General features: G+C 42.1%; 5 protein-coding genes across 8 annotated transcripts; 2 read left to right on the top strand and 3 right to left on the bottom strand.

The window, feature by feature from the left end:
* The first annotated feature begins 33,333 nt into the window (after positions 1–33,333).
* LOC124275154 (ophiophagus venom factor-like) lies at positions 33,334–69,643 on the top strand. Of its 2 annotated transcripts, XM_046710648.1 has the most exons (39): positions 33,334–33,457; positions 38,970–39,136; positions 40,775–40,975; positions 42,767–42,837; positions 43,464–43,592; positions 44,890–44,932; positions 45,032–45,125; positions 45,686–45,785; positions 45,927–46,166; positions 46,972–47,169; positions 47,487–47,606; positions 48,489–48,581; positions 48,999–49,199; positions 49,962–50,120; positions 50,441–50,515; positions 51,505–51,610; positions 52,346–52,528; positions 52,815–52,947; positions 53,176–53,404; positions 54,006–54,215; positions 54,816–54,918; positions 55,206–55,307; positions 55,892–56,080; positions 56,630–56,705; positions 57,438–57,594; positions 58,762–58,836; positions 59,368–59,548; positions 59,821–60,035; positions 61,325–61,486; positions 62,514–62,686; positions 63,510–63,776; positions 63,905–63,992; positions 64,293–64,361; positions 65,443–65,548; positions 66,382–66,477; positions 66,977–67,060; positions 67,699–67,785; positions 68,430–68,574; positions 68,967–69,643. In XM_046710648.1, exons 1-39 carry the CDS (start codon positions 33,369–33,371, stop codon positions 69,223–69,225), a joined length of 5,475 nt encoding a protein of 1,824 aa, XP_046566604.1. In that variant the 5' UTR covers positions 33,334–33,368; the 3' UTR covers positions 69,226–69,643. The 2 variants fall into 2 exon arrangements, with proteins under 2 accessions (XP_046566604.1, XP_046566605.1); XM_046710649.1 differs by lacking the exons at positions 33,334–33,457; positions 38,970–39,136; positions 40,775–40,975; ... (1 more) ...; positions 43,464–43,592; positions 44,890–44,932 and having other exon boundaries at positions 45,041–45,125; positions 45,686–45,774.
* A 1,230-nt stretch (positions 69,644–70,873) lies between these two features.
* Positions 70,874–77,301, bottom strand: LOC124275153 (cation-dependent mannose-6-phosphate receptor-like). The gene is made up of 3 exons (XM_046710647.1): positions 76,825–77,301; positions 75,091–75,300; positions 70,874–72,977 (listed from the first exon to the last, which is right to left on the bottom strand). The coding sequence occupies exons 1-3, from the start codon at positions 77,177–77,179 to the stop codon at positions 72,814–72,816; spliced, it is 729 nt and encodes a 242-aa protein (XP_046566603.1). The 5' UTR covers positions 77,180–77,301; the 3' UTR covers positions 70,874–72,813.
* Positions 77,302–90,077: 12,776 nt separating this feature from the next.
* On the bottom strand, positions 90,078–108,738 carry LOC124275151. Of its 2 annotated transcripts, none has more exons than XM_046710645.1 (2): positions 108,499–108,738; positions 90,078–91,943 (listed from the first exon to the last, which is right to left on the bottom strand). In XM_046710645.1, exon 2 carries the CDS (start codon positions 91,830–91,832, stop codon positions 90,678–90,680), a length of 1,155 nt encoding a protein of 384 aa, XP_046566601.1. In that variant the 5' UTR covers positions 91,833–91,943; positions 108,499–108,738; the 3' UTR covers positions 90,078–90,677. The 2 variants fall into 2 exon arrangements, with proteins under 2 accessions (XP_046566601.1, XP_046566602.1); XM_046710646.1 differs by lacking the exon at positions 108,499–108,738 and adding an exon at positions 103,511–103,795.
* A 4,740-nt stretch (positions 108,739–113,478) lies between these two features.
* On the bottom strand, positions 113,479–121,823 carry LOC124275177. Its single transcript, XM_046710675.1, has 8 exons — positions 121,598–121,823; positions 121,337–121,413; positions 120,533–120,607; positions 119,087–119,204; positions 117,489–117,586; positions 115,972–116,040; positions 115,258–115,372; positions 113,479–113,618 (listed from the first exon to the last, which is right to left on the bottom strand). The coding sequence occupies exons 1-8, from the start codon at positions 121,821–121,823 to the stop codon at positions 113,599–113,601; spliced, it is 798 nt and encodes a 265-aa protein (XP_046566631.1). The 3' UTR covers positions 113,479–113,598.
* Positions 121,824–135,333: 13,510 nt separating this feature from the next.
* Positions 135,334–141,052, top strand: LOC124275150. Of its 2 annotated transcripts, XM_046710643.1 has the most exons (4): positions 135,334–135,562; positions 137,290–137,340; positions 138,016–138,088; positions 139,413–141,052. In XM_046710643.1, the coding sequence occupies exons 1-4, from the start codon at positions 135,466–135,468 to the stop codon at positions 139,978–139,980; spliced, it is 789 nt and encodes a 262-aa protein (XP_046566599.1). In that variant the 5' UTR covers positions 135,334–135,465; the 3' UTR covers positions 139,981–141,052. The 2 variants fall into 2 exon arrangements, with proteins under 2 accessions (XP_046566599.1, XP_046566600.1); XM_046710644.1 differs by lacking the exon at positions 137,290–137,340.
* Positions 141,053–144,179: the final 3,127 nt, after the last annotated feature.

The following is a 144,179-nucleotide window of genomic DNA, read 5'->3' as shown; positions in this document are numbered from 1 at the left end:
CCTGGGACGTTTTTAAACAAGTGTCTCGCCTGTTCTGGGTCATTATGCTGTGTCTGAGTGGAATATCCATTATGCCATTTTATCTTCATGGGCCTAAATGCAAAAGTAATGTCGAGGTTTGATAGACTAAAGACTGAGGGCGTTCCATTCCAACAACAAGCAAGAGCTTAGACAATGTGACGAGGCGAGTGAGCGAGACTTTGAGAGAGAGTGAGACTTTGAGAGAGAGTGAGACTTTGAGAGTAAGGGAGACTTTGAGAGAGAGTGAGACTTTGAGAGAGAGTGAGGCTTTAAGAGTGAGTGAGACTTGGAGAGAGAGTGAGACTTTGAGAGAGAGTGAGGCTTTAAGAGTGAGTGAGACTTGGAGAGAGTGAGACTTGGAGAGAGAGTGAGACTTGGAGAGAGAGTGAGACTTTGAGAGAGAGAGTGAGACTTGGAGAGAGAGTGAGACTTGGAGAGAGAGAGTGAGACTTGGAGAGAGAGTGAGACTTGGAGATAGTGTGAGACTTGGAGAGAGTGAGACTTGGAGAGAGAGTGAGACTTGAGAGAGAGTGAGACTTGGAGAGAGAGTGAGACTTGGAGAGAGAGTGAGACTTGGAGAGAGAGAGTGAGACTTGGAGAGAGAGTGAGACTTGGAGAGAGAGTGAGACTTGGAGAGAGAGAGTGAGACTTGGAGAGAGAGTGAGACTTGGAGATAGTGTGAGACTTGGAGTGATACTTTGATAGAGAGTGAGACTTGGAGAGAGAGTGAGACTTGGAGAGAGAGTGAGACTTGGAGAGAGAGTGAGGCTTTAAGAGTGAGTGAGAAATGCCCAGTAATATAGAACAAGTACACGTAAATACCATATCACCGGAAGACATATTTTGCATAATACTGAGCAAGTTAATATAGGAATTTTCTGTACCAAGACCTTTCAGAAACGATATGATAGATAGTCAAAGTAAACAAGACTCTCGCAAGTTTAGCCTTTGAGACATGAGAACACAACATCCACGCGTCAAAGCAAGCTCCCTGTTGGTCAATAAACGCGGTCGCATTACTCGGGTTTAATGAGTCCATGTAATTTAATCGCTCTTTTTGCATTTCTGACTTTCAGGGTAAATATACATCATTACCTTGTCACTTTTATTCTGTCTATTGATTTCATGTGAACGAGCAGCGTCAGTGTTAGTGATCTCTGTCTTCAGCCAACAGCTCTGTCCATGCCGGTGACGATGGAATATTTCAGTGGGGCTTACGTAAGTAACATGCCACAGTTCATACATAAATTGTGTTCTTTGTCTTACTATACTTCATCGTGATGAAAGATTAAATGTGTTACTTTTATTTTCACTGTCATGAATGTGTCATAGATACAATACCTATTACTATATTCCTGGGTCCATCTTTACTAAATGCAATTATATCTTTTCTAAATACCATTTTATCACTTGCTTGATAACGGTGTTAGTACCTACACCGAAACGTCGCACTCATTGCAATAAAGAAGTTGACTACCACTTGCTTGATAACGGTGTTAGTACCTACACCGAAACGTCGCACTCACTGCAATAAAGAAGTTGACTACCACTAGCTTGATAACGGTGTTAGTACCTACACCGAAACGTCGCACTCATTGCAATAAAGAAGTTGACTATCCATAGAACTTAGTTTTCCTTCATCTTCACAACTTCTAAAATGCCTCTCAAAGAATGTTGTTTTTCTAAATACCTTTGCACGAAACACCATGTACCAGTGAATACGTTTACACTTACATATTCATTAAGACACATTCATAGTAGATGAGTCAAGGCAGTGTGGCTTCATGGCCTCAGGTTTCCAGAGAACAGTCATTCATACGAAATGTAGTGACTCAGATATATAGACATTTTCATCATTATTAGGCTAATCGAGGGTATTTCTGAGGTGTTCAAAGATACCAAAGTATGTTGTAGGTGTCTTCTGACTTTGAGTGAGTGAGTGAGTTTAGTTTTACGCCGCTTTTAGCAATATTCCAGCTATATCACGGCGGGGGACACCAGAAATGGGCTTCACATATTGTACCCATGTGGGGAATCGAACCCGGGTCTTCGGCGTGACGAACGAACACTTTAACCACTACGCTACCCTACCGCCCCTTTTTGACTTTGAACATTGAAGGGACAACACGCAGAGATGGTCAGCTTTTCCAGAAAAGATACCAACATGAAATACCTTTTGCATATTAAAAAGAACAGCAGTTGTTCTGCTTAAAAATGTTCTCTTGTATATAGCTATTGTAGATTATCATGTTTTGTAGGGGTTTCATTATAAGTACCTGTCACACATTGATCCCTTTTTATGCCTTAACCTTAACTACTCCACAGTGTGCTCAATACAAAATACTTCAACAATGCTGTATTGACGACGTGAATCACCTGAGTGATATATATTATGTCGATTTATTTCACCAAATTTCATTTTAGAACACAAAAATCATAACAGGTTAAACCTTAATTATTCGTCCTCCTTGTAAGAGTTGAATGACATTGTTTGTAGGTGATGTTGCTGGTGTTGTCGGTGTTGCCTGATGTCGCACCACGTGAGTATTCCCTAGCATCAGTAGCAATGTGAAAATACCTGGCGGACACCAGGTGTTCTCAATATTTACACTGTTCCGTTTATACAATTGTCATGAAGTTTGCCTTTTTCACGCCATGGAATTTGTTCCGTCAAATATTAGGTCAGGCGTTCACGTTTAGAGTGAGTGAGTGGGTTGAGAATTACGCCGCTTTTACCAATATTCCAGCAATATCACGGTGGGGAACACCAGAAATGGGCTTCACACATTGTATCCAGGTGGGGAATCGAGCGTGACGAGCGAACGTTGAACCTATAGACTACCTCGCCGCCCCTTGACCTATAAGATATTTTTGCTGACGCATGTACTGTTTTCACTTAGCCGCAGTGGGAATACCATATTTAGTCCTGTCTTGACGATTGGTTTGTTAGGGCCACATCCGTGTCGGTGGCGTCAATGAAAAGTTGCTGGCGATATGGTTTCAGCTGAGACGGCGATGCCATATGACTTGTTCTTAAAGTCAGATATGTTGTGATTTTAATTCCGTCACCACATGTGCTTTTATAATGTATTTTTCAGGATCTAATGTGTGCCTGAATGATGGTAAGAAGTTCCTGGTAGTCATGCCCAAGGTACAGCCTGCATCTGACTCAAAGACCCACCACTTAGTCATTCAGGGGCGTCCCGGGGCTATCGTCACGGTGATTTTGCCGTGGAATGATACGTTCGAGGAGAAGATACCGGAAGATGCGCAGATGACCTACCACATCAATCACAGCAGACTCAATGCCAACTTCACAGACAACGCAGTTCAAAAAGTAGCTTTGTATATATCGTGTCCATTTCTATTTAACGTGTTTGTATACAGTGGTGACGGATATTCTGCAATACAAATGCCCAGTGGAATATTGCGACAGGATCTGAGATATCACTTTGTAATTGCCTCCTACAAGGTTGAGGATGGTTGTAAAGCATTCATTGCTGTTGCAGCAATCGCAGACAATACATTGGTTAACGGTACTGTTAGGATTAAGGATGGAGGAAAGGCTTACTATGGCTCACTGAAACTGGAGAACGGAGAGTCATTCACGAACCTACAACTTGGAACACTTGAAGTTATGTTTATTTGGAGCGAGAACGACTTGACTGGAACCGCCATCGTTTCTTCCACGTATGTGTCAGTCTTCTCTGGATTTGACTGCACGTGTCGTACAGCTGGTGGAGAGTGCCATGGAATAATGACCCAGATACCACCACTTCGTTATTTACGACACCAGTATCTACCAGTACAGGCGTTTGGCTTCGCTGATGACACAATCTTTAGAATCATCGCTATTGAGCCAAATACCACGATTCACAAACCATCAAACAGGACTTTTCGCACTACACTGAGTTTGGTTGGAGATTTTGCTGACATGCACAGTGCTACACAGTCGCCGGGCGTTATTCGAGGGGACAAGCCGATATTAGTGATGTCTTATGTGGAAAAAACAGGAGCAGCATCTGGATGTTTGTCTGTGATGACTTTGGTTCGTCCTGGAATAAAGTTCGATAAGACCATTAATGTCTATGCTATCCCATCTGTTGACACGTCAATCCTTATAATTCACAAAGTGTCCCCATCCAACCGTTATCCTATCGTTATCAATGACACCGTAGTGGACACGCTGGAGTCCTATGTGGCCGGCCCGAAGTACGTTGCCCTGCGGACAGAGATTGGGTCAGGGCCCCATGTCATTACCTCCACCAACACGTCCGCCCGTATCATTGTGTATGTGTATGGCAAAGGTCACAGGGATTTTTACAGCTTCATAGGCGCATGCATTGGGACAGACGAAGAAGACGAAGAAGAAGAGGAAGAAGAAGAAGAAGGTAAGCTACAACCAAACACTGTTGTGTCGAACTGTGATCTGTCGAACTCACGACTGTCTGTCTTAAAGTAACATATTGGGTCTTGTGTACTTATAGTATGGAACCTCGGATATATGAGGTACCTTCGACGACGTCACAACGGTGTTTTACTGAACATCGGAATGCTGATAATCTTAGATAAATTCTTGTGCTTACATAGGGAGGCACCAAGGCATATTTTCGGGCATAATGGTGAGAAAGGATAGTTTTGTGTTTTCATTTTAATCCATATTCATTTTCTCTAGCGGTATTGTGTGAATTCACTTTTACGATGTGGTCTACCAGAAATAGATTTCCCACATTGTACCCAGGTGTGAGGTCTAACCCTGGTCCACTATAACCGCTAGAGTGAACACTTCAACATTGTTAGTGACGCGCAGGATCGGTACTGATGCCTGACAAAAAGTTCTTTCTTAGCCCATTATCGGCATAGCGTATGTTCATTGACAGAATGAAAACATAAAATATGCAGCAACCATCTTCACTTCATCTGCGTGTATCGCATTATCCATCTGCTGTAACAGCATCAGTCGGTAATGATCGTTCATGCTTAGAAAGAAGAAAAATGGGCCAATTGAAATCCTTCCCAACTACTTTGTTTTGTTGCATGTGAAATATATGTAAACATTCCTTCCAGACACTTACACGTATTTAAATTATTACAGTTTCTGCTTCACCGACCACTGAAGCTCTGGAACACAGTACCAGTGCGGTGCAGATGCCGGCAGCAAGTAGTCTACTGCAGGGGTCTGGTAATTGGGCAGCGCTAGTAGAACCTAACAACACATATCCAGGTCCTAGTGCCACGTTAGTATCATCTAGTGACCCGTTAATGCCTTCAGGACGTAGTGTCACCTCAGTTCCCTTTGATCCTGCTACCATCTTAGCGCGGTCAGTGGCTCGCGACACCTTAGAGCATTCAGAGCCCAGTGACAAATTAGCGCCTTCAAAAACTAGTGGCTCTTTCTCTTTACATACTTCAGAACCTACTTACATCCCAGCTCATTCGGATCCTAGCTTCGCCTTAGTGCCTTCAGATCCTACTGTCACCTTAGAGCCTTCAGATCCAAGTGCCACCTTAGTTCATTTAGACCCTACAGCAACCTTAGAGCCTTCAGATCCAAGTGCTACCTTAGAGCCTTCAGATCCAAGTGCCACCTTAGTTCATTTAGACCCTACAGCAACTTTAGAGCCTTCAGATCCAAGTGCTACCTTAGAGCCTTCAGATCCTACTGTCACCTTAGAGCTTTCAGATCCAAGTGCCGCCTTAGTTCATTTAGACCCTACAGCAACTTTAGAGCCTTCAGATCCAAGTGCTACCTTAGAGCCTTCAGATCCTACTGTCACCTTAGAGCCTTCAGATCCAAGTGTCACCTTAGTACATTTAGACCCTACAGCAACCTTAGAGCCTTCAGATCCTACTGTCACCTTAGAGCCTTCAGATCCAAGTGCCGCCTTAGTTCATTTAGACCCTACATCAACCTTAGAGCCTTCAGATCCTAGTGCCACCTTAGAGCCTTCAGATCCTACTGTCACCTTAGAGCCTTCAGATCCAAGTGCCACCTTGGTGCTTTCAGATACTACCGCAACCTCAGTGAATCCAGACCCTGTCACCTCAGTGCCTTCAGATTCTAGCGCTACCTTAGTGAATTCAGACCCTGTCACCTTAGTGCCTTCAGATTCTAGTGCCACCTTAACGCTTTCAGAGCCTGTCACATTATCGTCGCCCAGACGTTTATGCCCTTGTCCCGGGACATCAGCAAAACAATCTGGGAGTGTACATCAATCAGTTCTAGCAGTGGGAAGGTCAAAGCTTACACTGTATACGAAAAGTCTATCATCTCAGATTCGAAAGCGTGTCAGTTCGTATGACGGACGGACCTCCTCCATGGCGTTCGGTTACACAGGCATGGTGGTTGTAATTGCACCCCTACTGATAGTCTTCGTTTGTGATGCAAGGCTATTTCTGTTACATATAGCAGGTAAAATGTACTGACGTAGAGCAACATGATTAGGACTGAGAATCTTTCGCAATACGTCCCATGGAAGCGGTTGTGTATTGGTGCATCTATGTTTAAACTGCATGTTTCTATTTACAACATTATGTAGTTGTTTCTTGACCTTATTCCCAACAAGCAGTTGATTCTTGTCTATATTTCAAACACGCAGTTGATGCTTGTGCAATTTCCGACAAACAGTTTATTCCTGTCCATATTCTCATAAAGCAGATATCGCTTGTCCACAATCCCTTCTCACGCATGTTCAAGGTACAAAACACATGTGTTCCAGGTCTGAAACAAGGAAAACATTTCCGTCATATAGACTTCCGGCTTGTAAACGTAGAGAAGTATTCCCATACTACAGGTGGTCAACATACAACAGATGTCCCAGGTGTTCAATATTAAAAGCCTGTTCTGATTTGTGATATCACATTAGCACAAAATAACAGTCACAATCCAATCACACATACGTCCCAGATTATATAGTTTGAGTCATACTCCAATCCTTCAGATAGCACACCATTAGCTGCTGGTATATTCACATCACACATTTAAAGGGGTACTCCAATCTTTCAGATACAAACCTAGAAGTTATTAGCATCACACCTATCACTAATATAGTCTCACATCATCACAGTTACAGCTTAGTATCATCACTTTTATAGTCTCATATCATCACAGGTACAGCTCAGTATAATAACTGTTATAGTCCCACATCATGACAGTTACAGCTCTGTATAATCACTGTTATAACATAATATCATCACAGTTGCAGCTCAGTATCATCACTGTTATAATCTCATATCATCACAGTTACAGCTCAGCAACATCACTGTTATAACCTCATATCATCACAGTTACAGCCTAGTATCATTAGGGGATAACTGTACTGTGTTTGACGAATTTGGGACGTATACCGGTGGTTATATAGCCGCAAATTTAGTTATATCGGCGACGCGTAATCACACTTACACCTCGGTATCATCACTGTTATAACCTCACATCATCACAGTTACAGCTTGGTATAATCACTGTTTTACTTAGATATCATCACAGGTACATCTCTGTATAATCACTGTTATAGCCTCATATCATCACAGTTGCAGCTCTGTATCATCACTGTTATAACCGAACATCATCACAGTCACAGGTCAGTATCGTCACTGTTATATCCTCATATCATCACTGTTACAGCTCAGTGTAATCACTGTTATAGCTTCATATCATCACAGTTACAGCTCAGTATAATCACTGTTATTACCTCACATCATCACAGTTACAGCTCGGAATAATCAATGTTAAAGTCTCACATCATCACAGTTACAGCTCAGTATAAACACTGTTATTACCTCATATCATCACAGTTACAGCTCATTATAATCACTGTTATTACCTCACATCATCACAGTTACAGCTCGGAATAATCAATGTTAAAGTCTCATATCATCACAGTTACAGCTCAGTATAAACACTGTTATAGTCTCATATCATCACAGTTACAGCTCAGAATAATCACTGTTAAAGTCGATTATCATCACAGTTACAGCTCAGTATCATCACTGTTATAACCTCGTTTCATCACAGTTACAGCTCAGTATCATCACTGTTATAACCTCATATTATCACAGTTACAGCTCAGCATAATAACTGTTATAGCCTCTCACCATAGCAGTTACAGCTCAATATAATAACTGTTATAGCCTCATATCGTCACAGTTACAGCCTAGTAACATCACTGTTGAAACCTCTTATCATTGCAGTTACAGCTCAGTATAAATCACTGTTATACTCTCATATCATCACAGTTACGGCTCAGTATCATCACTGTTGTAGTCTTATATCATCACAGTTACGGCTTTGTATCATCACTGTTATAACCTCATATAATCACAGTTTCAGCTCAGTATAATCACTGTTATAGCCTCATATCATCTCAGTTACAGCTCAGTATAATCATTGTTATAACCTCATATCATCACAGTTACAGCTCAGTATAATAACTGTTATAGTATCATATCATCACAGTTACAGCTCAGTATCATCACTGTTGTAGTCTTATATCATCACAGTTACGGCTTTGTATCATCACTGTTATAGCCTCATATAATCACAGTTTCAACTCAGTATAATCACTGTTATAGCCTCATATCATCTCAGTTACAGCTCAGTATGATCATTGTTGTAGCCTGATATCATCACAGTTACAGCTCAGTAGAATCATCGTAACTGCCTCATATCATAACAGTTACAGCCTTGCATCATCACTGTTATAGCATCATATCATCACAGTTACAGCTCAGTATAATCACTGTTACGGCCTCATATCATCACAGTTACAGCTCATTATCATCTCTGTTATAACCTCACATCATCACAGTTACAGGTCAGTATAATAACTGTTATAGCATCACATCATAGCAGTTACAGCTTGGTATAATCACTGTTTTACTTAGATATCATCACAGGTACATCTCTGTATAATCACTGTTATAGCCTCATATCATCACAGTTGCAGCTCGGTATCATCACTGTTATAACCGAACATCATCACAGTCACAGCTCAGTATCGTCACTGTTATATCCTCATATCATCACAGTTACAGCCTAGTATCATCACTGTTATAACCTCATATCATCACAGTTACAGCTCAGTATAATCACTGTTGTACCCTCATATCATCACAGTTGCAGCTAGGTATCACCACTGTATTAGTCTCATATCATCACAGTTACAGCTCAGTGTCATCACTTTTACTGCCTCATATCATCACAGTTACAGCTCAGTAAATCTATGTTTCAGTCTCATATCATCACAGTTACAGCTCGGTATAATCACTGTTATAACCTCACATCATCACAGCTGCAGCTCAGTATCATCACTGTTATAGTTTCATATCATCACAGTTACAGCTCAGTATCATCACTGTTATAGCCTCATATCATCACAGTTACAGCCTTGTATCATAACTGTTATAACCTCATATCATCACAGTTACAACCTTGTATCATCACTGTTATAGCCTCATATCATCACAGTTACAGCTCAGTATCATCACTGTTACAGCCTCATATCATCACAGTTACAGCCTTGTGTCATCACTGTTGTAGCCCCATATCATCACAGTTACAGCCTTGTGTCATCACTGTTATTGCTTCATATCATCACAGTTACAGCCTTGTATCATCACTGTTATAGCCTCATATCATCACAGTTACAGCCTTGTATCATCACTGTTTTTGCTTCATATCATCACAGTTACAGCTTTGTACCATCACTGTTATTGCCTCATATCATCACAGTTACATTCTGTAACAAACAATAAGAAATGTAATGTATGGTATTTCACAATTCTACATCCCTTGAAGAGTAAATCTTCAATCAAATTTTATTCCGTCTTTTAGGCCACATGGCCCAGAGTACAATTGTATTGTTAGATATACAGTCGTTGTCACATGGCCAAAATTACATTAAGAAGATCTGAAGCTAAATATTTTTAGCAGATATATAGATGTTAAACGTAATATATTTACATCAGCTGTGTTTAATATTTGTTGCAAAGTGAAGCTAGTTTTACAATATTTTTTGATGAGACCAAAAGTATTCATTACGGAGCAGAAAATATCTATTACAGAAATAGAAAACATGGTATTCATTTTCTACAACATTCATATCACAGTGCAAACAAACAGATTCTATATCAGAATTATAATTGACTTTCCTTTTACGTTGTTGATTTACCCTGAAATCATGAAGAGATATACGAAATTTACACATCGATCTAACTAAGTTTCTAGTTTCAAGTTTATGGATATATGTTTCGCATTGGAATAAGTTCTTTATACTGAATAGTGTGACAAATATGATGATGATTCAATACTTTGCTGCCAGGATTGAATGTACATATCAATCAAACGTCTTCTGAAAGTAGATATGAAAATAGTGGCATCACCAACATCTTGCATAATCCATACATAGCTAAAACCGCTTGTAAATAACATCTCACGAACGTGAGAAACCCAGTTAAATTTACCATGTTCGTCATGTAATTTAAACATTTCATAACAACGTAAAGGATGACGTGAAACTTAATCCAATATTTTATAACTTTTATCTGCGTTTTTATGAATAAACAGTATCGTCCGGTTTCTCCAAGAGTAGCTTTGTTTGCAGCATATTTGCCCACCCCCAGAAATCTTTTGAGGAAGCTTGTTTGTAATTTTTCTATAACTTCGTGGTATTTTACCCCCCAGATTTCTGATCCATATGTGAGAATAGGAGATATTTTGGAATCAAATATTTTACAGGCAGTTTGAAAATCAATATTGCTTTACGTGCTTGCATAGCCAAAGTTTCACAGGCCTCTGTCCATATCAATCTTGAGGAAAACACAATACCAAGTACTTGTAATAAGTTACAGTTTCAAGATTTATGTTATTATATGTCCATTTTTCATGTTTGGAAAGTATACCTCCATTTCTGAAAACAATGATTTTTGATTTGTCTAAGTTTACACCAAGTCCCCATTTCGAACAATACTCAAATAAGACATCTAATTGCCTTTGTAGACCAATAGTGGAAAACGAAAACAAAACAACATCATCTGCAAATAACAACAACATTAAGTGGCCAATACTCTGGTTAACAAATAAACCTAATTGCAGGCTTTATAAATTTCTTGTACAAGTTCATTGATAAAAATATATATAGTACAGGGCTTAAAATACACCCTTGTTTAACTCCAGCTGATGTACTGAAAGAAGTTGTCTTATGATTACAAATGTTTACAGTTGCTTTCACAGAGGAATACATGTTTTTTAAGACATTATAGATTCCCGTTATTTAAATCAGGGTCAAGAAATAACCCAAACAACACAGCATATCTCTCCTGAACTGCTGTGGTAAGATTTTTACATCAATTATACAAAAAACGTTTAAGAATCTGGTTAGATATTAATGAACTAATTGCTGAATCTCAAGCTTGGTTTCGCCCAGGTTATTCCACTGTAGACAAAGTATTTACTTTACAGGCCTTATGTACACAATATCTGAGTAAGCACAAAGGTAGACTTTACTGTGCATTTATAGATTTTAAAAAGGCCTTTGACCTCGCTGACAGAAGAAAATTGTTAGATCTCCTTGTAAAAAATGGATGTCATGGTAAAATCATCACAGTTACAGCCTTGTATCATCACTGTAATCACCTAAAAGGATTTTGTTTTTGGACTCAGAATGGCATCTTTTTGTTCTTACAAGTTCTCGGGCTTTTACATTTTCTTTAACAAAGGGTTGTCAATACCTTTTAAATCTGTTCTGTTTACAGTTACGTACAAACAAGCTTTGAGCGGTTCATCCGGTGTCATTTATTGACATTAGATGTGAGTAAGCAGCCACGGGGCTTTCAACATAATTAGACCCCTTGTTCAGTTAGTGCTTTCAGTTTGTAACTGAGGTATTCCCACGGTAGACATGCACAGACGTATAAGTACACAACACACCCTGATAGCAAAGTTGGCACGGTAGACCTGACGGTCATTAGATTTAAATCAGTCACAAAAGAACATGTGTGACAAATGAACTTGGTGCATGTAAAGAATCCTGCTGATCGATTCCTGTCAGGAGGCACGGTAACCCAGTCGTCTGTACAGAGTTACGCCCCCTTGACATGCCAGAAACCTGTGATCACCCGGTTTGTATTTCTTGGTTTCTGAAAAAATACAAAGCTGCTTGGGTTGCATCAGGGCTGTAATACACTAAAATATTGACGTTCGATGCGCCGTAAATCTCATTCCCTGCCTCACCTACTCACTGCCTACCTGCCTGCCAACTCCAGTCGTCTCTTATTCACAGACAAGCGCACGCACGCGCACATGCCTGAATGGTTACATTCCGGGTCGGTGCTGTGGACCCATTGAGTTTAGTTTTACAAAGCTTTCAGCCAATTTCCAGCAAAATCACAGCGGGGGACACCAAATGGGCTTCATACATTGTGCCCATGTGGGGAATTGAACTCGGGTCTTTGGCGTGACCCCTAGGCTACCCCTCCGCCCCGTGTACCCATTCACACCTGGCTCTTTGATCTCACGACTGACTGAGTTTGGTTTTACGCCGCTTTTGCAATATTCCAGCAACATCCCGGCGGGTGATCTCACGAGACTTAAGGTCCACAAAGTACAAGGAGACTTGCGTCTCTTTTGAAATAAACCCACATTTACCTTTTAGCATTGTCATAACCTGCATTGACATTGATGTTTGTGTCGCCGTATAACATACAGATAACGTCTCTTGTCTGATGTACACAACTGATTATTACTATAATATAATTCGTTGTCATCTATCTTCATTTATAGGCAATTCTGCTGGTGGTGTGGAAATACTTTATGAATCGCAAGGCGATATGCTGTTCCTACTTTGTACTTTGTATTGCTATTTTGTATTACGTACAGCTAATTGAATCCCGTTCATCCGGACAGTGCACAGTAACGTTCAGACTCACACATATCTGTATAATCGAATCGCAGGTACTGTTTTGTGTATTTGAGCAATCGCTCACTGCTGTAATGGTCAGGTTTCCTTTACTGCGAGGTTTCACTGTTTGTGTGTTTGTGTTATTGATACGTAATGGCAAAATATATAAATAAAATATATATCTGTGTCTGTCTATCCGTCTGTCTGTTTCTCAAGTAACAAATGCCCATGTGTTTTTTTAGAGGCGACAAACGGGATCGGGTAGTCAGGCTCGCTGATTTTACTGATAAATGTTATCGTATCCCTACAGCATAAGATCGATGTTCATGTTGTCAATCACTGTATTGCTTGGTCCAAACAAGAGTATTTAGTGATCGCCACCATATTACTGAATGCTGCTTTCACCAAGAAACAAACAATTATATCACGATTAATTAATTAGCGAGAGTGTCTTGGTATCTATCGTTATGTCACGAAGATGGAAAGTGAAAGCCTCCCAAAAGACATTTAGGAGATAAACATCATGTGTTGGCCATTTTTTCCGGGTGTTATTGAGTATTTGAAGCACGGCAATTCATTTGGAACCGATGTTTATCGACATTGTAAACACAAAAGTAAACCAAAAGACCCACATTGGTTTTACTGTCTGCACTCATTTACATCAAGTACGGGTACAGCAGTGAAGTGTCATCAGCTGGCCGTTTCAGCTGGTTGCCATGGTAGCATCTGGGACTGCTCATTTGTGACGTTATTCCGACTTTACGTCACAATATGATTTGAATGACGTCACCGCTGTTGCCGACGCAACAATACCACGGTGTAGGCGATATTTGTGCGTATCAATACGCAGTGAAGAGTCTTGCAGTTTCCGGGAATCGAATACCATTTTCGATCATGTTTTTCAACCAATCAGATTAAAGAACACGGTGACTTTTGGTTTACCATTATAAGTACACGTAGATAGAAAGGACAAATGTTCACAGGGGCTCCCCAGTCTGATAGAGAGCTACGACACTGCTGTGGAGTTCAGTCCCTCGACGTACTTTATTTCAACACGTTTTGGTCCGAGCGCCTCTATGCAGTAAACATGGCGATTGTCATATTACAACAAAAAAACAAAAACATTGTTAAATAAATACAAAGCAGAGACATCGCCTCAATTGAAGTAATCTTGCAAATCTTCAACGTGCAAAGGGATTATGCTTCAATTGATTAAAGTGAGTGAGTGAATTTAATTCTACGCCGCTTTTAGCAATGTTCCAGCAATATCACGGCGGGGGCGGTGTCTCCAGAAATGGGCTTCACACATTGTACCCATGTGGACAATTTGTCAAGCCAAGTATTTTCTCTGAACCAAAAAATGACTTCTAACAAAAAGGATTTCCCAAACCGGCGGGAGAGCAAACGGTAAAAATCGCCTTTTTGCGATATGAAAAAAAAAAATTGCTTCACGCTGTCTCTGCCCTGTGTTGATTGACTCGAAAGGTTGATTGTCTTAAAACGAGTGGAACATTTCTTTACTGCCGACGTGCTGGGCTGCCAACGCGCGTTGTTGTTGGCATGATCTGAAGGCCACCACCAATGAAGCAGTGATGAACGGCGCGTCGATATGAGAGATCGCATCAGTATTTCCCTAACTTATTTGTCATAAAACAAGTGAGTTGAGTTACCGTCGCACACACTGACATACCAACGTGCAGGGCCATATGCGTGTTTCTGAAAGGCTCTTATATTGGTCTTCTTTAGAACTTCCTGCCATCGTTTACCTGTAGAAGTAGGCAGGTGGCACACAATTCCACCTGAAGAAATAATGTGTAACCTCTGCGACACGTGTGATGTTGACGATGAATTTCATTTTTCTTTGCACTTTTTTCAAACATCATCGGAAGACATGTTTCAAACCGTTATGTTAAATAACCATTGTGTTAAAATGTATCGAATTGTTTAACTGTAAACAAATCAGTTTTGAAAAAAAAACAAAAAAAAAACCTAGGTATATTCTGTCATCATCATGGAAGCTGTACAATCTTCCATGTAAACCATCCCGCCATCCTGTGTACACGCAACTGTATATTTGTACCTTATGCCTCCCGAGTATCCCGGCCTGAGCGTACTAGAAGTTCTGTTCTGTTCTGATGAGTTCTCACGTACACGTCGTGGCTATACAACTACTTCACAGTTATGACATGTCGCTGTTTTAACATGTATACCCACTCAGACGCATTGTGTTGATGTCGAGGTGTCCTGATGCTATCATGTTTATGTCGAACGTCGAGGTGTCCTGATGCTATCATGTTTAAGTCGAACGTCTCCCGAACAATCCGATGTATCCAGCACAAAGGTATGCATGTTAACTGCAAACCAGATTAACATAGGGTCAGCATAGACAGAAAATATTTCGATCACTCAAAAAGTTAATTACGTACTGGGGACAGTAATGACATCACGGCTACTGGAACATCGGGTTACAATGTGTCATTTGTCTTCTTCGATACATCAGGAGTAATTCTTTCTCCGCACGCATTTTCCTATGCATCATGTGTAGCAAGGTTCTCATTGGTTCTACTGTAACCTACAACAGCTAATTATTGCACCCACAATATATACGTAAAATGAACTTATTACACCTTCGACTTCTGATCTGATCTGCTGGCTGGATTGCTTAAAGACGCCGCTCTGACTGCTGGTGTCACGTAGAAACGTGACATCGGTTCAAACATGACCCCGGACCATTACAAACGGTGAGGTCATTCCATATGTTGAGACATATTGATTGTTACGTAACGGTTAGATTGAAGTTTTATTTGACAAGAAACAACTAACGTCACATTTATTTACACTCTTCAAAACAAAGAAACGTAAAAGCCATTTTTAGAAGAATTTATTGCGTTAGTTTAAGAGCAATTATTTCATGTAATTCCAATGGTAAAAAGGTGAAAATTCTCGCGTGTATAGACAAAGAGTTCGCCAACACAACAGCTTTTATATTGGTGTGTCTCTGTTGCCTTGGGTCCACAAGTCGGTACTTTGAACGACCACCATTGGCAGTAATTACTGCTCGGCACCTTCCTGCAATGCGATGGCCAGTTGTGGAAGTGTCTGAGGCATGTTTTGTTGTTGTCGTAGACGTCGATCGAGTTCATCCCATAGGTGTTCTATCGGGTTCAGATCTGGTGATCGGGAAGGCCATGGCAAGACATTGACGTTAGAATTGGCAAGGTAGCGGACCATGACGCGTGCTGTAGGTGAAGTAGTGTTGTCATGCGGGAACAACTCCCCCTGTCGGTCTATAATCGGAAGCATGTGACATGCAAGGACTTCGTTGATGTACCGATTTGCTGTCAAATTCCCCTGAACCAGCACTAAATCAGAGCTTTATGTGCTGAATATCGGACCCTACACCATGACCTTGTATCCGCCGAATCTGTCGACCCGTCGATGTAATTAGGGGCAAAACGTTCATTTCCCCTACGGTCTTCCATCTCGCCGTTGAAAAAGAAATCGTGATTCATCACTGTACCAGACCCGCCTCCAGTTTCTAAGATTCCAGTTCCGAACTCTACGACACCACTGCAAGCGATTGCACCGATGGAAGTTTCTCAAAACAGGGGCAACAACTGGCCTTCTTGGTCGAATCTCCGTTTGGTAGGAAATTCTTCACAAAACAGGGATGTGGCAATACGATGCCGCAAGTGAGCAACCCGGATGTAGCGGTCCTGGGCTTGGGTGGTCACTATTAGACGGCCGCTTCTCGGGCGATCTTGGACAGATTGGTCTGCAGGAAACGATCCTAAAGACGAGATATGGTGCTCCGGTGAATGTCGGGCAACTGCAGACTGCGACTCCCCAGCTTCAAGGCGGCCTGTGGCGATGTTTCGATTGGCGGCACTCAGTCGTGGCATGATGATTTCCTCTTTTCCAGGCAAAAAACTAATGACAAAATTAAACACAACGTTTCCCTTTTTATAGTGTTCGATGCCGCATGCTATTCTGCTTGCATGCACCTGCATTTTGCTTTGCATGTTTTCTTGGTTACGTTTTGGCGAATATTTCTTCAAACGCTTCTAAAACAAGGGAATAACTTAAAATTGCTGCGTTTTGGCGCTGAAGCTGTTAACAATTACACAAAGATGACGTGGAAAGAAATCGTATAGTTCTATTGTCTATGCAGCAGCTACATGAGTCCAATATTCTCAAAATCAACTATGCGTTTCTTTGTTTTGAAGAGTGTATATCGTACCGATAATCTCGAATACGGTATTGTACTCCTAATACCGGGTTTCTCTGAGACAACCGAGAGCAGCTCCGATGTTATGCCTATTTCACAGCATAATATAGTCAGCATTCAAAGAATTCTTCTACATCATTATACTTATAAAACATAGTTTGACTATACTGTTTTGAAAATGTTAAAGGTCGTATAGAACACAACAGGTTATATTTTAAAATATATAAGTTTGCTTTTTAGGCACAACTGTATATCATTTTCATCGTGGGTGGGGTCATATGGTTGCATATACATTTTTCCCCGTGTCCATTGAAGTAATTGTTTTTATACAAACTTCACAGTAACTGATAGCGTCGTAAATGTTTAGCCTAAGACATGAAAACTGGCCCCCCTAATTTGTTGTAAGACAACTGTAATTCCCAAACGTATTTCTGTTTGCTTATAAAGCACCGGAATCTCTACACGACAGTCGTAATTTTCAAAATGATTGAACTGGACTTTCCGGTTCATCGATCACTGGATTGTGTGGTTTCTTTACAGACCAGCGTCGCATGGCAGGAGTACTGTTGTGTGGCGTCAGGCAGAAATGCTTCCATTTTAGGCAAATGTGTGAATGGCGGGAACTATCAGCAGGGCAAGACAAGCTTACACTCTCCTCGAACACCTGGTGTCATCACTGACGTTTAGTACTCCGTTCATGTAATTTTCACAGCTACTTTTCCTTTTAAACTAAACTGAATCTGTTACTGAGGACAGTTAAGACGCAGGAGTGAGTGATGGTAAACATCAAATTTAACATCAGACCATTAGTGTTCCATTACACTCAGCAAACTAGGTACCCTGGAGTTTGTCCTCATTATATCGTGCTCATTTTTAAATTGATTAATAATGACATTATGTAGTATTACAATGGTTTACAATACATGACGTCATGTTTATTTAGTAATACTTTTACATGATGGACAAAACATGGCTTCACATCTCTTTGTATACATACAGACACAAACACCCCGCTTAGCTGGCAAGTTATACCATGGTACCATAATCGCCGTAGTACCATGTACACGGACACGTCATCCCTCTATCGCATCCAACCCCTTCAAAGCAGCAAACAGCTTCCTCATATCAAACATGACGATCATTACCACTGGACTGAATATGATGAAGGCTCCTATATATCCAAGCGCTCTGGACAAAAGACGATCGTCCTGAATGCTGTTCTTTGACCGAAACCTGGCACCGACGTTTCGGGTATCAATCGTCAAATGAGCTTTCAATTCCTTTATCCCAGGCGTGTTTGAATCCCTCCTGTACACACAGGATCTATTCGGACATATTCTTCTTATCTGTAACGTGGGAGTGTTTGTTCCGGCAGGCGTGACGTTTGGCGTTGTCGTGTCCTGGGCAGATGTGGGACGGCTTGGTGACCCTCCTTGTGTTTTGCCTGTGCTCTCTGTTGATCTTGTACTAGTCACGCTTAGCAATACTGGGTCAGTGACAATTGACGCAGTGTCAGCCTCCGTTGTCACGGATGATACGTCAGTCTCTGTTGTTACGGATGACTCGTCACTTTCCGTTGTCACAGATGACATTCCACTGGCCGTTGTTACGACTGAGTCGTCACTTTCCGTTGTCACAGATGACATTCCAGTGGCCGTTGTTACGACTGAGTCGTCACTTTTCGTTGTCACAGATGACATTCCACTGGCAGTTGTAACGACTGATTCGTCACCTTCCGTTGTCAAAGATGACATTCCAGTGGTCGTTGTAAGGACTGAGTCGTCACTTTCCGTTGTCACAGATAACATTGCAGTGGCCGTTGTAACGACTGAGTCGTCACCTTCCGTTGTCACATATGACATTCCACTGACCGTTGTTACGACTGATTCGTCACTTTTCGTTGTCACAGATGACATTCCACTGGCCGTTGTAACGACTGATTCGTCACTTTCCGTTGTCACAGATGACATTCCACTGGTCGTTGTAACGACTGAGTCGTCACTTTCCGTTGTCCCAGATAACATTCCAGTAGCTGTTGTAACGACTGAGTCGTCACCTTCCGTTGTCACAGATGACATTCCACTGGTCGTTGTTACGACTGAGTCGTCACTTTTCGTTGTCACATATGACATTCCACTGGCCGCTGTTACGACTGATTCGTCACCTTCCGTTGTCACAGATGACATTCCACTGGTCGTTGAAACGACTGATTCGTCACCTTCCGTTGTCACAGATGACATTCCACTGGTCGTTCCAACGACTGAGTCGTCACCTACCGTTGTCCCAGATAACATTCCAGTAGCTGTTGTAACGACTGATTCGTCACCTTCCGTTGTCACAGATGACATTCCACTGGTCGTTGTTACGACTGAGTCGTCACTTTTCGTTGTCACAGATGACATTCCACTGACCGTTGTTACGACTGAGTCGTCACTTTTCGTTGTCACAGATGACATTCCAGTGGCCGTTGTTACGACTGATTCGTCACTTTCCGTTGTCACAGATGACATTCCACTGACCGTTGTAACGACTGATTTGTCACTTTCCGTTGTCACAGATGACATTCCACTGACCGTTGTAAGGACTGAGTCGTCACTTTCCGTTGTCGCCGATGACATTCCACTGACCGTTGTTACGACTGAGTCGTCACTTTCCGTTGTCGCCGATGACATTCCACTGGTCCTTGTTACGGATACTTCAGTGTTATTCTCCGTTGCCGGTGTAAGTTTCTTTGCTGCAAAAGTAAAATACAAAGAACTGTTACATAGTGAGGAAATTGAATACGTTTGCCTTACGATTACAATCACTGACTCATTTGTGTGAGACTTTATTATAACGTGATATGAATACCATCGGGCTAAATAGGACAGTACTGAGTGAGTGAGGTCAATCACCGCTATGTGTACTATTTTATCAAAGCCAACGAACAGGAATCTCATGTTGAAACAAAAATCCTAAGTCACTTGGGCAGTTTATTGTAAATATTGTTGAAATATATGTGTCACGCACCTGTACAGTTATAGCAAACACATGGTGCATCGTAACTGTAAACCGAAGATTGACTGAACCCATAAGCGTAGAGTCTGAATGCCGTCGATGATTGAAGAAAATGGAGCCCAGGTTCGACATGAGTTTGAAATGCGAGGGTGGTACTGGTGTTCATGAGAACAATCGAGTCACTTCTGCTGATGTCCACCTTGTCCAGCTGGATGCTGCGGTCACAATCACCACACTTCTCCTGGACAATGAGAAGGGTTGTCTTGAAACCATCGAAAGCCACCAGACTGTAGTTCAACTTGGGGTTCATGTTGAAAATGGTCTGAAGAACAACGTTCTGTAAGCCAGGTGTGTACGGCTTTTTTACGTGCACAGTTTGCACCACAAGGCCCCACAGTTTATTGCTTATCTTAGTTTGCCCGGCCTCTGGACCAATGTCTCTCCGTTCACCATTGCTTGTGATTTCTTTGAATTTGGCGTTCTCAAAACGGTCATGGCGGATGGATACTGAGAAGTAGGATCTGTTTAGTTGCTCTATGTGAGGAATCTGTATGGCCTTAGATATAACCCTGGACCCGAGCTCGCCACATTCAACTCCTGCATACACTGCGACTGGCTTATCAGCTTGTATAAACGTCCCGGATAAATCCTTGCTGCTCGTGATTACAAAAGCTTCTCCTCTTTCCTTGATTCTCTCATTCTCAAATTCCTCGCCGTTTGGCAATGTCTTATTCGTTTGTTCAAAGACTGCTTCAGCGTTTTTGCCACGGACTGTTCCGTTGATCGCGACGTCATCTACATAGGCAACTACAGCTATATATGTACTACAGGTAGGCCATGGATCAGCTGTAGCGATAACAAACCCTCTATGACGCATGCCATAGGATGGTCTTCTCAACGCAGTGAAGGCACCGCCCTCTGACGACTGAACATAGACGTTGACAGGCTTTGTTGCCCGTATACTCAACACCCTAATGTTGGATCCAGTTAGCCCCTTTGTGAGCAACTGCTGGTTTGTCAACCATGTAGGATGTAGTGATGGGGCTCTCGTTGGTTTTCTTTATGTTCATTTGCCCATAGGGTTTGAGGGTAATCTCTGCAGCCCCTACGATGACAATGTTGGTGCTGCCATCTACGGGCGGTATCAGTACCATGAACTCTTTGCCCATGTGTTTACAGTTGCGAGTGCAGAGGATACCTGTAAATGATACGTGATATTCTACAAATTACGATAACAATACATATCATATCAATTTTTAAAACATTTGAAGGCATGTTTGCAGTGTTCGCCTACATCCAAAGTGCTTCATTTGAATCAGTGACGATTGCTGATATTGTGAGTTCATGAATTGGGTTTGGCAATGTTATTAATGATGATCGTATTTGATATAGTAGTTCTGCTAACCGTTACTTGTATGTTTGTATACAGTTTAAAACAACGTGTCATGGAAAAAGGCTTTTGAACTTTGTATCTGTGAGCATCAGAGTGAGTGAGTGAGTGAGTTTAGTTTTCCGCTGCACTCAACAATATTCCAGCTGTTTGGCGGCGGTCTGTAAATAATCGAGTCTGGACCAGACAATCCAGTGATCAACAGCATGAGCATCGATCTGCTCAATTGGGAACCGATGACATGTGTCATCCAAGCCAGCGAGTCTTACCACCCGATCCCGTTAATCGCCTCCTACGACAAGCATGGTTTACTGAAGGTTCACTCTAACCTTGACCTTCACGGGTGTCACGATAAAGCTACATCTTATGAAGGTTTGGGATTGTGTTTGTCGTTGCCGAAACAGTAGGTTAACGGTATCCACGTCTATCCGGCAACTGTAGTGATTAGACACCTCATCCCAGTGGCGATGTAATAAAATCGGGTTATAAAATATGTGTCGCAGTTCAAAATACATTTACTTTTTTAATCACCTAAATATTACATGTACTTGCCCATGTTCAAAGGCCTGTCATTAGCAATGATTACACTCCCATTAAGATCAAACGAAGAGTTCGTTTCCCATAAGCCAATGCGTCCAAATCACACGCACTGTAATATACGGAGTGAACCACCAACCCCGTTATGACAGAACTGGATATGAGCTTCAAGGTTCGTATATATATAACTGTTCGTTCTGCCTTTTGAGGTAACAGACTGACTAACTGACTGAGTTTGGTTTTACGCCGCTTTACGCAATATTCCAGCTACATCACGGCGGGGAACACCAGAAATGGGCTTCACACATTGTACCCATGTGGGGATTCGAACCCGGGTCTTCGGCGTGACGAGCGAACGCTTTAACCACTAGGCTACCCCTACGCCCCTTTGAGGTAACAGAAGACTCGAATGGAGACATCAAGTTGCAGTGCAATACAAATATATAAGTAGGTCTCACACTCACAAGAAAATATTTAAAAACACATACGTTAAACGTCTTTTTCAAGCAAGATTTGGTTCCATTACAAATAAGCTAATTTGTCTACACACGGTTCATGACTAGTTGATTTATTTCTACTCACTTGTCATAACGTATTGTCAAATACACTCTTCAAAAATGAAACGCATAGGTGTTTTAGCAGTTCATGTCGATATGTTTTGACACCAGTCGTCATTAAGACAATTCCTATGTTTGAATCCCGTTATTCATGTGGCGGTTGTTGTGTATTGCGCGCAAACGCATCCCAGAATGTGTTCGTAGACGTTTGTCATGCAAAATGAATACGATACATGAAAAGTGATTGCAGAAAAAGATTTCCACGTAATGCACGTGCAATGTGTTTACATAGGAGTAGAGACATCGACTATAAAAGGCCAAACCACAGTCATCATTTCATTACGAAATTTACGACGTAAACAAAGATAAAAATGCGAAGATTGAATGCTCTTGACCGAAATATCGCCCCTGGACGTTTGAAAGCAGGAGTCCCAGTCTGCCGTTGAAAGACACCTCGACGTCCACCACAGCACCATATCTCAATATGACATCGAGATACCCGCTTCAGTTCGACCAAAGATCGTCCGAGTAGTGGAAGATCAAGCGTGGCCACTCTTGTTCAGAACGTGTGTTTTACCTACGTCACTGATTTGCTATAGCAACGGACACTGCAGGACAGGTGCCTGGTTTTCGTAGAATTTCCTTCCAAACCATCAGAAACCGTCTGAGAGAAGTGGGAATTCGAGCATGTCGACCAAAAGTTGGACCTGTCCTTACACGACTACACCGACAACGACGTGTCCATTGGTGCAAGAGGGTACAGGCATGGAACCTGGGGAACTGGCGACGCGTTTGTTACAACGATAAATTGCGTTTCCTCCTGCATCGACGGGATGGGAGACAACGTGTCTATCGACGTCGACACGAACGTTTTGCGCCAAACAACGTTCGACAGGTGGACAGATTTGGTGAAAGCGTTATGGTGTGGGGACCATGTCCTACACGAGTAATTCAGCTCCAGTGGTGGTTCAAATTCAATCATATAGCAAATCGCTACATCGACCAAATCCTGCGACCTCACCTCCTCTCACCTTTTAACTGTCAGAGGGAGCGGTTTCAACACGACAACGCTAGACCCCACACAGTTCGTGTAACAGGTGCCTATCGCGCCTATGCAAATGTCAATGTCCTTCCCTGGCCTTCCAAATAACCTGAACCCGATCGAGTATGTAGGGAACGAACTTGATCGACGCGTCCCTAAACGTCACCATCGCAGAACTTGCCAACGCGTTACAGGACTTGTGTAATCCTTCCAAGGCGGTGTCGAGCAGTGACGGCTGCGAGGGATGTTGTCACCAGGTACTGACCTGTACACCCCCTTGTGTCCACACATGTTCAGTGAGTAAACGGAATTAATGACAACAATACATATGATCATCCGTGTGTCGAATTTAACTTATGTCGAATACATTTCCATATTTTTTGCCTATACGTGTCTTGTTTTGAAGAGTGTATTTGCACATTTGTTATTATCAATGTGCTATGTGGTATTCTCAATGTGCTAGTACACCTTTCCAGACATGGTACTCTCATTTATATCTTAAATAATTCACTTAGGAGAAAAAATAAAAATTGTATATCGGTATGGTAAATGGTTATATACATCTGCATATTATTGTATTGGTAAATGTCTACAAACACCTGTATATTTATTTATTGCAAATGGCTTTATACACCTGTAATTAGTATATTGGTAAATATCTACATACATCTGCATATTATTATCTTGGTATATGTCTATATGGCAAAAGTCCATGTCCACCTTCACCTGTACATCAAATCTGGACCTACCTGCCATGAGCAACAACAGACACATTTGGATACCGACTACAAGATGTACCTGCCCCATGTCGCTGGTATCGACGTCCCTCTGTTCTGACTAGTTCTGTACCTAGCTCTACTATACATTCATACATCCATCGTGCAAGTTGTCCAGGTATTCACCAGACTTTGGAAATGTAATTTCGCTTCCTGAATAGCGTCACATACATCAACATACATGAAAACAAACAAACTAAAGCTGTCGTAAGCTATCAAGTTGGATATCCTAGCACAACATAAACAACTATTATATTACATATGATTTGCTTTGTTCAGCTGACGCCTCTATTGAGAGAGGGTCTCTTTGAACACGGGTAATGTAGATTTCATATGTGATGAATGCATAGCGCAGACGCTGTCTCCAGCACGTCCAATAAAGACTGAAACGATTTGCAAACATTATTCTTTATTGCGATTGGAAATTGGACCTATCATTTACAGTAAAGCATCAACGCGAGAGATAGAACATTTCATAATACCTCAAACCTCTAAGCTCCATCAACGAATACGTGACGGTCACTAATACTCGGGTAAATTACAAAAGAGTGATAAAACTTTATTGTTGTATGTTGCTTATTGCACAAGCTAATTTACAGGGATTTCTATAAAGTTAGCATAAAATAGAATCTGGTATGAATATACCAAATGGTGTACTGTAAACACAGAGCTGTTATACGACGTACATTCAAGAGAAACACATTGTGAATGCACGTTATAGAGTACATATGCAAGGCTGCACGTCAGCTTATGACATCTGTATATCATCCGGTCTCATGCGACAAACACGTAGTTTCTGATTCTTTACCAACATGATTACGCAGTGGCATTTAGTGTATATGGGAATACTCGGAGGGAAGTTCCTCACGCCAATATTGTCTTGCATTTATATTGCTACTTTGATCCTGGCTGTGACAGACAAAATATCGTGGAACATGGTTTTAATGAATTTGATGCTTATACCATAATCATTTAAGATAATGGAAGAATATTTGATGATCGAAAAAAAGTGTTTGATTGTGTTGCATATTCCTAGATTGCTGTAATTTTTTCAGTCGCCATGGGCTATGTGTCTCAAGTTGGTTTTATACTGAGTACAGCTCAAATTGCTCATGGTAATGGTTAGACGTCAGAACAACCCATACAAATGTTATCATGTTATACTTTTTGCCAGTCGTACGCGGTATGCCACTTCGCTGTAATGGTGATGTCTTCAGTGCTTGTAGATTGCGCTTGTTACTGTGCCTGACGCTTGGCATTGCATGGATAAAACACGGGATAGAGGGTGATATCATCTGGGGCATGACATCTAGGTGGGCTAGCACTACACGACTGTTAGCCCGGAGTAGTACATGCAGAAACTCACCCACATTCTGTCTTTCCCTTAGCGTCATATATCTTTTGAGTGAGTGAGTGAGTTTAGTTTTACGCCGCACCCAGCAATATTCCAGCTATATGGCGGCGGTCTGTAAATAATCGGGTCTGGACCAGACAATCCAGTAATCAACAGCATGAGCATTGATCAAAGCAATTCGGAACCGATGACATGTGTCAACCAAGTCAGCGAGCCTGACCACCCGATCCCGTTAGTCGCCTCTTACGACGGTTTACTGAAGATCACATTCACGGGTAATATACCTTTTCGGCATTCATATTCTAGCGTCGTCTGAAACTTTACTACAGAGCTTCCAACCGCGGGCGCTTGAGCTGCCTGTTATATTCTCGGGGACACAGTGTCAGGTTGCGTGTCTATCATTGACTTAAGCAAAGATACTTTGGATACAACGGTTTCACCGAAGATCATACGAGTCATACAAGTGATGTATTGGTATGGAACGGAAACGATGGCGGCCATCTTTGATTTATGCGTGTTGATCTTTGTACAGTTGGAAGTAATGGCTGAGAGACCCAAAACACCATGGGGTACTACTTTTCAGGGTTTTTATCAATCACTAATCAAATTCCTGACATAAAATAAGATGTCACATAATTGTTGATTCTGATTGTGAATAAATAGCTCAGGCTTCAGCAATATCACGGCGGGGGACACTATAAATGGGCTTCACGCATTGTACCCATGTGGGGAATCGAACCCGGTTCTTCGGCGTGACGAGCAAATGCTTTACCCACTTGGCTACACCATCGCCCCATGTTGAATGGTAATAACGACCTATTTCACAAAATCAAAGACGTCATGAATAGGTCATTTGTTTACTGTTGCGAAGGGATATATTAGGTTTAGGTTATATCATATTTCTATGGAGACGTTTGCCGTGAATTTTACTTTGGGTAAGAATGAGAAATTCAATAATTAACGCAAAACTAGGAATTCCTCACTCGGGAACTTTGACAATCACTCCCTGGGGGAAAATAAATGGTAACTCTTAGTCGCTCGTCAGTTACTGTCATCACAATTTGTGTAGTGAGGTGTTACCGACACACCCGTGTCAGATAATGAGAAGTTCCTATGTTCGTTAATTAACGCCGCACTTAGCATCATCATAGAAACATAAAGGCGTGTTTCACATAATGGTCTTGACCAGACAATCCAGTGATTGATAGTTTTAGCCAAGTCCCTCGAGGTCGATCTCCGATATCTCATGATATCACTTTGAAAAAAGGAAACTTGCTATTGATGGGTGATTTCAACATTCATTATGAGAGTGCATGTAAACCTGAGGTCAAGAAATGTGTCAAGCTGCTAGAGTCACATGGTCTTACCCAGCTTGTTTTTGAACCTACTCACAGGAACGGTCACACACTTGATTGGATAGTTGCTCGGCATAGAGAAGATGTGGTGCAAGACATCCTTGTTGAAGATAGACAATCATCTGATCATTTCTGGATAACTGTAGAACTCAGTTTTCTCAAACCAACTGAGGGACCTGTCGAAGTTCAGTGTAGAAACCTTAAGCTTGTTTCCCGTGAAGACTTTGCTAGGGATCTTCAGTCTTCAAAGTTACTCACAGAACCTTCAGAGGATGTGAATGAACTTGCTGATCTCTATAACACAACACTGATTCAACTCATGGATTCTCATGCCCCTTGTGTCACTAGATACAGGCGACTCAGGCATGAACCACAGTGGTACAATGATCAGATACTTCTCGCAAAAACCCACAGGCGCAAGTCGGAGCGTAAGTGGAGGAAAACCAGGCTTGAAATTCATCGGCAGATGTATAACATGGCCCGTAATGAATTAAACCAGCTGATTCGTGAGACAAAGTCAAGATATTACAATGATAATGTATTCTCCAATCAGCAGAATCCCAAAGTACTCTTTACTCATCTGTTTTCCTTACTTGGAAAGACGTCAAACACTACTCTACCTAATGTGGAGGATGATTTGACTCTTGCAAACGACTTTGGCAAGTTCTTTTCTTCTAAGATTGAGAAGATTAGGCAAGAATTTTCTCCTGAGTCAATTGCTGTAACTGGTGCACGCTTTCAAGGTGAGAGTTTTGATTCCTTCGACCCGCTCACAGAGGAACAGATTATCTGCATCATCAAACAATCAAAGGGCACAACGTGTACACTTGATCCAGCCCCTACTAAATTTGTCTTGGAATATTTTGACATTTTACTTCCTGTGTTCACTCAGATTATCAACTTAAGCTTGAAATGTGGCACTGTTCCAGGTTGCTTCAAGCAGGCAATTGTGAAACCTTTGCTGAAAAAACCTGGTTTAGACTCCACCTGTTTCAGCAACTATAGGCCAGTGTCTAATCTTCCATTCCTCTCCAAGGTACTTGAAAGAGCTGTGAAGATGCAAGTTAGTCAGCACTTGAGTAAACATGACCTCTATCACAAATTCCAGTCCGCCTATAGGTCATTCCACAGCACGGAAACAGCCCTGCTCCGTGTTGTAAATGATTTGCAGTGGAGCGTTGACAGGGGGGAACTCAGCCGTTCTTGTTCTCTTGGACTTATCGGCCGCGTTTGATACAGTGGATCACCAGATACTTCTATCAAGACTTCAGTTCCAGTATGGATTAAATGATACGGCTCTTCTGTGGTTTAGGTCCTACTTATCAAACAGGACTCAATATGTTGCTGTTCGTAATGCTCAGTCGGTGGAAGCTATTATTCTTTGTGGTGTACCACAGGGATCGGTTCTCGGTCCTGTATTGTTCTCTATGTATACCAAAGAACTTGGTGATCTGCTTTGTGAGAAAGCCACTAATCATCATCTTTATGCTGACGATACTCAGTTGTTTGATGGTATTACCATGGGCTATGACAACAGTTCTGGCTTGACCAGAATTGAAGATGCCATTGACCATATTGGTTCATGGATGTTCAATAACAAACTAAAATTAAATGAACACAAGACAGAGGGTATGATTGTTGGCACAAGAAACATGTTAGTAAAATCACAACATGTTGAGTTGAAAGTTGGAAACATGGTCATTCAGCCTTCTCTACATTTCAGAAATCTTGGCGTCCTACTCCAACTTGACCTCTCCATGAAGAAACAGATTCTGGATCTGTGCAGAAAATGTTACTTCCATCTCCGTAACATTGGACAGATCAGACATCTCCTGTCACAGGATGCTGCGGCTGCCCTGGTGAGAACACTGATTCTCTCACGACTTGACTATTGCAACAGCTTGTTGGTTGCAGCTTCACAAGAGTCCATCCAAAAGCTCCAACAAATCCAGAACACAGCTGCCCGCATAGTTACTCTCCAACCAAAACGCTGCCACATCACTCCTATCCTGTTGTCTCTTCACTGGTTGCCTATTGAGGCTCGCATTGACTATAAGATCCTTACACTTGCTTATCAATCCATTCATGGTATTGCACCAGTGTATCTTCAAGAACTCCTCTCTCCTTACATGCCAACAAGAACTCTGCGTTCATCCTCGGCTAATCTGCTCTATGTACCAAAGTGGAACCTAAAATCATTTGGCTGCAAGTCTTATCAGAACATGGCATCAGTCAAATGGAATTCCCTCCCTGATGAACTTAAGCTGTCTCCAACCCTTGAAAACTTTAAGTGCCATCTCAAAACCTTTCTTTACAAAAAGTTCTATGGACTTTAATAAATGCCTTATTGATTGTTAGCGCTATGAGCATACCTGGTGTGGAGTTTGGCGCTATACAAATGGACACACACACACACACACACATTTTATTTTACCAACAGAGCACAGAGACAAAGATAAAACTGTACCAGGGCCCATATTCTCGAAACGTTCGTAGCCCTAAGAGTTCTTAACATTGATCGTAGCCGATATGTTGGGTTTACGAAGTTCGTAGGGTTACGAACGTTTCGAGAATAGCTAGCCAGATGATGCTACGCCACGCCATACACCCCACCATACTGTACTATACAAATTGCACTGTACTGCACTATAATATGGCACCGCACCTCACCACACCGCACCTCACCACCTCACCACATCGCACCTCACCACACCTCACCACCTCACCAAACTGCACCTCACCACCTCACCACAGCGCACTTCAGCACACCGCACCTCACATCACCACACCGCACCTCATCTCACCGCACCTCACCACACCGCACTTCACCACACCGCACCTCACCTCACCTCACCACATCGCACATCTCACCATATAGCCATATTGTATTTCTACATGCGATACTGGACGATCGGGACACCATTGCGTTGTCGCCCTTACAAGAACAAGCACAAATGTAAAAGAAATTGAGTATTTGCTGAAACTTATATTTGTTGGGTAAGACTTTAGCGGGATTTCTGAAGGAGAGATAATCCTTAATTCCGAATATAGACTAAAACATACTCCACAAGATGAAAATATGTAAATGAAGACATTACCTTATCTTAAAGCAATTATTTGTCCTTGACACTAACCGAACTCGCCCTGTCACAAGGAGTAACAGCTACAAAGGCAATACTCCCTTTAAACTCCATCCCCCCTGGAGTTATCAATGTGGGCTGATCTATGTTATGTATTGTTACATACTTTGTAAGAGATTCTGTTGTACCTAGGAGTCCTGCTCGTCGCCTTAACTGCAACAACACAAGGGGAAAACTACTGTTCCGCTTGTAATTGTTGTTGTTTTCTATATCACTATATGGTTGAAACATTTGTTATCAAATGTGGGGGCGGTGGGGTAGCCTTGTGGTTAAATCGTCATTTAAGACCCGCGTTCGATTCCCCACTGTGTACAATGGGTGAGGCCCATTTCTGGTGTCCCCGGCCGTGATAAAGCTGGAGTATATAGCTAAACGCGGCATAAAAGTAAACACAGTCACTCACTACCAGATGTAAATGCAGATGGTACATGCAAGGGTTTATGAAATACACCATAACGCTAGGAAATCTGAAAACACGGGGGGAATGAGGGGGGGGTTCAATGTGGTTTTGGGGGTTTTAGGTTTGGAACACACACACACCCCCCTCGCCCTCCCGATCCGCCAATGTTATGTAGTCAACATGGACACACTTTATGTTAAGCAACTTGTTATTTTGTGAGTGCGACGTTTGCATACAGATCGTATCGTCGCTACTCCAAATTAATAGAGTTGCTTACCATAAGGTTCATCACAAGAGTCCTTCCCAACTTATAAAATGCCGCTCAAAGAATATTGTATACTATTGTAATCATGTCGCACATTTTCAATGTAGACACCTTACCTCGTGCTCTGAGTTTCCAACTTATTGGCATTTCTGGCACTGTTCGAGTGCTCGACACAACTAAATGCTGACTCTTCATTCTGACACGACTTAATCTGTTCCAGCATTTCCTTGTTGTTGCGTAAGATATGAATATACACAGCTAGCCCACGATCGAGTCCAGGAAGCATGGCATCTTAGTTATAAATAACACCACACTGAAAGGGTAAAGGGTCACGGTGACCCCACAAGGGTTAACATTTCGTATCGTGTATCAGGTGTCACTGGCGTCTAATCACGGGCTGGTTAAACAGGCAGCATCAGCGGTTTCGCCTTACAGCGCCGCAGGGAACAGCTCAGTCTCCTGAACGATCTACAGTACAAGACATGGTGAACGTATCTATGAATGTAATAAACACACGCACTTGCCCCGCACTGGTGAACTTGTACTTCTTGCCTTTTCATCACATCCACACTCGAGTCCATTCTTATATATGTTCATGGTCCTGGGTAGGATAGTTGTTTTTTGCTTTTATGTCCCAAAATGAAATTACATGTTACAAATGACTGACTGTGTATTTGGAACAGTTAGCTGCCATTTAACATGGCATGTGGCCTCATCACAGTTTCTTAGTCTCACGTCAGACAGGAACGTGTCGATATGCTCCACGAAATCCTAGATTATGCCCAGTTTGTGACACTTACTGATGTGTGTGTAATGTGATGAATGACTACTTTGTATGTGCTTATAGCATCTACTAATGTAACTTTGATATCTCGGCCTTCGCGGTTTGTAAGTGTAACATATGGTTATGGTTAAAGCATGTATACTAATTCTATCTTTTATTGTGGTGTAAACGAACATATTATGTATCAGTTTGTGAACACGGGTCAATGCCCTGTAAGTTTCGCGAATAATATGTACACCCAGGTGTTCATTTGGAACCTATATCAATATCACACATTTGGTTCCATGTACATTGTCTATTTATTGAAACGTATGTTATTCAGTTGAGTGTACGACAATGCAAAGAGGTGCGCCATCATACAGTGCTGAAGATGGTGTGAACACTATTGTCAAGAGAACACTCATCAGTCGATATAACAGTCAAATCATCTGAATGACAAACCGACGCAATTGACGTATTCCTTTAAACTTTGTTCCCTGAATAGCCCCTCCCCTCCCCGACACTTCACTCTTGCGCAACAGATGTCCCCGCGACTGTGAGAACGGGTCACGTCCCAAACACATCAGTATGACTTACACCACGCGTTTCACCCCAGACACGAGCACTCATATTTCTCGACCTCTCGCCAAAGTTCAGCGATATTTCTACGCCGAGATCTATCCTTTGTGATTCTGTCGTAAACTTAATAGGACGCCATCTGTTCCGGCCATTTTCAGCCTTGGGTTTCTTGTGTGGAGTTTGGCAGCGGATGACACAAGGTTAGTATTGTTTTGTGTTTGTGATTGTATGGAATGGTGTTAAGGTCATCTGTGGGCGTGTTTTCATGTAATCGTGTATATAGGACAAGACATGGTCTTATTACGTTGCAAAGAAAAGGAACATGTGAAAAAATGCATCCTTTTAGGATTGCCATCAGTAGGACCTTGGTCATGGGCTCAACATGTTATATGATATATAGGTTATATAGGTTAATTAGGTTACCAAAATAGTATGAGATAAGACTATTTTCAGGCAAGGATTATGTGCATGATTGGGATGTGTACAGCTACAGAGATGCAAACATGGATGAATCTCCTGTTCACGATAATAGGATTGCCCGTCGATTTGAGAAATAAAAGTACATACACATGTATATAGCATATATAGGTTACAGCTTTGGTAAAATGTTTCAATAATTCGATCGACGAAACCTATTTGTTGAATATAATAACCCCACTGAAGTATGGCCGTTGTATGGCAAGTAGGACACGAGAGATAGAGTCAAGATGCACACACGCCTAAAGGAAGGAGGGATGACTCGACTCTTCCTTCCTTCCAGTAATATCCATGATAGAGATAGCACGACTCGCACAACGTGAGCCGAGTGCGTGAGAAGTTGTTCACGATAAGTGTGGAGTGACAAACGATTCCTTATTGTACCATTGTCCCTCCCTTTGTGTCGTTACATTTGTAAATGTGCCACTGCGTTTGTGAATGTGTCCCTTCGTAGGTAAATGTGTCGTTATATTTGTAACTGTGCAACTGTAATTGTAAATGTGTCCCTCCGTAGGTAACTGTGTCGTTATATTTGTTAAATGTGTCTCTGCATTTGTAGATTCTGTCGTAAAGTTAATAGGACGCCATCCCATGCGCAAGTCTGTGAATATCAACATGGTCCGCCATTTTCTCAGCCTTGGGTTTCTTGTGTGGAGTTTGGTGGCAGCGGAGGACACAAGGTTAGTAATGTTTTGTGTTTGTGATTGTATGGAATGGTGTTAAGGTCATCTGTGGGCGTGTTTTCATGTAATCGTGTATATAGGACAAGTCATGGTCTTATTACGTTGCAAAGGCTGCAGGACACTCCACGTGAAAAGCAACATGTGAAAAAAATGCATCCTTTTAGGATTGCCATACAGCTGTAGGACCTTGGTCATGGGCTCAACATGTTATATGATATATAGGTTATATAGGTTAATTAGGTTACCAAAATAGTATGAGATAAGACTAGGTTTTCAGTGAATTGGTAAACTCAGTTGTCTATGTGTAATTGTTGCAAAGACAGCTGTAGTTATGTTATGCCTTTTGTTAATTATATATAAGGATTATGTGCATGATTGGGATGTGTACAGCTTGACACAGAGATGCAAACATGGATGAATCTTCATTGATAGAAATTTCATTACACCATTATAGAAAGGTTGCTGCATCAATACATTGGTCTTTTGCATAGATATCTCAATGTTACATCAATACCTGGTCTACTACATCGACTACCCAATAACTGGTCTATTACATCAATACCTGGTCTACTACGTCGATACCTCAATACCTGGTCTAGTACATCAATTGATGTAGTAGAACAGGCATGAGGGAATTTGATGTAATTCAGGTGATAAAAACAGGTGATAAAGTAATAAACCAAACAGACCAGGTGTTGATGCAATAGACCAGGTATTGAGGTATCGACGTGGTAGACCAGGTATTGATGTAATGGAAGAGGTATTGAGGTGTCGATGTAGTAGACCAGGTATTGATGTAGTAGACCAGGTATTGAGGTATCGACGTAGTTGACCAGGTATTGATGTAATAGACCAGGTATTGAGGTATCGACGTCGTAGACCAGGTATTGATGTAGTAGACCAGGTATTGATGTAATAGAACAGGTATTGAGGTATCGACGTCGTAGACCATGTATTGATGTAGTAGACCAGGTATTGATGTAATAGACCAGGTATTGAGGTATCGACGTCGTAGACCAGGTATTGATGTAATAGACCAGGTATTGAGGTATCGACGTCGTAGACGAGGTTTTGATGTAATAGACCAGGTATTGAGGTGTCGACGTCGTAGACCAGGTATTGACGTAATAGACCAGGTATTGAGGTATCGACGTCGTAGACCATGTATTGATGTAATAGACCAGGTATTGAGGTGTCGATGTAGTAGACCAGGTATTGATGTTATAGACCAGGTATTGAGGTATCGACGTAGTTGACCAGGTATTGATGTAATAGACCAGGTATTGAGGTATCGACGTCGTAGACCATGTATTGATGTAATAGACCAGGTATTGAGGTATCGACGTCGTAGACCAGGTATTGATGTAATAGACCAGGTATTGAGGTGTCGATGTAGTAGACCAGGTATTGATGTAATAGACCAGGTATTGAGGTGTCGATGTAGTAGACCAGGTATTGATGTAATAGACCAGGTATTGAGGTGTCGATGTAGTAGACCAGGTATTGATGTAATAGACCAGGTATTGAGGTGTCGATGTAGTAGACCAGGTATTGATGTAATAGACCAGGTATTGAGGTGTCGACGTAGTTGACCAGGTATTGATGTAATAGACCAGGTATTGAGGTATCGACGTAGTTGACCAGGTATTGATGTAATAGACCAGTTATTGGTCTATACACATGTATATAGGGTACACTTTAGGTTACAGCTTTGGTAAAATGTTTCAATAATTCGATCAACGAAACCTATTTGTTGAATATAATAACCCCACGTTAGTAAATTTGGGTAATACAGTCATTTTGTGTGGTGGAAGTATGCCCGTTGTATGACAAGTAGGACACGAGAGATGGAGTCAAGATGCACACACGCCTGAAGGAAGGAGGGATGACTCGACTCTTCCTTCCTTCCAGTAGTATCCATGATAGAGATAGCACGACTCGCACAACGTGAGCCGAGTGCGTGAGAAGTTGTTAACGATAAGTGTGGAGTGACAAACGAGTCCTTAGTGCACCATTGTCCCTCCCTTTGTGTCGTTATATTTGTAAATGTGCCACTGCGTTTGTGAATGTGTTCCTCCGTAGGTAAATGTGTCGCTACATTTGTAAATGTGTCCCTCTGTAGGTAAATGTGTCGTCATATTTGTAAATGTGCCACTGCGTTTGTAAATGTGTCCCTCCGTAGGTAAATGTGTCGTTATATTTGTAAATGTGCCACTGCGTTTGTACATGTGTCCCTCTGTAGGTAAATGTGTCGTTATATTTGTAAATGTGCCACTGCGTTTGTGAATGTGTTCCTCCGTAGGTAAATGTGTCGCTGCATTTGTAAATGTGTCCCTCTGTAGGTAAATGTGTCGTCATATTTGTAAATGTGCCACTGCGTTTGTGAATGTGTCCCTCCGTAGGTAAATGTGTCGTTACATTTGTAAATGTGCCACTGCGTTTGTGAATTTGTCCCTCTGTAGGTAAATGTGTCGTTATATTTGTAAATGTGCCACTGCGTTTGTAAATGTGTCCCTCCGTAGGTAAATGTGTCGTTATATTTGTAAATGTGCCACTGCGTTTGTACATGTGTCCCTCTGTAGGTAAATGTGTCGTTATATTTGTAAATGTGCCACTGCGTTTGTGAATGTGTCCCTCCGTAGGTAAATGTGTCGTTATATTTGTAAATTTGCCACTGCATTTGTAAATGTGTCCCTCCGTAGGTAAACACCCATTCTATGTTATGGGTCTGAAATCTGGGGCACATCCTACTGTAATACTATTGAATCTGTCCATATTAAATTTTGTAAATATGTTTTGAAACTTGGAAAATCCACCTGTAACAATATGGCCTTGGGTGAATGTGGAAGAGTGCCTTTACAGTTTACTTATACAACCAGTGCAGTGAAATACTGGTGCAGACTTCTAAACATGCCTGACTATAGATTACCAAAACAATGTTATTTTATGCTATTATATCTAGTTATTGAATCATTTAAACAGAGACTACATGATAATTTATTCCAATCTTGGCAGTCATCTTTGGACAGTAGCTGTAAATGTTTTTACTATTTGTGAAAGTGTCCCTCCGTAGGTAAATGTGTCGTTATATTTGTGAATGTGTCCCTCTGTAGGTAAATGTGTCGTTATATTTGTAAATGTGCCACTGCATTTGTGAATGTGTCCCTCCGTAGGTAAATGTGTCGTTATATTTGTGAATGTGCAACTGAATTTGTGAAAGTGTCCCTCCGTAGGTAAATGTGTCGTTATATTTGTGAATGTGTCCCTCCGTAGGTAAATGTGTCGTTATATTTGTAAATGTGCCACTGCATTTGTAATTGTGTCCCTCCGGAGGCAAATGTGTCTCTCCGTTTGTGAACGTCGGTACACTTGACAATGTGTCCCTCCGTTTGGCAATGTGTCGTTATGTTTGTAAATGTGTCGCTGCTTTTGGAGTTGTGTCATTCAATTTGAAGATGTGTCGTTTCATTGCTAAATGCCTCCCACAGTGTGTAAATGTGTCTCGCATTTGTAAATGTGTCCCTCCGTTTGGAATGTGAATGTGTCGTTCCGTTGGTAAATGTGTCCCACATTTTGTAAAATGTCCCTCCGTTTGTAAAGGTGCCATTCCGTTTGACAATGTGTCGTTCCATTGCCAAATGTCTCCCTACTGGAAATGGGTTCTGTTTGTAATTTTCCGTGCTATTAGGAGACAACAGGTTGATGTCTTGGTAATCTTTAACTGATTTGCTCTAATATTAAAAGGTCGTAAAAGACACGCGTTTTTTTGTATCAAAGGATAATTGCAATTCTGATACACTGAAGCACTTGAACCCACCAGTACACTCAGTAAATCCCTGTGGGGCGCCCCGTTAACTGGCGATAAATCATCGTGATGCACTGGTTCTCTGGGTAAGGCGTGATACGGCTGGACCTCTAGGGAAGGCGCAGCAGGGTCTTTGATCAAGGAAAGAGTACTCTTCTATCAGTTCTTGAGCGTAGAAAGTTATAGTATGACCAGATATTATTGAGACTTTTAGGAATATGTTTAATTGGATTTCTAGTATAAACAACCTTGACCAGCTATCAAGTGCTTGGTTTCATTCAAGAGAGACAACTCCGTTAATCCTTTTGCATTAGTTTGTGAAGAGTAATCCCCTTTGTTTACTTGCTAGCAGACGACATTTTCAGTGATCCTCAGTATGGATGATTTAGAGAAGAGGAAGTTGATTTTAGAGTATGATAACAAGGACGTCAGATCAGCTAAAGTGATTTCAAGTAGAAAGGTAGAAAATTGACTGTCGGTGACAGGAGGCGGCTTGGTATTCTTCTTTCTAAAACAAACGAAGGAGTTTAGAAAAAAAAACGGCTGGATATGATTGATAGAGGAACTGTGGCTGTCTGTAAGGAGACAATTAGAACTGAGCTGCATGCAATGGGTTGGCAGAAAAGTCGAGGAATTCCATCACCGATCATGAAACCTGAACAAAAGGAGCGAAGGTTTAACTGGTGCTTACAGCATAGAATTTTTAACTGGGACAATGTGATTTTCTCAGATGAAAGTTCTGTGTGGCTGTTTCCTAATACACTGAAATTCTGGACCAAACAAACTGAAAAACCTTTGTATCAGCACCCAAAGTACAGTCCGAATTTTAACGTGTGGGGTGGCATATCTGTGTTAGGGGCAACGCCCCTCTGTGTATTTGAAGGGAATATGAACAGTGAGCGGTACACAGATATTCTCGAGGGACATTTACTTCCATCTGCTCACGTGTTCTATGGAAATTTTTGGATTTTCCAGCAGGACAACGACCCAAAACATCGTTCAAAGCATTCACAGGCCTGGTTTCGGACCCAAAATATGACATTATTAGATTGGCCAAGCCTTAGCCCTGACCTAAATCCAATAGAAAATGTTTGGGGACTTATGAAGGAAAGTGTCAATAAGAAAAATCTGACAAATATTGCTGAAATGAAAGAAGAGGCGGTCCGATATTGGGACAGCATGGACCACGACTTTCTAACTCCTTTGATCAGTAGTATGCCCCGCCGCATTGAAGCCTGCATTGCTGCCCCTGGTGACTGGACAAAATACTAACTGTTCACCTGTCTTTGAATCTGGAGTTATGTTCTGCTAATATCCCCATTACAATCTTTAAATTCTCAATAATTTCTGGTTGTACTGTATATATTTAATCGACTCGATTACGTCTTATGTTAAAGTGAAATCCTCGAGTTGAGACAGATAGCGATTACAAGGTGTATGTTTTTATGAAGACTCCTAAAGGAGAGAGAGAGAGAGAGAGAGAGAGAGAGAGAGAGAGAGAGAGAGAGAGAGAGAGAGATGAGAGAGCGCGACAGAGACAATGAGAGTGAGAGAGATACAAAGGTTACTAGTATATGTTTTACAAGAACTCACTAAGAAGAGAGAGAGAGGTTATAATTACTATGTATATGTTCTTACGAAGACTCTTTAAGGAGTATTTATCTATTTTAACGTGGAGTGCCCTCGGGGTTGTTGTCATTGCAGCCCTGTCTACTTCATTGTTGCCCCAAACATCATCCACGTCGACACAGATGAAGTAGTTACCGTAACGACGTACGGCGTTCAAGAAGAGGTGACGATACGGCTCTCGTTGCTGGATTTTCCGAAAAGTACAGTTGTCCATTATGAACAGGAGGTCACGGTATCCTCAAGTATGTACACGTACCTTGTGCAGCGCCATCTGGAGTAAAGTATTATATTCATGACTAAAACACTGGCCCCCTGAGGCGCAGTAGACACATGTACAAGTGTTGCACTACACGTAGCAGGTGGTGTTCCCAGAGTATCAGTTGACGTCAAATACAAGCGTCGTTTAGCTTGTACTCGATGAACCCGTGCCGCCACGTACACCTGTTGCAAATATACGAGATGATTAAATAATATTTACATCACATATTTATGTAATTTCACACAAACTAGATGACCGCAATACCGGTAAAGATGTGGGTTAGAATTGATCAACAGCAACACATGCTTGTCGAAAGAGGCGACTAACGGGTTCAGGTGGTGAAGCTCACTGAAGTGATGGATGAATGTTATCTTATCCAAGATGCGTGGATCGATGTTCATACACTCAGTCACCGGAATGTCTGGTCGAGACTTGATTATTTACAGACATCCGTTATATAGCTGGAATATGGCTGACTAAGTCTTTAAACAGCTAATGAAAACAAGTACTGATGTTTAACATACACTACATGACGTCACATACTGTTAAACATATACTAGATGACGTCAGATACTGTTAAACATATACTAGATGACGTCAGATACTGTTAAACATATACTATATGACGTCAGATGCTGTTAAACATATACTATATGACGTCAGATGCTGTTAAACATATCCTAGATGACGTCAGATACTTATGGCAAACATATACTAGATAACGTCGGGTTCTAAGGTGAGACATATAGCAGATGCCTTCAGATATTAATATTGAACATATGCTAGATGACGTCAGGTACTTATGTTAAACATATATCAGATGACGTCATTTATTTAAGTTGAACATTTACTAAAACTAAAAACCAATTACTGGGGTTGTGTTCAGCATATACCAGATGACGTCAAGTATTTATATTGTTTTACGTGTACCAGATGACGTCAAGTATTAATATAGAGATTATTACACGAGTATGTGTGTCATATGGCTTATACGAAACGAGTGTAAAATTTTGTATTGCAATACACAATTTTCTACGAGTTTTGTATAAGTCATGACACATTTGCTCGAGTGTTATACTTTCTTTATTATCAATATTATTCATGTACATTTGTGCAGTAAAACACAGTAAGCAAGTGTGACCGCCCACGTCATTGACGTCACGTTCAATTGTTTAATGACGTCACAGACGACGAAACACAGAAACAATGGTTGTTCGTCAAAAGTGAAATGTGCACATATGATATATATGACACTGGTTATGTTTCACCATACGGGTAATAAATTGTTTTACGTGTGCCAGATGACGTCAAGTAGTAATATTGTTTTACGTACCGCATGACGTCAAGTAGTAATATTATTTTACGTACCGGATGACGTCATGTAGTTTTATTGTTTTACGTACCGGATGACGTCAAGTGGTAATATTATTTTACGTACCGGGTGACGTCAAGTAGTAATATTGTTTTACGTACCGGATGACGTCAAGTAGTTTTTTTATTGTTTTACGTACCGGATGACGCCAAGTAGTAATATTATTTTACGTACCAGATCACGTCAAGTAGTTTTATTGTTTCACGTACCGGATGACGTCAAGTAGTTATATTATTTTACGTGTACCAGATGACGTCGTCAACGCCACCATCCGCCTCCCGCTGTCAGCCCTGCCGCAGACCAAACTGGACCCCTTCTACGTGTCACTGGTGGCGGAGTGTACGTCCCTGGCGCTGTCGTTCAGGCAGGAGGTGCCAGTACTGGTGGATGACAGTCCGGGTGTCATCTACATACAGACGGACAAGCCCGTCTACACCCCCGGGCAGACCGGTGAGTACCGACCGCCACTGAATCTTGTAAACGTCGATTGCACGCCGAGGATTTTTCAGTGTTACAACGACCAGTGAAGATCCGGGTTAGAATTGGTCTTCAGCAACCCATGTTTATCGTAAGAGGCGACTACTGGGATCGGGTGGTCAGGATCGCTGGCTTCGTTGAGACATGTCATCGTGTCGCAATGGCGTAGATTGGTGCTCATGCTGTTGATCGCTGGATTATCTGGTCCAGACGCGATTATTCACAGATCGCCGCCATATAGCTGGAATATTGCCAAGTGCGGCGTGAAACAACATACAAACAGTGTTACAATGTCGTCGCCTGAAAACCAGAGTGTACTAAGTGACAAAAACCTATTTTCGAGAAATTCGATCTTGAAGTTTAGGACAACAATATCTTCTAAACTTTTCAATCAAATTATTTTAAATTTAGCACATGCATGTGACATGTTAAACAGTATCAGAAAATATCAAATTATATCCTTAATCTATTGAAATTAATAGGAAATTTACCAAAAATGATTGAGATAGAACACTTGACCTAAGAAAATCGTGGTTTTTCTCAAAACCAAAGTGTTCTAAGTGTAAAAAAACACAGCTAAAACTCAGCTTTATTATTATTATATCGATATTTGATTGTTATTTATTTTCCCCCAGGTTGTATATTTGTCGTTTAAACCTGTTTTACTTTCATAAGGACTATATTTAATTAAACAAAGCAGAAATAAGAACAGAGTTAAAATGTTCCATTTCCATGATGACAATCACTTCAAAATTGGTAAATCTCAATGTCAGGTGATCACATTGTGCTTGCTCATTGGTCAATTGATAACTTAGAACACTCGAAAATTAACACCATGTGATTTTTCATGGAGACAGAGCAAAGTTTGTGTTTGAAAAACCACTTTCAAAGCTAGATAGCACTGTAAAAAGTTGCTAGAGTAATAGATTATGCTCTAAAACCTACCCTGAGCATATTAACTCTAATTTTGTCAAAAGTGGACTTAGAACACTCTGGTTTTCAGGCGACGATGTGGTTATGCTCTACGACATATCATAATATGGAAACTGTACTGTTGAGTACGTATGTCACTGTCAAGTCTGTACACAGACGCTTCACAGTTAACAAACAAATGCATATGAACAGTTAGCAAAACAATCGGTTTAGTTTTCTTGTCATGTTTCATGAAAATATATCACTGAATGATAGGTTTGTTTGTTTATAAAATTATTTTTTGTCCGAAGCATATTTCAAAAACGTGTATATTTGGTAGACAATCTCTGAACTTAGTACTAGATCACTGGATCTTTTGCATGTTTGTGATGTTAATGGCGTATTGTAGTACCTTCACGTAACACTGGTGTTGACGACGTACCAGTGTTGTTTCACACATACACGGGATGATGTCAGCCAAACGGACACACCTGGATCCATAACATACCGTGAATTTACATAATGGACCCACACGCCATCTTAATTCCACTTGGTTAAATGATAGCATACAACTGATGCTGAAATATTTGAGTTTTTGGCAATCCAATTCGTTTTATCTAATTCTGACTGTGTGCCACCTGTGGAACAGAATATGCTCACCGATCACACACGCTCGTCACTATTTGATAGTGATTCACAAGCACATGGCTGTCACAAAGCCGGGTCGCAAGGTCTCTGTGTTTTGTTGAGAATCCTTTGGACATTGGTGAAGGATTCGCCGCTTTCATACATACTATGTGTTATATATACCATGTTGGATGTTCGTATGAAGACAGCAGTTGTTTGTTCCAGTCAATATCAGAGTGGTGCCGCTCAATGACGCGCAGCTTCCTTCCCAATGGCCTGTACAGATCGACGTCAAGGTAGGAACAGCATTGCTGGCTATGTACATGTCAACCAGTGTCTATATTCAAGGACTTAAGAGGTCACGGGCCTATAGTACATAAGTGCAATACTTATGAACGCGACGTTCAACCCCACTTTACTTCACATCCTCCCCGGATGTTGGGGTAGTCTAATGGTTAAATCGTCCATTCTTCACGCTGAAGACCCGGTTCGAGTCCCCACATGGGCACAATGTGTGAAGCCGTGGTGAACTTCTGGTGTCCCCGCCGTGATATTGCTGGAATATTGATAAAAGCGACGTAAAACCATTCTCACTCACTCACATCTTCACCACCTGACGAATGTAGGATTTCTTCCCTGCCCGTAACATATTTGATCTGGAAACATGCCTTCCAACAGTTTCTCTCTATTGTGTGCCTTGTCCTTATTCAGATGCGACAGTATATTCTAACAACAAACCATAATTTCCACTTCCAAGATTTTAAATGTTTCTGTTGGGGAAAAAGTCATTATATTATTACGGAAGTATTAGAAGTGAGCTGGTGAAACTTTGATCCGATTACGTTCTTTATGTGTGAACACTCATTAGACTTCCTTTCACTGTAACATGTGTGTATCTGACCCTCACATTGACCACTCCCAGAACCCGGACAACGTAGCGGTCAGCCGGTCTGTGAGTGAGGGGAACCAAAGCTTCGTGACGGACAAGCTGAAGATTCCAGACAACCCTGTGTATGGTAACTGGACAGTGGAGGCCAAGTTCTACAACATGGTGCGTTAATGTTGTCTTTTAGCTGCATTTAGAGGTTGTTATGGATGACCAAGACATTTTATGGATATATACTTCTTTACCTGATAAAGGGATCTGTAATGATCCTGAAACGTTGTGTGGGAAAGAATAAAGAAGCATAAATACATACATTTTCTTGGTCATGGTACGTTAAGTTTTATATTTCCTGTTAAGCCTTATACAACCGTCTTAGTCTAAAGATAGAGCGGTGTTTCAATCCCCAGCGCTAAAAGAAGGTGTTAATCAACGCCTGCCTGCCGTCCCATATCACATGGATAAACCACACACATTTCACCTGTTTCACCTTACACTAGGTGCGCGGTGGGCGAGCTGGCTAGTAATCCAGCGAGCTTGAGGTGCCGGGATCGAGCCCACCTGTGACCGAGTGTAAAAAGCTTGGAGTCAACTTTGTGTGCAGACTCTTTCAGTGTTGTCACAACCCCTAGTGTACAGTACACAACCCTGTGCACTTAAAGGAACCCACGAATCCGTTGGTATTTGACCAGATGGTGGCCACATGAATACGTGCAAACATCTAGTTGCGGGTACGGTAACGTGCAGTAAACTTAGACAAAGTACAGTGACTATGTGTACCTCGTAAGGATGGGAATGCCATATTAACTCGGTGCGCCTGGTGGCTGCAAGAGTTGTATACTCCCCAGGGAGTTGAGATAATACGAAGTGCAATTGAGACTGACATCCTATGATCGAGGGAAAAACAAAGCGCCTTTGAGCAGCCTAGCTGGAACTCGGCGCTATATAAATAGATAATAATAATAATAAAAATACCTGTCGTTTCAGTTGGAGGTTGTTGTTAAAGGAAGGCATCGATGACTCAATCACAACGCGACTAATGCCCATACCTAGGCTTGTGTTATTGCTGTACTTTAACCGTTGTTAAATGTTGTTCCTATGAACATGCCCTAGCCAGTAGTTACACAAATAGTATCGCTGCAGGAAGGGAATCAATCGTTCACGTGGTACCTGCAGCCTTTGGGTACCGATCGATGGCGCCCTGTAATTACATACATGTTTTGTTTTACCTCAAACCAACAGAGCCTACGATGTCATATCCTATAACATGAATAGGAAGTTACGTGAGGCAGGGGCGTTATATTGCTTCAATTGAACGTAAAACACATTGAAGGTAAAACACATTGAAGGTAAAACACATTGAACGTAACACACATTGAACGTAAAACACATTGAACGTAAAACACATTGAACGTAAAACAAGCTACAGATACATTGAAACATAACTTCACTTTGTATGTTTCAGTTGAAAACTTCGTCCAAAGTACGTTTTGAAGTCAAAGAATATGGTAAGAAGTAGTCTTGTTATCTCAGTTAGTCTGGTTCGATGTAATTAAATGTGACATCGGTACAGTCAGGAATGAATGGTTTCGAACCTTCTGTTTCAGTGTTGCCGACGTTCACAGTGAAGTTTGACGTAGCGGCGCAACACAGAGTTATCCTCCCGGATACGGAACACTTCAACACAACACTTCAAGCAACGTAAGGCCTTATGTCATGTTGGTTGTTCAGTTCAGACTTCCTCAACGGGGACAGAGGCTGTTAAAAACGTCTACGCTTAGGCTCAAATGGGAAATGATTCTCGGGTATCGCCGCCTCATTTATTTTCAAAGCCAATGGAAACAGTCCCCTACTCAATCCTCACGATTCCATAATCCTCACACTTGTATATTCGGACGGTTTAACTGAAGTGGTAAGGTCCGTATTACAGAGGTTTCATAGTGTGTGTTGTCTGGAGACATCCACACTTGAATACCCTTACATGTATGTGTAAGAGGACATTTCCCTTTCTCTGGTAGAGTGAGTGAGTCCCGTTTTACGCTCTTTTAGCAATATTTCAGCAATATCACGGCAGGTGCTCTTGTAGAAGATACCTATGAGGTTCCCAGACCATCAACTTAAAATACACAGGTGTGAATTTCAAATTCAAATTATAATCTCAGAGGTTAAATGTGATATACCTACGCTTAAGGGAAAATCACATTTCTTGGCAAATCGTTAATGTTAGTAGCATATTAATGTGATGCTGTTCTCATTTTCAGATATGTATTCGGGAGACCAGTCAAGGGTCACGTGACAGTGACATATGGACTTGTATGGCACGGACACGTGTTTCCTATGGGAAAACAACGTAATATTTTGGTAAAATTAAAGAGATATAATAACTATTTTTTTAAACGGACATAACTGCTCTCAATGTGTAGACTCAGTGATTTGTTTGGATGTCTTGGAAAGTATTTTGAAACGGTCTTTGTTGTTGACAGCATCTCCCATTGTTTCCAGCTGAACAGTACGGGAATGGCGGAGTTCCACGTGAAGACGGACCAGGTGAAGCTTCCGGTGGAGAGTGTCTGGTTTCCTAATGGAGGAAGGTTATATTTAGAAGCTGATGTCACGGAAGAGGCTTCTGGGAAAGTGGAACACGCTATTGACCAATCTGTGGTTTTTGCGGAAACTGCTTATGTTTTCAAATTTACAAGATCCAGTAGATTCTTCAAACCAGGACTTCCCTATATACTGAGAGTAAGTTACGTGTGATATTCTCATATATCTATAAAGAACAGTTGATATATTTCACAGTCAGGTTTGAACCAATTTTCGATTCTGAAATAGCGTCAGGTATTGCATTGTTTACTCATATCACCGGTGATCTGAGATCAGTACGGACGAGACACACTCGATTGCTTGGTACAGGGTATTTATACAATGCCGTCATAGATGTGGAATTGTGATGTGTGTGTCCTTAAAGAACAACTTTACAAATCCATTGTCGTGCTGCACTGACATTCATATGTTTTATTGTCTTGTCCGGCAGATGCTATATTCTTTTGACACACACTTCTGTTGTCTTGACACGTCTTCTATTGTCGTGACATGAAGTTGTCATATTGTCCTCTCATACAGGTGTTATATTGTCCTCACATACAGGTGTCATCTTGTCCTCAAATACGGGTGTCATATTGTCCTCAAATACAGATGTCATATTGTCCTCACATACAGGTGTCATATTGTCCTCAAATACAGGTGTTATATTGTCCTCACATAAAAGTGGTATATTGTCCTCACATACAGGTGTCATATTGTCCTCACATACAGGTGTCATATTGTCCTCAAATACAGGTGTTATATTGTCCTCACATACAGGTGTTATATTGTCCTCACATACAGGTGTTATATTGTCCTCACATACAGGTGTTATATTGTCCTCACATACAGGTGTTATATTGTCCTCACATACAGGTGTTATATTGTCCTCACATACAGGTGTCATATTGTCCTCACATACAGGTGTCATATTGTCCTCACATACAGGTGTTCTATTGTTCAGGTGGATGTGATCCGCGCTAACGGAGAGCCAGCGCGTGGGTTGACTGTGGTTGTGGAGGGTGAGGCGGCCGTGAGGGAGGAGAGCATCCAGCTTACCCCCTGGAATGGGGGAGAGAGGCGAAACTTCAAATCTGATGACAATGGAAGGTTGACGCTTGACTTCCGGCTACCCGCAGACGCTAAGAACATTCACTTCATGGTGAGGATCACTCTCCAAATACAAGAGTATCGAAACGGTTCCTTCACGTACAATATCTTCCACTGGATGTTGCAGATAAGGTTTCTAATCAGTCGTTTGATATGTCTGGATAATGCAAACCTCTTTTAAGATCCGTTCGACAAAACAGTGGAACAGGGAAACTAATTGGAAATACATGGGTATTTTTAAAGTTTGCACTCCGGTCGTAAACTTTGATTGGTAATACTTGGTCACAGTAGTGAAGGTATCACAAACACTTCCTGTGTCCTGCACAAACTCCGTTTCCATGATCTAAATCACACCCAACTCTGTTTCAGCTGAAGTCCAAGGCAAAAGGCCTGGCCCGAGCGTCTGAGACGGTGGCCCATTTCGGCGCGTCCCCCTACTTCTCCCCCTCAGACACCTACATGTTGGTGAAGGCCAACCCTACAGCAGGGGTGAGTGGCCGCTATAACCCGACGCATTACAGCTCATCTCAGCGTTGACCAAATTCACTGTCGTCACAGAGTTCGATACTTTAACGGTTAACCTTTTAACCTGGAAAACCTTAACTAAAATATACTTTATAGGAAAACGTTTTCAGCGGAAACGTACTTAATTAATGATATCGCATGAGTGTTACTGACATCTAAAAGATTTTACATAGTGATATAGCTACAGTCGAACTTTCATCACAATATCTTGGAAGACTATTGTGTCGTCATCGGTTATCGTTACGTCAGAACTAGAGTGAGTGAGTGAGTATGGGTTTACGCCGCTTTAGCAGTATTCCAGCATTATCACTGCAGGGGTCCCAAATACGGGCTTCACACATTGTACCCATGTGGAGAATCGAACCTAGGTCTTCGGCGTGCGTAGAAATTAGAAGACATCGCTAATGTCTGGAGCAAACTAGCTGCACCTTTTACACTGAACACATCGCTGATCACTATTAACAAAATTGGGAAAAGTTCAAAGAAATACATTACATCTTAAATGATAAATAGATTGTCACCCTGGTGGCTTTCGGTATTGCATATGCATCAGGACAAATGGGTATAAGTTACAAGTTGTGACATTTTTGAGACTCGTACTGATAGATCTGATATCAAAAGAATGAGATTCTTGTGTTTTGTGAAAGTCCGTCTGACGTGGAATCTCTTGGGTTACACTATTCCTTGGACCTCACGCACTTGTCAGTCGACCAATTCATCACAAGAAAAGCGACCATCAGTCCACTAATGAATATATATCAAACAATACATCTCTGATTACATGTATGATATACGCTGTTGAGTATAGCTCATATTAATGGCTCTATTCATGTGATATAATTCTAGGATTTCGAAGACGACATTCCTGCCGTTGGAGACTACATCACAGTTCAGACGACGAACACCGACCCTGTTGATCTTAACATCATCAACCTGTTGGTAGGCTTAACAGCTAGAGTTGTAAATAAAAGCCACCGAAACATTTCCATAATCGTTGGAAATAGCTGCTAAAATAGAATCCATTGTACAATTCCGACCATATTATGTGCATGGATTCATGAATCTCTGTCAAATAGAGAGGAAGGTGTTTCAGAAATGATTAGTGTGTCCTGACCAATCAGCACACCCATTGCACGCATAGAAGGAAGTAAACAGTTCACGTGTTACAAAACAAAACAAAGCAAAAAAAAAAGAAAACAAAAGAAAACAAAAAGAAGTTCCTTTTTGTTTCCAATGCGTCAAATTTAGAAATGTCTATCACATTTCTATTTCTTACCACGATTAAAGAAACACGATTAACGAAGTTAGGAATTATAACACGTAAGACGTACCAGTATCGGTTTTAACCTTTTTCAGGTTGTGTCACGAGGTCGGGTTGTTTTACAACTGAAAACTAGGAACCTGGGCGGCGCACGCACTCAGTTCCACTTCCCTGTTACACCGGAAATGTCACCGAGTGTCCGTCTACTGGCGTTCTCAATGCGAGGCTCGGAAGCGGGGTCAGAGGTCATAGCTGACTCAACGTGGCTTGATGTTGAGGAAAGTTGTGAACATGAGGTACTGTTTTGTCCAAAATAGTATCAACATTATGACTGTGTGATCATGACAAGACGATATATAAATTCAAAGTCAGGGAACAGCAGCCAGACGTCAATTCAAGTGCGAACACTATCTTAATAACTTCTGTACATGAAACCCTGTATGGATAAGAGTCTTTTTACGAAAATCACCATTTACTTGTATAATAAGGCGGTATCCTTTCGGGAAGAAGATTGTTTATCAAACATGACGGTATTGATGGAAGTATCAAGTTGTCCATTACTTTACAGTTTGGTGTATGCAAAACATTGTGAATATGTATGTACCTGGTCACATTGCTAGTGACAAAACCTTCACCAAATGTCTTCATGACATTTCCCTATTATGTCGTTACTAATATTTGTAATATTCAATTTACAATGAATATCAGTTTAAGTCAGTAGCCAATGCTGGTCGGAAGGGGTGACCGAATGTATCGGCGGACGGTCTGGCTCAATGTCTTGGCATCGTTACTCAACAGTCTTAATCGTTAGAATATCAATCACCGGATTGCCTGGTCAAGATTTACTAACTTATAAGTATTACAGCTGGAATACTGTGCATTGTAAACAACTTGTGTTGCTTATACCATCTTGAGTCACTGGATTGTCTCGTCTCAAGCATTTGCAGCCTGTCCTAATATAGAAGAAAGACTTCTGAATTAGGCGTTAGACAACAAGAAGGTGTCCTAAACTCTCAAATACACTGTATTACGTATGACATCAATCCAAATGATTGCAGATAACTATGAATGACGACTTGTCGAGACGGGACTACTACCGGCCCGGGGACACGGGGACGCTGACTGTAAAGGGCATGCCTCACATGGACATCGGACTCCTGGCAGTCGACAAGGCGGTGTACTACCTCAAGAACAAACTCTCCTTGTCTAGAAGCACCGTATGTGTATAGCATTGACGGAGTGCACTTTAACAGCTTTAACACGTTAACTTTAATTAACAGCTTCTGAATTCTTAAAGATTTTGTTGTGTTAGTAATACTTTATGAAATAATTCTATGTGATGAATATTGATCATTTTGAATTTTGAATCCTAAATCCTCGAGCTTTTACTTATTCGAGATTCATACGCTGATTTGTATAATCCAAACCAAAAAAGATCTTTTTAAATATTCAGAATTTATATTGAGATTTAGATCTGGCGAACATAGTGTTAAGATTCCTGACTATATTTCTGTAATGTGTCGTCATATTCCGTCAGGTGTTCGACTCCCTGAAACAGCAAGACCGTGGGTGTGGCCGAGGTGGAGGGCGGGACAGCGCTAACGTGTTTCAGGTCAGACTTTCATATATTACCTGTACATACTAGACTTTCCACATGTACATGCAGTGCGCGAAATAACAACTGGCCCGCTAGCCTGTGGCTAGTAAAAATCCAGTCGGGTCAGTAAATCCCCAAAGTCACTGGCCCGACTGGCTATTGAATTTTTCATTTTGTAAATATATCACTCTCTCCCCGACTTGTTAAGTTATAATATACTTTTAAATCTGCAAGATTATGGCCTGATAAAAATGTTCATCATATCAGCAGCTTAATGATGAAAACCGTGTCGATATTCAAATTTTGGGCTTGTGAACTATTTTGTGGGCTTGTAACTTTCAGGCATAGCTTGCCCGAATGGCTAGCAAAATTTGGAAACTATTTCGCACACTGTTTACATGTGTCTTCAGTACAGTAATGCTCCTGAGTGTCTATACTGCTGGCATACCAAACACGACTGCACGTTACAGACGTGTATGTTACAGATGTAACACCTTGATGTGTGTGCATAGATACAATATTGTAAGGTACACCTGTGTATAACCAGCTGCAATGGTCTAAAGCGCAAAGTAGCGACAGTACCTTAACGTTGACGTATTCATTCCAGCTGTAAGGTTTTTTTAATGTCCTACTTTTTTTATCTATAATATAATTAAAAACTGTTCTCGTCACGATATGGCTGAAATATTGCCGATGTGACGATTAATATTAACTCCTCACTCACTCACTCCAGCTGTAATTCCTTTACATTGACTGGTGCATTACAGCTGTAATGTTGTAACAGTAAAGCAACGTTACAGCTGTAATACTTTAACCTTGACCTTTGCATGTTAAGCTGGTACTGCAGTATATGTTCGACACGAGTAGATACAACAAATAGTGCTGGTGTCTGCTTGAATGGTGTTAGGTATTCAACTGGCGCTTCTAGTGGGACATTGCTAAAAGTCGGACGGCGTTCAGTGAGACGCTTTCGTTTGTATGACACCCACGTTTCTGTTGTCCAGGACGCTGGACTGACCGTCCTCACGAATGCTGGACTGAGAACAGAGCCCCGAGCACAGAAGGCATGCTCCAACAAGTACGTCAGACGACGCAGGGAGGCATCGAGAGGTTTATTATTTCAAGATTTACGAAACATCGTTAGTGTTAGGACCCACTTAACGTTAAAGCAACAATGGATGAGCATGACTGACTCCGTTGTTGCAATATTCCAGCATTTTCACGACGGGAGACACGAGCAATAAGATGTCTCCAGTATTCCAATGTCGGTCATCGGACTTGGTCGGTAACTTCGGGGTGACCACAGTACACTAACCACTTCTCCACTCACACCTAAATGATTTATAAGTATTTGGAAAACATTTGTGCTGGTCCGATCATAATATGGATATTATAGGTTTCGGAACATCGCAGCTGTGTGTTGGGACTTCACGTGTTGAACCGATCGTTGCTGAGGCCCGTGTCCCAATGTTGGTTGGATGTATTCTTGTTGTCATTCACACATTCAAAGACTATCTATATATTTGTAGGTCTTAATCGCACGTAAATGTTAATGTCCAAATTCGTGACATTCTTCAAAGGCAATATTTACGTATTTCTCTTTCTAACCATTCTCTGATATAAACACGCTTGATTCTACCCCTTATAGATACTATACATACTGAACCTTCGTTTGTGGCCTATTACCATTCTCCGAAGCCGTCCCTTAATTCTACAACTACGTATACACCAACAACATTCAAAACCACACCAACTGCAACCACAACTACAAACATAATAATATCCACACCTAACGTATCAAATTCTACAACAATACTCCAACTTATATACGTACTGTTCCAACAGAGAGTGCCATGGCTACGTTGTGCTGTAATGAGGGTTTCGCCGTCGAGAACGCCACCATTTCCATATGCTACAAGTTTGCATCTATTGTGAAGAACGGCACCAAGTCCGAGGAATGTGCCTCCAGCTACTTCCGGTGCTGCAAACACCGTGTAGAGAACCCCAGCAACCATACGGGATCGGGCAGTGAGATACTATACAAATATTACCATTCCATAATCCAAACAGGATGTTGACGGCTTTAACGTAAACACATTCAAACATATCCAAGTTAACAAGATAATTGTTCAAATAACAATTTTCAGATAAGTTTTTATACAATTAACATCAGTCAAAACTGCCATCTATTTATGCTGGTATACATATGACTAAATATTGTAAAACGCCAGTCCACTTTTAGGTCCGTGTCACTGCCATAAACAACATTGTCGTAGTATTAAGATATATACATTATTGCTCCATTTCGAGAAAGGAATCACCAAACCCGAGGACGTACAAGACGATGGCCTTGACCTTCCGTTTGACCAGAACGACGTCGACGTGTCCTCCATCCCCCTCAGATCCAATTTCCCAGAGGCCTGGTGGTTTGAGGACTATGCACTGGAGTACGTACAGAAGAGAATGTTTTATATGATTGTCGTGGAACCATTCTGATACACTGACTTTTACGCCAGAACGACCCATATGTTCAAGTGTTCCTGCGCTTGTTGCACATGTTTCACTATGCTATAAATATGCTATATTCTTCATATTTGTTCCTTTGCATAGATGGCCTTATTCCTAAAATGCATCCGTCAACACCAATTATTATTTATCATTGTTGTCGTTTTTAGCGGCGATGGGAAGAAGGAGATCGAGTTCACCCTGCCGGATACAATCACGACGTGGGTTGTACAAGCGATAGGCGTGTCAAGACGCCATGGCTTCTGCGTGGGGAAGGCTCACAACATCACGGCGTTCAAGAACTTCTTCATCCAGCTCGACCTCCCCTTCAGCGCCATCCGACTGGAGCAGCTGGAGGTCCGGGCCACCGTGTATAACTACATGGACAGGAACGTCACGGTGAGTTGGGAACGTCTTGGCGAGTTGGGAACGTCGTCGTGAATGGACGATGTCACAGTGGGTTTCTAACGAGCGTGGGGACAGTGACGGGTCTTGGAAACGCCACAGTGAGTAGGCAATATTGGGAATGTCAACTGAATTGAGGAAGGTAAAGGTGTCACGGCGAATTGGTGACGTCAATGTGAATTGGGAAGTCATGATGCGTATGGAATGTCACAGTGAGTGAGGAAAGGTCACTATATGAATTGAGAACGTTACTAGCAGTGAGGAAGGTCGAGGGTTCGCCACGGAGAAAAGTGAACATGAAAACGTGAAGGTGGGTACATTGACTAAGGAAAGTCACGGTGCTTTGGGAGAACGTCAGTGTGTGGGGAACGTGACAACGACTAGGGAATATCAAGGTGACTTGGGAACGTCAGTGTGAGTAGGAACGTCACGGTTTGTTGGGAACTTCATGGTGAGTGAGGACCGTCACTTACGGTAAGTAAAGACGTAACAGTGAATAAGGAACGTCACTTGAGGCGACAGTCGCGTCGTAACTAATGATATATGTATATTTGTTTTACTCATGCTCATATTTGTTTTACAATGTCCTCTTCAGGTGAAGATGTATCTCTCAAGTGAAGAGGGTGTGTGCTATTCGGGAGATCCCGGTGAAAACTCGGAAGTTGCCGAGTTAGACGTGCCAGCCAATGACGCGTCATCGGTGTCCTTCCCTATCATCCCCCTGGAGGTGGGGGACTATCCCGTCAGGGTGGTAGCCTTCTCCCCCTGGGGCTATGACGCCGTGGAGAAAACTCTCAGAGTCGAGGTAATGGTTGGTTACAATAATAACAGGCTGCACAATAATAGTACCATAGAATGTTCCGGTTAATCGACTGTGTACGAGACGTAGTGTAATATATTGTTCCTAAAATGGCTTTAGTACAGGGGCTTGTTCGTCGTTATTTCACGTGTATGTGTTGTTACACAGGTATGACGTCACCCTGTCCTCTCCTCTGCAATTACGATGAGTTTTTTCTTGAAGGTCAGATTATGCTCACAGATATATAATGGAAAAATCACAAAAAGGTGCATTGCTTGTGTCCTTGGAAATTACATACATTTCGTTTTTTAAACGCATGTCTTATCATCCATGTTAATTCTTCCTGGGGGAACGTGATTGCTCCATGACTGTGGAGGTTTGAACCCTCTCGGAAATCTATGTTCAGAATCCAGATTTGCAAACCATATGTCTCTCGGTTAAGTCAGCACCGTGCTCTGTTGTGAGCTAAACAGCACAGGTCTAGGGTCTGCATCGCTGTGGGCTTTTCTCGTATCTCAAAAGGACATTCCGTGATAAACTGAAACACTGTTAGAGCGGCGTCAACCAAACCCATTCACTCACTAATACATTCCATTATGATACAAGGGGGAAGGGCTGGAGAAGATCCACACCGTATCTGTGATGCTCGACCCCACAGGCAAGAGGCTGCTGAGAGACACGCCCTACAACTCCTCATTTGGTCTCAAATGTGCGTAAGTCGGTGGTGTTGCTATTTAGTTACGAACTCAAGCTTTGATGTGCGTAATTATCATAGTAGTTAAAAGTAAACAACAAACATTCTTGTAGGAATGGCAGTTACTCTTTAAAAGAGTTTTTTTGTCTTTCAGTTCAACGGTTATGATGAGGATGAAAATAACTTAAAGACCCGGGTTCCACATGGGTAAAATAGAAACATTTTCATCATTCTATTGGCACAAAACGCTAAGAGTTGTGTATCATTGATCAATATGCATTCACTGAGCATAACCTTTGCAGCTGAAATAAACAAGCACCAGAGCAAGCAGAAGGTGGAGGTGGACCTGCAGCTCCCCAAGGAAACCATTCCCAAGACAGAAAAGTGTTCAGTCAGCGCCATAGGTAGGTAGAATGATATTAACACTATTAACATCAAGACATAAACCCAGGCACCAATACCCGTCACATCTGACTACTCGCGTCGTACAGATGCTTTGAGTGCATGGTACACCTGCAGATAGTGGACAGAGCAAAAGGTCGGCGTTTGATTCCATGGTCGCGTCTTACCAGAAAACGTTAAGAGTGATTCTTGGTGTTACCCTACCTGTTGCTCGGAATTAGGGGGATGAAATGGTACAGGCTGAGTCGGCTCCTAACGGTTTCGAAAGGTGTATTCCTTCAAGGTATCTCAGTGGGTTAGAACTATAAAACCAGCTATAGAACGTTTAATACAATCACACATATACATATCCACATATACACACGTATGGAAATACAGGTAAAGTAATCTCAGTGGCGATATTATACACCATTTGACGTCACATCCAATCTGCGACTAAACGGATGAACAAATTGTTCAGTAACAGCTTGTGACGACCACTAGTCATATTTAGCCATTTGCAAAATGATTAATTTTATAAAATTCTGCCCATAAACTGTGGACTGATGCATGACACTGACGTGTTGATACTGTTCCGTGTTTGCAGGTGACCTGCTGGGCCCCACTGTGACGAGTGTAATCAAAGGCCTCCACAACCTGCTCCGGCTGCCCACCGGATGTGGGGAACAGAATCTCATCTTCCTCGGCCCCAATGTGTTTGTGTTGCGGTATCTGAGGGCCGCCAACAGGCTGCCACAGGCAGTGGAGAAGAAGGCCCGGACGTACATCAGAGAAGGTGAGTGTTGTTTACACCACACTCAGCTATTTCACGGCGGTCTGGAAATAATCCAGTCTGGACTAGACAATCCCAGAACAATCTACCTGTTTGGGATGCGATAATGTGCATTAACCAAGTCTGAACAACCGACTCCGTCGGTGCATGGGTTACTGAAGGTCAAATCTAACCAGGATGTTCACGGATGGAGTGGTCCGGGATTGGATGGATGGTTGGGTGGGGTTTTGGTTCGGTGGAGGGGAATCTGCAGGATGGGTGGATTATACGGATGGGCGAGTGATGGAATGAGTAAAGCATGCTTCAAAATAAACGTAACGCGAGATTGAGAATGTTAACTGATTGTAAACAAATGTCCGTGCTAAATCATTAAAATGAAATGGTATTATACCCGATGTAGTTTTAGATCCATAAATTAGCTCCAATGTAAATTCATGCATATATCAGTACATCGATGTGTTTCATCTGAATACAGTCAAACATGAATTCATTGTACTTTGTAGAGTGACCGCTGTTACTGAATTGTGAATCTGTTTATTCCTCGTGACACAGGTCTGAATCGCCAGCTGACCTTCAGGAAGCCGGACGGTTCTTATGGAACATGGCCGAGCGCGGAATCCAGCACGTGGTCAGTGTCATGGCAGCTCTTGGAATAGGATATAACTACTGTTGGAGATGTTTATATGGCAGACAGTAGACAAACAGCAGATAGACAGTAGACAGACTTAAACGCGAAGACAGACACGCACAAACATACACAGAACACACACGCAAACTCACAGACAGACCATGAATTGGCCCAAAACCATATCGCGCACTGATAAGAATATTTCTGTAGAGTGCACAGGAAGCCTTCAAATTAGGTTATAGCAATATCCACGGTTTTCATCAACTGTATAAATGTTGTCACAGTAGAAAAGTATGTTGTAGTATGAACGAATCGGGTGTCTCGGTTATAGGGGAGCATACCTCTGGATAATGTCTCCGAACGTAGCGGCTAGACTCACTGCATGATAGTAACAACCAAATACACATTCAAGTTAACAAACAGACCAAAACAGTTGGTCATTACGACAAAGGTGACATATATTTTAACAAATCACGGTCAAACGGTTCCAGACAAGGCTCGTGACAGGGATAATATAGGGAGCTCTGCGCTATCGCTGCGATGAACTTGTCAGGACTCGTCGTCTGCCAGAACTATTGGTGTACCACTAAACTGGTTACGTGTACAACCGGCGCACCACCCTCTCACAGCTTCGGCATTCCTTACACGTAAGGCTGGGGTATACTTCATGATAAATGTGTATTAACCTTTCCTTTTACCGCCCTATACGGACACAGCTTTATATCATCACAGGCTGACGGCCTTTGCTCTGAAGACGTTCACACAGGCCGGGGAGTTCGTCACAGTGGACCCTGTGGTCACGTGTCAGGCCTTCGAGTGGCTGCTCCACAAACAGAAGGAAGATGGAACATTCATCGAGAACGCTGGGGTCATGCACAAGGAGATGACGGTAAGTTGTTGGGGCCAAGTAGAACATCCTTATTGGACTTGTGGGACAAAAGTGCTAATGTGCAGTATTCCTGCTTGGCTATAACACGGAGGTCAGTGCATGTAAGGTGTTGGCATAGCTTTGTTGGTCACTTCACCAGATTGATTCCCTTAAGGGGAGGGAAATTGAGTTTATCGTCGTGCTTGAGAATATTTCGCTCATATGACGACGTGCATGCGTGTGTATGTGTATGTGCGGCTGCTTGTACTAGCCCAGACTGAAGCTGGTTTTATAGTGCTATCCCACTGAGATGCCATGCCGCAGTGAAGCATGAATACCCCACTCAGACACATTATACTGACTCCGAGCCTACCAGTCCTTGTTGTACACATTAATGCCGAGCGCCAGGCAGGGACCAACAAGTACCATATTTTAACGTCTTTTGGTATGACGCGGTCGGGGATCGAACCCGCGACCTTCCGCTCTCCGGGCGGACGCTCTAACCACTACACCACGGAGGCGGTCGATTCCCTTAAGGGTCTCGCCAGTAAAGATTCGTGGGGATCGGGCCTTTTTTCAGACAGAAGTTCGTGCATACACAGTGCCATTTAGAAAGTGGACAGATGTAAAAAGTGTCATATTTGGGATTAAACATTCTCAGTAAGTCCGTGGTCTAAACTACCAGCTGTCCGACTTCCATCCGGAAGCCGCGGTGGCTGAGCGGGTTAGGCGGCCGACATAGTGTGCTGGCGATTAGGTGCCTGACTCTGAGGGTGTGGGTTCAACCAACAAAAGTACTAGCTTCCGTACTTTACTGAACAAATTTAATCCCAAATACAGTCCGAATTATATAGCAATGTTTTTACGTGTAACTACCTTATTGGGCCGACACTTTGGTCCGAAATCCGAAATAATGAGAGTCCGAGATACAGAACTTTTTATTATGACAACAAAGAAGGATTACGTCGGGACCGTGAGTTCAGTCCTGTTTATACAGCAATCCGAGAAAGACAGAGTCCGAGTTTGACAGAGTGCACTGTATAACATTTCTTACAGAAGTCAGCGTATTAACTTCTTTTTCTTTTAGGCCAAATAGAATCTGGTTCGGCTTGAGACTACTTATCCTCCTGTGGCGTTATGGTGTTTTTCACGCATAAATCTGACCATGCTAAAATAATGGTGTTGCAGGGCGGTGTGAATGGCGACGCTACACTGACGGCCTTTGTGTTGATTGCCTTGTTAGAGAGCGACTGTATCCCCATGGTGAGGTTCCAGGTCCACTGGCGGCTCCTGTGATTAGTGTTCAGTACATATCTTAAACAATTATTGGTCCGGCAACTGGTACACTAGCTCTGAAGTTCTAAGTGTTATAGAATTGGTCTTAACCAAAGTCTCATTGACATAAAGACAGTTAACTGGATAGAGTGATCAAGTTCGCCGACTCACTTCTCATGCGGTCATTTGCGCAGATTGTTGTTCCTAAAATCAGTCACCAACAAGTCTAGTCCAGATCATTTACAGACTGTAAACACACAAGTAATAAGACACAACTTTGGGTGTCACTCTTACACTCTGCTAAACATAGGTCATTGAGATATTAAGGTATTACATACACCGACCACGTATGTAGGAAGGGGGTCGGCGAATCAGTCGTACTCACATAACGTTTATACCATCTATGTCTAACTTAATCTGCTTCTCCGACGATAATAGTAGCTAATGACCTGATCCAGAGACAATATCTTTAAGCAGACACGATGGATATTTCAAATCATTTTGTAACTTTGTTCCAAGTCTCGGAACTTTTCTGAGAGGATCCGGAGGCGAGCAGTAGAGTTCCTGGAACAAGAACTGGTGGCCTTGGACCGTCCTCTCGCAGTTGCAATGACAGCCTACGCCCTGACGATGTCTCTGAGTCAAGAACGACACGACGCGTTTGAGAAAATGAAGGCCATGGCGCAGTCTTCTGTTGACGGTTAGTCACAGATATTAAAGTTTATGTGTTTTAACTGAAGCTTCCGATCATGATAATATGAAAAGCGAGGAGTGCAGTTGAGGAAAATTGGTAAATTATCTTGAAGGAAAGGAAAGATGTTTCATACGCTTTCTAAATGTTAGATCTCAGGATTATGAAGTTATTTGTAAAATTAATATATAGTTTTAGATGCAAATCATTTCGATTGAAACAAAACCAGCTCTTGGTGAGTGTGCTTTCGACAGACCTTGTATGGAAATATTACTTTACAGGACATACCTTTTGGCCTGCTGGGGAGATCGACCACATCGAGGGCCACTTCCATCAGCCCCTGTGGTACGCCAAGAGGCCCGGGGCCCTAGCTGTGGAGACAACCGCCTATGCCCTACTGACCTACCTGGAACACGGCTTCATCAGGGAGAGCCACTCCATCGTCAGCTGGCTCACGGGGCAGAGGGAGTCTCACGGCTCATTTGTGTCCACACAGGTACCGCCGATACACGACCTGTGAAGGTCCGGGTTAGAATCGGCCTTCAGCAACCCATGTTTGTCGTAAGAGGCAACTTGGTTGGTTGGCACATGTCATCGTATCCCAATTACGTACATTGATGCCTATGATATTGATCATTGGATTGTCTGTTCCAGACCCGATTATTTACAGACCTCTGCCATGTGGCTGGAATATGGCTGTAATATTGCTGGAATATGGCTGGAATATGGCTGTAATATTGCTGGAATATTGCTGAGTGCGGCGTTACACAACAAACAAGCAATCATACAAAATATGCGATACACGTAGGGTCTGTTTGTTTGGAGGTTAACGCCGCACATGGACAAGACAATCCGGTGACTGACATCATCAGCATCAATCCTTTCTGATGGTTTACGAGTATTAACCAAGTCAGCGAGCCTGACCATCCGACCCCACAGATATCTCTTACTGTTTGCATGTGTTGAAGATCCGCTCCAACAGAGACATCTTCGTGGCGTAACTCTCAGCGAGTCTGACCATCCGACCCCACAGATACCTCTTACTGTTTGCATGTGTTGTTGAAGATCCGCTCTGACAGTGACATCTTCGTGGCGTAACTCTTCGTGTTCTGATCGGACCGAGGACGCTGATCCATGGTTCGCAAAATGACCTCGCCGAGAGTAATCCTATTGTCCTCAGAAGTAATTCTATTAAGGATAGAGACTTCAGTGTTCGATTGAAGCAAATCAGCTACTAACACCCATAACTTTGAGACCCGGGTCCGATTCCCCACATGGGTACAATGTGTGAAGCTCATTTCTGGTGTCCCCCGCCGTGATATTGCTGGAATATTGCTAAAAGCGGCGTAGAACCATACGCACTCACTCATAACTTTGAGAGTACATCTTACCAGAACAGCATGTCAGTTTTGTGAAACATGCAATCTACAATCTGTATGATATTGTTTCAATTAATTCGATCACATTTTATAGTTGAACATGACAACATTAGATAAACGGTACAGGTAAGGTAGGTACTATGATGGGCAGCTGGCACACACAACGTTTAAAGTGGACAGTAACCATGATCATACAAAGGGAAAACATTTTATGAGAGCTTCGTTTATTATACAAGCTCGTGAACAGATTGTCACTTGCTTCCAGTTGTGATGTCTTGTAATTAAACGCAGAGTACAGCATTCACTCACTCACCCTGTACCCACTAATTCCAGGACACAGTGATAGGCAAGCAGGCTGTGTCCGAGTACAGTATTCACTCACACACCCTGTACCCACTAATTCCAGGACACAGTGATAGGCCTGCAGGCTTTGTCCGAGTACAGCATCAAGACCTACTCGTCCATCCTCGACATGACCTGTGACCTCCGGTCCGATGTGGATGCCAGCTTCAAGGAGTCAATCCTGCTGCAACATGAGGACGCCTTCGTGCTGAAGACCGTGCCCAAGGTAAGTGGTCCGTGAACTCTCAAAGAACTCTAAGGACTTGGTTCACGAATTAACGTTTCAAAACTATGGAGAAAGTCGTGGAAATAATCACGATATGATGTAACATCCTGCTTAATATTGCATATCGTATTACAAGAATAGGAGAAGTAAAAGTGCCTATGCTTATGTGTTTATTCCACATCTGTTAAACATCGCTACATTTTTATACACAAACTGAACGATAATAAACAACACACGCCGACTTGCATTTTAACAGCTGGACATCATTGCCAATAGCGACAGTGAAAGCTCAAACTGCTTGTGTTTCCTATGTAAAGATTGTCAGATTGCCCAGCCATGTACAGATATGTGTTACCACGGTCTCTGTTCCCAGTTGTGTTCTTGCTGAATGAAATCATCGTTAAAACCCACTCACTCACTCACCATTTACTGATGAATTCTATCCATTTTCTATACGACTCATACAAGCTGTTCTTATCTCTGCCAAACAGATTATGTGGTGTATTATCCTTCATTTATCAACCGGTATCTTCAATGAAATTCATAAAAATAGAAAATCAGTAACATTAACCAAGCGTTTCCAGTCTGGGTCATCATTCCATTCCCTGTACGGACAATGTGGTTCCGTCACAACAAGCCTGTCTTTTGTGTCTGGAAACATTGACGTACCTCCCGCCGTTTGAGGTACAAACGAGCATGCTTTTTCTACGGAGGTCTTGAAAAGCGTCACACGACTGTTTTCTCAAAATCTGTATCATGGTAAAGGCATACAAGCTATACCAGACTTGGATGACATTCCCAAATGTGATGGATCAGACCAAAACGATATGCATAATTCCCAAACACAAGTCTTGGAGTGTGTTTGTGATTGGAGCCGCTTGTACATCATCAACATAATGGGTCATACTTCCTATGTACGTGCTTTTAATGAAGCCGGAATTATACAGTGAACTCTACGATTATGCTGTTTATACAAAGGATTTGTCTTGCATCCACCTAGCAATACATGGGTAGAGTGTTTCTCCAGGTACCGACTGGGGGGAAGCTGGTGTTCGAGGCAGCCGGCACGGGGGTGGGGATGATGCAGGTGGAGGTCAGGTATAACGTCCCGGATGAAGACAACAGCTGTCGCTTTGACGTCATCGTCAAAAGTACCCGGCTGTCGCACATGCTGACTCAGTTCTTTTGGCAGAGGGGCAAGTGAGTATTTTGTTTGTTTTCATATATTGTTGTCAAAATATGATTGATGAATAGTTACGTACGATAAGAGTCAGAGCATACATAATGCATCAGATGAGTAATATATCAAATTTCGTTTATTCGTTTTTGTGACTATAGGCAATACAGCACAATTCCTTTCGACGGCTATTTCTTCGCAAAACATCTCATCAGTTTGGTTGCTGATGTCAAATACGCCTTCCTCTGTACACTGGGGCGGTGGGTAGGTAAAGAGTTTATAACACGGGTTCTATCCCCCAATGGTTACAATGGGTAAACCTACTGCTGCTGTACCAGGCAGTGAGGCTGTTTGAATATTGCTGAAAACGACGTAAAACATGACAAACGCATGTAGACGTGAAGGGTTTTTACAAGAGTTTCTTGTCAATATATCAGCTCTATAACTTCTCCTTTGTCTGCAGAACCGCCTCCGTGGTGTAGTGGTTACAGCGTCCGCATGGAGAGCGGAAGGTCGCGGGTTCGATCCCCGACCGCGTCATACCAAAAGACGTTAAAATATGGTACTTGTTGGTCCCTGCCTGGCGCTCGGCATTAATAGGTACAACAAGAACTGGTCGACTCGGAGTCAGTATAATGTGTCTGAGTGGGGTATTCATGCTTCACTGCGGCATGGTATCTCAGTGGGCTAGCACTATAAAACCAGCTTAAGTCTGGGCTAGTACAAGCAGCCGCACATACACATACACACGCATTCACGTCGTCATATGAGCGAAATATTCTCAAGCACGACGTTAAACCCAATTTCACCTCACCTCACCTCACCTCACCTCACCTTTGTCTGCAGCTCAGAGTGTGAGCCCTGTTCCCAAGAGTGTGATGAGGAAGAGACTGGAGAGGAAGAGGAGGAGGGAGATGATAACATTGAGTCCTTCACCTTCCCGTCTGTCGTACCTCGCATTCAGGACCCGCGGCGCAAACTAATAAATAATTACATCGATCACCATGGAAGCCGTATAGGACGGCCCTTCTCTCGAATTGGCAAACCTCTCTCCAGACGGGCACGCTCCCTGGTGGCCAGTGCCAGAGTTCTCTGTATTGAAGTGTGTGTCAGGTAGGAGTTGTCTCCCCTTTCAGAATAGAACTGTCTCTCGACACATTTACACAATCTGTATATTCAGTTTAACTCGTGATCGAGATGTGATTGTGAAAGGGGATACATGTTTATGCATTACTCTCCAGGTACCATGGCAACAGAGAAACAGGCATGTCCGTAGTGGACGTGGGGCTCTTTACTGGCTATAAACCCGTAGAATCTGATCTTAAAAACGTGAGTACTATGTTTTGCAAAAGAACAAATATACGATTATACTGTGGGATATATATACTAGTATCTTGTTAAACTAAAACCGTTATAAAAAGCGTGTCATGCCGGCCCTATTCCACGTTAAATCTTCTTTTCTGAAGGAAGAAATATACTGTGTAAAACAAATGTCACGATGTATAATGTAGTATCTTATACAAGACAGTGCTCACTACAATATCTATAACAGAGCTATTATTTGAATGTGTCTATTTGAATATAAAATGAGCACATCTTACTTATATCCTGTATATTTATATATTTCAGTTGATAAACAAAGGCAAGATACAACACTACGAGCAGTCTCAGAGATCTGTGATCTTCTACATGGAGGAGGTAAAAAAACACGTTGTATTCGTCGTAAACAAAGTTGTATGAACGACTGAGTGAGTGAGTGACTTTGGTTTAACAAGTGATATTTAACTGATAGAGCATAGGCTGCAACACCTAAATAATGATAGCGTATTCCCTATTGTTCAAGCTACAAGAGACCGCCTCCGTGGTGTAGTGGTTAGAGCATCCGCCCGGAGAGCGGAAGGTCGCGGGTTCGATCCCCGACCGCGTCATACCAAAAGACGAGTTAAAATATGGTACTTGTTGGTCCCTGCCTGGCGCTCGGCATTAATGGGTACAACAAGGACTGGTCGGCTCGGAGTCAGTATAATGTGTCTGAGTGGGGTATTCATGCTTCACTGCGGCATGGTATCTCAGTGGGCTATCACTATAAAACCAGCTTCAGTTTGGGCTAGTACAAGCAGCCGCACATACACATACACACACGCATGCACGTCGTCATATGAGCGAAATATTCTCAAGCACGACGTTAAACCCAATTTCACCTCACCTCAAGCTACAAGATACATGAGGCAAGTCTGTTTAGGCAACAAGAGGATGAGGACACAAACAAATATCCATGACAACACGTAATCGGGTCTAAATAATCAACACGGTCCGCGCTCTAGTCGGCTGTCGAGACATACGTAACGCTACATGATACCAAGAGTGTCACACTGTTTTATCAGTTTGATTCCAGTGTCACATGTTACCCCGGACGAGCCGATTGGAGACTAACTGAGGGTTCAATATATATGTAGCACTATTCTGATTGGTGCCTTTTCGATTCATTTCATCAAGAAAGGGTGGAGCTGTCGTATTAGTTTCGGACATATGCGATTGGTGGCGGATGCTATATTTGCCCCGTGTAATAATAGCTGGAATGGGGTTTTATAGTCGGAAACAACTGAACAAAAACGTAATACGTTTGTACAATGTTGGGTTTGTTGATTTGAACTAGGACATCAAGGTGTTATGAAACAAACATGATGTAGGAACAGAAACAACAAGACATGTCATTCAAGTTATAAACAAAGCAGAGTAAATATCGATGTCAGTGTTATTGATGTTATTTGTGATCCAGATATCTCACAAGAAGAACGAATGTCTCAAATTCCGAGCCAAACAGAGTCACATGGCTGAAAACATCCAGCCGGCTAAAGTCCAGGTATACGACTATTACAATCCAGGTGAGTTGAGTAGTTTTTTATCCCCCTCAACGCGTTTTGCGGGGGGTATTAAATGGACTCCGTCCGTGCGTGCGTGCGTCCGTCCGTCCGTCCGTCCGTCCGTTCACTTGTGTCTTTTCCGGAGCAGAACTGTAAAACCGTTCACTATTTCTTCACCAAACTTGGCACATACATATATCTGCTGGTGTACTGGTGCCTTTTGGTAGTTTTGGAATTCGGAATAAAATATTTTGGCGTTTCCATGGCAACAAGTTCGACTTTGACTGAAATTGGTGATAGTGCTATTTTCTGGAGCAGTACTTTAATAACCTTTCAATACTCTCCTTCCACTTTTCTATATACACATCTAAATATTTGACATAATCATAACTCGTATACATAATCATGAAGAGTATTTTGCCATTGCGGGGGATATTGATGACTTTGTCTTCTTGTTTAACTTGCTTTTCATAAAACAACATTCAGCAATACAAGCTACATGATGGTTGTGTTAAGTAATTGGAAACGTCACATTACCTGTCCACCCTCTCTGTTGCAATAAGCATAAGTTGCTGGGATCAGTCCTATTCCGGACTCTTTGTGGCGGGTAACTTCGTTAAATTAACACTAAAATTGAGTGAGTGAATTTTCTTGTACCCGAGGCTTAAAGCAATGCTCCAAAATCTGTCACAGCGGGCGACACTAAAATTTAGAGAAACCATTTTGTGAACTGCATCTTGTGATGAGAGAACGCCGGAACTAAAGGTCTAGTCGACCACCTCATCTACCAGAAGTCGGGACAAACTTCAGCTGTGTGTCGATCAACCCCAGGTAATTATGTTTGTCCTGTTTAGATGAACGGTGCACGAAGTTCTACAAGCCTGACAACGCCAGCGGTCAACTGGCCAACTTCTGTGACAAACAGAGGAAGATATGTCAGTGTCTGGAAGGTCAGTATGACAACAGGGCCCCGGTTAGTCCGGAAACCTGGTAGCCAGATAGCCTGCCCTCCGACACCTTCTAGATAAGTCACAAATGTCCTTGTATGTTTGGACATTACCCGTCATTAAACGAATTCTAGCTTGACGGTAGTATGTGAATTCAGTAGTGTGTGAGCGAGGAGACTAAGGATGAGCTGAACGCATCTTGGTTTTCTCACGGATTACTTTATCACTGTGTGCGAAAAAGCACAGGGATTACGGTAACTATGCTACCAAAAAGGGAGCGATAATTTGTTAACTTTTATTCCGAACTCACGCCTTCGCATTGTCAAAGCAAAGGACGCAACGCAGATTAAACCATTACAGCGAATTTGACAAACTGGTGCGACTTCACGAATGATCTTTTAAAATCAACATTTTATCTTCGTCATATAGTTATTTGTTTGCAATATTATTGGTAAGATAATCGTTCCTTGATGAAGTATGTACTACTCTGACCTCCAAACAGGTCGCTGTGGGCGGTGCGAGGAGGTCTGGTATGGCAAGAAGTGGACTTCCTATGTGAACTACTCCTGTCAAAACGCCACGAACAGTAAGTGATATATGTACTCCCTACAAGTCAAAACATCGATTACACAACAGTCTCGTTTCCTGCTGACTGGGTGGAAATCTGAAAACGAGGCTCGGCCGCTAGAAACGTTTGGCGGTCTGGTACGGATTTAATATTATATCATTCACATTGTACGTTACCAAAATACACTTAATACGCGTAAAGAACACATGACAGGTGTAACCAGTCAGCCAGATGAATTCTAAATCATTGTACGACTTTATCAAACAGGGGCAGTCTGTGACGTCTTAGTTATCGACATGCTGCCTAAATATCGACATAAGATATAGAAATACGATTTTTGTAAATTTTAAAATTAAAATTAATTTGTAAATATCATTTTCTTATGAAACAAGGAATTGGAATTCAGTGTAATCATGGTTGTTTGTAGTGTATCTTTTCACTTCACACGAGAAAATTCGGATCGGCTGAAAAGTAGGTCATTGTCTGAACTGGATAATGAGACTCATGTTTTGGTTTCAGTCATTATAACTTTATATTTAGTAATTGATAACCATATGAAACATGTAAAGATATATAATTTTCGGTGTATTCTGCTTCCACCAGTTTGCAGTCAGTACGTACATAAATAGTGGAAATATTTCCCATTCAAATTTCAGTTTTGCTGGTGAAGATTCTAGACCATGACGTTGCTAAGGCGGGTTTCGAGCGCTACCTGGGGGTGGTGCAGCAAGACGTGTACCAGGGTGAGATAACTAGCGATACTGCCTTGTCACATTTTCAGAATCTTCTGCTTTGAACAATATCTCAGTTATTTTACAGTCAGCTACATCTTTGCCATACATGAAGATATCGTGGAATGAGCGAATATATTTTCAATGAATTAAGCAATATGCCAGCTTCATGGGGTCATAGCTGTATAAAACGAACAAATAACCAATACGCCAACCCGGATATATATGACAGCTTCGTGTTCCCTAATGTTCTTCCACCCGTAGGTGCAAACAACATGCGTGAACATTGCAATATATATATCTTTTACCCTGAAACGATACGCTCCGCGTTGAATTCGTGAAACCTGAAACCGTCAATAACCTCCATTAAACCACCTTTATGGTGTGTATTTCCCGCCCAGAGAAGACAGGATGTAGTGTAAAAAATACAATAGCACGGCTTTATGTTTTTGCATTCGGAAAACCTTAACTGACAGTGTTTGCGGTAGGCCAAAAGGCTTTGCGTTCCTAAAACGCATGGAACGTGTAATCTTGCCTGTGTATGCATATACTGACACATACTGACCGATATACTGACATTGCGACCATTATGACTAATCACGTTAAACTGAAGTAAGGCATATTGTCATACGCAGTGATGAACTGGACTGTTTCAGTTGGTCCCCGCCAGGTGGAGCCACAGACCAAGGTCATCCTGCTGAAGAGAGCGTCGTGTAGTTGCCCAGGGTTGGAGAAGGACAAAGTCTACGTCATGATGCTTCGGGAACCGAAGAAGTTTGTCGACGTCGAGGGGAACGAGGTGTACGTATTTACCACGTGCCATTTCCTTGAAAATTACCACATACACTCATTTGGGATATCAAGTTTGTGAAAGGAGCATTATTGTGTTAAGCACGGAAATGATCTGTGCCATTTCGAAGTATCAGGCTCACTTTTGCTAAAACAATTTTTGGTTGCATGGACCTACGTGTACAGGTTACAGTATAGCACATATCATATTTAGACAGTGAAGGTGTGCGAATGAAACTTTAGTGTTAATTTGCACTTTTGTACGGAAGTCGAAGTGATGCTTCCCAACATGACACTGAATCATGTCTTCAATAGCCATACACCATGTGGTAACCCATTTGAACATTAATGCTTTGCAAAATATATTTCGCTCCTTGTCGTTGATATTGTCTTTATCAATCTAGGCACGCCTTTCTGCTGGACCAGAAAGCGTTTGTTGTGGAGTACTACCGACTCCGGGACAAGGGGCTGAAGAGTCAGCAGAAGCAGCTCGCCCGCCATCTCAAGCGGACTGTCAGGAGACTCTCCAGGAAAGGGTGCCGGAAGCTGACAAACCGGAAGAAGGGCAAGGGCAAGGGCAAGGGCAAGGGCAAGGCAAGGGCGCTACGAACAAGGGCGAGGTCAGCTAAGAGGCGAAACCGGAAGCACAGAGTTATGTCCTAAAACCAAGGTTAAGGGCAGGTGGAGAAAGTTTGGCGCCTCTTCATACAAATAAGACATGCTGAAGTGAAGACAGTGTACAATTTATAATGAAGAAACAGTTAAGAGGTCATGTCCACGTGCGGAGAAGGGTATTGTATTACAGGTGGTTTAGAGGATATACATCTTTATATTGAGACTTGACACAGCTTGGTGTACATGTTGTATGTTTTCCTTCATTTAGTCAGGGGCCCTTGTTCGCGGGTTCTATTTTGTCAAAGAAGCCATGAAAATTAACTTTAAACTGAAACTGATGTCACAAATAGCTACTGGCAGAACACGGTTTGGAAGTAACCACAAATGCACAAATCAAATTTTATATTTGTTTGTCTGGCATATATCACAGCATACGAATGTTTTATATTAAACCAATCATATTTTTTAAAGTCTTAGGCTTTTTTATTTGCCTTCAGACATTTGGATATTTTAACAGGAAAAATGGTTAAAGAACCTTTAACAATCTTTGTTTAATAATAAGTGCACATTAAAAAATATAAATGTGTTGAAATAGACCCTTGACCACTTTGTAATTATAACCTATTACACATACAGAATCATTAACGATTATCGTTAAATAAATGTTTACAAACCTAGTGCTAAGGAATGTGGGCTGTGTTTATGGATTGATAAAATAACAAAATACACGTCATTGGAATGTGGTTTTCACCTCACTGAAGTGTATTCGTCATATCACACCACCGTCGGTGATTCAACTCGACATCGTCTTTGGAAACGGACTTCTTATAATGGATGTTATATCCTTTGTGTAACGCTAGGCATGATGGGTATATAACATGGAATGGTCGGCTTGGAGACAGTAACACACACACGTTTGCACGTCGTTGCATTAGTGAAATAATCGTAGACGCAACGAGTAACCATGCTTGACCTATACTCGGTCACATCAAGAGGGACCCGTGGAGGTCCGGGTTCGAATTCAGCAACCCATGCTTGTCGAAAGAGGCGACGAACGAGATCGGATGGTCAGGCTCGCTGACTGGGTTGACACATGTCATCGTATCCCAATTGCGTAGATTGATGCTTATGGTGTCAATCACTGGGTTGTGTGGTCCAAACCCAAAGTTTAAAGACCGTCTTCATATAGCTGGAATATTGCTGAGTGTGACGTTAAAGCGAGAGACAAGAATCAGCCAATAGTCTCACGTCGTTCAGGACATTCTGTCGTGTACATTATGTAATGGCGCATCACCAGTCTACCATGTGGACGTACTAGGACCACAGCGACAAAGGACACCCATTACTGGGTTTGACTGGAAACCCGCGGTTGAAAGAGTGGCACAAGTGTGCCTATTTCACCACCAGTTTGAGGAGTAAGAACAATATTATGATGATGATATTGTTATTGTTGTTTCGGGATATATATAGAGAGCTGATACTGCTTCTTTCTTATTAGTATCAGGGACCCTATATCCACATTTCACATGTCATCGCCACCCTGTGTAGCGCTAGACATGAGTCAATATACTGTGCCTGTGATAAACTGCGGCATCTCGTTGGTTTGCAGCAGTAGGAACATTCAACATGTCATCATGTTGAAAATATTAAAAAGATGAGAATTATGTTCAACTGTATATTCAAAGAAACATTTCTCCACCTTCCGACAAGAACATTTATTCAAGCAATAACACAGGACATCAACATAAACAACAAATACAACCGGGATATTTGAAAATAAAGCTGTAAATCCACATAACACCATGTATGAACAATGCACATTTATATTTGTTCATATTTACAGACTCACATACTCCACAATATATGCACCATAACATCACATAAAACACACATATAATCCAATATGATTCCAGGGGAGATCCATCTCTTGGGTGAGATCATGCTTGTCCATTCGAGACAATTGGATCCCAATACATCCAAGGCCATTATGAGGTCATCGGTTACAACGACGTCACAATCAAATGGCATCACTAACCTTGATGACACTGCAAGTGTTTATCTTGACAAGATGCTGACTTTTACGTTTTACTGGAAAAAGTATGGCTGACAGACTGAGTATGGTTTTGCGCCGTTTTTAGCAATATTCCAGCAATATCACGACGGGGGATACCAGAAATGGGCTTCACACATTGTACCCATGTAGGGAATCGAACCCGGGCCTTCGGCGTGACGATCGAACGCTTTAACCACTAGGCTACCCCACCGCCCAGGAAAAAGAATGGAGAATGATAAAGAACAATAAACAGATTCTCACCCTCGTCTTGCAATATAAGAAAGGCACGAAGTTGAGATTCTCTACACATCTAACATGTTTTGTTCCTTGTTCGCTGCGTGTATACTCTAAAAGCATTCAAACTAGGGTTTGTCCACTGCTGCAAACCCGACATATTTGGTCCCTTCAAATCCGCCATTAAGGTTATGAAATACTAGACATTGTACAACGTGTATCTTCTATTATCTATCATGTATTTATAATTAACAACTTGTAACAACTATTGTGCACAAAAATTTAGTGTTTTTCTGGCACAACCCGTGGCAAGAGTGTCCACCAACCTTATCTGTCGAATCCTGGATACAGACTTTAAAAGAGTATTGCGCCGTTAAAATTATTGTTTAAAATGGGGAAAATCTGCTTCTTATTATTTTTATTCTGAATATTTTATTTGGAAACAAAAACGCGGAGGATTAAAAAGATATATACATCTATGGCCGACAAACACATCCAAATTTAATCCAAACCTACATTTCTAAATTTTTCAGAAGACGTTCCTGATAAGCAATCAACCAGTTAACAGGAACTAAATCGCGGTCCTACTCTGTTCCCAAATTGGGAAGGTATAAACAAAAGTAGCTACCTACACAAGTTAACTCGCAAGAGTGCCACCAGCCAGGTGACGATAGTATCTTAAACTGCAATCAACATCTAATTATGCAACAAATGCTATAGACACCGGTTGGGAACAAGGCGGTAAGCCCATGATGTCACAACGCAGAACACAATGTCAACATAAAACGTAGATACATCAACCACAATAACTACAGGTATATGTCATCAGATCCTTACAAGAGTCATGAGATGCGTGTCATGTTTTCAAACACTGGAATATATAGATTCACGAGAAATGATTTATCAGATCTTTCGACAGAAACAATGAGCGAGTGACTTGTGACATATGCTGCATTGAGCAATATTTCAGCAAATTCACGGCGGTGGCAACCAGAAATTGGCTTCACATAATTTGTCCATGTGGGGAACTGAAACAGGTGACGAACGCTTTGATTACTAGTCTACCCTGCCCCTTGAAACAATGTAATAATTATTAAATTATCTGATCTTTTACAAAGCAGTTCGTAATTACATTGAAACACCTTAATAATATAATGTACGTGGATCCAAGAAAGCGTTTTACGTGTTGAAAGCGAGTTGAGACCATCGGATGGGGTTCTGTATGGAAAAAGCACCTGTGGTAACACCTTAGTAATCGGGTCCTTAGTGAGATCATCTCAATTATTTTGGTATAGTACCTTCGCAATCTAAGTAAAATAAAGCGTGTAAATATTTAGGGAATGATTTGATCACAACTTGTCATAATATCGGTATTCAACACGGTCACCCAAACATGGGCTGATGAAAAATAGGTAGCCATCTTTGATCAGTCCCGGAAGTGAGAACCAAAACGAGGTGTGTGGGACGATCTCCCTCCCCTCTGCTCCGTACACCGACTTTCTGTACAAACTCCCTGAAAAGAAACAAAGCCGAGCTTAAGTGACATGCTAAGAAGATTATCAGTTCGAGATTCGATGATGTATACAAGAGGTGGTGGTGGTGGTGGAATTGGGTTTAACGTCGTGCTTGAGAATATTTCGTTCATATGACGACGTGCATGCGTGTGTATGTGTATGTGCGGCTGCTTGTACTAGCCCAGGCTGAAGCTGGTTTTATAGTGCTAGCCAACTGAGATATCATGCCGCAGTCAAGCATGAATACCCCACTCAGACACATTATACTGACTCCGAGCCGACCAGTCCTTGTTGTACCCATTAATGCCGAGCGCCAGGCAGGGACCAACAAGTACCATATTTTAACGTCTTTTGGTATGACGCGGCCGGAATCGAACCCGCGACCTTCCGCTCTCCGGGCGGACGCTCTAACCACTACACCACGGAGGCGGTCGATGTATACAAGAACATGACGTAGTTGGAGTATTGATGAGTGCTTATATTTACTTCTGTCATACGACTGCGCGTTGTTTAAAAGTGTTCTTAAACAACACGCAAACGTATGACAGAAGCCAATAAAATGTAAGAGTCAATTGTTTCCTAGATCTACATACTCAAAAACATCACCCACACTTCGAATGACGTGGAAAGTACAACACAGTACAAGGTACAGTCCGTTTGGGTCAGAAACGGACCGATGAATTGCAAATTTTATCATTGTACAAAATTGCCACATAAATATAAATAGTACACATGTTTATCATTTACTAATACCCAACAGCTTTCTTATATTTGAAAATTTGCCGGACTCCACCAAAAAAGTTCTTTAAGAAACTATCATTAACATTTTGACACAGTTCACTATTTTTTACCAGGGAGGAGTGCAGGGAAAGGGACAGCCAGGTGTGCGAGAAAGGATGGAGACGGTACAGCACAGGCTAATGAATCAATAACTTGGTGGGCACTTGTGCACGTGCTTCTCTAACACCTGGCTGTCCCTTTCTCTGCACTCCTCCCTCGTAACAAATAGTGAACTGTGTCAAAATGATAGTCCTTAAAGAACTTTTTGGGTGGGGTCCGGAAAATTTTCAAATATAAGAAAGCTGTTGGGTATTAGTAAATGATAAACATGTGTACTATTTATATTTATGTGGCAATTTTGTACAATTATAAAATTTGCAATTCATCGGTCTGTTTCTGACCCAAACGGACTGTAGTTGGTGGGACCTCAAGTGAACGTTGACATTAACGCTGATACACATCTGGGATGTATGCAGGCCACACATTGTGGAGGATCTAATACACAGAATGTTACTTTACGCTGCACTCATCAATATTCCAGCTAGTCGGTGTACACATCATCGAATCTCCAACTGACAATCTTGTGATTAAAAAGAGCTTCTGGGTACGCTCCGTTCCCATCCCCATCCCACACACACGTCATGTAGATCCTCATGACGGCAATTAAGTGAGAGAGTGAGTATGGTTTTACGCCGCTTTTAGAAATATTCCAGCAATATCACGACAGGAGACACCAGAAATGGGCTTCACACATTGTACCTATGTGGGGAATCGAACCCGGGCCTTTGGCATTGCGATCGAATGTGGTAACCACTAGGCTACCCACCGCACCCACGGCAATTATTATTAAGCAACACCATCCTTTTATTCAAACCGTTAAAACCTCGATGGAGAAATCACCATGTGATGTCATCTACAGACCAAGAAAGGTGAGGAGTGTTTTGCTTGGATTGACATAAGGACTTCATGTAAACCTTCCGGTCAGTTATCACATCCTGGAACTTCTTCTGGTTGTGTTATTTAAACCATTTGTGATCTAGCATTACGTTATCAGCGAATCGAAGGTGGCAGGGGTGGAAATAACTTTACAATTGCTAGTGTACTCCAGAACAGTAGCACATGTAAAATCACTTGCCCTGATAATTGTTCCACTATACCGGCCGTTTTCTTGTTGATTTTTTACAATAAACAACATAGTTAACATTGGAAAGTCAACTGGACACTGGTACAGCATGATATACAAATTTGCTTGCCCGACAGAAAAAACACTGGACTCGGACGTTGGGCAATGGGTTATTTCCACCCCTGGGTGGTATTGTCGTTTCAACTTACCCACACCGAAATAAAGGATGAACAGAGTGAAGAAGATCAGGAGTAGTATGGTACCGACGCTAAGGGAGGTAACCGACGTCAGACATCCGTCTGGACATGCGCAGGGCGAGTACAACTCAAACTGGAAAGTGGTCTCGTTGAACATGGGCTCCTGGTCTAACCGTGTGAAAGTTGCGCAGGTCAAGTGTACCACACTGCCATTTTTGTTGTCTGAATCACAGGAAACACAAACATCGATTATCTCCATAACTGAGAGAAAACTTGTGAAATGGTTCAATAGACTAGATAGAGGAGAGAATTGTGAAAATAAGTTCTGAGCCCATTGGAAATTGATCCCTGCACGTGCTTAGATTATATTGCACGCGTCATCTCAGGAGCAGCACTTCGTTGTGCAGAGTTATATCCCTTGGGCACGCCAAATGCCTATGGTCGTGAGTTCAAATCCCGGCTCGCCTTGATCGAATATGTTCAAAGGTTTTAGACCGCTTTTATTCCAGCAATATCCTTTATCGCCATTATATGAAAATTCATAATGTTAGAGTTTTGTTAGTTGTTCATCTCCACACTCCAGCTGGCAGTCTGGAAATTATCAAGTCCGGACCAGACAGTCCAGTGATTGACTTCACGAACATCGATCTACGCAAATGAGATACAATGAAATGTGTCAACTAAGTCAGCCAGCCTGACCACCTGATCCCGTTAGTCACCTCTTCCCACAATCATGGGTTGCTTCAGGCCAAAAGTAATTATCATGGATCTCAACAATTATCAAGAGTTTAATAGTTAATTCAGGATACTAATTTCATAAAACTGCAAAATTACCATTTTCAAAAAGGAACTGAATATCTTACTGTATACCAGGGATAATCTACAGCATCTTCTATTCCACTCCACTGCCCCGACATAATCTATTGAATTATTTATGTATATTAAGCAATTTAATACTACCGCTGTGAGTGATGGTTTATCCTATATAGATTGAATAAATTAAACTGGCTACAAAGTGGTTATGGAATCATGTCCAGTCATGAGAATATATTATTCAATTAATACAACTGTATTGTTGTTTCGACTTTTTCTGATATTATCTAAGATACCAAAGTTTTAATATTTCCCCAACATCTTAACCATTACAACACATGCATTTTGCATTTGTTCCATATTTGAATAACCAGTTTCAGTAGAAAGTGAGCTACAGTAGAAGAGTAATTTAGTAAAGACTAGTGTAATGACACTATATCTACTAAAACTGACACCAGTGACATCGTGCTGTTAAAAAATGGGGTTAATCTATATTGGTAAAATTATGAATGCGATAGCTTGTTGTTTCTGTGCAGGTGATGTTTACAGTTTATGGCAGCATATTCACAAGTACAGAGCAGACAGGAGTGGTGATTCTAACAACTCGGCCCATACAAAAGGTATGCACCATGCAAATATAAGATCGATACTCATGATGACAATCACATAATTGTCTGGTTCAGACTCGATTATTTACAGACGCGTCATAAAACTGGAGCATTGCTGAGGTCGACATTAAACAACACACACACTAGAAAGTAATGATATTGGATAAAATCATTCATACCTGGCTTGAAGAGTTACCTCCCTTTAATTGTTCAAACAAGGAAGTGTTGGACTCGCAGTTCAACAAATTTTACGCAGCATCTGCAAATCTCACATCAGATGATATACTTCTCAACGAACATAAATACTTAGACTATGTTTGCTTACCCCTTGTCAGATACCTCACTCTCCAGTTGGTCTTTGTCATGTCGTTCTCGAACCGAGCATGTGAAATTTCACCTGTGGTGTTTGAGGACTTGCGAAGCTCGTCATGTCTGCAAATGGCCGCATCGTCCACTCCTTTCCCACAGTGTATTCCTGTACACGGGCTGTATGTGTAGATATGTCCATCTAGGGACGACTTGATTTCTAATAGCGGAGGAGCACTTCCATTGATCAAATGCAGATTGATCTCGCTGCCGTTGTTCAGCCGACATCGACAGGGGTCGATCTGTTTACAGCTATTGTCGCCCACTACTGGCGACACCAACGTCGGGAGAAGGAACAGTGTTATAATAAACATAGGTACACGACCATACCTTCTGCTGTATCAAGGTTGATGCTCCAGTGGATGGAATAATCGCATTTGAATCGTGAGTCCACCTCTGGTGTGTACTGATGTAAGGGACATAACCCGTGTCATCCTGTTTGACAACTCAGTTTTACAATGTACGACGTGACTCGGTGCGCGGGTTCGAAACTATTTTTGAAAACTTGGCATTCTCATTTGATCATCCTTTGTATATTTTATTTTTGTAGACATGTCCACTTATTTATTTAATCACATTAGCTGTCAACATGCAACCTATGATTGTTCTGTCTGTGAATTTATCTAAAGTTACTCATAGTCCAATGCATCTATACACCGTGATATGAAAGAAGGCAAAAGCTCTGTATGCTCTTCTATTACATTTTTTCAAATGTACCTTTGGTCCTGTTGAAAAATAAACATGTAGAAAAACACAAACATGCTGTCACAATTTTCTGTGTTTCCATTTGTAAACGATCAGACTATTTCGTATTCACGCCATACACGCTAGGTTTTTGTACTTCAGTTGAACGACGGTTTTATTAAATCTATATATTTGCGACAATTGAGAAAATACTTACCCTTTCTGGTTTAGATGGTAAAGGTTCAGTTTTCTGGGGAGTGACGCATAAGCCTTACCTGAATCAAACTTTTACAAGTACAAGAAATATTTTTTTAACGTTTCGGAAGACGTTTTTTAATTACAGGAGACTTTCAACCTATTAACTTAAAACATGGCTAGCCTTCACAAAGCAGGCCCCTCAAGGCAGTGTACTAAAAAGCAACCTTATCCGAGTCAAGATTTCAGTTAAATCGCCAGTGTCAGATAGAGATAGCGCTGCGTACTTCGTTCACAATCTCTAAAACTTTTGAAAACCCTCCTCCGAAATCTAATACATAAGCATACACAAACCACCGCTTGAGACCAGTTTTGAATGACAAATGACAAAATATATTGAATTAGATTTGCATGTATTCGGGAAGACGGGTGAAAGTTTAATGCGCAAGGTGAGATATATGACATATCGCCTATTACAAGAACGACGGCTGTATATAACACGACGCTATTTCAGGTCAATCAAATACAGGGACCCTATACCATGCAGGGAACTCAGTAGGACCGACCTGTCTTATCTGCACGTCAAGTGGAGCGTTATCTGAAAACGATTTCTCCTAGAGGTTCATACCTCACGATGTTTGTCTACAGTCTCGTGTATTTGGCCTCTGATGAAGTACGAGTGTATGGTATATGTACTTTAGAGTATTGCATATTGGAATCACTCAATCAAACCCCACGCTGGGTACTTTGTCGATTTGAATTCCCAATCTAACATTTTAACCGAGTTTCATAAACAAATCCAAAAAAGTGTTAACTGCCGGATTAGGCAATCAAACTAAGTCCGAGCGTGATTCAACAGGATTATATTCCTTCTAAATGGAAGTTTCTTGATATATGGGGGAGATAAAATGACTATTAGATAAGTTAAAAGCTATATGTACACACGAAGACTGATAAATCATTGAAACACTTGAACACACATTATATAGTCACATACAATGCCAGAATATGTTAGTACGGCTGCCGGAGTATCGGTTATGATGGAAATAAAGTATTATGGTCACCACATTAGCCCATTCTACTCTTACGCCTTTGACAGTCTTTCCCCTTGACACGTTTATTGTCGGTTGTAGGAGTTTCATAGTGATTAATCATCTGTATACATTGTATCTAGATCTTCACACCATTCATTCTACATTCTAAACACACAGAGAGAAAAACACAGACAAACGTATGTATATACACACACACAAAGGTAGGCAGAATGAGGGAAGGGGTAGATAGATATAGGACGGGGAGGGTGAGGTAGATAAAGGTAAGCAAGGGGAGGGTGAGGTAGATAAAGGTAAGCAAGGGGAGAGAGAGGTACATAAAGGTAAGCAAGGGGAGGGTGTGGTAGATAAAGGTAATCAAGGGGAGGGTGAGGTACATAAAGGTAAGCAAGGGGAGGGCGAGGTAGATAAAGGTAAGCAAGGGGAGGGTGAGGTAGATAAAGGTAAGCAAGGGGAGGGTGTGGTAGATAAAGGTAAGCAAGGGGCGTGAGGTAGATAAAGGTAAGCATGGGGAGGGTGAGGTAGATAAAGGTAATCAAGGGGAGGGTGAGGTAGATAAAGGTAAGCATGGGGAGGGTGAGGTAGATAAAGGTAAGCAAGGGGAGGGTGAGGTAGATAAAGGTAAGCATGGGGAGGGTGAGGTAGATAAAAAGGTAAGCAAGGGGCGTGAGGTAGGGTAGATAAAAAGGTAAGCAAGGGGCGTGAGGTAGATAAAAAGGTAAGCAAGGGGGCGTGAGGTAGATAAAGGTAAGCAAGGGGAGGGGGTGGTAGATAAAGGTAAAAGCAAGGGGCGTGAGGTAGAGGTAGATAAAGGTAAAGCAAGGGGAGGGTGGGGTAGATAAAGGTAAGCATGGGAGGGTGAGGTAGATAAAAGGTAAGCAAAAGGGGAGGGTGAGAAGGTAGATAAAAGGTAAGCATGGGGAGGGTGAGGTAGAATAAAGGTAAGCAAGGGGGAGGGTGGGGTAGATAAAGGTAATCAAAGGGAGGGTGGGTGTGGTAGATAAAATGTAATCAAAGGGGAGGGTGTGAGTAGATAAAGGTAAGCATGGGGAGGGTGAGGTAGATAAAAGGTAATCAAGGGGAGGGTGGGAGGTAGATAAAGGTAAGCATGGGGAGGGTGAGGTAGTAGATAAAGGTAAGCAAGGGGAGGGTGGGGAGTAGATAAAGGTAAAGCAAAGGGGGAGGGTGGGAGTAGATAAAAGGTAAGCAAAGGGGAGCGTGGGGTAGATAAAGGTAAGCAAAGGGGAGGTGGGAGTAGATAAAGGTAAGCAAAGGGGAGCGTGAGGTAGATAAAGGTAAGCAAGGGGAGGGTGAGGTAGATAAAAAGGTAAGCAAAGGGGAGGGTGAGGGTAGATAAAGGTAAGCAAAGGGGGTGTGAGAGTAGATAAAGGTAAGCAAGGGGCGTGAGGGTAGATAAAGGTAAGCAAAGGGGCGTGAGGTAGATAAAAGGTAAAATCAAGGGGGAGGGTGGGGTAGATAAAGGTAAGCATGGGGAGGGTGAGGTAGATAAAAGGTAAGCAAGGGGAGGGTGGGAGTAGATAAAGGTAAGCATGGGAGGGTGGGGTAGATAAAAGGTAAGCAAGGGGGAGGGTGTGGTGAGATAAAAGGTAATCAAGGGGAGGGTGTGGTAGATAAAAGTGAAATCAAAGGGGAGGTGTGGTAGATAAAAAGGTAATCAAAGGGGAGGGCAGAGGTAAGATAAAAGGGTAAGCAAGGGGAGAGGAGGTACATAAAAGGTAAGCAAGGGGAGGGTGAGGAGTAGATAAAGAGGTAAGCATGGGGGGGTGGGGGTAATAGATAAAAGGGTAAGCAAGCAAAGGTGAGGGGGGAGGGAGTGAGAAAGGGTAAGCATGGGGATAAAAGGGGTGAGGTAGATAAAAGGTAAGCATGGGAGGAGTGAGGTAGATAAAAGGTAAGCATGGGGAGGGTGAGGTAGATAAAAAGGTAAGCAAGGGGGAGGGTGGGAGAGGTAGATAAAGGTAAAGCAAGGGAGGGGCGGAGGTAGATAAAGGTAAAGGTAAAGCAAAGGGGAGGTGTGGTAGATAAAAGGTAAGCAAAGGGGCGTGGGAGGTAATAAATTAAGCAAGGGGAGGGTGGGAGTAGATAAAAGGTAAGCAAAAGGGAGGGTGAAGAGGTAGATAAAAATAGTAAGCAAGCAAAGGGAGGGGTGAGGGTAGATAAAGGTAAGCATGGGAGGGTGGGAGTAGATAAAAGGTAAGCAGCAAAGGGAGGGTGAGATAAAGGTAAGCATGGGGAGGGTGAGGTAGATAAAAGGTAAGCAAGGGGAGGGTGTGGTAGATAAAAAGGTAAGCAAAGGGGAGGGTGAGGTAGATAAAATGTAATCAAAGGGGAGGTGTGGTAGATAAAATGTAATCAAGGGGAGGGTGTGGTAGATAAAAAGGTAAGCATGGGGGGAGGGGTGAGGTAGATAAAAAGGTAAAGCAAGGGGAGGGTGAGGTAGAATAAATGTATAGAATCAAGGGGAGGGTGTAGTAGATAAAAAGGTAAGCAAGGGAGGGTGAGGAGGTAGATAAAAAGGTAAGCAAAGGGGAGAGAGGTACATAAAAGGTAATCAAGGGGAGGGGTGTGGTAGATAAATGTAATCAAGGGGAGGGTGTGGTAGATAAATGTAATCAAGGGGAGGGGTGTGGTAGATAAAAGGTAAGCAAAGGGGGAGGGCAGGGTAGATAAAAAGGTAAGCAAAGGGGGAGGGTGTGGTGAATAAAGGTAATCAAAGGGAGGGTGTGGTAGATAAAAGGTAAGCATGGGGAGGGTGAGGTAGATAAAGGTAAGCAAGGGGAGGGTGAGGTAGATAAAGGTAAGCAAGGGGAGGGTGAGGTAGATAAAGGTAAGCATGGGGAGGGTGAGGTAGATAAAGGTAAGCAAGGGGAGGGTGAGGTAGATAAAGGTAAGCATGGGGAGGGTGTGGTAGATAAATGTAATCAAGGGGAGGGTGTAGTAGATAAAGGTAAGCAAGGGGAGGGCGAGGTAGATAAAGGTGGGGAAGGCGAGGGTGAGGTAGTGAAAGGAAGTCAGGGTGTGAGTGAGGTAGATAAATGTAGTCAGGGTGTGGGTGAGGTAGATAAGGGTAGTCAGGGTGTGTGTGAGGTAGATAAAGATAGTCAGGGTATGGGTGAGGTAGATAAGGGTAGTCAGGGTGTGGGTGTTGTCGATAAAGGTAGTAAGGGTGAGAGTGAGGTAGATAAAGGTAGTCAGGGTGTGGGTGAGGTAGTCAGGGTGAGAGTGAGGTAGATAAAGGTAGTCAGGGTGTGGGTGAGGTAGATAAAGGTAGTCAGGGTGTGGGTGAGGTAGATAAAGGTAGTCAGGGTGTGGGTGAGGTAGATAAAGGTAGTCAGGGTGTGGGTGAGGTAGATAAAGGTAGTCAGGGTGTGGGTGAGATAGATAAAGGAATGACAAAATGTATGGAAGAATGACGTCACATGAGAAAGATAGTCCAGCAGAACACATTTTCTTTTATTCTTCACACTTGATATATAAGAAACACATTCGGGTAATAATTTCCACTACTGTGATATTCGAGCTCCGGGTGATAGAGCGCGTCATTTCCTGATCATAGTACCAGTCTGTTAATTAAAGGGCAAGTTTACACGAAAAGTAACCTTTATGTCTTGCACTTTTTCAGGATAAAAGTAGTTTCATAGCCAATAACTAATTTACTTTTTGCATTATAGCTATTCATATTTTGCACGTTTACCGACAGTTCTATGTCAACAATAAACACACCATGGCTTATGTCCCTTGCAAATGACGTCATGGTGCCCAACTTGCAAACGAATGACGTCGTTAGACCTTACTAGTCCCATTTAAGGGGGAGGTATAGGTGTGTGGTTGTTGTGTCTCGATGCGCAGGCTACTGTTAAATAACCACAGGTGTTTCGAATCACTCTTTGGACAATATTCTTAAAAAACACTAATCTAGAATTTTGCAATCATGTATTGTTTTTATATGCTGTGACTAACATATATTTCAAATTTGAATGAAATCGGTGAAAAAATAAAGATTTTAGAAAATTCTTCCGCTGCATTATTATATAAGATACACACTGGGTGACACTCCCGATGCTAACAATCTGATCGAAAACCGGACAGCCAGACTACTTTAAGGTGTGGTTCAATCAAACCGTAGACGGGAAAAGACAGCGTTCACATTTCCCGCAATAATCGCAAACGTGGAAATAGACCAATGAGAGCCGTTTTCTGTTTCCGATTCCGAGAAGCCGAGCGTTTGTTCAAAGCAGAAGGTAGAGCTAATGCGAGGGTCAGTGGTCAGATATGAAATGCAGTTAGACAAATTGAATACGATTACCAGAAAGCTAAAGGCATGACCTACAAGCTCAACACAACTTTTGAGAAAACCGTTTTGACCGAACCGCACGTTCAAATAGTCGGTCTGCCCGATCAGGCTTTCAGCATCGGGAGTGTCACCTCTAGTAGTGGAGCGGCTAAACAATTTACATTGTACATTTAATGATAAAAGCATGAAACTTTGCACATTTATTGACTAATGCATAGTGATTATATTCAGATATGGAGGCACTCAAAATAATTTCATTTTGCGCTTAGATGGAAAGTTTTGTTTGTTGTTAACGCTGCACTCAGCAATATTCCTGGTTCCTCCTGCTATATGGAAGTGATCTATAAATGATCGACTCTGGACCAGACAATCATGTGATCGACAGCTTGAGGATGACCTACGCAGTTGGGATACGATGGCATATGTCAACGAAGTCAGCAAGCCTGACCACCCGATCCTGTTGTCTAACCCGAATCTTCATGGGTCTAAAATTTGACATCAGCCTCCCACACACACCCTCGAGTTACACAAACGAGCGTTCTTACATACACCCATGGCAAGCTTACAGTAGAATGATACACTCAACATAAGGAAACGTGCTGTATTCGTTGTAAGTGAGTGAGTGAGTGGGTGAGTTTAGTTTTACGCCGCACTCAGCAATATTCCAGCTATATGGCGGCGGTCTGTAAATAATCGAGTCTGGACCAGACAATCCAGTGATCAACAGCATGAGCATCGATCTGCGCAATTGGGAACCGATGACATGTGTCAACCAAGTCAGCGAGCCTGACTACCCGATCACGTTAGTCGCCTCTTACGACAAGTATTCGTTGTAAGGGGATGCGTATTGCTGTGAAGTGCTTGAAGAATGTCAGCGAGGGTGACCACCCGATCCCTTTAGTCGCCTCCTACGATAAGCATGGATTCCAAAAAGACCAATTCAAACTCGCATCTTCACGGGCGTTTGCAGAAGGTAAATACTACTTTGCCTTTTCTCGCTAGGGGTTTAGCTTTCGAAAGGCTTTCAATGCATTACAGGGAAATTTTGATACATTATAATTACCCACATAATCTGGTTACATTTCTAGAGAGTCCAGTGCATTTAAGTGAGGACTGTTTGCGCTTGCATATGTTGTAACGCCCTTTCTGCGGCCACAAGAGACCACCTCCTGACAAGACGTTGATGCGCGGTGAAGTGTCGAGCATTAGGGAACATATTTACCTAATCCAGAGGTAAGGCTGTGGAAGAAGTGACTTACCCCATATATGTCCTGCCTGGTAAGCGGTTTTCACATGCTATACAAGAGCTGTATGAGCTGGTCAAGTCAAAGTCAAAGTTGTCTATTGTATTTCAGGCCTCCGGCCCATATACATTGGAGTTGCATGAGTTATACAATCACATACAGCTTGAATAGAGACATGATTTTAGCAGCATATCACGCTTAGACATTGCATTGTAAATATATTGTGAAAGTTTTAAGTTGATAACGTTGGTGGGATGGCATGTTCTTAGCAGTACTGCAAACACTACAACATCTGCAACTACTGATCGTAACATAAGCTTTTCATGGCCATGTTTTGCAGCATGACCAACATGAAGTATGATGTGAATATCGGTTTCATGGTGATTGCAATTCCAGGGTCAAGTGAAGACAGTACAGTACAAACTTTTGAACAGTGACAGCTCCGTCAATACTTAAAGTGGTAACAGTTGGCTCTCCTGATACTGCTGTAGCACATGCTTCTATATGTGCCAACAGGTCACGGTTTGTATCAGTCCGAAACCATCCATTTCCTGATAGGGATGGTGTCTGCTAAACATGCCGATCAGAATCATCTAAATTTGACTGACGCCTAATGAACTCTGAGAAGAGGTCTACGTCACTCTTCATTGTCTCCAGCTCTTCTTTACTCCTTTCACACACTGTTACTCGGCTTTGTCTGTCCACAAACTTTCCTTTATTAAGGTCTCAAACTGCTCTTTTCCTATAGGTCCCATTTTCACACGATGCGATGGTCCCGACTGTCCCGCTACTGTTCCATAAAATGATTTAAAAGACGGCAGTAGCAAAAAGTAACTTTTTTGACACGGCAAGACGCAGACGTTAAAAAAATCATGATGGCAAGCTATTGGCTTGCATGATGCAGTGACATCCGGTTGTAAGATTGGTGCTAACTTGTACATTAACCACATGGGTATTAATCCACTTAAGAGGAAACCACGTTGGCCCCGGTGAAATAAAGTGTCGTCCAAGTCCTGGCAGACTGAGGAACACCAATGACAAAGTTGATCGGGTGTAAATTCGTCTGGCAAGAAACGCCTGTGGTGCAAACTCCAAGAACTGCAACTTGAGAATATGGCATAGGGTTCATTAGTCTCATGAAAGTTGCCCTCTTCTGTACGTTGCCCACGGCCGTTGTCACGTATAGAGACGTCGTATCATCAGGAGATGATCAATGCTGCTGAACCTATCAGTGACGGTGTGGGGTTGCGTTTCGTATGGCTGCAGGTTGGATCTCATAACAAAACCTGGGAAACATAAGTTCAACGTTTTCGACAGGAAGTACTGGATACGACCATGGGGCCAAATTTTGTTAACTTTGCTAATCGTCAGATATTCATGGATGACAACGCAAATCCGTCTCGTGCCGTCATCACCCTTTCAGAGCAATTCCATCGAAAAATTACCATGGCCCGCATAAACCTCAATGAACATCTTTCAGAAAATGTTAGACGACCGTACCCTGTTCAAAGTGAAGAATTGAGGCATACACTGTATCGGGAATGACAGAGGAATGAATCGGATGCTAATAATACGATGCCTGATTGGCAATATGTGGAGATGTTATAAGTTCGAGGGATGGCTACACATGAAACTGGTGTGGTCGCCTGTGGTGGGTCATACAATCACAACAACCATTGTATAAAATACAGATTTGTGGGGTGGTCATGGTGACCATACGTTCCAGCATTGTTGATGTTCACGTTGTTTGTGTACTCTTCTCAGATTGCAGTCATAAGATACCGTGTTACCATGTTTCAATTGCAGTTTTGTTTTTGTTGAAATCAGAGTAAAATGTGTTACAGTTGCCATTTTGATCAGTGTAATTTTGGTTTTCAAAGCATATGCACCAATATGTGTTTTCATACTGATCTTAAATAATAATAGAATCACCAACATTGATGTCTTAATAACAATCAAACAATCACATGCACAGACATTTAGTAATTCGGCTTTAAAATCGTAACGATTACGAATCATTCGTATAGTTGGCACCTGTGTGAACAGTTGGTGTTTGTCAATGATAAAACGTTCTGGCAATATAACAGTGTGAATATGTACAAATTGTGTCCTTGTTTATTTTGGGTTTTTAAATCGTACTCAGTAATACGCTAGATATAAGTCGGTTGTCCGTAAATAATCGTGTATGGACAGACAATCCAGTGATTAACACCCTGAGCATCGATCCACGAAAACGGAACACGACCACATATAATCTTGATATGTTCGATCTTCGAGCACATTTGGCTGAGATGCCCATATGACATACGTATATACGCCAGTAATAATAGATACAGTCGAGCACCGTTGTCTCGATATTTATGGGACCAAGAAAAAATATCGTGTTATCCGAACTTCGAGACATCCGACCAGGGCATAGTACCATCTGAGTTATCCAGATTGTCAACACAGTAGTTTTCTACTGTTTTCTACTGTTTATTACTCATCTTTCATAAATCAGACTTTCAATTTAAACTATTGGTGGGCATCTCAAACTTAAATTTACAAATTGTGCATTTAAGGCTTGTTGTTATCTACGGATACAATCTTCGACATAATATCTGTGGTTTAGCCAGTTTGCATTTGATTCCGGCAGCCATAGTAAATCCAAAATGGCTACGGATGTCTTCCCTCTAGATCTGTGTACTAAACAATCTCGTAACATGCAACTGTGAATAGGAATATCAGAAATGTAAATCTGGACCCCTACCCCAATATAATGGCTGTAGCGCACACATTTAATCCAAGTTAGTGCCCATTATATTTTGTCAATCGCTTTGGGATAGGCATAGTATAAACAGCAATCAACAAAGGTGAGAACCTTGTCGTAACCCCGTGCTGTTCACCTCAATACAACCACTTCTTTACGAGAGGTTTGAACGCTACCTCTGATCCCTTTGAAGTGTAAACAAATTACCGAAGTGAATTTCACACGAAGCTTCTAATGCAAAATCTTTAGAAGACGAGACCCAACAACCTGAAAACCGGAGACGAAAGACCTTGACAACTGTTTGTATCACAGACGTTGTGCGTAGAAGGACCCGCAGTACAATGGCGGTAGTGTCGACTGTGTATGATCTCCTGATTGTGTCAAGTCTCCACGCACCTGACAGTGTTTCAGCCAGCGACCCGGGTCAGCCAGGGCCTGTCTATTGTGCATGGCCGTCTAAGTATAAAAGCTGTCTTGATGATACGAGAGCGTGATTCATTCGCAGCACTATATTACTAGCAGTGCAATTAATGTTTATATTTGTTCGAAGTTTGCACGTGTACACTATGCTGTTTCTATATGAGATACCTACTATGTATTCTGTACTGAGAAATCAAACAACGGAAGAGATATACTACCCACGAGTTCCTTTTTAACCTTGTATGTAATTAGGAATTTTCAGGAATCAACTTGTAGAACATGTCCAGCATATATTCCAACTTTGTAATGATCCGCACAAACACGGGCTTACCTGTTGTTGGACAAATACACTTAAAGTGAAACGACCTACATGTGGCTTGGTGGATAGATGGCTATAACAATTCGTGGTTGAAGGTGGCTTAAATTGGAACAAACAAGAAAGCCTATTCTACGATGACGAACCCGTAATACTGTTGGTCTGTTTCAAATTTCGCCCTTGCCATGTTTCGGCAACTTTTATGTAGTCTGGTAAGGTCAGATAACGTTTCAAAAGTCAAATTATCGGGTTAAGAGCATACTTTTTTTGCCTGGTGACTTAGTTACATTTGATCATTACACATATGTAATACTTTTTAATTCTGGTTACACGACAAAAAAAACTCTTTGAATCTAGTTAACCGGACGCATCACCTAGACAATAAATACTGGAATCTACGGTTTTCCCTTAAAGAAGTTGGAGTGAGTGAGTTTAGTTTTACGCCGCACTCAGCAATATTCCAGCTATAGATAATCGAATCTGGACCAGACAATCCAGTGATCAACAGCATGAGCATCGACCTGCGCAATTGGAATACGATGACATGTGTCAACCAAGTCAGCGAGCCTGACCACCCGATCCCGTTAGTCGCCTCTTACGACAAGCATGGGTTACTGAAGATCAATATTCTAACCCGGACCTTCACGGGTTAAAGAATTTAGAGAGGGCTAGAAATACCATGAACATTAATTTCATTATTATAATTTATTCTGGCCGGCCCATGGGCGAGGTAGTTTAAAGTTTAAGTTTTCGAAAAAAAAAATGTTTTCCATTCTTAGCATATGTTCATGATAACCGTATGTTGAATTTTGTCAAATCCTTTATCAGAAACTGGCTACAGTGCGGTGAGTTCCTGGACTTTGGGGTTTCCAGAATTAAATTGTGACGTTTTATACTTACACTGCTACATTCTTACGCTGTAATCATGTAAATGAAGAAGCAAGAAGAAGCCCCTGAAACCTGTACGTAAAAAATGTTGTTATTCAACATCCCTCAAGATTAACAACAGAGCAGTATCTGGTACGTTCACACCCTGTACGACTGCAGTCTCAGCACAGTCTTGTGACAGCTTCACGAACAAAGTGCCTTCGATTGATTTGACATTAAGCTGCCATACGCCAACATGGCTCACCTTATCCAATAATTCACTCTCGCCATATCTCATCACAAACACAGGTGGCGAGACCACAGCCATATAAATGCATCTTCCTTGCATGAGGGACTAACCGTTGTTCCATTTACATGCCTTTATACAGCTGTTATTACAGCTCTTTAAACTGTTCTTCAAAGTGCCCATTGCCATGTGCGTAGTCAGACGTCCTGTCAAGCAGCTTTGTGATGCCAATGCAATATATTTCATTATATCTAAGTCAATAAGAAATCTGAGCTGTCAATATTAATTTCTTTGCACCCATTAAGTAGCATACACCAATCATTTAAGAAGTAAACTAAACAGAAGGGCAAAAGAAAGCATACAAGCAAGTTTGATGGTGGCGGAAATGACACAAGCAGGAATGGTCCTTCGATGGAGATGTAATTGAAACGAATCAACGCTAGGTTATGATGTTACGTTTGTTCAGTGTCCGCCCCTGTGTTCACCCTAGTAACGGGTTGACAACACTCTGATGATGTTTTGGTCAACTCCAGTGTTAAGGTGTATACTTTATGTTGCCCGACAGGTAAGCTAGTGATATTTGGAGGTGTCGAAAAGCAACATTCTTACTACCACGTGTGAAAACACAAAGGTATTTGTGAAAGGTATTTTCCTGTCTTTTTCTCGCATCCTCTTAAATTGAAAGTTTACTTAATAATTAGACTGACTTAAACAGAGGACGGTGATGACTTCCACATGAATGATCTTGGCTGGAAATGCCTTAAAATTTTAAAGCAATAACAGTCTGAGTCCAGGAGCTTCCCCACCGGTAATCGTATATCAAAGAATGTTCACCTGACGTTTTGTCTACAGAATAAGCGTTACAAATAAGACTAACAGCCCAAAGTACAGATTAGCTATCAGAGTCAAGGTTACACACTATTCAACTGAAACGTAAACCAGTGTAAATGACACTTGCATGCGTGTGATTAATTTTAGTAACTTATACCCTCGAGACGCTTTGTTCCACAGATCAGGTCTGAATAGCATTGTTCCAATGTGGTGAAGCTCTATAACCTCTACCATGGTTGTCTTGTTTCCAACCATAGAGGATTGGACAACACAAATAACGCTACATGTTAAATGACAGGTCATTAATTTAATGCTATTTCTCCGTGTGCCTGTCAAGAAACAAGCTGCTAACACCACAGGTTGGACATGAAACAATACATCTAAATAACTACATGGGTCATATGTGAAGTAATTACAGACAATTATCAACAAAAAACGTCACTCACTATGTATTCTATATTAGCAGTTAAATAGTATACAAGTACATTGTCCCAGGTTTCAGTGTTACCCTATGTAATACTGTTTGTCGGGAACGTTTATGACTGAAATAAATAAATATAACAATACGTATTTTAGTAATGCCAATAATGTGATTACAGTGGACCTCAAAGTACCAACGGTCACTGTAGAAAGTATACATCACCAACTGCAATAGAACATATGTCCGCTATCCCTGTGACCATGACGTATGGTCATCATTCGTCATCACATCGAACGGTCTAAAGTAATAGAAGTACTAAAGATTTGACACATTCCTTGAGTCCATTCAGACAGGTGCATAGCACTTAACACATTGATGTCGTCCAGAAAACTGGCCATGATGAATCGTGATGAGTCGAGATAATCCAGGAGAGTTTCGGTGAAAAAGATGATGATGATATATCCATTTTTTCTATTTTCTTTTCCCAAAGATTTCTTCCACGGATAGTTCCCTCTCTCGTTCTGTTGCCTCCTTGGATCGGATGTACCTTGCCTTCTTAGCTTCTTCCCATGTCTTATCAGAGGAGGGCATGGCGTGTATTCTCCTCAGAGAACCATCAGGGTTGTAATGTTCGGGATCCAAGTCCATCGGCTTCTTATGGGCATCCACTGCAGGCCCCCTGGGTCGGGAAGCCCTCCGTGCCACATCCTTGGCTTTCTGGTCCTCTTCCTGTATCTGGACTTTATCCGGCTCATCTGTCTTGACGTCTCGTGACGTCTTATTTGACGTAACTTCTCTCCGTTGCGGATCTTCCGACAGGCGCCTAGAAACGTTAGATTTCACTGACTTCATATCCACAGAAGCAAGCTGAGTAAGATCAAGAGATGCCCTGTGAGATCGACGCCTGCTTCTTATATCTGGTTCAAGAAGGACGCTTTGTAAATCACCTTCGCTGCCACTAATATTCCTCTCTATTGATTTCTCCCTTGGGTCTAAATCATCCAAACTTTCCTGTTCAGCTTGGCAGGGGGGGTCCGTCGTGTTGTGGCCTTCTTTCAGGTTTGGGTCAATATTACGAGGTGATCTGACCACACGTTCTGTAATATCCTGCCGGTCGCTCTCCCGAGGTGATAATAATGCCAAACCTGGATAGGCCTCTATCGTCAGCACTGCGCTCACGCGAGGGCTCCCTGAGTGGTCGGCTATTGTGTCACTCGATTCGTACAGGGGGTGCCGCTCGTTTTCAACAGGTACAATGCCTCTAACGTTCCAACTGTCTCTGTCATACGGGGTCACATTTTCATTGGCATATTTCACATTAGCCATCAGGTTCTCTAGCCGACTGTTCCGACCGCGTGGGGTCACGTGACTGTAACCATTTAGCGTCAAATTCCCAACATTCCCTGACGCCGTGGGTAACAGGGGTTTCTTTTTCATTCCATGTCTAATCCTCTCGAGCTCTCTCTCCACCAATCGTTGTTCGTGTTGATAATTCTTCATCCAGTATTTGTGTTCGTCTTTAATGCCACGCCTGCTATCAATCTCTAGGTTCAGTAGTCTCTCTTCTCGTTTGTTCTGAGCTCGGGCTATTTCCGAGTTCCTGTATTGGAATGTCCAGCTTTTCATTTTGACCGTCCGATTTTGTACCCGAAATACTCAGACTGACTTGTTTAACCATCAACTTGTATCCTTTAATTGGCTGCACTTATTATATGTTCATTATTAATTAAAGTTTTCCTGAAAAAGAGAAGAAGAAAGAAATTAATAAAATTTATTCTATTTTATCCCTTATTTTAAACTGAAAGTAATATGTCCCGAAACATGTTCCTGAAAAAAAAGAAAGAAAGAAATTAATAAAATGTATTCTATTTTATCCCATATTTTAAACTGAAAGTAATATGTCCCGAAACATGTTCCTGAAAAAAAAAGATAAAAGAAATTAATAAAATGTATTCAATTTTATCCCTTATTTTAAACTGAAAGTAATATGTCCCGAAACATTCATATCTAAATCTGGATTTATGAGTCTTGCGCTGTGTGAAATATACATTCCTGTCTCGGCTGATAGCGTGCAGGTGTTTCTTAGCAAAATAAACACAAACGTAAACAACAGATTACTTCAAGGGGTAAACCCGTATGGAAAAGGTATGTTGGTGTTTCTGTTAATATTTACACAGCCATTAGTGTGTGGAGCGGGACGTACACAGAGGTAGGCTCTACTTCAGAGTAATGCAGTTTAAATGGAATTCCTAGTTCCGTGACTACACCGTGCATGATGGTTATGTCATACTTTCTACTACTACTTATCACTGGTTTATTGGGCTGCTTTTTCAACGTCATGGACCAGGCTAGCTATTCTTGAAACGTTCGTAGCCCTACGAACTTCTTAAGCCCATTCTTAACACATTGGCTACGATCAAAGTTAAGAATACGTAATGCTGTCCAGATCATACAGCAATGTGATTTACATAATGAACCGATCCCCGACCGCCTCCGTGGTGTAGTGGTTAGAGCGTCCGCCCGGAGAGCGGAAGGTCGCGGGTTCGATCCCCGACCGCGTCATACCAAAAGACGTTAAAATATGGTACTTGTTGGTCCCTGCCTGGCGCTCGGCATTAATGGGTACAACAAGGACTGGTCGGCTCGCAGTCAGTATAATGTGTCTGAGTGGGGTATTCATGCTTCACTGCGGCATGGTATCTCAGTGAGCTAGCACTATAAAACCGGCTTAAGTCTGGGCTAGTACAAGCAGCCGCACATACACATACACACGCATGCACGTCGTCATATGAGCGAAATATTCTCAAGCACGACGTTAAACCCAATTTCACCTCACCTCACATAATGAACATCGATCAATGTAATTTAAATGCGACAATATGCGATCAGGCTAGTCACGTTTGACGACCTGATTCACTAGTTCTGCTCCTCTGACTAGGGTAGGTATCAGTGGAGCTATATTCTTACCCAGATTGCCCACATGTCTCGGGATGACTAGAGGAAGAGAATGTGATCGTTACCCATGCAGGTAAACATGACCTTGGATAGAGTTTGTTCGGGTCAGACTTAGTGTGGAGGTCACAAAGAGAATGCATTCATACAAAGAAATGTGGATGCAGAAAGATTCATTACCTAAGTCATAAATTGTCACCAACTGTCACACTGTGACAATGTATACGTATAGATCGGTCATATAGCATTTGTACGTAAATAGCCTCACATTGTGAGTACCTGGATTTCTGTGCCTGTAACGTCTTTAGTTTCTGAGAGAGAGTGAGTGGGACACTGGGTTTGTGTGTGAGTTGGTGAGTGAGTGAGAGGTTGGATGAGTGAGTGAGCGAGTGAGTTGGTGGGTGTGTTGGAGAGTGAGTGAGTGGATAACAGCAGTCTAGACATATAATTATGGGCAATGAGCGTCCACTGTACTCATGTTAAGAATCGCGCGTGACTCTCGACGGTTTTCCACCCGGTGCTTGAAATACACGCATTGAGACAACGTTACTCCAGTCCAAACCTTGCTCGTTAACTGACACAATCTGATATACGTTCACACCCAGCTCTCATGGCGTGAAAATCCAGAGCTTGTTCCATACAATAAATCTACACCCAAGTATCAATGACACAAGAGCCCCTTTAAGGGCACAGAATAACGGACAAAAATATCCAGTTTTATCGCTAAACTGGAAGGGTTTGCTTCAGCAGAACTCCGCCTTGGTCATATCAAAGCAACAGCATCAATAGCCTGCCACTGTGTCCATACCGCTTCATGGTTCGGGATATATTCATTCCAAATCAGCCATATATTCTTCCAAGTATAGAATAAGCAATGTTTACAGAACCAACCAACCATCCCATACCCCGCTTCTGTCTAATCATGAAAGAGACAGGTTTCTATGTCGCTTGTTTCGACACCGCTATACAAGGTATAAATATGTATATAGATATACACAGAGATATGGTTCCCCGTAACGATTTAGATATTGTGGTGGCTAGTTCTACAACGTATAGTTCATAGAACCCGGGACCTCACTTGGAACACGGTCTGGCCTATGCATAAAAATATACCAATGGGTTTGATTACATATACACAACACATAATAATATTGATCTCAACACAAGCGGCTGTGTGGCAATATTTTCTGCATATTTATTTACTCTTAACATTGGCTTCGTGTGCGGGAACATTGTAAGACGGACTGTGAGGTAACAACACCCACTTTCAATTTCGGGGGAATTTGTAAGTGTAATTTAATCAAAATTAAAATCACATCTGATGGTTCATTTGGTACCTGTGACACATACCATCTTAAAGAATATCATTATGGTACAGGGTCAAAAGTCAACTTGTCTACAGACAACTGAAAACAAATTCTGCAATTTTTATGTTTCTTTATTTAAATCTTGTCGACATAAATTTATATACCTGTAAATAACTACGTGTGTTCAATTTGAATTTAAGTTAAAGTACAGTATTGTGTCTACATCGTGAAAACAAAATATCACATTTGTATTCAGTACTCGATAGCGGGTTACTGTGTACGTGTTTTATGTGAAGCGGCATCGCTGTAGGTCGTGCACACAAGACCAGGCTGCTATATCCTTGACGCTAGTCGGTTCCTACTCGGCACATGTCGTCCAATAACAATGAGGCGGTGAGCCGTTTTATGTGATCTTAATGAGATCGATAAACACTATATCTGCCTGTGGTTATTTACGTGGCCCTGAATTGGAAATAAATCAACATCTTCTCAGCTGTACGAGATCTCCACGAGAATACCTTGAGACTCGCATTAGGATTATTTGAAATGTCACAAGTGTCTCACCATTGTTGTTTTATTTAACGATGAAAGTTTACATCCCTTTTAAACCTTGGCGTTGTCATCTTTTGAAACTCGTGTTTTTATATTTAATATGAAAAGTCTCTACATCGGGAACATTTCTAACATATTGTTGTTGTGACTTCAGCATCACTGTCTATATATCTGTAGCATCCTGTTTGCGCGTATCGTCATCTATCGATATTCATTTTGCTTATCAAATTTGTGATAAGATGTCAATTGTGTTTCAACTGATCACTGAACAATGCTGAGGAATTTTACGTGCGCTTCAAAGTAATCATCATCAAGTAGCCTCCCTTTGCTCGTTGGTTTAAAAACGCGAGACCGTGAAACACGTGTTCACTCCACGTTGCCGCTCGAAAAGATCCAATAACAGGACAGACACACAATCGTCTGCATATTTAAACAAACATATTTTGATGAATACATTCATGATAAGATATCACCAGGATCCTTGCTCCCCAAATGTACATATGAAAGCAGTGTAACAAACTGTGTCGACACAGTGCAGGTCGCTGATCATGACGAAGGCTCAGGGTGCCTGACAGCACCGCGAGGGACGTGTGTCCGTGTTGGATCTGTCAGCACTAGAGATCCTGGACCACAGGTTTCGCGATAGTCTGTAGATACACCTATATACATGTACATTCAGACGAAATGAAGCTAAAGCTAAAAAGTAGTGTGACATCTGTACCCCGGACGGAGACGTTTCGTAATATCGTCCGTATTGAAGGGGTACTTTCTCTCTTTGTATGTGTTTCGTCATCTGATCAAATACACTCGCGGAACAACATATCTGGTGATGATCTACACACTGCTCGAAGTTGAGGCAGAAAGGTTTTGCAACGATTGTGAGTATGACGAAAACGTGTACTCACCAATTCCAGTATGGGGCCAAACTACATTTTCGGAGTATTTCGGGCGGTGGGGTAGACTACTGGTCAAAGCGTTCATCGTCACGGCGAAGACCCAGGTTCGATTCCACACATGGATACAATGTCTGAAACCCATTTCTGATGTCCCCCGCCGTGATATTGCTGGAATATTGCTAAAAGCGGCGTAAAACTAAACTCACTCACTCAGTGGTGTCTTTGCCATGACCCCAGTCAGATACGGCAAACACCGTCCTGTCAGCGGGGTACCGGCATCTCACAAACTAGGACTATCGTCTAAAACACAAGACAGTGAATGGGACATATTATGCAGTTTGTTTGAGACACTTATAGGATGAGATTAAGACTGAGGTGATTGGGAGGTTCGCAAGATGTCTGCTCTTCAAACAGGACACTGAGCACATCCGCAAATCTGCTAGCTCTGACCCGTGAAGATCCTTGGTCTTCCCTCCCATGTTTGTCTACCCGTGAAGATCTGTTGATCTTCCGCACCCATGTTTGTCTACCCGTGAAGATCCTGGATTAGAATTGGTCTTCCGCAACCCATGTTTGTCTACCCGTGAAGATCCTGGATTAGAATTGGTCTTCCGCAACCCATGTTTGTCTACCCGTGAAGATCCTGGATTAGAATTGGTCTTCCGCAACCCATGTTTGTCTACCCGTGAAGATCCGGGATTAGAATTGGTCTTCCTCAACCTATGTTTGTCTACCCGTGAAGATCCGGGATTAGAATTGGTCTTCCTCAACCATGTTTGTCTACCCGTGAAGATCCTGGATTAGAATTGGTCTTCCTCAACCCATGTTTGTCTACCCGTGAAGATCCTGGATTAGAATTGGTCTTCCTCAACCCATGTTTGTCTACCCGTGAAGATCCTAGATTAGAATTGGTCTTCCTCAACCCATGTTTGTCTACCCGTGAAGATCCGGGATTAGAATTGGTCTTCCTAAACCCATGTTTGTCTACCCGTGAAGATCCTAGATTAGAATTGGTCTTCCTCAACCCATGTTTGTCTACCCGTGAAGATCCTAGATTAGAATTGGTCTTCCTCAACCCATGTTTGTCTACCCGTGAAGATCCGGGATTAGAATTGGTCTTCCTCAACCCATGTTTGTCTACCCGTGAAGATCCTAGATTAGAATTGGTCTTCCTCAACCCATGTTTGTCTACCCGTGAAGATCCTAGATTAGAATTGGTCTTCCTCAACCCATGTTTGTCTACCCGTGAAGATCCGGGATTAGAATTGGTCTTCTCAACCCATGTTTGTCTACCCGTGAAGATCCTAGATTAGAATTGGTCTTCCTCAACCCATGTTTGTCTACCCGTGAAGATCCTAGATTAGAATTGGTCTTCCTCAACCCATGTTTGTCTACCCGTGAAGATCCGGGATTAGAATTGGTCTTCCTCAACCCATGCTTGTCTACCCGTGAAGATCCTAGATTAGAATTGGTCTTCCTCAACCCATGCTTGTCTACCCGTGAAGATCCGGGATTAGAATTGGTCTTCCTCAACCATGTTTGTCTACCCGTGAAGATCCGGGATTAGGGTTGGTCTTCAGTAACCCATGCTTGTCTACCCGTGAAGATCCGGGATTAGAATTTGTCTTCCTCAACCCATGTTTGTCTACCCGTGAAGATCCGGGATTAGAATTGGTCTTCAGTAACTCCATGCTTGTCTACCCGTGAAGATCCGGGATTAATATTGGTCTTCAGTAACCCATGTGTCTACCCGTGAAGATCCGGGATTAGAATTGGTCTTCCTCAACCCATGTTTGTCTACCCGTGAAGATCCTGGATTAGAATTGGTCTTCCTCAACCCATGTTTGTCTACCCGTGAAGATCCGGGATTAGAATTGGTCTTCCTCAACCCATGTTTGTCTACCCGTGAAGATCCTGGATTAGAATTGGTCTTCCGTCAACCCATGTTTGTCTACCCGTGAAGATCCTGGATTAGAATTGGTCTTCCTCAACCCATGTTTGTCTACCCGTGAAGATCCTGGATTAGAATTGGTCTTCCTCAACCCATGTTTGTCTACCCGTGAAGATCCGGGATTAGAATTGGTCTCCCGCAACCCATGTATGTCGCAAGAGGCGACTAACGGGATCGGGTAGTCAGGCTCACTGACGTGGTTGACATATGTCATCGTATCCCAATTGTGTAGATCGATGCTCATGCTGTTGATCGCTGGATTGTTGGTCCAGACTCGAATTTTACAGATAGCTGGAATATACAACAATAAACCAACCAACCAAATCAACTTGTCTGGCTCCGTCAGATCTCCATCTGAACATGAACACATCAATTTTGATTCGAGCGATGACGTCAATTAGACCATAAAGGACAGCTATGGGCATCTCCTGGCGTTCACGCTATATTCACTGGTATGGTATTGGTAAACGGCGCTTGTAACGTTCAAACACATCACCATGGGGGAAACCATTAACCTGATGCACAATGGGGAATCGAACCATTAAACATGATGCACAATGGGGAATCGGCAATATTTCCCATATCGTGACGAGAACAATTAATTGGTACACATTCGGCGTGACGAAGTATAACAACACGACATTTGTTCTGTTGCTCCTGCTCGGTACCGTATCGCGAAGTGTAAGCAGTCTGCTCATGTCATGAAACTAAGACACATCTTTCACGACAGAAAAAAACTCTAGCGACACAATAACAAGCGAAACAAGACCGGTATGTCTACATACATACATCGTGAATTTTAACTGTACCGATGCTAAAAAAACTGGAACTAAGATCCTTTCTAATTCTGCATGCCATTGGGAATTTGAGAAAGATGATAAACTGTCACTTAATTGACCCTTAAGTAGTCTACTCATTTAAGAGGTTTGCTGTATTTAAAAGGTACTTTGATTCTATTCAAAGCGTACTTGGTCCCTTAACGTATGGGTGCAAGCGATTTTTGTTTAAAACGTACTTTCGCTCTATGCAAGGGGTTGAGCAAACGGTATTACGAGTAATGTAATATAGTTTACCTCTCCCCGAAGAGCCCTCGTATTGTAAACAATATGATAGATACAGAAAAATATGCTTTACTACATTACACATGGGGGTCGAGCAAATCTTATTTTAACCATTAGGGCACTCCATTACGTCTGTGTATCACATGTTGAGTGGTTGTTGATATATGAAGCACCGCTGGCGATGTGGGATGTAAATATAGGCACATGTGGAGGCGGGTTTAAGCTGCGTTAACCCCCAGTCCTCCTCCCACCTAATTGTTTAATCTGCCACTTTACGACTTGACGCTACTGGAGTAGACTAGTCTAACTGGTAAACTGGTCGGACTGCTCAAGAGACTTGAAAATGATTTGCAAAACATTTCATAACATTTTAACGCGTTAAAGATATACGTACATGAGGAACAAGTGAAAATATATATCTCACTCCATTTTGTCATATGTGTGATTTTCAATAGAAAACATCTTAAAATAGCAATAGTATATTAATAGAAATTAACTGTATTTGCGTTTAGTCAACACTCAAAGAAAATATCTACATGGTTTAAATTTTCAAAATAATGACTTTATATATGTAAAAGAACCCCACAACACAACCCGTATAATGGGTACCTTCCATAATCTGTTTACCCAGATTTAAAAACCCCATCTCAAGCACGGTAGAGTCATATGGCTGCTAATATATTTTGTATCCCAGGCTTCATGGAACCAATCTATTTTACCCAGAAGTACCTATCCACAGATTACCATTTTCATAAACTGTTGCAGAAAGAAATCATGATAAAATAGGCATAATCAAATTTCACGACAGTTTTCCAAGTTAAATGGTATGTAGAGTATTCAGTATCTCTTGTAGCAACCCACGTCCATCACCCACTCCCTCACTCACTTACTTACAATACACTCTCTGACACAATAACCACTCACCAGACACCTATACTCACACGTCACCCATCCACTCACTCACTTACTGAAAAAACATATAATAACACAATAACCACTCACTCATGCACGTACAACACCCGCTCAGTCACATACAATACTGACTGACTAAAACACTCAGTAACGCAAAATCCACTCATGGATCCACTCACTCACCCACACATCTCCTATTTACACAAGATACCACTGACTCAAACACTCACACAATACCCACTCATCCAATCAAATACTACAACACCCACTTACACAGTGCAATTTTGGGATCGGATGAAGTCATCGTTGTTGTTGGTGTTGGTGATTGTGGTGATGGGTTGACATTATGGGTGGATGTGGTGATGGGTTGAGATTCAGGGTGGATGTGGGTGATGGGTTGAGATTATGGGTGAATAAAGGTGATGGGTTGACATTAAGGGTGGGTGTGGGTGATTGGTTGACAATATGGGTGGATGTGTGAGATGGGTAGACAATATGGATGGATGTGGGTGGTGGGTTGATATTAAGGTGGATGTGGGTGATGGGTTGACATTAAGGGTGGGTGTGGGTGGTGGGTTGACAATATGGGTGGATGTGTGTGATGGGTAGACAATATGGGTGGATGTGGGTGGTTGGTTGACACTAAGTGTGGATGTGGGTGATGGGTTGAAAATATGGGTTGATGTGGGTGATGGGTAGACAATATTGGTGGATGTGGGTGATGGGTTGACATTAAGGGTGGGTGTGGGTGGTGGGTTGACAATATGGGTGGATGTGGGTGATGGGTTGACAATATGGGTGGATGTGTGTGATGGGTTGACATTATGGGTGGATGTGGGTAGTGGGTTGACATTATGGGTGGATGTGGGTAGTGGGTTGACAATATGGGTGGATGTGTGTGATGGGTTGACAATATTGGTGGATGTGCGTGACGGATTGACATTAAGTGTAGATGTGGGTGATGAGTTGACATTAAGTGTAGATGTAGGTGGTGGGTTGACAATATAGGTGGATGTGGGTGATGGGTTGACACTAAGTGTGGATGTGGGTAGTGGGTTGGCATTATGGGTGGATGTGTGTGACGGGTTGACATTATGTGGTAGATGGGGTGATGGGTTGACATTAAGGGTGGATGTGGGTGATGGGTTGACAAAATGGGTGATGGGTTGACAATATGGGTGGATGTGGATGATGGGTTGACAATATGGGTGGATGTGGGTGACGGATTGACATTAAGTGTAGATGTAGGTGATGAGTTGACATTAAGTGTAGATGGGGTGATGGGTTGACATTAAGTGTAGATGTGGGTGATGGGTTGACAATATGGGTGGATGTGGATAATGGGTTGACAATGTGGGTGGACGTGTGTGATGGGTTGACAATGTGGGTGGATGTGGGTGATGGGTTGACAATGTGGGTGGATGTGGGTGATGGGTTGACATTAAGTGTAGATGTGGGTGATGGGTTGACAATATGGGTGGATGTGGGTGATGGGTTGACAATGAGGGTGGATGTGGGTAATGGGTTGACAATATGGGTGGATGTGGGTGATGGGTTGACAATGTGGGTGGATGTGGGTGATGGGTTGACAATATGGGTGGATGTGGATGATGGATTGACAATATGGGTGGATGTGTGTGATGGGTTGACATTAAGTGTAGATGTGGCTGATGGGTTGACATTAAGTGTAGATGTGGGTGATGGATTGACAATATGAGGTTAGATGTGGGTGACGGGTTGACATTATGTGGTACATGTGGGTGACATTAGGTGTGGATGTCGGTGATGGGTTGACATTATTGGTTAATGTGGGTGATGGGTTGACAGTATGGGTGGATGTGGGTGATGGGTTGACACTAAGTGTGGATGTGGGTGTTGGTTGACATTAAGGGTGGATGTGGGTGGTGGGTTGACAATATTGGTGGATGTGGGTGATGGGTTGACAATGAGGGTGGATGTGGGTGATGGGTAGACAATATGGGTGGATGTGGGTGATTGGTACACAATATGGGTGGATGTGGGTGATGGGTTGAATTTAAGGGTGGATGTGGGTGGTGAGTTGACAATGTGGGTGTATGTGAGTGATGGGTTGACATTATAGGTGGATGTTGGTGATGGGTTGACATTAAGGGTGAATTTGGGTGATGGGGTGAAATAAAGGGTGGATGTGGGGGATGGGTTGACATTAAGTGTAGATGTGGGTGATGGGTTGACATAAGGGTGGATGTGGGTGACGGGTTGATATTAAGTTGGTGATGGGTTGACATTAAGTGTAGATGTGGGTGACTGGTTGAGATTAAGTGTAGATGTGGGTGACTGGTTGATATTAAGGGTGGATGTGGGTGACGGGTTGACATTAAGTGTAGATGCGAGTGAAGGGTTGACATTTAGTGTAGATGTGGGTGATGGGTTGACATTAAGAGTGGATGTGGGTGACGGGTTGACATTAAGTGTAGATGTTGGTGACGTGTTGACATTAAGTGTAGATGTGGGTGACGGGTTGACATTAAGAGTAGATGTGGGTGACATGTTGACATAAGGGTGGATGTGGGTGAAGGGTTGAAATTAAGTGTAGATGTCGGTGACGGGTTGACATTAAGTGTAGATGAGGATGACGGGTTGACATTCAGGGTAGATGTAGGTGACGTGTTGACATTAAGGGTGGATGTGGGTAACGGGTTGACATTAAGTGGGTGACGGGTTGACATTAAGTGTAGATGAGGATGATGGGTTGAAATTTAGGGTAGATGTAGGTGACGGGTTGACATTAAGGGTGGATGTGGGTAACGGGTTGACATTAAGTGGGTGATGGGTTGACATTCAGGGTGGATGTGGATGACAGTTTGACATAATGTGTAGATGTGGGCGAAGGGTTGACATTAAGTGTAGATGTGGGTGAAGGGTTGACATTAAGGGTAGATGTAGGTGACGAGTTGACATTAAGGGTGGATGTGGGTAACGGGTTGACATTATGTGAGTGATGGGTTGACACAATGGGTGGATGTGGGTGGCGGGTTGACATTAAGTGTAGATGCGGGTGAAGGGCTGACATTAAGGGTGGATGTGGGTGACGGATTGACACTATGTTCAGATGCGGGTGAAGGGTTGACATTATGTGTAGATGTGGGTGATGGGTTGACATTAAGGGTGGATGTGGGTGATGGGTTGACAGTATGGGTGGATGTGTGTGATGGGTCGACATTATTGGTGGATGTGTAAATAGATTGACATCATGGATGGATGTGGGTGATGGGTTGACATTAAGGGTGCATGTGGGTAATGGGTTGACATTTTGAGTGGTTGTTGGTGATGGGTTGACATTAAGGGTGGATGTGGGAACATGATGAGAGGCAGGACTCAAGATAAAAGTTTATTTAACATTTTGGAACTATGATTTCATTTACTTATAAAGATCGTGTAAAGAAGATTCCACATATACACAAATATCACGATTTAAATATGATTCAAATACGTATATTTAAAGTTTAATAGATATGTTTTTGTTTTTTTTATGTACGACGTAGACTAGCCCCGACAGAGGAACTTAGACCGTCCGTGATACACAGACACGGATAGTCCCAATTGCAAGAGTCAGCGTATGAAGAAATCGACGAGTAAAACAAAAACTCAAGTCAAATGTTTGTACAAACAAACTGTTATAAGTTGAACATACCTGTACGTGGGTGTCTTCCTATCCGGGGTATTCACGTCTCCCCACACTCACGTCGGATTCCAACCTGACTGAGTATTGAATTTGTTCACTCGAGCCCTACATACCACCCTGTTGTAAGAGCGTTGTAACAGCGTGTGAATCGAAGTATTGTGGGATAGTATTTGACTTCCTAATCAAACGCCTTTCAGTTCAACTTATGTACAGGTGTTCCTATACTCTGGAACAATTGTTCCTATACTCGGGAACAACTATCTATCTATCCAGTTCCTTGTCAAATAGTACAGAGGTGAGGTTACGTAACAACACACACCGTAATAGACGTACGTGTTTGCTGTACAGGGCAGGTGCTTTTGTCCTCTATTTACAATCGATATAAACGTGAGAAATGGCTGGCCTGGTGGTAGTCATATATCCGGATATTTCACTGAATATATTTACATTCTATTACAGATACCTAATAAAAATCAAATATTGTATGTCAATTTAACGAAGCAATATCAAGGCGTGACTGTTACCTCTTTCAGAAGAACGAACAGCTATCTATATATTTCATATAAATGATGAACACATGATCTGAGTCAAGCGTGAATATATTGTCATTTCCAATACTTTCACACTACATTATATGATGCTATATAAACTTTAAGCTATAAACCTCATGCTATTCATATCGAAAGTACAGCATGATAGTCTTCATATGGAATGTACAGCATGATGGAACGCCATGTTCTCATGTGAGTAAAAAAACAACATGTTTGCCGTATGTACGTCAAGACAGCAGAATAAGATTGTACGTCAAGACAGCTGTATGAGACGTACGTCAGGACAGCCGTATGAGACGTACGTCAAGAAAGCAGTATGAGATGTACGTCCGGACAGCTGTATGAGACGTACGCCAGGACAGCTCTATGAGATGAACGTCAGGACAGCCATATGAGATGTACGTCAGGACAGCTGTATGAGATGTACGCCAGGACAGCTGTATGAGATGTACGTCAGGACAGCCGTATGAGATGTACGTCAGGGCAGCTGTATGAGATGTACGTCAGAACAGCCATATGAGATGTACGTCAGGACAGCTGTATGAGACGTACGTCAGGACAGCAGTATGAGACGTACGTCAGGACAGCCATATGAGATGTACGTCAGGACAGCCGTATGAGACGTACGTCAGGACAGCCGTAGGAGATGTACGTCAGGACAGCCGTATGAGACGTACGTCAGGACAGCCGTATGAGACGTACGTCAAGACAGCCGTATGAGACGTACGTCAGGACAGCCGTATGAGACGTACGTCAGCACAGCCGTATGAGACGTACGTCAGGACATCCGTATGAGACGTACGTCAGGACAGCCGTATGAGATGTACGTCAAGACAGCCGTATGAGACGTACGTCAGGACAGCTGTATGAGACGTACGTCAGGACAGCTGTATGAGATGTACGTCAGAACAGCTGTATGAGATGTACGCCAGGACAGCTGTATGAGATGTACGTCCGGACAGCCATAGGAGATGTACGTCAGGACAGCCATATAAGATGCATGTGAAGGCAGCCCTTTGAGGTGTACGACAGCCGTACTGGACGTACGTCAAGACAGCCGAATGGCATGCTGTCAAGTGAATTCCATGTCCATCACAAGATTTGGACAACAATCGCCATGCTTCCCACCTCTCAGGCTCACTGACTAGCAACACTCACAAATGTACACTCTCATTTACACAGCCACTGAATGACTCCGTGGACAAAGCACACTCTTACTTTTGAAGAAATCATTCAAAGCACACGGGGTGTAGTCGTTATTTGTAAATCGTGAATCGGCACCTTCTGTCCAAACCATTGACGAACGTCAATAATAGGGGACTTACTTGAAGAGATCTCTGTATGTGTCGATAAATGATATGCATTAATCCCCTCTGATCCGATATACAGTTCAATAGATTACCTTCCGATTGCAATGAGTGAAAGGCTCCGTCCGGTGACAGTATTTGTGATAACATGTTTGTGTTGTGTCGTGCCACATTTCAAAGGATTGGATCTTAATGGACAGTATGAATGCCAGCCTATCACCATATTCAAACATATTGAGTCATACGAGATTAATGCATGTTTACACGTACTAAAATAAATTAAAACTTTGATTTCAAAGCTTTATGGTCAAAGAAAAGAATATGTTAAACGTGGCCGCCATTAGCTTAACATTATATTTGCGGTACATCAACAAATGGTCACAAATATATATGTGAGATGTCATGTACTTAATTATTTTTATAACTGAATGGACATACACCCGTTGGCATATTGAAAAAAGAAAACATTTACATTAAGCTATTCATATAGTGAATTTAAATATACTCGACGTCTAACATATAACAAATATAGTGCAGAGAGGCCAGCGATCTTAATCGGAGAGTATCATCACATCCTGGCTCCCACGGGTACACACTTTCTATGGACAAAGAGAGAGAGAGAGAGAGAGAGAGAGAGAGAGAGAGAGAGAGAGAGAGAGAGAGAGAGAGAGAGAGAGAGAGAGAGAGAGAGAGAGAGAGAGAGAGAGAGAGAGAGAGAGAGAGAGAGAGAGAGAGAGAGAGAGAGAGAGAGAGAGAGAGAGATGGACAAAGATATCCCTGTCCATATATAAGCAATATTTTGCTTGCAAATCAATCCAGATTTCATTTATGTACCAAGCCGAAGAAAGAACTTTGGAGAAGACGTATGCAAATCGAGGTCTAAAATTTATTTGAAATAAATGAAAAAATACCATAGACTTGTTTATCTGTGTTATCACATAGGACAACCCTGGAATTGAGGTCACATAAGGGTCCATTATAACACAAGACAAACATGAACGTGGGGCTACCTGTTTATCTGTAGTTTTTAAACACAGGGGAAACATGGACTTTAGGTAAGTTGTTATCTGTATTATGACACATGACAATCGTGGACTTGATGGTCACAAACATAATATTTCATCTATTTACAACCGATAGTTCAGTACTAGTTCAAATTTACTTTTAAACCAAATTCATCAAAGAAATCAGATAGAATATCTAATTCATTTTATAAATCTTTGCACACATTTGCTAGTAATACAATGTCATCAGCAAGATAAGTACAATTTCACTATATCTGACATGAGTTGTATCCCATAACAGTTTGAGAATTCAGTACTACAGTCCGTTTGATTTCATTTGAGACCGATGAATTGCTCACTCACACAAAATTTTGCACAGTCACATGAAATCGACAGACCAACTTCTAATGATTTGTCTCATAATTTGGACACCCGAATAAAAAAGTTGTTTAACAAACGATCATTATTTCATGTGTCACTTTTCGCTATTTCTTACGAGGGAGGACCACTTGCTGGTAGATCATCAGAGTTCGTATGTCGATTTCCTGTGAAATTTGTTGGGTTTTTTTTTGCGATTATTAGATTTTGTGTTAGTGAGAAATTCATCGGTCTCAAATGAAATCAAAGGGACTGTAGTTGCTAACTCGTTTATATAAATACAGAACAACAATGGACTCATGATACATCGTTGTCTGAAACCCATAGGCCATTCAAAGGAGTCAAAATACAAGTGCTATTTTCTAACATAGGCATTGACATTTCAATACAGACTTTGAATGATTTGGGCAATTTTGGACCTTTCACCTGAGATACAACAAGAGTCAAATATGTTATTAAATAAATTTAACAGAAATGGTATATGCAAATCAAATGCCATGTATAAATAATTCTGCAATCAACTTATCGTGACCAGCCAATTTATTCCTTTTCATCGAACTGATAGCCTTTCTCGTGTCGCTTTCAGTTATTTCGTTCTTTAAAATCAGATTGGAAACATCATCTGTTTCTTCACTTTGAATCGTCTCAGATTGTTGGCTTTCACAGTCGTAATTCCCATAAAACAACTTTTAAATGTAACCTTTCCATGTCTCTAAATCAATATTACTTACTCTTGTACTACGTTGTCTGGCGTTCAAAATCTTACTTACTGTTCAAAATAGGTTTGTGTCGTTTATGGACGGTATTAAGTTTCCCATATATCTTTCCTGACTTTGACGTTGTTTTTGTTTACAATTTTTCCTGAGAGTGTCCTGAATTTTCAACATAACTATGCTGGTCACTATCGTCGTTTGAGGTGACTTGTTTATCTGTATTGAAACACAGCACAGACATGGGCTTGGGGTCACTTATTCTGACTGTGTTATAACACAGGGCAAATATGGACTTGAGGTCCCTTGACAGTCTGTATTATAACACAGGACAAACGTGAACTTGAGGTCTCTTCTATAACACTTGAATATATTGAATTTGTCTTTGATTAACGGTTATATTTTGCTTTGTTCTAACCAGATAACATTGTTATAACAAAACAAATATGGGATGTTTCATATATCTGCGGCCTACGTGGAAGCAAGATATCTTGTTATAACAGAAAACAGAGGTGTTATATTCCCAGTATGAAGAGTGAGTGAGTGAGTTTAGTTTTACGCCGCACTCAGCTATATTTCAGCTATATGGCGGCGGTCTGTAAATAATCGAGTCTGGACCAGACAATCCAGTGATTAACAGCATGAGCATCGATCTGCACAATTGGGAACCGATGACATGTGTCAACCAAGTCAGCGAGCCTGACCACCCGATCCCGTTAGTCGCCTTTTACGACAAGCATAGTCGCCTTTTATGACAAGAATGGGTTGCTGAAGACCAATTCTACCCCGGATCTTCACGGGTCCCAGTATGAAGAACATGCATGAACGTTTGTATTTCAATTATATTATTCGATAAAACGTGTTATAGCACAGAGTGGAAACGTCGATTCTGAATTTGTTGGTTGTCTTGCATGTCAGATATAAAAGGTTAGGTGACACAACCGTTCACAGCGTTTGATTATCTAGCCTAAACCTCAATGACATTAAAAAACATTGAATATTTGTATCTACTCGTTACATGGACAGCTACAACCGTGGTATACTCACCATGCCACTCATCAATACCAGCATGTAGTACACGTGTAGCCCTCACTCTGTTCACTGTCTACTGACAAGAGGTGTGGGATATGTACCTTGTAGTTATATGGTGTTCAGTTGTCAATATAACGAAACGCACGGTTCACTGCTCTTAACGCACCGGAAAGTCACATTTAAAGACTCAAGGTGAACTACTCTGTAACGTTACGCTTATAACCCTCACAGCAAATGTGTTGTGGAATATTCAGTTTAAGCTTGATCACGATCGCATAACGACATCTGCCATTTAATGGGCGTTTTACGACATATCGTACGTATTCCATTGTTCGGGTGAATCGACACCACTGTCATCCAACTGCCTTCTGAAGTGGGTAGCTAGTGTACACAAGGTATAAACAAATGACCCCCCGGAATCGGAGCAGGACTATTATCCTATTAAAGTGTCCTGCCGGAATGCTGGTATACAACAGAGACTGGCTCGGCCTGGAAAAGTCATGAAAGGATTAAACTGTCAGTCGCAAGGTCAAATATATAATGCTGTCCTCCAAATATGTATCTGTGTAAACAACTTTACAGTACACGCTTCAGTGCATAGCTGTCAACAACATATTTATCACTGTACATGCCTACGTGCAGATCTGTAAACAACACATTATACATGTCAATGCGCCAATGTACATTACATATCTAAATGAATAACAGCATCATGCTACGGAATCTGGAAACAAAATCACAAACCCCTTTCCATAATTAACATCAGACTTGTTTGTCATATTCGGTGTATACCATGACGATGTATTCACTGTGCAGTAGGGATGATACCCTAGGAGAGCGTATCCAGCCTCACTGATGGCCCCGTTCCAAACACATGCACTAACTACTGACTAAGTTTGGTTTTACGCCGCTTTTAGCAATATTCCAGTAACATCACGGCGGGGGACACAAGAAATGGGCTTCACACATTGTACCCATGTCGGGATTCGAACCCGGGTCTTCGGCGTGACGAGCCAACGCTTTAACCACTAGGCTACCCCACCGCCCCCCAAACACATGCAAGGGCAAGGCGGTTGTTCACCTGAACAAATAATGGATCTTATTACTCCCCCGAGTAATAAATAGAGGATACTAAACGATCTTCCATGAAATACCATTTTGATTTCGCTCGTTTGATACCAAATAATTAACTCGTTTAATCAAAATGTTATTACACGGAATATCGTTTTGTATCCTCTATATATGGAATAAGTGAAAACAGGAAATAGAATCGGTAATGTTTGTTACCGATGTGTCATTCCAACTAAATCATGATCATGAGCATGTGTGTGTTTGAAATACACAAAGTCAGACGCGTAGACCGCTCAGCCAGACTGACTGACTGACTGAGTTTGGATTTACGCCGCTTTTAGCAATATTCCAGCAACATCACGGCGGGGGACACCAGAAATGGGCTTCACACTTGTACCCATGTGCTGAGCCAACGAACCATTAGGCTACCCCACCGCCCCCGCTGCCAGAAGCTCAGTGGAAGCCGCGGTGGCTGAGCGGTCTAGGCGTCTGACTTTGTGGGCTGGCGATAAGGTGCCAGACGCTGAGGGTGGGACTCAACCCAAAAAGTACTAGAATCTGTACTTTACTTAGAAAGTGTAATCCCAAATATAACATATTTTACATGTGTGTGTTTGGTTATTTGTATGTTTAGCATGGCGGATGTCTGTAAATACTCGAGTCTGGGCCAGACAAAGTAGTGACTGGCATCATGAGATATGATGACAGTGGTGACTGGCATCATGAGATATGATGACAGTGGTGACTGGCATCATGAGATACGATGACAGTGGTGACTGGCATCATGAGATATGATGACAGTGGTGACTGGCATCATGAGATATGATGACAGTGGTGACTGGCATCATGAGATATGATGACAGTGGTGACTGGCATCATGAGATACGATGACAGTGGTGACTGGCATCATGAGATATGATGACAGTGGTGACTGGCATCATGACAGTGATACATGATGACATACGGTGACTGGCATCATGAGATATGATGACAGTGGTGATGACATGAGATACGATGACAGTGGTGACTGGCATCATGAGATGATGACAGTGGTGACTGGCATCATGAGATAGATGACAGACTGGCATCATGAGATACGATGACAGTGGTGACTGGCATCATGAGATGACTGATGACAGTGGACAGACTGGCATCATGAGATACGATGACAGTGGTGACTGTGACTGGCATCATGAGATATGATGACAGTGGTGACTGGCATCATGAGATACGATGACAGTGGTGACTGGCATCATGAGATCAGTGGTGACTGGCATGATGACAGTGGTGACTGATGACAGTAGTGACTGGCATCATGAGATACGATGACAGTGGTGACTGGCATCATGAGATATGATGACAGTGGTGACTGGCATCATGAGATATGATGACAGTGATCATGAGATGACATGACAGTGGTGACTGGCACAGTGACTGGCATCATGAGATACTGATGACAGTGGTGACTGGCATCATGAGATACAGTGGTGACTGGCATCATGAGATGACAGTGGTGACTGGCATCATGATATGATGACAGTGGTGACTGATCATGAGATATGATGACAGGTGATCATCATGAGATACGATGACAGTGGTGACTGGCATCATGAGATATGATGACAGTGGTGACTGGCATCATGAGATACGATGACAGTGGTGACTGGCATCATGAGATACGATGACAGTGGTGACTGGCATCATGAGATACGATGACAGTGGTGACTGGCATCATGAGATACGATGACAGTGGTGACTGGCATCATGAGATACGATGACAGTGGTGACTGGCATCATGAGATACGATGACAGTGGTGACTGGCATCATGAGATATGATGACAGTGGTGACTGGCATCATGAGATACGATGACAGTGGTGACTGGCATCATGAGATATGATGACAGTGGTGACTGGCATGGCATCATGAGATATGATGACAGTGGTGACTGGCATCATGAGATACGATGACAGTGGTGACTGGCATCATGAGATACGATGACAGTGGTGACTGGCATCATGAGATACGATGACAGTGGTGACTGGCATCATGGTGACTGGTGACTTGAATCGCATTGATCATGACAATGGTGAATGGCATCATGAGATACGATGACAGTGGTGACTGGCATCATGAGATAAAAACAAACATGACAGTGGTGACTGGCATCATGAGATATGATGACAGTGGTGTTTATATCGACTGCATCATGTTTTGAGGTTACGCTTGAACACTTGAAGGGATGGAGACTGATGACAGTGGTGACTGGCATCATGAGATACGATGACAGTGGTGACTGGCATCATGAGATACGATGACAGTGGTGACTGGCATCATGAGATAATGATGACTGTGTCATGTAAACACTGGCATCATGAGATACGATGACAGTAGTGACTGGCATCATGAGATACGATGACAGTGGTGACTGGCATCATGAGATATGATGACAGTGTCATGTAAACTGGCATCATGAGATACTGTGTGATGACAGTGTGTCATGTAAACACCTGTGACTGGCATCATGAGATATAATGACAGTAAACACTGGCATCATGAGATAAACATCTGTGACAGTAAACAACTGACTGGCATCACCTGTGAGATACGATGACATGGTGACTGGCATCATGAGATGTCATGATGACAGTGATGACTGGCATCATGAGATATGATGACAGTGATGACTGGCATCATGTATGAGATATGATCATGTAAACAGTAAACACTGTGCATCATGTAAACACACTGCACGTGTTTGTGAGTCACTACTAAATAGTGCTGATGCGTCGAAGTTTGAAATGTCCTCCACGAGTGTGCGGGAAAACATCTTGAAAACCTTACTGAAGTCCTGAATGTCCTCTTGAATTCATTGAATGTCAAACAGTTGCGCAGGAGTCGTAGGACGCTCTTTGAAAGTTTGTTTATAAGAGCATGCTCGATTGTAACTAAAACATTGTGTCATGTAAACACCAAAACCAAAGTAGCTGGAGCTGTTGGAATATTGCTCGACAAAGATACCCACAAGGAAAGGAGCATCATTGGTGCCTATGGGGATGAAGGGTATTTACTTTCATTTCTAAGAAATTGTCCTAAACCTCTGAAATAGATATGGAGGTATATTTTGTCTATTAAGAAATGACTAATGGATATAGGAATGAAAAAGTTTTCCCTAGGGTTTTGTTATGTGGGACAGTGGTGTACAACGTTGAAAAAAACAAATGTTGTAACACAGTGAACTCGTTCCGTTTCTGAATTTGTAAAATTCAAGTATTTTAAAAACGTTTTATTATCCATAAGTTATTGATTCCACTTGTCTCAAATACTTTTGTGAATATAGAAAAGTCCTTCTTTAGCAGTATAGAAATTTATGGTTAATCTTTGAGACAGAGATATCTCTCTAAGGACACAAATGTTGTACCATTCTTCATATTTGATCGAACCATGAATGGAGTTTGAAGTTAAGACCCCAAATATTGCGAAGACGTTATTAAAAGACAAATAGCCGTGTCTAATGACATTATGCCACGAAGAGCCGTCCCATCCATTAATTAAACCATGACACACACACGCACGCACGCACGCACGCACGCCAAAAGGATTGTAACAAATAAACCCATTTAAATTGTAAAGGAGCCCCAGGAGATTCAGAACCTGAACCTGGAGAAATCTAGACTTGCTTCATTTAGGGCTTTAGCATCAGCAGGAAGGGCTAGGCTGCAGGGAAAAGAATATGGTTCAGGGACTGTGAGACAGACTACAGTTGTGCGGTGCTCTCCAGGTCGTGTGTACTGGCTGATTGCACTTCCTCATAATCCATATAAAATAATAACTGAAAATACATCTGGACCCTCGATTACTGCGGCATGTAACAACATTCACCCATTCCTGGCAGTCATGGAGTAGTAATAACATCACAGATTGATTAAATCAGCTTCTTGTCATGAGACAAATGGTTGTTTATTGGTTTAAAACATCAAGTTTATATATCCACTTGTATCGCTGTCCAGCCTCGGCATACCTGTGGCGGGGAGTGCTGGTCAACCTATCGTCTTCCGGACAGCACTGTAACAAACAAAACCCGTACAGACACGATGGCAAACATCCGTACTGTTACTGAATAAATATTCTACCTAATTGTGAATTACTCAGTTTGTACAGGTCAATCAGAGGTGTCAAATAACAATTCACCTCTGATTTGATACCCGCATCGATCAATCAAATATATTGAAACTTTAACATTCACAATAATTTGGTTCGAATATGCGGAATTACGGTTTCTAAAATATTTAAAGTATGTGGCATTTCGTGAAACGCGCAGTTCAAACGTTTGACAGAGATTTTGAAATGATGATGAAGACTTCATATATACTATATCTCTTCATATCTCACGAAAGAGCGACGCGAGTTCATAATAGTGAATTGTCGTGTGAAGCTAAATCTTGCAAAGGCATGTATGATTTTGGGAGGATTGCCTGCTTCGTCGTGGCGTACAAGGTCTCTACACTACTCACCTTCCCAAGAGGTGCTTTCGGTGTCAAATTCAGTTTAGCCCATTTTAACCTACAGATATCCTATATATTATATTGAAGTTGCTTTATTCCTATTGGTCAGTTAGAGGTATCAAATCGCAATAACAACATTTGATTAAAACATCCGATTTGTCTGCCATCTAGCCGCGGAAGTAAATATAGTAATAGATCATGAAAGTTGTCCTTCTCCGTCATTGTCGGTAGGTATATATAAATAACTACACTTACTTTTCCAGGACATAAATGTAGATTTGCGGTTACTGCAATATTCAGAAAATATGTAGGAATACAACCTTGGCAGATAGCACAACACAAAAACATCACATGAAGCCGAATGTGACGTCCTGTTGTGTGCGTCGCAATGAGCGAGGTGGTGGAACTAAACCTGTGGATGCTTGCTGAACGTTTTCTTGGATGCCCACTTTAAGTAGTACACACATTCAATGACTGAAGTGTGATCAAACACAGTGCCTGAGAATCAATTTCAGGAAGAAAAGCCATAGAAATAGAGGAATGCACTTAGGCTTCCCAAGAGGAATACACATCGGTTTACTCAGAGGAATGCACATAGGTTACTCAGAGGAATGCACATAGGTTACTCAGAGGAATGCACATATAGAGTTACTCAGAGGAGAGGAATGCACATCTCAGGGAATGCACATAGGTTACTCAGAGGAATACACATAGGTTACTCAGAGGAATGCACATAGGTTACTCAGAGGAATGCACATAGGTTACTCAGAGGAATGCACATAGGTTACTCAGAGGAATGCACACCTCAGGTTACACATAGGTTACTGAGGAATGCACATAGGTTACTCAGAGGAATGCAAGAGGAATGCACATACGCTTCACCACCCTTCCTTCCAGGGAAAACTAGGTTACTTCTAGATTCATCCGGGCTAAACTGGAGTTTTAAAGGAACGCGTATGAAATAATCTTCGGCTTGACGTCCAGCTGCTTTATCGCTGTGTTGTTATTCATAGAGAACATTTAGAGAAATGTGATTCACGTCAATCCAATGAATATTTAATAGCTAGCTTTAGACATTACACTGATCTAGCGACCTCACATTACTCCTTTCTTATTTCCAGTGGGACATGTTTATTACAAAAGACCAACATTCATAAATGTAAATACGCCTGCCACATCTGTAGGTGGCGCATACTTACGTTGACCTTTACACACGTCTACAGCGCATGTCATGTTGCCACAGCAACCACCACAGAGGATGGAAAGATGGGAGCTGGATAGGTGCATGTAGTTGGTCTGCAAGAAGTTGCATTCCTGAAACATGAGAAAAACACCACATGATCTAGGGTTCCTGACGGACAATACTCCGTAACGACTACTACTACTACTACTACGACTGCTTCTGTTGCTGAAGGTGCTGTTACTACTAAGACTACTACTACAACAACCATTGGTTCTGCTGTTACTACTACGACTACTACTACAACAACCATTGGTTCTGCTGTTACTACTTCGACTACTACTACAACAACCATTGGTACTGCTGTTACTACTACAACTATGAATACAAATAATACCTATAGCAATAATGTAACTACACATAAGTATCATACATATCTAGCTACAGCAATAATACATTGAAAATGTATGAAAAGAATGGTTTGGATTTCAAATGCTCTCGCTTACTCATCCGGTCAGCACTACCTCCTTCACTTTAAGGCTCGGTAACATAATCCTGTTGGAACTGGGAATCAAACCAGCAATCATAGGTCTCTAATATGCATGTGCTGAATCTTTGACATCCGTGGCATCAGATCTCCCGTACTCTCAAACACCCACCAAAAGCCCTTGCACCCCGCCCGCACATGCTGCCATGTTTTCAATGTCCTTTCAAGCTGGGCATGCAGACATACCGTTTGTTGCACGCACTCGCTGTACAGGTTCATTGTGTCGCCATCATTAGTCACCTGCACTGCGCATGCCTGAAAGAAAAAGAGCGCAGCCACCGGTCAACATATGTTAAGCGAGAATCAGTCTAGCAATCCTGTGTCTATGCGACAAACAAACGATATGCAATATTTTAAAATATCAGATTACTACACGTCCAGAGGTGACCACATTGCTATACCAGCTCTGGGAGACACGTCTAGTGGGGGCCACATTCCTATACCTACTCTGGGAGACACGTCCGGTAGTGACCACATTGCAATACCTGCCCTGGGAGACACGTCTGGTAGTGACCACATTGCAATACCTGCTCTGGGAGACACGTCTGGTAGTGACCACATTGCTATACCTGCTCTGGGAGACACGTCTGGTAGTGACCACATTGCTATACCTGCCCTGGGAGACTCGTCTGGTAGTGACCACATTGCTATACCTGCTCTGGGAGACTCGTCTGGTAGTGACCACATTGCTATACCTGCCCTGGGAGACACGTCTGGTAGTGACCACATTGCTATACCTGCTCTGGGAGACACGTCTGGTAGTGACCACATTGCTATACCTACTCTGGGAGACACGTCTGGTAGTGACCACATTGCTATACCTGCTCTGGGAGACACGTCTGGTAGTGACCACATTGCTATACCTGCCCTGGGAGACACGTCCGGTAGTGACCACATTGCTATACCTGCTCTGGGAGACACGTCCGGTAGTGACCACATTGCTATACCTGCTCTGGGAGACACGTCTGGTAGTGACCACATTGCTATACCTGTTCTGGGAGACACGTCTGGTAGTGACCACATTGCTATACCTGCTCTGGGAGACACGTCCGGTAGTGACCACATTGCTATACCTGCTCTGGGAGACACGTCCGGTAGTGACCACATTGCTATACCTGTTCTGGGAGACACGTCCGGTAGTGACCACATTGCTATACCTGCTCTGGGAGACACGTCTAAAGATGACCACATTGCTATACCTGTTCTGGGAGACACGTCTGGTAGTGACCACATTGCAATACCTGCTCTGGGAGACACGTCCGGTAGTGACCACATTGCTATACCTGTTCTGGGAGACACGTCTGGTAGTGACCACATTGCTATACCTGCCCTGGGAGACACGTCTGGTAGTGACCACATTGCTATACCTGCTCTGGGAGACACGTCTGGTAGTGACCACATTGCTATACCTGCCCTGGGAGACAAGTCTGGTAGTGACCACATTGCTATACCTGCCCTGGGAGACATGTCTGGTAGTGACCACATTGCTATACCTGCTCTGGGAGACACGTCTGGTAGAGACCACATTGCTATGCCTGCTCTGGGAGACATGTCTGGTAATGACCACATTGCTATGCCTGCTCTGGGAGACATTTCTGGTAATGACGACATTGCTATACCTGCTCTGGGAGACACGTCTGGTAGTGACCACATTGCTATACCTGCTCTGGGAGACACGTCTGGTAGTGACCACATTGCTATACCTGCTCTGGGAGACACGTCTGGTAGAGACCACAGTCGTGTGACGTCTGAAGTGAGGCTGCTGTGCACTTCCTACAGTTGGCGTCGTGACGCAGATTATCTGGAGCGAGACAAATATGACATCTATCAGATGATAGACTCACCTGCTGATAATGTAACACTGTTAACCTTAACCCTCCCAACGCTAATATGAAATCGAGTGTTAAATGTAATGTACCAAATGCGATGGATGTAGTTGTGTTAATTGTCAGAGGTACAAGTAATGATTATTTGGGTCAGTTGTCAGTTAACCAGAGGTACAAGTAATGACTATTTGCGTTGTCAGTTGTCAGTTAACCAGAGGTACAAGTAATGACTATTTGCGTTGTCAGTTGTCAGTTAACCAGAGGTACAAGTAATGACTATTTGCGTTGTCAGTTGTCAGTTAACCAGAGGTACAAGTAATGACTATTTGCGTTGTCAGTTAACCAGAGGTATAAGTAATAACTATTTGCGTTGTCAGTTGTCAGTTAACCAGAGGTATAAGTAATGACTATTTGCGTCAGTTGTCAGTTAACCAAAGGTACAAGTAATGATAATTTGCGTTGTCAGTTGTCAGTTAACCAGAGGTACAAGTAATGACTATTTGCGTTGTCAGTTGTCAGTTAACCAGAGGTACAAGTAATAACTATTTGCGTTGTCAGTTGTCAGTTAACCAGAGGTACAAGTAATAACTATTTGCGTTGTCAGTTAACCAGAGGTACAAGTAATGACTATTTGCGTTGTCAGTTAACCAGAGGTACAAGTAATAACTATTTGCGTTGTCAGTTGTCAGTTAACCAGAGGTATAAGTAATGACTATTTGCGTCAGTTGTCAGTTAACCAAAGGTACAAGTAATGACTATTTGCGTTGTCAGTTGTCAGTTAACCAGAGGTACAAATAATGACTATTTGCGTCAGTTGTCAGTTAACCAAAGGTACAAGTAATGACTATTTGCGTCAGTTGTCAGTTAACCCACAGGGTACGCAACGAGTGGTTATGGCGCAACTGTCGGACGGGTTGACACAAGGGGATGTATCTATTACAAGTCGGGGTAATGCATGCAGGGGATGAACCTAATATGGTGGACATGTTTTCCGTGGTTTGATTTCAATAAGATTTATGACATTAAAGTTCCGTTCCCACCACATATCATCAAGTAGTACAAATAATTTAGATAATATCCACTCGGCCAGTGATGATCCGGGTTATAATTGGACTTCACCACCCCATGCTTGTCGTAAGAGCCGAGTATCGGGATCGGGTCTTCGTTGAATTAAGTAAATAATCTTGTCGAAGGAAACAAAAAATCATGTATTGTATTCTGGGCAGGAGGCTTCTTACTGAAACAAACCTGTCTGTCTGTCCGTCGTCCGTCCGTCCGTCCGTCCGTCTGCCTGTCTGTCTGTGTCTGTCTGTCCTGCCTGTCTGTCTGTCTGTCTGTCTGTCTGTCTGTCTGTCATTGGGAGGCAGATTCATTCATACCATTTCCTTCATGTCACTCACACACTCGTTCAACCACCACACAAACCCGCCTTGCGACTCACTCACTCAAACCAACCCCAAACTCTCTTCACTAACCCATTTCATGTTCATGTTGGTAGCGGAGGAATTCATTCAAGTTTTCTTCGTTGGAGTTGCCACATTTTCCGTACAGCACGGTCGGGTCACGTGATGTGTCACTAATGACATTACAGTTCTGAAAAGTAAAGAGTTGTTAAAAATGACAGGTACGTTAGGTAAGACATAAAATATATATGCACATATAACATACAGAACCGAAGTATAAATGTCATACAGTAATGTCCCGCACATCCAGTCGGCATCTTTGACTTCGAGGAACAATTACGGCCATTGTGCCCAAAGAACATCTCAGCATATTGCAGAATCAGGTCAATTTCTCAATTACGTAGAGAGGATGTAGTAAATAAATAAGGCCTCAAACGTTTACCACTGTGAATACAGGTGAGATGATATGAAACGTTAAACATACCATTGCTCCGACATATTGTCACCCCTATACCATAATTAACCTATGCCTTCAATATATTCATGGTATAAGGGTGACAATATGTAGGAGCAATGGTATGTTTAACGTTTTCTTTGGTAGGCCTGAATATATTTCACATGATACTGCATTCTGCAAAATGCCTGCGAAACTGTACATCCCTCTCAAAATCAGAAATATTCACACCTCCCCTCCTGAATATCACAGTAACTTTCTAATCAGTCACACAGTGTCAGCGTTTCAAGCTTGTCGCTACGGGTGAGCACACACGTATCTGACTTCTGTATCGTGAAAAAAACGAACATAAACTGACAATTCCGTATCCAAAACATACGCCAAACTGTTGAAATGTCAGGACTACTATATATATGCCGTTTCTGAACGCCAGGACATAACCGATGACATGTGTCAACCAAGTCAGCGAGCCTGACCACCCGATCCCGTTAGTTGCCCTTTAGGACAAGCATAGTCGCCTTTTATGACAAGAATGGGTTGTGAAGACCTATTCTACCCCGGATCTTCACGGGTCTGATTCTACTGAGACCTCCAAACATTGTGACTACACACTACCTGTAACGGCTGTAACGGCTGTAATGATTGCAATTGTTGAGTCTCCGATAGGACTTAATCGATGGTGGAAACGAAAAACTGTCGATGCATCGATAGAATGTGTGACTTTCAACAGTTTAGTAATTGATGGTTGTTTTATTCTAATTAACTATTTTGTTTTGTATCTTTGTATTGTTGGGCGCAGACTTGCAGCTTCATTGAGTTTATGTTTTAACTGTTTACTTGATCTGGGTTTCAAGTTTCTTGTCATTTATTATAAGAGACTGAAACTACTTCAACTTGTTTTTATTTCATATAAACTATACATTCATGATTTCAAATAAGACATTCCAAGGAGAAAAAACTATTCCAATATACTGTCGCTGTCGCAACAGTTGTGTCCCCTCAAAAGTCACCCCTAATACTACCTGACCTCTAACGCATGTAGTACATCCGACTTGCATGCCTACCTGCTTGGTGGAGCATCCACTCCGGTAGAGCTTGTAGTTGTCGGGGGCTGTGTACTGTTGCAGGAAGCACAGCTCCTGATACAGATATAGTGGGTCCTTAAGTCAGTGAAGCGTACAGACAATCATTAACATGAGTGTACGTGGAGACATTTGTCAACAGTGGGAGACTGATGATAGTGATCATGCGTTTTGGTTACATTTGGAGCATGTGAACCACCTCGACCTTGTCCAGGGTGATCTGCCAGCTTCTATAACACTATATACTATACACTACTCTATACTCTATACTCTATACTATACATAGTCAGCAGTCATTGTGTCCACTCGATTCCAATTTAAGTCATCGCCTATACAAACCACAAGACCGTGCTTCGACTGTCAAATGAAGACGCCCTTCTCTGACCCTGTAGTCCCATGGGGGAGATGAACGCAAGGGTTATGTGATCTAGATATATTATTGGGAACTCCCTTGGGGTATTTCGCCGTATCCCAGAAACCCCATGGCAGGATGGGATTAAAAGCGAGAAACCATACCGAAAGCTACAGGCACCATTCTAATGTGTTCTGGGAGCACCATAGGAAGAGAATCACAGACTTATGTTGTCCTTGAAACACCAAAGGGTTAACAACAGTGGGAACGGGGTTACACTCTCTCCCAGAATCCCACTAGAGACACTCATATCCTGGGTCAGGAAACATGTTCGTCGATGGCTGTTACAGTTTATGACAATCGGTTGAGGAATACTTATATATAATACTTATAATTAATTAATTAATTATAGAGTACTTATAATACTCTCCTACCTCTGCTGTCGCACATCTCTGCTTGTTTCTGGGGTTTGGTGACGTTTGGTCGGTGTAGGTTGCACAGAGACGGTATCCTTCGGAGAGACAATGTCATACATTATGTACAAAAAGCTTGCAGGTAACATTCAGTGTCAATCGTAATTCATGTGTCGTTTGTGTATATATTTCTGAGAAATAACTTAGCTTCTCTAAGTATTCCAGTGTGAATCGTTTCCTAGTCAAACTCGATGGCGTTATTTTCATCAACGTTCAACGTACCTTCTGTGGTTGATGGTAAAGTGGTTGATGTAGACGGGACGGACGTTGATGGTGGCTGTGTAGGTTTCTCAGTTGTTTTGATAACAGTTGTTGTCTCCGTTGTTGCTGTGGTTGTTTGCTTCGTCGTTGTTTGTTGTGTTGATGTTGTAGTAGGTTGTGTTGTCAACCTTGACCTGATCTTGTAATGTAAGTGTCCCAGGTCAGTAGTCAAGTCACAGAACGACATTGATAGCACTTCCAAGAGGAAGTAACACATAATTTAAATTACCTATATCTTCAAGCATGAATGTCACATGGGAAATGTCAGTGACGATAGATACTGTCCACGACAATACAAGATATCATGTTCCTGACAGTGCCAGACACAATAACCTAGACAATGACACAGGCCATAGAAAGTAAAAGATACAGACAATAGAAGGGACAATGCTATAGACAAAAGCCAGGACAATGACAAATGCCATAGAAAGTAAAAGATACAGACAATAGAAGGGACAATGCTATAGACAAAAGCCAGGACAATGACAAATGCCATAGAAAGTAAAAGATACAGACAATAGAAGGGACAATGCTATAGACAATAGCCAGGACAATGACAAAGGCCATAGAAAGTAAAAGATTCAGACAATAGAAGGGACAATGCTATAGACAATAGCCAGGACAATGAAACAGGCGATAGAAAGTAAAAGATTCAGACAATAGAAGGGACAATGCTATAGACAATAGCCAGGACAATGACAAAGGCCATAGAAAGTAAAAGATTCAGACAATAGAAGGGACAATGCTATAGACAATAGCCAGGACAATGACAAAGGCCATAGAAAGTAAAAGATACAGACAATAGAAGGGACAATGCTATAGACAAAAGCCAGGCCAATGACAAAGGCCATAGAAAGTAAAAGATACAGACAATAGAAGGGACAATGCTATAGACAATAGCCAGGACAATGACAAAGGCCATAGAAAGTAAAAGATACAGACAATAGAAGGGACAATGCTATAGACAATAGCCAGGACAATGACACAGGCGATAGAAAGTAAAAGATACAGACAATAGAAGGGACAATGCTATAGACCATAGCCAGAACAATGACACAGGCCATAGACATATGAAGATAGAAACAGAAGAAAAGACAACGCTATAGACAATAGCCAGGACAATGAAACAAGCGATAGAAAGTAAAAGATACAGACAATAGAAGGGACAGTGCTATAGACAATAGCCAGGACAATGACAAAGGCAATAGACATATGAAGATAGAGACAGTAGAACAGACAATGCTATTAGCAATAGCCAGGACAATGATAGAGGCAATAGACATTTGAAGACAGAGACAGTAGAAAAGACAATGCTATTAATTAGCAATAGCCAGGGCAATGACAAAGGCAATATACATATGAAGATAGAGACAGTAGAAAGAAAATACTACAGACAATAGCCAGGACAATGATAGAGGCAATATACATATGAAGATAGAGACAGTAGAAAGACAATACTACAGACAATAGCCAGGACAATGACAGAGGCAATATACATATGAAGATAGAGACAGTAGAAAGACAATGCTATTAATTAGCAATAGCCAGGACAATGACAGAGGCAATATACATATGAAGATAGAGACAGCAGAAAAGGCAATGCCATTAATTAGCAATAGCCAGGACAATGACAAAGGCAATATACATATGAAGATATAACCAGCAGAAAAGACAATGCCATTAATTAGCAATAGCCAGGACAATGACAAAGGCAATATACATAAGATTGGACCAGCAGAAAGACAATGCCATTAATTAGCAATAGCCAGGACAATGACAGAGGCAATATACATATGAAGATAGAGACAGCAGAAAAGACAATGCCATTAATTAGCAATAGCCAGGACAATGACAGAGGCAATATACATTTGAAGACAGAGACAGTGGAAAAGACCATGCTATTAATTAGCAATAGCCAGGACAATGACAAAGGCTATATACATATGAAGATAGAGACAGTAGAAAAGACAATACTACAGACAATAGCCAGGACAATGACAGAGGCAATATACATATGAAGATAGCGACAGTAGAAAACACAATGCTATAGACAGCACACCCACCACCCTTCAGTACTAGTAAGGAGTAAGTAAGTATTACTTCCGCCTTCACTCAGGAAATCCATAGTGTTGCAGGAGTCAGTGTAGCAACATTTTCCCTTCACCACTCTGTGATTGTGGTAAATGCCCACACTGGCGATTGTATCACAATCCTGGAACAGAGGAAAACATGCTTTAATAGCCTGTGCAAATACAGTCTAAACACCTCGTGAGGCGCGAGAAAGTGGACAGGCACACTACCTTCTCACCCTTCAGAGTGAATAGAGTCATACTTTAGAACAGCGGTTTGGTTTGTTGGTTGTTTAAGCCCCTCTCAACAATATTCCAGCTATATGGCGGCGGTCTGTAAATACTCGAGTCTTTACCAGACAATCCAGTGATCAATATGTACCACTCAAGTCAGCGACCACCCGATTCCGTTAGTTGCCTCTTCCGACAAGCAGAGGCTTCTGAAGACCAGTTGTAACCCGGAACTTCACGGGTCTTCGAACAGTGTCTCTGGCCTCAGGGGGCCCCGAATATTGAAGGCTTAGACAGACTCAGGAGTCGAGCTGCCGGACATGTCCACCCATCCAATACACTGTACCGCCAACCATTCTTACGTTCACCTTTTTAAGGCTAGAACGCTGAAAACAAGGCCTCGTATCCTGTTTCTAGAAGAAAGGCAGTGTTTTAACACACATCGTGTAGACAGGGAATTTATATCATCCTTTTGATAATTTCATTCTTGCCGGCGAACAATAATGGTATATATATATATATATAACTATTGAATAGGCATGAATGATTTGGGTACGTGTTATGGAAGTCATGTCGTGTTTTCCGTAGCCTGACATACTCCCACTTACTCACTACCTCGTGACACAATCAATCGTCATTGATCAGTTCATATGATTTTCAACACTATGTTTCCTTTAACGCCGAATAGAATTTATTTCGTCAGATAATCGAGACTGAATATTCTCTGTTCAATGAGGGATATAGTACAACGGTTAATCTATTAAAGATCCTTTCTGGGTGTAACATCGCTAGCATAAGCTGTGTTGCAATAGGAATCAAACCTACAGTATAAATCGACGTATATATAAAAAAAATACAGTTTGTACTGATCACGTCTTTTGAGATATCTAATCGATATGGGTTTCGAAAGTTTTGGTCAGTTCAGGATCAAGCAATTTGCGCATCTTACAAAAGAGTATATATTGTACCTTGAATATGGAACATTTAAACCCTTTATCCGGTGAACACATGAATTATTTAAAGCTTGCAAATTCGTTAAACGTTCTTAAACAGCAGTGCAGGAGGATGTTAGGGCCCAGGTGCCTAGGGGTATTGCCCCTCGTGTAGAGACATGAATACACCAGCAAGGCCTGGTTATATACAAGTGACGGATCGGTGTTCTACCTTCCTGTCGATATACAAGTGACGGATAGGTGTTCTACCTTCCTGTCGGTATACAAGTGACGGATCGGTGTTCTACCTTCCTGTCGATATACAAGTGACGGATCGGTGTCCTACCTTCCTGTCGATATACAAGTGACGGATCAGTGTCCTACCTTCCTGTCAGTATACAAGTGACGGATCAGTGTCCTACCTTCCTGTCGGTATACAAGTGACGGACCAGTGTTCTACCTTCCTGTCGATATACAAGTGACGGATAGGTGTTCTACCTTCCTGTCGGTATACAAGTGACGGATCAGTGTCCTACCTTCCTGTCGGTATACAAGTGACGGATCGGTGTTCTACCTTCCTGTCGGTATACAAGTGACGGATCGGTGTTCTACCTTCCTGTCGGTATACAAGTGACGGATCGGTGTTCTACCTTCCTGTCGATATACAAGTGACGGATCGGTGTCCTACCTTCCTGTCGATATACAAGTGACGGATCAGTGTTCTACCTTCCTGTCGATATACAAGTGACGGATAGGTGTTCTACCTTCCTGTCGGTATACAAGTGACGGATAGGTGTTCTACCTTCCTGTCAGTATACAAGTGACGGGTCGGTGTTCTACCTTCCTGTCAGTATACAAGTGACGGATCAGTGTCCTACCTTCCTGTCGGTATACAAGTGACGGATCAGTGTTCCTACCTTCCTGTCGGTATACACCTTCCTGACGGACCAGTGTCTACTACCTTCCTGTCTGTATACAAGTGACGGATCGGTGTTCTACCTTCCTGTCGATATACAAGTGACGGATCAGTGTCCTACCTTCCTGTCGGTATACAAGTGACGGACCAGTGTCCTACCTTCCTGTCGATATACAAGTGACGGACCAGTGTTCTACCTTCCTGTCGGTATACAAGTGACGGATCAGTGTTCTACCTTCCTGTCGGTATACAAGTGACGGATCAGTGTTCTACCTTCCTGTCGGTATACAAGTGACGGATCAGTGTTCTACCTTCCTGTCTGTATATACAAGTGACGGATCAGTGTCCTACCTTCCTGTCGGTATACAAGTGACGGATCAGTGTCCTACCTTCCTGTCGGTATACAAGTGACGGATCAGTGTCCTACCTTCCTGTCAGTATACAAGTGACGGACCAGTGTCCTACCTTCCTGTCAGTATGCAAGTGACGGACCAGTGTCCTACCTTCCTGTCAGTATACAAGTGACGGATAAGTGTCCTACCTTCCTGTCAGTATGCAAGTGACGGATCCGTGTCCTACCTTCCTGTCAGTATACAAGTGACGGATCAGTGTCCTACCTTCCTGTCGGTATGCAAGTGACGGACCAGTGTCCTACCTTCCTGTCGGTATACAAGTGACGGATCAGTGTCCTACCTTCCTGTCAGTATACAAGTGACGGATCAGTGTCCTACCTTCCTGTCAGTATACAAGTGACGGACCAGTGTCCTATCTTCCTGTCATTATGCAAGTGACGGATCAGTGTCCTACCTTCCTGACTGTATGCAAGTGACGGATCGGTGTCCTACCTTCCTGTCGGTGCAGCCGCCATGATAACCGTTATACGAACGGTCATGGTACGAGTCACGTGTCTCTTGGATGTAGCAAGCCTGGGTGAAAAGAAAAGAATCTATCATGGCCAGATAACGAATTGTGTTTCTCCCGGACGACCTGTATAAAAAGGCATCCACAAATTTCTTCTGTCGTGTTTAGTTCCAATTCCTTACTCATTTTTTCGGGTTAATTCCCATTCTGAAGTTGAGATGTACACAGTGTCATTTAGAAAGTGTTCAAATGTAATATAAATTATATTTGTCAGTACACTTGTCTCAGTAAAGTCCCATTCTGTGTGTGCTGACGAATAGGTGCCTGACTCTGGGGGTGTGGGTTCGAATCCCAGATGGGAGCCAACCCAGCAAAAGCACTAGAATCTGTACTTTACTGAGAAAGTGTAATCCCAAATATAACATATGTTACGTTACCCTTCTTGTCGAGCAGTGTGGGGCGCGATTATTGCATCTAGAATATACCTGGTTTGTGAATCATGTATAATAGTTCCGTTGTACACCACCTATTATCTTACCTCATACATAAATGTCACTTTCTGATTGGCTGAGCGTTCTTCTATTATTTTCAATGTACTCCGCTTACAAGCGAGGTACATTTCAATGTACCCCGCTGTCAATGGCAACTCATTTGGTACTTCGTGGTAGTAATTCTTTATCTCGAATAACATTGAATCACGTATGATGTACGGAAATTACCGATATTTTGCGAATGCAAATCGATGGAAGGGAGATTACTCTAAATCTGTTTATCTTGGCAGCAAAATCTAGCAATGGCTACAAAAAGATTTGTACCCGTGCTTCAAACAATTCAAAATTAACATTAAGGTGTTTGGTAAGATAAATAAGTTACACCAATGTAAACGCAACCCTACATTACCAATTGCAGCACATCCATGTACAGTTATTAACTCAGGTTGAGACCTAAACTTTTCTGTTGGAAGAACCGGTGAAATTACCCCGTTATTCTGATTGAACCACCCACGATATATACAACGAGATTCCAATTACCTTCTCATCGTCGTCACAGCTTTCATGATTTTCGCACACGAATCTTCTGTTGTGATAGGAGCAGGTCAGACAATGGTCGACACTGTCTGTATTCAGAAAGTCAAAAGTCATTAATATACAAGAAACCCATGCACTACAATGTGTTCTTGATCTGTTCGGGTTTTTTTTAATAATAAATCAGCACAACCTTGACCCTGAGGCTTGGAATGAAACGGGCTGAGTGGCATTCAGTTTATCTTTCTGCATTTAGACCAGATATTTGTTATGGATGAGGACAGGGTTTTGTGATGACCGAACACGTACTCTGCGACGTATTGTGTGTTTCAATGCCAGTGATGTTTAGCTTATCTGGGTGCGGTCGGCAGTCGTTACATTCCACCTGTCAACTTCCGTATGTCCTTACACGGGGATGCCGTTCATGTAACGTATCGTTCCCCAGTGTTTTGAACCAGGCCATAGCGAACAATATGTGTGTTATAAAACATCATAGTCAAAAATACATCAGTTACATCACGCCAGTCCACTATATCAGTTATATCACGCCAGTCCACTATATCAGTTATATCACGCCCTTCCACTATACCAGTTATAACACGCCAGTCCACTATATCGGTTACATCACGGGAGTCACCAGTACATCAGTTATATCACGGGAGTCAACAATACATCAGTTACATCACGCCAGTCCACTATACTAGTTATATCACGCCAGTCCACTATACCAGTTACATCACGCCAGTCCATTATATCAGTTGCATCACGGGAGTCAACAATACATCAGTTACGTCACGCCAGTCCACTAAACCAGTTATATCACGGGAGTCAACAATACATCAGTTGCATCACGCCAGTCCACTATACTATAGTTATATCACGGGAGTCAACAATACATTAGTTACATCACGCCAGTCCACTATACTAGATACATGACGGGAGTCAACAATACATCAGTTATATCACGCCAGTGCACTATATCAGTTACATGACGGGAGTCAACAATACATCAGTTACATCACGCCAGTCCATTATACCAGTTATATCACGGGAGTCAACAATACATCAGTTACATCTGGCCAATCCACTTTACTAGTTACATGACGGGAGTCAACAATACATCAGTTATATCACGCCATCCACTATATCAGTTATATCACGGGAGTCAACAATACATCAGTTACATCACGCCAGTCCACTATATCAGTTACATGACGGGAGTCAACAATACATCAGTTACATCACGCCAGTCCACTATATCAGTTACATGACGGGAGTCAACAATACATCAGTTACATCACGCCAGTCCATTATACCACTTATATCACGGGACTCAACAATACATCAGTGACATCACGCCAGTCCATTATACTAGTTATATCACGGGAGTCAACAATACATTAGTTACATCACGCCAGTCACTATACTAGTTACATCACGGGAGTCAACAATACGTCAGTTACATCACGCCAGTCCATTATACTAGTTACATCACGGGAGTCAACAATACATCAGTTACATCACGCCAGTCCACTATACTAGTTACATCACGGGAGTCAACAATACATCAGTTACATCACGCCAGTCCACTATACTAGTTATATCACGGGAGTCAACAATACATCAGTTACATCACGCCAGTCCATTATACCAGTTATATCACGGGAGTCAACAATACATCAGTTACATCACGCCAGTCCATTATACTAGTTACATCACGGGAGTCAACAATACATCAGTTACATCACGCCAGTCCATTATACTAGTTATATGACGGGAGTCAACAATACATCAGTTACATCACGCCAGTCCACTTTACCAGTTATATCACGGGAGTCAACAATACATCAGTTACATCACGCCAGTCCATTATACTAGTTACATCACGGGAGTCAACAATACATCAGTTACATCACGCCAGTCCACTATATCAGTTATATCACGGGAGTCAACAATACATCAGTTACATCACGCCAGTCCACTTTACTAGTTACATGACGGGAGTCAACAATACATCAGTTATATCACGTCATCCACTATATCAGTTACATCACGGGAGTCAACAATACATCAGTTACATCACGCCAGTCCACTATATCAGTTATATCACGGGAGTCAACAATACATCAGTTACATCACGCCAGTCCATTATACTAGTTACATCACGGGAGTCAACAATACATCAGTTACATCACGCCAGTCCATTATACTAGTTATATCACGGGAGTCAACAATACATCAGTTACATCAGGCCAGTCCGCTATATCAGTAATATCAAGGGAGTCAACAATACATCAGTGACGTCACGCCATCCACTATATCAGTTATATCACGAGAGTCAACAAAATATCAGTTACATCACGCCAGTCCATTATATCAGTTGCATCACGCCAGTCCACTATATGAGTTATATCACGGGAGTCAACAATACATCAGTTACGTCACGCCAGTCCACTATACCAGTTATATCACGGGTGTCAAAAATACATCAGTTACACCACGCCATCTACTATATCAGTTATGTCATAATGTCGAAGTGGACAATACACCCATTACATCTCATGTAATACAGTGGCATGTGCCTGAAGTAGTGGAGTGGCATATGACCGAAGTGGTGGAGTGGTACATGACTGAAGTGGTGGAGTGGTATATGGCTGAAGTGGTGGAGTGGTATTTGGCTGAAGTGGTGGAGTGGTATTTGGCTGAAGTGGTGGAGCGGTATATGACCAAAGTGGTGGAGTGGCATATAACTGAAGTGGTGCGGTGGTATATGACTGAAGTCGTGGAGTGGTATTTGAGTGAAGTGGCTGAGTGTTATATGGCTGAAGTGGTGAAGCGGTATATAACTGAAGTGACAGAGTGGTATATGGCTGAAGTTGTGGAGCGGTATATAACTGAGGTGACGGAGTGGAATATGACTGAAGTGTTGGAGTGGTATATGACCAAAGTGGTAGAGCGGTATATGGCTGAAGTGGTGGAGTGGTATACATCTCAAGTGGTGGAGCGGTATATGACTGAAGTGGTGGAATGGTATATGACTGAAGTGGTGGGGTGGTATATGACTGAAGTCGTTGAGTGGTATTTGACTGAAGTGGTTGAGCGTTATATAGCTGAAGTGGTGGAGCGGTATATAACTGGAGTGACGGACTAGTATATGGCTGAAGTTGTGAAGCGGTATATAACTGAAGTGTTGGAGTGGAATATGACCGAAGTGGTGGAGTGGTATATGGCTGAAGTGGTGAATGGTATACATCTGAAGTGGTGGAACGGTATATGATTGAAGTGGTGCAGCAGTATATGACTGAAGTGGTGGCGCGGTATATGGCTGAAGTGGTGAGGGGTATATAACTGAAGTGGTAGAGTGGTATATGACTGAAGTGGTGGAGTGGTATATGGCTGAAGTAGTTGAGCGGTATGTAACTTAAGTGGTGGAGTGGCATATGACCGAAGTGGCAGAGTGGTTTATTACTGAAGTGGTGGATAGGTATATGACTGAAGTGTTGGAGTGGTATATGGCTGAAGTAGTGGAGCAGTATGTAACTGAAGTGGTGGAGCGGTATATATCTGAAGTGGTAGAGCGGTATATGACTGAAGTGGTGGAGCGGTATATGACTGAAGTGGTGGAGCGGTATATGACTGAAGTGGTGGAGCGGTATATGGCTGAAGTGGTAGAGTGGTATATATCTGAAGTGGTGGAGCGGTATATGACTGAAGTGGTGGAGCGGTATATGACTGAAGTGGTGGAGCGGTATATGACTGAAGTGGTGGAGCGGTATATGACTGAAGTGGTAGAGTGGTATATGGCTGAAGTGGTGGAGCAGTATATGACTGAAGTGGTGGAGCGGTATATGACTGAAGTGGTGGAGCGGTATATGACCGAAGTGGTGGAGCGGTATATGACTGAAGTGGTGGAGCAGTATATGACTGAAGTGGTGGAGCGGTATATGACTGAAGTGGTGGAGCGGTATATGACTGAAGTGGTGGAGCGGTATATGGCTGAAGCGGTGGAGCAGTATATAACTGAAGTGGTGGAGTGGGATATGACCGAAGTGGTGGAGTGGTAAATGACTGAAGTAGTGCAGCAGTATGTAACTGAAGTGGTGGAGTGGCATATGACCGAAGTGGAGGTGTGGTATATTACTGACTGACTGACTGCCTGAGTTTAGTTTTACGCCGCTTTTAGCAATATTCCAGCAATATCACGGCGGGGGACACCAGAAATGGGCTTAACACATTGTGCCCATGGGTATATTACTGAAGTGGTGGAGTGGTATATGACTGATGTGGTGGAGCGGTATATGGCTGAAGTGGTGGAGCGGTATATGATTGAAGTAGCGATATATGCGTAAAGAAGTTGTATATATTTTTTTTATACTTGTATATAATATATTTACCGTGGTGGTGGTCTTGCACTGTGACACTAACAAGAAGACAGGCGTACACCACTGCAATAAATAACCCCATTATTATCAACAAACTCAACACACATTCGTTACAGTTATTTGTATAACAGAGCGGTAAAACACTTATTGGGTCCGAGTCGTAAGCTGTGCCACCTTTTCATTGCCCATGTGACGTGATAAACTCCCATGACTCGCAGTTTTTCAGTTTCTGGTGAAGAGGTGGTTGGGATTTAGGTAGTTTCAAGTATTGATTTAATTCCAAATTGTGGGCAAATTGTGATATAGCTCAAATATTTTTTTAATGCTGTTGTAAAGTAAAGTATCAATAAGTTATAGATAAATAATATTGAACATTTAGAAAACACATTTTTGCAAATGTGTAAACCGATAACATTCCCATCCATGTCCTATATGCAGCGACATTCCATAGAAATCAGGCAATACGATGGTGTCAAGGGTTACAGAACACTTCGACGGTGCTCTCATATGGTGCTGTAAGACAAGACTTTGTGTAATACATAACCACGTACTTTTTACAGGCTTCTAATCCTTCGCCACCCGATTGAATGACACCCACGTGCACGACAATGAAGCTGAAAACCCTAGGCTCACTAATTTGGCATCCGTGAAGATCCGGGTTAGAAAAGGTCTACAGCAACCCATGCTTGTCGTAAGAGGCGACTAACGGGATCGGGTGGTCAGGCTCGCTGTCTTGGTTGACACATGTCATCGTATCCCAGCTGCGTAGATCAATGTTCATACCGTTGATCACTGGATTGTCTGGATCAGACTCGATTATTTATAGACCGCCACCATATAGCTGGAATATTGCTGAGTGTGGCGTTAAACAACAATCCAACAACAGTTATTTGGATTCGAACCTACGATAGACGGATCCTGTCACCATTAATGGAGGCAACTGGTGTTGCGTCTGAGTAAATACTTCTATTCATATTGTTAACGACGTGTTCTTTTTGAGAGCAAATGCTGCAGTTATCAATACTTGCCTACTGACGTCCAACTCAGTGCATCCATGTTAGAGCGTAACCTTTGGGGTAGTCTTTATGCAGAACACCAAATGTGTCACTAACACATGAAATAGATATAATTAGCCTTGAGATAAGGACGCTCCTTGTGTGGCTAGGATTGGCCCCGTTTGCTATCAGTTTTTATAGGCCAAAACACATATGTCCCATGTCAGACATTCGGGGAACAAGTTCTATTGGGACGGTAATTTCCGCCAGCTATTCTGATAGTTTTGGTCGTATTTACTGAGTATCGTAACCACGTCTCCAAGGACATTGTTACAGGAGCCTGTTTATGTGTACAATTGTCCGTTGCTATGACGGATTCACCCCAGGGAGTAGAGAATGCTCACACTGCTCCGTTAATGATGTTAATGATTCATGTCGAGTGTACTGGGCTTGCTGACAGAGCTACCAGTACGTTGTTAAGTGCTGATTCCCAGGTTGGAACTATACGTAACTGTAACTCAGTCCTTCAAAGAGATGTGATATAATTCCCAATTGTATAAAAAAAGTAACTTAATGTGCACATGAATAGGAAGGAATTGCTTATGCGGTTTTAATACCTTGTAGTACCTTCCAGAACTGTCCGTGTAAATATAGCATACCATTGCCCCCTACAGAATGTCAACAGAAACAATGTGATACACTTGAAACACTGTAACACAGTGAATAACACTGCAATACAGCGGTTTGTCATGTAGAAAGAATGTTTTCGCTTTTTCACTTTCCGTCTGACAGAAACAAAAGTGCCTATCAATAGTTGTAAATACTCAACCTCTTCCTGTACTCAATTGTCTTTTTGTATGTCTAAGCAAGAATCCATTACATACAAGCAGTCGAACGCGTTTGACTCTTTGCTTTTCCCTTGCCATGAATTGAAGAATTTCGTTAGGACAAACAGGTGAGTACCCCACTTCCGGTACGACAAACAGGTGAGTACCCCACTTCCGGTACGACAGTCAGGTGAGTACTCCACTTCCGTTACGACGAACAGGTGAGTACCCCACTTCCGTTACGACAAACAGGTGAGTACTTCCAGTACCCACTTCCGTTACGACAATCCCCACGTTACGACAAACAGGTGAGTACCCCACTTCCGTTACGACAATCAGGTGAGTACCCCACTTCCGTTACGACAAACAGGTGAGTACTCCACTTCCGTTACGACAAACAGGTGAGTACCCCACTTCCGTTACGACAAACAGGTGAGTACCCCACTTCCGTTACGACGAACAGGTGAGTACCCCACTTCCGTTACGACAAACAGGTGAGTACCCCACTTCCGTTACGACAAACAGGTGAGTACCCCACTTCCGGTACGACAATCAGGTGAGTACCCCCCACTTCCAACAGGGTGAGGTACGACGAACAGGTGAGTACCCCACTTCCGTTACGACAAACAGGTGAGTACCCCACTTCCGTTACGACAAACAGGTGAGGACCCCACTTCCGTTACGACAAACAGGTGAGGACCCCACTTCCGGTACGACAAGCAGGTGAGTACCCCACACCTTCAATGTCAGTGTTGGGGTCAAATTAGGTGGCTGACTCGAATCATGGATGGGACTCAACCCAACTAAAGTACTACAATCTGTACTGAAAAAGTGTAATCCCAAATGTAACATGTGTTATTTGACCACTTTCTAAACGGCATTGTGTATTCACAACTTGATACACACGAGAGGAATAAATGAAATACACTTAGGAGTGATCAGCTTACTGAACGTTAAGCAGGACACGTCAACAACCATTAGTGGAATCAGCTTACTCCTCACGAGAGGAAGCAAGGTAGTTATTGTGAGAGCAATCAGCTCACTATGTTGCTAACGTCAGAGGAAGAACCTCACTGCACAAGAGGAATTGGCTGAGTACATGTGAGTGGGAGCAACTCACTACACGCTATTCACTACCCACGAACAGATAAATATGCCGTAATACAAGATATATTTAGCTTATGGGGCATGCGGTGTGATGAATTGATTTTTGAAAATGATATATCAATTTGTTCGTGCATCGTTCATATTTTCAAATATTCCTCACTCAATATCTAATTGTTAGACAGGCAGGTAAGCAGGCCACTCTGTTTTGATAATACTTCTAAACATAAACATACCGACGGAGTTTACGGTGACATAAGTGAAATTGTCTTTTTTAACAGCTGTTTGAGTATACCGTCGCCACATATTGTCAAGTACGCTCTGATAACTCCCAAAGCGTGTGCTGAATACAGCGGTGACTACTACGGGAGTTTGCACACGACCGCTCTGTCTCCAACTGTATCAAGTCAACCCGCTTGAGGACGTGACATACAGCAGTGACGTCATACCGTGTATATCCTTGTCTTTACGACCACGCCTTGGGATAATGCGAGTGGCGAATTATATTGATCCCCCTTCACAGCCAAGCCCAAATAAGACACACAGCGGACACACACAGCGGACACACACAGCGATGGAAACGGGTGAGTTGTGTTTTGCTACAATGTCGCTTGTTTTGTCCAGCTTGTGTGCACTCAACATTGACGCTAGTTACTTTTGAAGTGTCCTATGATACCTGTCATATGTCTGATGAAATATACTAATATACACGTATATCAGAATAGTAACCCTGACAACGGTAATATGTGGTGGACAGCTTTATATGTGTCCGGATCATTTCATCATGGCTATATGTACATATATGCATAGAATATGTAATGATATGTATAGAATATACTATAACTATGGCCTTGCAATTCACGAGGATTTGATATTCAGGAGGGTGTGAGGGAACTTTGCTCGACAGGTTCAAGGCAGCTCTCGCTCGTCGCTATATGGCTGAAACGATCCCGATGCGATGTAAAACGTCAGCTCTGTATATTTTGTTTTACCCTAATCGCATTATTGTCCTATCAGTTACTCACCCCAATGGACAATCCCTTTCTTTAAACTTTGTTCTGATGGATGATTTTGTGTTTGTTTGTGTACATCTTTCGTGCCTCAGCACTTGACGGAGACACTTCCTCAACCACCCATTACCTCCCCCATCCTCCCCATTCTTCTGTGGTATGGCCCTAACCCTATGGTTATTACAACATCAACACAAGTGACCCAGTAGTCTTCATGACATCTTGTAACTGTACCTGATACACCACCGGATGGCAGGTCGACATGAAATTACATTCACCGTAACTAAATACTCATGTTTGCATTATGCAACCATTATGCTTGAGCCTGAGAGTAGGATATGTCCCGTCTGTAAATGTTTGTTTTCAGGGTGAACATCGTGATGTCCGTAACAGATTTAGAATTCATGACCTTTTTTACGTTTGAAATACATTATACATAAATGATGAAAGGCCTTTCAGACTGAACCACGGGCTAAATAACATGTGGCATGTTCGTACAAATGTATGCGTCACCATGCCTGAAGGGGCCATGACATAACACAAGACCTTGCATGACCCCCTTCTGTCACTCACTCTGAGAGACAGGGAGATTCTCTATCACAGATGTTTTTACCTTCGTGGAGGAAATGTCAACGATTGCTGTGTAGTGGAGATAAATTATAAAGATCAAGGAAAATATTATGACGTGCACATTTTAGAAAAACCTAGATATTGTTTTTTAAAAAACATAATGCATTGTCAACATTTTACTCGTCACGTTTTTTAACTGGATTGGTATAATGCACTTCGTAAATACAGTATACCTGTTCCCGTATCAACTAATGTATGTTGGGGAGGTGTGGGTGTGGGTAAATTGGCTTTTTGTGGGGTTTTTGTCACATGCTATCTACCGGGCCACCTGGCCGGATTCCTAATCCAGTGAGTCGTTACATACGACAAGCCAATCTTGTAGGGGACCTGCACTTGGTCCCTGAAATCCAATGTTAGACAACTGAGTCAGTTACTGTATTATAAAGTACTGTTTTATGCCGCCATTTTAGCATATTCATTTGCAGGAGAAATCATGCATGGAAACAGCTTGAAGCTTCGTGCCCATTAACGTAAAGAATCCTGGATCTTGTAATAACTAACGATCACTTTAACCACTTGGCCACCCAGCACCCTGTACATACCAACCAGCTTGTAGTGAAACAACTGCCACCACTTACTGCAGTATCCGTGAGACAACGTCACGATCCTTAACTCAAGCTCTGGTCTGGTGATTCAATATATGAATAGAAACATTATTTTTGTCCTTTCAGCAGGCGGGTTAGATCCCCATGGCCGTTCATCGACCGACACATCAGTCAGAGGTACCACACCCCTTACCGTCTCTCTTCATTATTCACATATTATACACGCCATATGTCATTAATTCTACCATGACTTCAGTAAATACTGGATTGTGATTGGTTAATTAAAGTCATTCAGAGGTATATAATCACCTTATATACCTCTGATTTTCCAACACAGTATGTATTTTCTTAAAAATCTTAACTATGCGGTTATGGTAGAATATGTTGTATTGTACAGAGCTTTTATATTTCGTTATATACTTCTGATTTTCCAACACAGTATGTTTATCTCCTAAAGGTACCGAGATCTCATTGCAGGCTCCCCTTAACCCCAAACAGGGTGTAGATTATCGTGTCATGTTGGTGTTGTTCCCGCGTGTAGGCGAGGAATGCCATTGTGACGTTTTTATCTCACCTGTTTATCAGGTCTTCCAGCCTTTTGAATCGACGACTTCCTTTTAAATTTCGACATTATGGAAACAATTTAAGAATCCCTTCGCTGTGTTTGATATTCACAAAATGCTTCAAGTATTTCATAAAGAATCGCCACAGATAACTGCAGGATGAAACACATCATGCGACCTGGAACGCACGCATGCACACAAACACGGTGTAGGGTTGAAACATGAAAACATTGTATTATATGTATTATATGTGAAACGTGTGTAATTATTTTGAAAATGTTCTGTTCAGATGTGCGCAGAGTCTTGCTGTGTGTGGTGATAGCGGAGCTGGTCCTGGTCATAGTACTGCTGAAAATAGTTCTGTAAGTACAACCAGATACTTTTGTAAGTACAACCAGATAGCTCTGTAAGTACAATACAATGGTTCTGTAAATACAACCAGATAGTTCAGTAAATACAATAAAATGGTTCTGTCGGTACAAGTAGGTAGTTCTAAAACTATAACCAGTACAAACAGAAAGTTACGGTCACGCGATAGTACAACCACATATTTCTGAAAGACTGTTGTGTAACGGTCAGATGTCTTTGTAAGTACAACCAGATAGTGCTGCAAGTAGAATTAAATTTTACAGGCAATTATTTATGTACAAAGACATTTTTCTGTAAGTGCAACTAAATTCTATTGAATAACGAGGAGAGTTCTATGGATATACAACTTCTTTAACATAATATGAGCGACGTTTCGGTGTAGCTACTAACACCGTTATCAAGCATTTTTTTGCTTTATTATATTAAAGAAGTTGTATATTCATAGAACTCTCCTCGTTGTTCATCACACCAACTTCTAAATGCCACTCAAACAAGTTAAATACTATTGTTAGTACCAAAAGATATACCTGCAATAGACCTGGAATAGCTGCTCTGCGATGGTGTAGAAGACAAAAGGAAAAGAGCTACCTCTCTAAGGTCATGGCTCTTGCATGCTGCTGTATGAAAAGAAAGTGCGTGAAAGTTAACAATATTAAGAAAATCCGATGTTTGTGTTGTAAAAGTATTTGGACAGGGAGATACCATTCAGACATAAACTCATGTAACCGATCTCTCTTATAGATGCTCTCACTTGAAAACTGACTGACTGAGTATGGTTTTACGCCGTTTTAGCAATATTCCAGCAATATCACGGCGGGGGACACCAGAAATGGGCTTCACAAATTGTACCCATGTGGGGAATCGAACCCGGGCCTTCGGCATGACAAGCGAACGCTTTAACCACTAGGCTACCCCACCGCCCCTTGAAAACACAATCATTATGTATTTCTTGACTTAGGCATAGTTTATCTGTCCTGTTATAAAATGACTTCTTAAAGGCTCTTCTTATGTGACTCGATAAAAGGGAGGTAACTATGCAGTTAACAATGGTTAAAAAGTATATTGTTTTACGATCGTGTTCAAGGTCGAACTCGGAGAAATTGGTAGGAGACCGAAACATCATATTTAAGAAACCAACCCCTCTGTACACATCACCCGGTTATTTTCGTTCAGATTTAGATAATCGTCCATCCTTGATTCACTCCTACACGTACTGACTGAATCGTGATTCATTATCTGAAACATATGATAGAACTGAACTAGACCCCAGGATGAAAACGCTAAATGAAGTAATGTACCAACACTCTTTTGTTTCAGCCATTACATCAAACAGAGCACTGCCGGAATGCCACAAGAAGAAGTCACGGATGAACTCAAACCAGATTTAGTACAATGCACAACTGGAAACTCAGATACAAACTCAATACGAAATGATGTATGTGATCAAGATCTGATCAACCTGAATGATTCACAGGAACTTCCAAATTCCAGGACAGATACTGGGCGTAGTGCTAAAAAGGTGCGAGAGCTTAAGCAGAGAAACAGATACGTCCACAATTACAGGACAATGGGGCTGCAGTCGTGTGACGACACCGACCTCACCGGCTTGTACAGCAGCACGGAACGGTTCGGCAGCACAGACAGTCATGTGTATGAGACCCTGAGTCTGAGCAGTGATATGTCTGACTCAAATACAAGACTCAGTAGTTCCAAGACAAGTAACATGTCGACAAAAAAAGAAGGGGAAAAGAGCAATACAGACTCTTCCGGCAGACTTCATGCTTTGACAACAACACGGGGACGGAAGTTTCGAGGAGTTGTAACTGAGAATATATACTCACAAAAAATAAATACGCGCTTTCATGTTTTCAAACGTCAGACATGATGTGTTTGTTTGCCCGTCAACTTCAAAACACATCGAATAAGATTCGTACTCGAACATTGCTGTGTTTGATTCCCTCTTGCCTGAATACACAGAAAAATATAATTTGATTGTTTGGCCTTTGTTGCTAAATATTACAAAACTGCCAATATGCGTTTTCGAAACGTTTCAGTATAGATATGTTGCTGTGACCCTAAACCAGGCTATTTGGGCATAACATGGATCTTTTTAGAACATTTGTTACTTAAGTTACTGATATTACGACTGTTCCCGTTCATTACCGTCCTGTCGGGTACTCATATTTCGGAATGGACTGGAATTTGGTCGTAACAATCACTTCGCGAGACGAATGTTATCTAAATGGGTCGGGTTAGACTTTATTGTTTGCGAGACCTAGATCAAAGTTACAACAGCAGTGATAAGCCACAACCTCACGTACTCAAACCTATCTACACTCGTGTTCGTGTGGAACTGATCTGGCTGTGACGCTGCTGCAATTCTCAATATATGCTCCTAAAACATGTAAAGCAGGACACGATTCTTTCATATTTCTGTTACCCTTACCTAATGTATGTGGTTTATAGCTGCACACATCGTCATCTCTTTTCCTTGATGACACCCTCCAAGAGACAAACTTGCTTTTTCATTTCGTCAATATTTTCTTTTTTTCGAATCCAAGTCCATTTGAATGCAGAAACAAGACTGCCTGTACAAATACCACAATTCCGACTAAGAACCGGAATAAATCCATAAACATGTTCTGGCAACCAATTCATGAGAAGGCCACTTGATCGGGTGGTTGCTGCCTTGGTTGGTTGCATGTCATCGAAACTCAGGAATTGAATGCGTGGCTTGAATATTGCTGAGTGCGGAGTGACAAACGCAGTTGTGCTGCCAACGCTTTGTACCCACCGATAACAAGGCATACACTTGAAGCCAACACTCTTATGAAGTATATTCACGGGTATTCAAAATATTCCTCAAAATCAGATAATGTACTGATACAATCTGGATCTGTTATGCAAATAGAACGTGCCGTACATGGCACAGTCTTGAGACTGTGTTCGGATGTTTCGGAAAGTGTTTCTGGTTGTGTTTAATGTGGCGTGATGCAGCTCCATGTTGTCGGCTCAAGGCATCCCAAGCTGTTGTCCTAAAAGAAGAGTCCTGCCCCAATAAAGTTGCCCCATGCTAATCGTTGAGTGTTCGGATGAGTAAGAGAACAAGTCAGAATATTTAAACTGTACATCAAAGAGATTATATTCTTACCTTAATTACAATGCAAAAGTATGGGTTGTTTTTCTGCAGTAACATTAGCATAAATAGGACCCTGGAGATCCGGGTTAGAATTGGTCTTCAGCAACCCATGTTTGTCGTAAGAGGCGACTAACGGGATAGGGTTGTCAGATGAAGTACGATTTTGAGGACATGTCCCCAAAATGTATTAAAATACACCTCTAAATCCAATATGACTACCATATCGCGTGACCAGTCGTCGGGGTAAAACATGTAGCATCAAGAATCTAGAGCTTCAGGAACCTTGGGAGTTTGATAGTTTGATACTGCTGTCGAGTAATATGACTATGTCTACGTGAATTAATGTTAAATAATCTACATTTCCTCGCCCAGCTGACAGCTTACTATGTCATACCCGGTACGTAACCGTTCACGCACACATAAACAGTTTGGACAGAATCGGAAACCATTTAAAAAACAAACAAAAAAAAAAAAAAAAAAAAATTAATTTATCAACGGTCACAAGGTGATCCTTGCCATACATTACTTGAGACATAATTATGCCATTTTCAAGCTGTTGACATCACCATCCGACACATTTGTCAACAAGCGCTATGACCATAATAATAGTTACCAAAGCGAAACATGAGTCTCATGAACCAATTCAGACAATGACCTACTTTTCAGCCGATCCGAATTTTCTCGTATGAAAGTGAAAAGAGACACTACAAACAACTATGGTTACAGAAAATTCCAATTCCCTGTTTCATAAGAAAATGGCATTTTCATTGCTCATTACCTTCAATGTTTGCATTTGCATATGGAGTCTACAATGTCGTAAAATGGTGCCACAAAGAGAGCATTTATTGATTCCTATTGGTCTCCGGTACCAATAAACTGTTTTGCATTATGCCTATTGTTTTTTTTGTTTAATTTAGATATAGATATATAGAATATATATTTCTTGTTTTAGATGTAATATCGCTAGCATTAATTGTTGTTTCATTTTGAATAGAGAAATTATTGAGCGAACACATTTGAACTATGCAATGTTTACACCTAATATAGGATAATGTACAATCTGGAAATGATGGGAAAATTCGCTTTATGCATAACATATTATTCTTAAAATGGTCAAGTTTCATCATAACATTGGTGGAATAGACTCAGGATTTTGTACTCCACTCTGACTCTTATGGGCAACCAGTGTAAGGCTCGTAAAACTGGGGAGATATGTTCTCTCTTTGACACTTTTTTGACAATGCGAGCTAATGAGTTTTGTACTCTGTAGTTTTGAGATGAGTGTTTCTGGTAATCCGTAGTAGGCACTGTTGCAATAATCTAACTTCGATAGCACTAGGGTTCTAACAAGTGCATGAGCAGCTGGCATTGATGTTGCTGACATTTCTTAGCTGGAAATAGCAAGCTTTGCAGATGTTGTCAATGTGTGTCTTTAAAAGTATGTTCCGAATCCAGGTGAAGTCAAAGGTCTTTAACACTATTGGAGAATGGTATGATGGAGTTGCATACTGGGAATGCAGTTTCTGTGACTCGAGATCGAAGTGGTGAGCTACCAACAAGCAATGCTTCAGTTTTGCCTTCATTTAATTTCAGCATATATGAATTCGTCCAGTTCTTTATATTCACAGATAGAAAACCTACTAAAGAGTCCACTAGAGGCATCCAACTTGCTAGAATCTAACAGCTGGGTGCCATCAGCATACATATGATGGCTAACTGTGTGCCTCCGAATGACATCTCAAGATTTCTCGGATAGAGAGTAAACAATACCGGTCGGAGAACCGATCCTTGAGGAACTCAACAACATAACTGTGTTTTCTCCGATGACTTGTCTTTGACGATTGCCGATTGCTGGCGTTCAGACAAATGTGACTTGAACCAAGATAAGGCAGTACCACGTACTCCAAAAACTGTCTCCAGTTGCTGAATTTGTACAGAATGGTCTATAGTATCGAACGCCGCGGACAAGTCCAAGAGTGAGAAAACGTCAATGTTCCCATTGTCCACAGAACACAGCAAATCATTAACAAAAGAAATCAATGCTGTCTCGGTACTGTGCTTTGGCCGATAAGCAGCCTGAAACTTTTCATTAAGTTTACACTCCGCAAGATGTGCGCAGATTCTAACCTTCACTGCCGTTTCAAGCAGTTTAGAAATATAGGGTAAGAACGAAACTGGGCGATAGTTTTTGAGGATATTTTCATCACAACCAGGTTTCTTTATCAATGGTTTTATAAATGCTTCCTTCATAATTGAAGGAACCTTTCCGGAAGTCAAGCTCAGGTTTATCAGCTTTCTTATTGTTGGTACCAGAACATCACTAAACTCGAGTAAGAGTTAAGTTGGTAGTGGGTTTGCATATGGTTGGCTTGCTGGTTTTGACCAGAGTGTCGACCTCCTGTTCTGTGAGAGGTTCCAAGTGTTTACTTCCTGTTCTGTGAGAGGTTCCAAGTGTTTACTTCCTGTTCTGTGTGAGGTTCCAAGTGTTTACTTCCTGTTCTGTGAGAGGTTCCAAGTGTTTACTTCCTGTTCTGTGAGAGGTTCCAAGTGTTTACTTCCTGTTCTGTGAGAGGTTCGAAGTGTTTACTTCCTGTTCTGTGAGAGGTTCCCAGGGAATCCACAACAGCGATCTGTCTGTCTAGGATTCAGGGATTAAGGTCGGACTTGGAGCATCAATAATTTCAATCCTGATGTCGTCACGTGACTTTTCTATTTTTGAAATGAAAATAGTCACTGAAGTTCGTTGCAAGCTCAAGTGAATCTTGTGATTGTGGAAGTATATCATCCTTCTTCTTTCCCAGAAGAGAAGCGACAAATCTATGTATAGCACTGGATTTGTTCTCTAAGCTTATAACTTTGTTTACGCAAAACTCTGTTTTAGATTTTCTGATGAATTGTGTTACTATATTTCTACAGGACTTATACATTTGCCTGTGACCTTCTAG

Source organism: Haliotis rubra, unplaced genomic scaffold, assembly GCF_003918875.1.
Source record: "Haliotis rubra isolate DU_JTF1 unplaced genomic scaffold, ASM391887v1 Scf199, whole genome shotgun sequence".
Taxonomy (NCBI): Eukaryota; Metazoa; Mollusca; class Gastropoda; order Lepetellida; family Haliotidae; genus Haliotis; species Haliotis rubra.
The sequence above is the reverse complement of the archived record's forward strand: the minus strand, read 5'-3'. Positions and strand labels throughout refer to the sequence as shown.

Bases quoted from the DNA above. Each gene is read 5' to 3' on its own strand.
- LOC124275177 (XM_046710675.1), bottom strand. From the start codon at position 121,823: ATGTCGTTCTGTGACTTGACTACTGACCTGGGACACTTACATTACAAG. The intron at 119,205-120,532 runs GTAGGCATGCAA...TTTACTTTTCAG, and splicing joins GTGGATGCTCCACCAAGCAG to AACTGTAATGTCATTAGTGA. The intron at 117,587-119,086 runs GTTAGTGAAGAG...GTCTCGCTCCAG, and splicing joins CCAACATGAACATGAAATGG to ATAATCTGCGTCACGACGCC.
- LOC124275151 (XM_046710645.1), bottom strand. From the start codon at position 91,832: ATGAAAAGCTGGACATTCCAATACAGGAACTCGGAAATAGCCCGAGCT.
- LOC124275150 (XM_046710643.1), top strand. From the start codon at position 135,466: ATGCGAGTGGCGAATTATATTGATCCCCCTTCACAGCCAAGCCCAAAT. The intron at 135,563-137,289 runs GTGAGTTGTGTT...TTGTCCTTTCAG, and splicing joins ACACACAGCGATGGAAACGG to CAGGCGGGTTAGATCCCCAT. The intron at 137,341-138,015 runs GTACCACACCCC...TGTTCTGTTCAG, and splicing joins GACCGACACATCAGTCAGAG to ATGTGCGCAGAGTCTTGCTG.
- LOC124275154 (XM_046710648.1), top strand. From the start codon at position 33,369: ATGCGCAAGTCTGTGAATATCAACATGGTCCGCCATTTTCTCAGCCTT. The intron at 54,216-54,815 runs GTAATGGTTGGT...TTATGATACAAG, and splicing joins AGAAAACTCTCAGAGTCGAG to GGGGAAGGGCTGGAGAAGAT. The intron at 67,786-68,429 runs GTGAGATAACTA...GGACTGTTTCAG, and splicing joins GCAGCAAGACGTGTACCAGG to TTGGTCCCCGCCAGGTGGAG.
- LOC124275153 (XM_046710647.1), bottom strand. From the start codon at position 77,179: ATGTTTATTATAACACTGTTCCTTCTCCCGACGTTGGTGTCGCCAGTA. The intron at 75,301-76,824 runs GTAAGCAAACAT...CCTGTGATTCAG, and splicing joins AGTGAGGTATCTGACAAGGG to ACAACAAAAATGGCAGTGTG. The intron at 72,978-75,090 runs GTAAGTTGAAAC...GTTTCTTTTCAG, and splicing joins CATCCTTTATTTCGGTGTGG to GGAGTTTGTACAGAAAGTCG.